Source organism: Lemur catta, chromosome 7 (genome assembly GCF_020740605.2).
Source record: "Lemur catta isolate mLemCat1 chromosome 7, mLemCat1.pri, whole genome shotgun sequence".
In the NCBI taxonomy this organism is placed as follows: Eukaryota; Metazoa; Chordata; class Mammalia; order Primates; family Lemuridae; genus Lemur; species Lemur catta.
Genome location: NC_059134.1, coordinates 21,263,658 through 21,398,697, shown reverse-complemented (window position 1 = coordinate 21,398,697; position 135,040 = coordinate 21,263,658). Strand labels below are relative to the sequence as shown.

Genomic DNA, 135,040 nt, shown 5'->3' with positions numbered 1-135,040 from the left:
AGAAAGGCCAGCTGGCAGCCTCAGGTCTGAGGGGAAGAGGGGGAAGCCTGGGGACAAGAAAGGAGTGAGGTTTGAGCTCTATCAGGATCCCAGAGACACTCAGTGCTTAAAGTCAACGCTGGATCTCCCACAGGACTGAGATGACGGCTCTCACTCTCTCTCCTGCTCTTCCCTCCCCCACAGTAGGCCTGCACAGAAACAGGGCTCTGACCTCAGAGCCACCCCTGCCTGCCTGGGCGTCACTCCTGTCCAGAGGTGGCAGTGAGTGGTGCTTGACTCTTGAGAGTAGCTCCCAGGTCTCTGCAGCTGGCCGGGGTTAAGGAAGTCTCACTTTTTCATCGTTTCTCCCTGCCCTCCTTGCTGGTTATACATTCTGATGTAGCTCCTGCCTCATCCTGGAAAAACCTACCTCAGGCAAGGCTCTTTCTCTTTGAGCCTCAGTGTTCTAATCAGGAAAATAAGTTAAAGATGCCGTTCTTAGTATCAGGGTGGGAAACAAATGGGATGAAATAGGGTGCCTAACACGGAACTTGGTTCATGGTGGAAGCTAAGTATTAATAAATGGTAACTATCTCATTATTCATCGCGACGTCTAGGTAGGAGTCTCCTCCCTGTTCCAGGAGGCTGGTGGACCCATAATGGTCTGCACCTACTTTAAGCACTCCAAAACTCTTAGTAGTAGCCTAGACCTTGCTGTTGCTTAGAAACACTTTGATTTTTCTGTCCTTGACTCCCAGCTCCGCTCCTTCCCAGCAGATAACTTGTCCTGTACCAAACTGTGTCATCTTTGGTACAAGTTTTCTTAACATTTCTAAACCTCAGTTTCCTTGGTATGCAAAATGCGGATAATGAAAGCACACAGAGATTTGCTTTGAGAACTAAAGATACTGGAAACTGTGTAGTCCGGCATATTAACATTTACTGAGTGTTTATAATTGGACCAGACATCATTCTATGTACACTTGCAGAGTTAATTCATACAACCCCATTAAGGAATAGGTACTATTCTCTTTTTTTTTTTTTTTGAAGTGGCACGTTTTGGAAGAGGTACTATTCTCATTCTGCCTTTGAGTGTGGTGGCCATTAAATCTGAGGAGTGGCCTTCATTTCCTGTCCACTTATTCACCCCTTAACACCTTGCCACCTGGCTTACTGTGAAATCCAACTGCCTCCTCCCTGATCTCTGAAACATGGTACTCCGGCTCGGTGTGGTGGCTCACGCCTGTAGTCCTAGCACTTTGGGAGGCCGAGGCAGGAGGATTGCTTGAAGTCAGCAGTTCAAGACCAGCCTGAGCAAGAGCAAGACGTCCCCCCACCTCCATCTCTACAGAAAACATTAGCTGACACCACTGCACTCTAGCCAGGGTGACACAGTGAGCAAGATCCTGTCTTTGGAAAAAAAAAAAAAAGAAAAGAAAGAAAAGAAATGAAACATGGTACGGCTGAAAAGCACAACCCATGTCCTACCAGACCAAGATCTTTGCATCTTGGAAGACAGGTCTCAGTTTGCTTGATTTGTACATTTCTGTGACAGACACGAAATCCCCACTCTACCCTGTCACCTCTCCATCACCACCACCTCTGCTCTTCCCACCCCCCAGCCTGGCTCCAGCTCCTTTATTTCTAAACTTAGTAGTGCTAGGCCAGGGCTCTCACTGAGACTGCACTGACCCTAGAAGGCACTGCAATTGCCACAAATTTGGGAGTGTTATGGCTACTGGTAGTCGGGCCCAGGAATGTCAGATGTCCCCAGTGCAGGAAGACAGTCCCTCACCTTGAAGAACTGACCCCTAGATCACAGGCCATTTATAATAAATGAGCTGTGCCAAGAGCTTAACTTGGTTTTACACCTAAGCAGAAAACATTTGTTGCATCATTTTAATAGACATTGAATTTTCCAGGAATGCAACTATTATGTTAAATGAAGGAAGACTGTACTTTTTTTGGTTTGGAGGCTTATCAAGAGTTGTTTGCCATTTTGGAAAATCACTTCACTGACAGCAGAGCTGCTCTGGTATTTTCACATGCCTGTACCAGTTTGTGTTTGTATCTACGGCACTCAGGGATTCCATGTGTATAAACAAATATACTTATTTAGCTGTTATTTCAAGGTAACTAATATAAAGAAAAAGTATTTTTAATATCGATTTGAATATCATCTCTTAAATCTAAGCTACTCATAAGTATGCAAATTTTCAACTATCTCATGTCTGCAAGTGTAGTTTGTCCACTGAAAAACATTTTATAAACTTTTCTCCCCTTCTTTTTCTGTTATTATAGTTAGAACATTATATTGATCTTTTAAAAGTTATACGTGTAGGTCGGTTATTTTATCAATAAGATTCATTTCAGGGTAGTGAAGATGGCCTTGTAAAGTATTTGTCCCATTCCTAGGCGTGAAGATTGACAGGGTAAAGAACCACTAAACTAAGCAACAAATGAGATGCAGCCCCCATCCCACAGGGGCTCACTTAATGGTGCTACCGGCAACCGGGGAGAACAACACAAAGGTATAAGTGATGTTCAGGTCCAGACCCCTGGAGCCTAGCACGGGACCTGTTAGGTAGTGTCTTAGTCTGTCTTGTGCTGCCACAACAGAATATCACAGACTGGGTAATTTATAATGAATAGAAATTTATTAGCTCACAATAAAAAAAAATTAAAAAATTAAAAAAAAGAAAAAAAGAAATTCATTGGCTTACAGTCCCGGAGCCTGGGAAGTCTAAGATCCAGAGGCTGCAGCTCATGAGGGCCTTCTTGCTGCATCACCCCATAGCCCACAGTGGAAGGGAAAAGAGGGCAAGAGAGTGAGAGAGAGAGAGAAAAGGGAACCACACTCGCTCTTTTATAAGGACCTCACTCCTGTGATAACAGCATTGAGGTCAGGAGTTCAAGACCAGCCTGAGCAACAGCAAGACCCCCACCTCTACAAAAAAATAGAAAAAATTAGCTGATGCCACTGCACTCTAGCCAGGGTGACAGAGCAAGCAAGACCCTGTCTTTAGAAAAAAAAAGAAAAGAAAGAAAAATGAAACATGGTACTCCTGAGAAGCACAACCCATGTCCTACCAGACCAAGATCTCTGCATGGGGGGGGCAGAGCCCGCATGGCCCGATCACCTCTCATCAGGCCCCACCTCCCCAACACTGTGGCATTGGGGATTAAGTTTCCAAAACATGAACTTTGGGGCACACATTCAAACCACAGCGGGTAGTAAGGCTGCACTGTTTCCCATGCATTATCACTAGTCACGTCCGTAATAGGCAGATTCCACGTTCCCTGAAAGCACAGAGAAAAAAGCAATTAGCTATGACTGAAGTAGCTGGGGAAGGCTTCTCACAGGAGGAGATGCTGGAACTTGGTCTTTTTTTCAGGTCTGGAAAACGACAGCTAGTCTTTCTTCACAAGTGCCCAAAGCCAACCCTGGTCTGTGGGAGCTGCTAATGCAGCAAGGAGGCATAAGCGAAGGCTGGGGAGGTGGGGAAGATCCGGGATAGCATGGGAAGAAGAGACTACTACCAAGGAAAAGATGGCACAGGCATTTGCACATGCCCTTTCCCTAACCCACCCACTTTCTTCTCCTGGACTGTCTGGATGCTAATTTCTATCTGACAGCCACTGGACGAGTGGGTGGGGGGACCAGGCCAGGTCACTTGCTCTGAGCCCACCCAGTGCTCTCGTGGAGCCAGAGCCCCTCATGTACCACCCTAGTCCATCCAACTCTCAGGAAGGAGCAGGTCCTAAGCTCTGCTGTCACCTGATTTGGCCACAACTGGTCCACCTCATCTGCACTTTGTGCACATCCTCATCACTGTCCACAATCCTGTCAATGTCTGGTTTAGGGTGCAAATGGATCCCAAGAGGCAACAGGTCAGAAGAAAAGAACAAAACCATATAGCCTTTGTGGAAAAAGTAGCACTGAGAAAAACCTGCCTTTGCCCACTTTGCTCTCTAATAAAAGATCATACTTGGCCAAGTGCGGTGGCTCACGCCTCTAATCCTAGCATTCTGGGAGGCTGGTGCAGGAATTTGAGACCAGCCTGAGCAAGAGCAAGACCCCGTCTCTACAAAAAATAGAAAAAATTAGCTGAGCATAGTGGCACACGCCTGTTATTCCCAGCTATTCAGGAGGCTGAGGCAGAAAAATCGCTTGAGCCGAGGAGTTTGAGGTTGCAGTTGAGCTGTGATGATGCCACTGCACTCCAGCCTGGGTGACAGAGCAAGACTCTGTCTCAAAAAAACCCACAAACAAACAAATAAAAGATCATACTCCTGTACCCTCACTCTTTTTCTTTATTCAACAACTATTTGTTGAGCATTGATATGCCAGGCCCTGTGCCAGGTGTTATGGATACAGTGAAAGACAAAGTGGTTGCTCCCTCACAGAGTGTTCAGTCTAGATGGAAAGGCATTAAACCAATTATTTGCAACAATGCACAATGGTAATAAATATTAGTAAGCTAAAGATTGGGTCACTGTGAGAGAAAACAATATGGGTATCCAACTTAGACTGGAGGGGACATGAGAGAAGACCTTTCTAAGAAAGTGACATTTTAACCAAGACTTATATAAGTAGAAGTTAGCCAGGCTAAAGAATGGGAAGGAAAACAGAGGGAATAGAAAGGATAAAGCCCTTGAGGTAGAGAGTCACCTTGGCCTATTGAGAGACCGGGGATAAGACCATGAAAAATAGGCCTGTAATCCTAGCATTCTAGGAGGCCAAGGCAGGAGGATCACTCAAGGTCAGGAGTTCAAGACCAGCCTGAGCAAGAGTGAGATCCCCGTCTCTACTAAAAATAGAAAGAAATTAGCTGGACAACTAAAAATATATAGGAAAAATTAGCCAGGCATGGTGGCGCATGCCTGTAGTCCCAGCTACTCAGGAGGCTCAGGCAGAAGGATTGCTTGAGCCCAGGAGTTTGAGGTTGCTGTGAGGTAGCCTGATGCCATGGCACTTTAGCCCAGGCAACAGAGCAAGACTCTGTCTCAAAAAAAAGAAAAAAAAAAAAGATCATGAAAAATAGATTATAGTAAGCAATGGGAGAAATAGCCAATGTGAAATTAGGGAGGGAAGCAGGGACTAGACCAGGTAGGCTTTTCTAGACTATGAGAAAGGATTTGGATTTTTTCAAGTATAGTGGAAAGTAACTTAAGTAACTGATATAACCCATTTGTAATTGTTGCTGTTGACCATGATCAGCCACTCACTGAAAGTGGCTTGTTGGGGGAAGCCAACATGGAGGCAGGAAGATCCATTAGGAGGTAACTGCAGTAATCCAGGCAGGCTGGGGCAGCAGCAGTAGAGACGGAGAGAGGCAGATCAATATAATGATGTGTCTTGGGGGTAGAAAAAACAAGTCAATAGGACTGACTGGATGCAGGAGGAGAAAAGACAAGGATGATGCCGAGGTTTTTGGTTTGAGCAATTGGGTGAATGGTGAGGAGAGGAAATCTGTAGAAGTAGCAGGTTTGAGCAATTCTGTGTTTAGAATCTATGAGACAATCAGGATGGTCACGTCAAGTAGATAGTTGTTTAGAAGAGAAGCCTGGGTTGAAAACGTAAATACAGTTGTGAGTCATAAGTATATCCATAGTATTTAATGTCATGCTCTATGTAGGGCATAGAAAGATATTCACAATACGCTGGGTGTGGTGGCTCACACCTATAATCCCAGTGTCTCAGGAGTCTGAGGTGGGAGGATTGCTTGAGGCCAGAGATCAATCTGGGCAACACAGTGACACAATCCCTGCACTTGAGGGGCTTTTCAACTATTGGGTTTTCAACTGACTTACTAAACAAAAACGATGACAGGATGAGCAAAAGATCTTGGAGCGAAGAAATTAATTCTGCAGGGACAACTCTGGAAGGCTTCACAAAAGGGGTGACATTCCATTCTTTCAATAAACATTAATTCAGAGATTACCACCAGATAAAGTCCCCAGCTTCACGGAAATGATATTCTAGCTCACATTTCAGAAAGAATACAAATTATTTAGAATTAATAAGGAACTTATGAGACAGAACTGAAAAGATGACCAGTACGGTGATTGATGTCTGTAATCCCAGCACTTTGGGAGGCCGGGGAGGGAGGATGACTTGAGGCCAAAAGTTCGTGACTCGCCTGGGCCACACGGCAGGACACTGTCTCTACAAGAAATTAAAAAAATTAGCTGGGCATGGTGGCATGTGCCTGTAGTCCTAGCTACTAGGGAGGCTGAGGCAGGAGGAGCCCAGGAGTTTGAGGTTACAGTGAGTTACGATTGGGCCACTGCACTCCAGCCTGGGCAACAAAGCAAGACCCTGTCTCAAGACAATAAACAAATAAAACAAAACTGGAAAGAAGAAAATTCCAGGCACAGGAAACCAAGGGCTGGGGGGAGATGCTAAAATTCATAGGAGCTATAGGACTATTGGAATATTGCTCAGAGGAGGGGTTCGGGGTAGTCAGCCAAGGGTAGAGGAGAGCCAAGGAAGTTGGGAATCATACTGTAAAAGGCTTTGAATAGCTTGTCAAGGGAGTTTAGATTTGTCCTGATGGCAATTTAGAGGCATTAAATTACTGAGGAAAGTCATTTTGTAGACTTTCTTAAAACCACGGTGTTGAGGATATATGGAGCAGACACTTGGAAACCAGTTAGAAAGGTTTTACATGAATCCAAGCATGAAGGGAAAGAAATTGAGATGAGGTACACTCTGAGTATAAAAAATGGAGGAAGACTTTAAACATCTCAGAGTTCAACGAATAAGACAACTTGAGCAGGGTGGATATGGGGTTGAGTAAAAGGAATGTCCGGAGTGTCAAAGATAACTCACCCAAAACCTTAAGGTTTTACCTTGGTGGTATCATTCACCGGCAGGAAGAAACCAGGGGATGTCTTGAAGAGGAAGATGTTGAGTTCCATCTCACACTAGCAGAGTCAGACAGCAACTGAATACTTGGTGGTGGAGAATTTTAGTGAAAAGTTTCACAAGCAAAATTGCAGAGGATTAAGGAGTTACCAGAAGTTGAAGCAGATAGTATAGACTACTCTGAGAAGCATTGAAAACATGAGGGAAATGTATGCCTGGGCTGATCCAGCATTGGGGTTTGACAGAATGAGAGGTCTTGGAAGGTCAAGTGAAGTAGGGAGTTGCCTTGAGCGTGTAGCTGAAACATGGCCGGGATCCAGTGAGTAAAGTGAAGCCAAGAGGACCAGACCTAGACCAGTGCTTCTCAGACCTGAAGGAGCATCAGAATCCCCTCAAGGGCTCATTAAACCAGACTGCCGTGCCTCATACCAGTTTCCGATTCAGTAGGTCTGGGGTGGACCCAATAATTTTTATTACTAACAAGCTCCCTGATGCTGATGCTGGGGCATGGTAGGGGGCACACTTTGAAAACCACAGGCAGAGAGCAAAGCCTGTGGCAGCAGGCAGATGTTAAATAATTTTCTATGTGAAAGGATAAAAAGTCAAGTCTCCGTCAGGAATGGAGGTCCCTCTGCAATTAAAGACTAGATTGAAGCTAAGGCTGCATGGGAAGATGGAAAGTGGTAGTCAGAGTAGAACTTCAGAGTTTGCATCCACAGAAGGAGCAAAGTCCAGGAATGACCCTGCCAAGGCAATGACAGGAGGTCAAGGAACTGAGTGTTAGAAGGGTCATCAAAAGGAATTACAGCTGGCAGAGGCTGGAGTCCAGAGCGCAGCTCCAACAGGAAGTCAAGATCTTAAGGAGAAGCCGGGCGCGGTGGCTCACGCATGTAATCCTAGCACTCTGGGAGGCCGAGGCAGGCGGATTGTTTGAGCTCGGGAGTTTGAGACCAGCCTGAGCAAGAGCAAGACCCCGTCTCTACTAAAAATAGAAAGAAACTAGCTGGACAACTAAAAATATATATATATAGAAAAATTAGCCAGGCATGGTGGCGCATGCCTGTAGTCCCAGCTACTTGGGAGGCTGAGGCAGGAGGATCACTTGAGCCCAGGAGTTTGAGGTTGCTGTGAGCTAGCCTGGTGCCATGGCACTCTAGCCCGGGCAACAAAGTGAAACTGTCTCAAAAAAAAAAAAAAAAAAAAATCTTAAGGATAGTCTGGCTACTCTCTGGGCCTGAATCCTGTAGAGTTGACCGTGTACAGACCCACAGACATGGCAGCCCGTCCAGGTTAGTGCACCAGAACTAGTAACAAAATCTAAGGGAAGTTTGGGATTCTGGGCCAACTCTGTCTACTTATCCTGTAAGTAAGGTCTGCGCTAGGCCCCAGGCTTTCTGCGGGAGTCTCTAGGGTGATTACAGGCTGGGGACTTCAGCCTTGTGATGGAGCAATTCATCTTAGCCCCTAAGGTTTAGGGAAGCAGGACCAACAGGGAGAATGCTGATTCTGGGAGAAGGAGCTCGCAAAGAATAAAAATTCCACTACAATTGCACTTTTACAGATTAAAAATGACGACTAACTCCCAGCAACGATGCTGCACCTTTTGCAGCATACCCTTTACGACTTTACAGGAGCCGCGGTCAGAACACCCTCTGGGGCGACTGTGATTAGGTATTAGATCATGGTCATCTCCAGCAGGTGTTTCCCAACAGCCTGCCGGTACAGAGCAGCACCAGCGCTGGAGGTGCTGACTCCGCTACTCCACATCTGTGCAACCTTCCACAAAGTTCCTCTACCTCCTCCAACCCTCAGGTTTCCCGCTTGGAAAATGCCGGTAAGACAACACACAGCGTTACTAGGAGGATTCAGTGACGTCACTAATGTAAAGCTCTGGACACACAGCGCTCGCCTAGAAATACCAGTTACGATTTGTTACGCTGTCTAACACGGGTCCTTGCCAATGCCGGAGACGTGCGTAGCCTGCGGCCCTCAGTGTGCAGCGCGCGCCGCATCCCCCTGGCTTTGCCGACCTTTACTTGCCCCTCTGCACTTGGGAATATGGCTGCCTCCGCGGGACCGGCGGCGGCGGCGGGCGCATCCGCGCAGCCGCAAAAGGTTTGCAGTGTCGCCTGTCTGCCGCAGGGGGCCGCGAGAGCCGCTGGGTTAGTCCCGCCCCAAGGGGTCAGAGGTCAGGGGTCACCGGTTGGCGAAAGATCGGCTGCTGCTGGCGGAGATACCGGGTCCTGGACCTATGACGCCGGCGCAGCGCTGTCCTCTGTGCCGCCAGACCTTCTTCTGTGGTCGCGGACACGTCTACAGCCGCAAGCACCAGCGGCAGCTGAAGGCAGCTTTGGAGCGGCTCCTGCCCCAGGTGCGGACGCGAGGCTGGAGGGGGCCGAGGGTGCGGGGCAGTGCAGGGCGGACCTGAGGGCGCGTGATTTGCGGGTCCCCTTCGGGGTCCTACGTGGTCTCTCCCCCGCAGGTGGAGGCCGCCCGCAAGGCCATCCGCGCCGCCCAGGTGGAGCGCTACGTGCCCGAGCACGAGCGATGCTGCTGGTGCCTGTGCTGCGGCTGCGAGGTGCGGAAACATCTGAGCCACGGAACCCTGACGGTGCTGCACGGAGGACTGCTGGAGCATCTGGCCAGGTGATAGCCGAGCTGAGGGCCTCCTCCAGCACAGACGCATGCATGAGTGGGAGAAGGGTTTGGGGTGGGTGAAAGGAAGGGCGCTTTTGTGACTAGATCAGGATGGATGGGTTGAATCACAGACATTGCCAACCTTGAGGGGGTAGGGGTCTTATGGCTGCCATGGTCCCAGTGGTGCTAGTGGTCTAGCTGAGAAAGCCAGCTTGGTCACCGCCCACCACCTCCCCTCATCTCCCATCAGATTCTCACAGTTTTATTGGAAGAGGGGAGGAGACTGGAGATCTTGAAGAGACTGGTAACTGTGTTCCTCTCTCAGCCTTGTCCCAGGCAGAAACCCAGATCTGTTTGCATTACTTTAGCTAATGAATGCTTAGATATCTGAGTAATACCTTATAATCTATTACTGAGATTATTCATCCTCTTCATTCTCAGCCCAGAGCACAAGAAAGCAACTAACAAATTCTGGTGGGAGAACAAGGCTGAGGTCCAGATGAAAGAGAAGTTTCTGATCTCCCCCCAGGAGTATGCACGGTAAGTCACTGGTTATGAAAAATGAAGTAGCAGAGTGAATTCTCTGTATCTTTGTCAGGTATGGGAGCTTCTTCTGTTTTTGGAAAGTTCAGCAGGGCCTTTGTAAGTACCTGCTCTCTTCATAGCACTTAGTATTCTAGGCACTATATTGGACACAAAAGAAGTGTGACAGAGTTCTTGAGATTTATAGTCTAGTTGGGGATGCAATTTAGCAAAAAGAGAATGGCATATAGTAAAAGTTGACTATAATCAACTATGTTAATGTGTGGCACAGAGAATTCTGAAGTCCTTTAGGAATAGAAGAGGTTGTTCATAGTGTTCAAGAAACTGGTGCTCACCCAATACCCACTTTTTGTAGTTTTGGCCTCTATTTAAACTGGACTCTGGAGCCTGAGAAACTGAAGTGCAGAAAGCTGGTCAGTATCAAGGGAGTGTGAGCCCTGAACTGCTTCAGGAAGAGAGCATAGGCAGCCTCACCATGCCACTTTTAATTGGGACCATACTAAGATTATGGGTTGTGGAACCCAAGAGGATCTCAGAGCCAAGTGTTACAGAAAAACTCATGGTATCGTTCCTACCTACTCAGTGTGGAGAATAATGAGGGGACAGTAAGAAATGCCTAAATTCTACTACCTTCCAATCTGTGGTTCAGACTGGGAGGAGACAGGAAACTGAGGACAAAAAGCAGTTACTCCTCACACCCTGACCCAGATCCATATGGTTTTTGGTGGGTAAAGGATAATTAAACAGAAAGTTATCATTGAGAATTATGAGGGTAGACCCTTTGATCTTATGGAGTGATTGCCAGGATATTTTAAGTGGAAAAGCAAGGTATAAAAGAACATATGTTACCTTTTGCATAAGAAAGAAAATAAAAAAAAAATACACATATACACACACAATTGACCCTTGAACAACAAGGGGGTTGTGACCCCCTGCACAGTTTGAAATCTGTGTATGACTCCCCAAAACCTTACTAAAAGCCTACTGTTGACTAAAAGCCTTACCAATAGCAGTCAACACATATTTTGTATTACAATAAAGTAAGCTAGAGAAAAGAAAGTGTTATTAAGAAAATCTTTGGAACTGCAAACTAGTATAACCTCTGTGGAAAGCAATATGGAGATACCTCAGAGAACTGCAAGTAGAACTACCATTTGATCCAGCTATCCCATTACTGGGCATCTACCCAAAGGAACAGAAGACATTGTATAAAAAAGACATTTGGGCCGAGGGCGGTGGCTCACGCCTGTAATCCTAGCCCTCTGGGAGGCCGAGGCGGGTGGATCGCTCGAGGTCAGGAGTTCGAGACCAGCCTGAGCGAGACCCCGTCTCTACTAAAAATAGAAAGAAATTAGCTGGACAACTAAAAGTATATATAGAAAAAATTAGCCGGGCATGGTGGCGCATGCCTGTAGTCCCAGCTACTTGGGAGGCTGAGGCAGTAGGATCGCTTAAGCCCAGGAGTTTGAGGTTGCTGTGAGCTAGGCTGATGCCACGGCACTAACTCTAGCCCGGGCAACAAAGTGAGACTCTGTCTCAAAAGAAAAAAAAAAAGACATTTGCACTGGAGTGTTTATGGCAGCACAATTCACAGTTGCAAAGATGTAGAAGCAACCCAAGTGCCCATTAATACATGAGTGGATTAATAAAATGTGGCATATGTTTACCATGGAGTTCTACTTAGCTATAAAAAACAATGGTGATCTAGCACCTCTTGTATTACGCTGGATAGAGCTGGAGCCCATTCTGCCAAGTGAAATATCACAAGAATGGAAAAACAAGCACCACATGTACTCACCATCAAATTGGTATTAACTGATTTAACTGACCAACACTTAAGTGCACATATAGTAGTAACATTCATCGGGTGTCAGGCAGGTGGGAGGGCGGAAGAAGGGTGGCTATATACAAACCTAATAGGTGCAGTGTGCACTGTCTGGGGGATGGACACGCTTGAAGCTCTGACTTGGATGGGGCAAAGGCAATATATGTAACCTAAACATCTGTACCCCTGTAACATGCTGAAATGAAATAAAAAAAGAAAAGAAAATCTTAAGGAAGTTGGGCATAGTGGCATGTACCTGTAGTTCCAGCCACTTAGGAGTCTGAGGCAGGTGGGAAGATTGCCTGATGTTTGAGCCAAGGAGTTTAAGGCTGCATTGAGCTATGATTTGATTGCCCCACTGCACTCCAGCATGGGCAACAGAGCAAGACCCCATCTCTAACAAAGAAAAAAATCATAAGGAAGGAAAAATGTATTTACTATTAAGTGGAAGTGGATTATCATAAAGGTCTTCATCATCATGATCTTCACATTGAGTAGGTCTGAAGGGGAGTAGATAGAAGAGGAATTGGTCTTGCTGTCTCAGGGGTGGCAGAGATGGAAGAGGTGGAAAAAGTAGAAGAGGAGCAGAAGAGGCAGACATACTCGGTGTAACTTTGCAGAAGTACATTGTAATTTCTGTCTTGTGTTTGGTTTCTCATTTCTTTTTTTTTTTTTTGTCTTGGAGACAGTCTTGCTCTGTCCACCTGGTTAGAGTGCAGTGGCGTCACTGAAGCTCACTGTAGCCTCAACCTCCTGGGCTCAAGTGATGCTCCTGCCTCAGCCTCCTGAGTAGCAGGGACTAAAGGCGCACATCACCACACCTGGCTAATTTTTTCTATTTTTAATAGAGACAGGGTCTTGCTCTTGCTCAGGCTGGTCTCAAACTCCTGAGCTCAAGTGATCCTCCTCCTTCGGCCTCCCAGAGCGCTAGGATTACAGGCATGAGCCACCATGCCTGGCCTCTTAATGATTTTCTTAATGGCATCTGGGAACTCTTCCGCTGCCTCTCCTGTCATCTTGACATTTTTTTAAGCCAAACCTCTTTATAAAATTATCAAGCCATCCTTTGCTGGCACTAAATTCTGCAGTTTTAGATCATTTCCTTTTGCTTTAAGTTGTCATACAGTGACTTCACTGTTTCTCAAATATAGGTATGCCTTATAACAATCCAGTACTCACATAAAAGCTGCATTTTCAATACAAAATAAAAAGGTATTTTGCAAGAAGTACAAGGCTTTTGTACCTTCTGGAGTGGCTGCAGTGACAGCTTCACAAGTTTCACCTTTTCTTTTTTTTACAATGGTCCTTCATTTATCTTGAAATGGCGGGCAACTGCAACTGCAGACTTCAATCTACAGTACTTATCAAGCAATTCAGTTTTTTCCTATAATGTTACTTATTATTTATTTATTTTTTATTTCCCACCCCTCCCTATTTATTTTTATTTTTATTTATTTTTTTATAATGTCACTTATAAGCACTCATAGAAGTGCTTCTTGGGAGCACTTCCAGCATCACGAGTGCCACTTTGTGTACACTCCATGGTGTTATTCAAGGTTTACAGTATCGCACTAAACATGAAAAATACGTGACAACTGTGAGCGTATTGCGATATGCAGTTACTGAAGAGATAACTCAGATGATTAGTATCACATGGCCTTTTAATCAGATACTGGCAACACTTAAGCTCACTGCAATAGCAACAGGAGGTGGCTACAAAATTATGATAGTAGTAGTACAGTATGGAGCATAGTTGATTTTAAGCAGTTATGATTTAATACTGCATCTTTAAGTTTGTTTTCATTTATCTTGACTGTGAATGGCACCACATATGTATGGTCTGTAAGTCTGTATAAGTTTTGATAAATTTTAACTTCTTATAATTGTGTATATTTTATGGTAGTAAATGACAAAATAGACTAGTGTCTACGTATATGTTATACATGCATGACATGCTTTTTTCTTGATTTTTTTTTTTCCATATTTCTAGGCTACATGGTTTGTGTGAGTTTCTAATTGTCATTAATGTCCAAAAAGTTTTGGAAAAAAATCCAATCCGGCCGGGCGCGGTGGCTCATGCCTGTAATCCTAGCCCTCTGGGAGGCCAAGGCGGATGGATCGCTTGCGGTCAGGAGTTTGAGACCAGCCTGAGCGAGACCCCGTCTCTACTAAAAATAGAAATAAAAATTATCTGGACAACTGAAAATATACATAGAAAAAATTAGCCGGGCATGGTGGCGCATGCCTGTAGTCCTAGCTACTCGGGAGGCTGAGGCAGGAGCCCAGGAGTTTGAGGTTGCTGTGAGCTACGCTGACGCCACGGCACTCACTCTAGCCCGGGCAACAGAGCGAGACTCTGTCTCAAAAAAAAAAAAAAATCCAATCCATGGGCCGGGCGCAGTGGCTCACGCCTGTAATCCTAACACTCCGGGAGGCTGAGGCGGGTGGATCGTTTGAGCTCAGGAGTTCGAGACCAGCCTGAGCAAGAGCAAGACCCCATCTCTACTAAAAATAGAAAGAAATTATATGGACAACTGAAAATATATACAGAAAAAATTAGCCGGGCATGATGGCACTTGCCTGTAGTCCCAGCTACTCGGGAGGCTGAGGCAGGAGGATCGCTTGAGCCCAGGAATTGGAGGTTGCTGTGAGCTAGGCTGACACCACGGCACTCTAGCCCAGGCAACAGAGCGAGACTTTGTCTCAAAAAAAAAAAAAAATCCAATCCATGTATAAGTGAACCTGTGCAGTTCAAACCTATGTTGTTCAAGGGTCAACTGTATTTGCTTATTTTTTCAAAAAGGATTACATAAAGGATAATCAAGAAACTACTGTGCTGGGCATATGACTCACATCTGTCTTCCCAGCCCTTTGGAGGCCAAGAGGAAGGACTGCTTGAGGCCAGGAATTAGAGACCAACCTGGGCAACATGGTGAGACCCCGTTTCTACAAAAAATTAAAAAATAGTGCTCGCTTCAGCAGCACATATACTAAAATTGGAACAATACAGAGAAGATTAGCATGGCCCCTGTTTTTTAATTAAAAAAAAAAAAATAGCCAGGTATGTTGACACACACCTGTAGTCCCAGTTACTAGGCAGGCTGAGGTGAGAGGATTGCTTGGGCCTGGGAGTTCAGGGTTACAGAGAGCTATGATCATGCCACTGCACTGCAGCCTGGGCAATAGAGCAAGACCCAGTCTCTTAAAAAAAAAAAAAAAAAAAAAACCTAATGAAACTGTTTACCTGTCAGTGTACCAGTTAATAGGTCAGAGGAACAGTGTAGAGGTGATAGGAATAGAAACAAGATTTCTGAGTATACTTTTTAAAATGTAGTTTTTACATTTCATATTTTATTAGTTTTTTTTTTTACTACGGGGACACTTTGCATTCAGAATCCAATATAAATATTTCTAATTAGACATTTCCATGGCTACAGATATTTGGTTGCTTGTTTTATATGCACAGAAAGAAACAGTTGTCATAACTGTAAAAAGCAGTACTTAACAAGTACTTTTAAATGATTGGAACAATTTTCCTTGAATATTACAATACTGCTTATTGGAAACTAGGTCACCCTACATGATGTTTTGATTTTTTTCAAAGGCATCACGAGTACTCTGCTTATTCTCTCATTCTGTATTTTTAGTTTTCTAGTTGAGCTAGTGACCATTTTATCAGAAATCGCGTGGTGGCTCACGCCTGTAATCCTAGCACTCTGGGAGGTCAAGGCGGGAGGATCGCCCAAGGTCAGGAGTTCGAGACCAGCCTGAGCAAGAGCAAGACCCCGTGTCTACTAAAAATAGAAAGAAATTATCTGGACAACTAAAAATATATATATAGAAGAAAATTAGCCAGGCATGGTGGTGCATGCTGTAGTCCCAGCTACTTGGGAGGCTGAGGCAGAAGGATTGCTTGAGCCCAGGAGTTTGAGGTTGCTGTGAGCTAGGCTAACACCATGGCACTCTAGCCTGGGCAACAGAGTGGGACTCTGTCTCAAAAAAAAAAAAAAAAAGAAATCATTTTAGCATTGCAATTTTAAAAAGTTCTGTTAAGAATAGATTATGATTTTCACACTTTTTTCACATTTTTTTTTAAAACAGGGTCTCATTATGTTGCCCAGACTGGTCTTGAACTCAGGCTCAAGTGATCCTCCCACCTCAGCCTCCCAAGTAGCTAGAATTACAGGCATGCACCACCACCCCAGGCAGCAGACTTTTTATTAAAAAGGTATCTAGAGATTCTGAATAGGCAACAAGCATACTCAGGGTAAAAGAAACAAAATAATAGAGGAGTCTGATAAAACACAAAGGTTTCTTCTGGTCCTCAATGCCTTCAAATATATATAATTTAAAATCCCACAGAATTTTAAAAAATCAGTTTCTTCCATTTTCTGGAGAGTCAGTTTCCAGGATCAACCCTCAGGGTAGGAGATCAGTCATCTGCCTTCCAGACTATCCTACAGAAAGTCTAGTTGTGCTCCACTGTGTTCTTCTTGGCCTGCTCACTCATGTGATGCATTCAGATGATGTTCATCATGAAACCTTGTTTTGTAATGTATTCCATCAAGTGGACCCGGAGAGAAACTTCCTGGTGATAATCACAGGATCCAAAAGTAAAGCAAAACTGGGAGTCTCTAGATGCCTTCTAGGCTGGGCACAATGGCTTACACCTGTAATCCCAGCATTTTGGGAGGCCGAGACAGGAGGATTGCTTGAGGCCAGGAGTTTGAGATCAGCCTGGGCAACTCTGTCTCATAAAAAAAAAAAAAAAATTGAGATGCCTTCTAGTAAGAAATGGACCTTGCCTTGGTAGAGATGGTTAATTGAGTTGTGATGACAGCCACTGGAGTAAGAGTACTTAGAAAGGGTCTGAGTACTAGATAGCTCCACAGCTTCTTCAGAAACATCCAAAGGATTCAAAGGCTTAGGTCACTTACACAGTGAATCAAAGTCTCGGTCTGGTAAAAAATCTGTTTCTTTCTGAAGCCCATCAAATTCCTTAAAATCCAGGGTTAAGGTCAACTCTTAAGTTTTTAAAAAGTTGAGGACACATCAGAAAAGACATCCATCCCAAGCAACGAAGTATTGCCTTGAGGGTATCAAGCTGTGGGCAAGTCCCTGCCAAACCATAGCTCCAAGCATGGGATACAGGTAACAGGTAATGAATCAATGTGGTGAGAGAGATTGTATATAAGCGTCTACTTTTTTTTTTTTTTTTTTTGAGACAGTCTCCTCTGTCACCTGGGCCAGAGTTCAGTGGCATCATCATAGCTCACTGCAACCTCAAACTCATGGGCTCAGGTGATACAGGTGCATGCCACCATGCCCAGCTGATTTTTCTATTTTTTGTAGAGACGAGGTCTCACTCTTGCTCAGCCTGGTCTCAAACTGCTGGCCTCAAACGATCTTCCCACCTCGGCCTCCCAAAGTGCTAGGATTATAGGTCTGAACCACTGCACCCAGCCTACTTTTGACTTTTGAGCATTGTAAATTGTCAAGCTCACACACACAACAAGGCCAAGACCCAACTGATTTGACTGGTAAAGACACAAGATGACACTTTGAGATTTAGATGGTTTATTACCTACGTAGGACGGTGAAGAGGAGAGTAAGACCAACGTGCCAGTTTCCCAGGTCCTTGTTTCACACACCCAAAAAGACCACATTGAAACAAAAAGGGCTGGATGACTACAGTGTGAGTTGTGGGATACCCTGTTGCTGGGGAGCCAATTCTAGTCTGGAGCTAAGTGAGGTTTTTTTTTTTGCTTTTAAATTTTATTTTTGGTAATTTTTTAAAACTAAGTGATTTTGTATTCTGTAGCTGTAATCCGAGAGGGATGGAGCAGAAAGGCTCAGGTCTTATCAGAACCTGGGAGTTGATGAGAAACTGCCTTGTGACAACCTCTCAGGGGAGATAGGGAGGCGAGTGGGAGCTGGCCTCATAACAACTTAATACAGGCCTCCCATCCTCTTGTGTTCCAGGAAGGGTCACACAAGGCATTCAGCCAAGACTCTGCTAAGTTGTGGTTCAAGCCATTGAAGGACATGTGCAAGTTTTAAACCACAGATTACTTAAAATGTGCCTTTATAATGGCTAAGTGGTCATGCTTGGGATTGGTAACCAAGAGTCTAACAGTCTTGACACTTCATATGCCTCCTGAAGTGAGGCAGTGGGAGTTTCGTCAATGTGCTATTCCTGCCAGAAATGTTTAACCTGAATCTTATCACAAGGAAACTGAAGAGTTAAGAATTTGGGATAGTGTGCAAGATCTGGCCTGGATTCTTCAAAGGATTCAAAGTTATAAATACAGAAGGAAGCAGGACTGCTTCTAGACTGAAGGAAGACTAGAGACCGAACAACGAAATTCCATGTGACCTTTGGTTGGACCTTGGGATTGGGGGTGGAGGTAGAGAAGGCATAATGTACATCAAGTCTATAGACATATAAAGTATATGTCTATACTCACTAGCCAACTATGGGACAATCTGAACATCAAAAAGAATAACTGATTTTCTTAACTGTGGTAATGGTTTCATGGTTGTACAGAATGTTCTTGTTCACAGGAGATACATGCTGAAGCATTTAGGTTTAAGTTGTATGAAGTTTAAATTTTTGTTTTGGCAAAAAGTTAACGTGTATCTATAGAAAAGAAAGAAGAGGAAACCAGTATGGCATAATGTTCACAGTGAATCCAGGTGAGGGGTATACCCGTTCACTGTACTATTCTTGTTTCTAAGTTTGAAATTTCTCAAAATTAAAAAAAAAAAAATCTACTGGGGAGCTTTTTATAACTTGTGGGGCATGGGTTCTGGGCTGATTTGCCCGTTTTCTTCTTAGATTCAAGAAATCCATGGTGAAAGGTTTGGATTCCTATGAAGAAAAAGAGGACGAGGTGATCAAAGAGGTAAGTTAAAGGCAAGGCCTCTGAAGGAACCAGCCCCCATGATCATCCTGTACCTGTCTAAGCAGCCTCTCGCCCACAGATGGCAGCTCAGATCCGTGAGGTGGAGCAGAGCCGGCAGGAAGTGGTTCGGTCTGTCTTAGAGGTTGGTTCCCCTCGGAGGATCCAGAGGAGTATCCAAATCCACTGATCCCTGGCTTTCCCAGGTCCAGCATTTCATGAACCAGCTCTTCTAAGAGAACTCTTGGACTCCATTCCTCATCTGCTTGGCCTGAATTCCCTTACCTGTCTGCCAGCAGGCAGGCCTAAGCAGTGAAGATGTGGACAGGGCAGGGCTGGGAGGGAAGGACAAGTTTGCAAGATGGGCAGTACCCCCCATATGCCAATTTGTTGCCTTCCTGTGATACTGGGCCTGGAGGGTGGGGACATAGCCTAGGCAGGCTCTTAAGCATCCCAGACACATTTATTTTTCCTGAATCAAACTCAGCCTCAGGCAGTGCCAGACCCAGAAGAGGGCTCTTCAGCACCTGGAAGCTGGAAAGGGACAAACAGGTAGGATTTTTAGGGAATCTCTTGTTGGGAGTTTGATATCCTAGAGCTGTCTGTAATCTTTTGCCTGGGAAATGGGAACAGATCTGATCTTTACCATCCTCATGGCTCAAGGACCTCATCTGCCAGCCTGGCTCATGTTTGTCTTTTTCAGCCATGTAGCGTCCAGTTCACAGCAGCCCTCATACTTGGATCTGCCACCAGCTCCAGAGCTTGACTGGATGGAGACAGGACAACCTCTGACATTCATTGGCCATCAGGTACAATGGAGAAGCAAACCAGAAAAGGACCAATGCCCCCTCAGGTCTCAGGGCATCCTTCTCTCTTCTGATTTTCCTACCTATTCTCCTGGTCATTTCCTGTCCTCTGCAGGCTTTTCCCTCTTACTGCACTGTTCCCTATTGTGTTCTCAGACCTCTTTCTTGCCTTCCATAGTGATATTATCCACACCTGTTGCCATCATTGCCATTTAGAGGAGTGGCAACTCCTAAATTTTGCCCTCTTCAGAACTTACAGTTCCAGCTTAATAAAGGGCATTTATACTTAAAATACTCCACAGGCACCTGAACCTAACCCCTACCTCTCTTGCATTTCCAGTCACTATAAATGCAGCTCCTTATCTCCTCTTCATTTCCAACAAGTAGTCAATTTTACCTTCTGTTTGCCTCTGTTCAACCCCGGACAATTTCTACTCCCCTTGCAGTCCCGCCCCAAACACACAGAAAATCACTGCATCACCTGCAACTTCATGCTCCACACTCCAGCTGTACTGCGTTGCTCCCTCCCTTGATACAGTTGCCACTGCCTAAAATATACTTTGCTTCCCTCTTTCCTCATCCTCTAGTTAAAAACCTTCAGCTCTTAGCACAAATGTTACTTTTTCATAGAAGGCTCACCTGAACAGGTCATCTCTATCAGAAGTGGATGTAGCACCATGTAAAGCTGCAAATGTAATTTGTGTAATTTATGCTTAACTCTCTTCTTATGTACGTACACTCTGTGAGGGCAAGGTTTTGTTCCGCTGGCATGTAGTAGGCACTCTACTTTTGGACATCTCCACTATTAAGAGTGTGACCCGCTTGAGGACAGTACTGTCTTTCGGTGATTTATTGTGCTCTTAAGATTTAACATCAACTGGGGAGAATTAGCATTGTGGCAGCAGTCACACCCATCTCCTTTAAAGTTGGCTTTGTCTCTAATTATGAGTTTCCTATCATCTCTTGGCTTTCTTACTTAGGATTTTTCCCCCCATTTCCAACTATAGGATATACCAGGACTTGGTAACATCCACTCAGGTAAGGTACAATTATTCTTTTTTTAGAGAAAAAAGTTGACTAAGATTAAGTATATGTATTTGATTAAGGACATATCCAGAATATGTGAAGAACCCCCAAAACTCAGTAAGAAAACACCCAGTAAAAACATACAAATAGGTGTTCGTCATTAGTCACTAGGGAAATGCAAATTAAAGCCACGATGAGATACTATATACATAATCAGAATGACTAAAATTAAAGACTGATCATACTAAGGGTTTGGCAATGATGTGGAAAACTGAAACCCTCACGCACTGCTGGTGGGGATGTAAAATAGTACAATCACTTTGGAAAACAGTTCAGTATACACCTACCATATTATCCAGCAATTCCACTCCTGAGTATTTTACTCAAGAGAAAAGTAAGCCTGTGTACTTGTACACAAATCTTCAGAGCAGCTTTATTTCTAGCACCCCAAACTGGAAACAATGCAAATGTCCACCAACAGGTAAATCGATAAATAATGGAATAACATTTAACAATAAAGGAATTATTAATACATGCAACACAGATTAATCTCAAAATAATGATAAAGGCCAGTCACACTTCCCCCCAAAGTATACACATTACTTACAGAAAATCCTAAAAAATGCAAACCAACAAAAAACAGACAAGTGGTTGCCTTAACAGGGGGAAAAGGTATAGGGAGAAGTGGGATTTTGATGGGCCACGGTGATACCTGGGGGTGATGGTTTCACTCAAAATCTATCAAATTTAAATGTGTGCAGTGTATTATATGTCAGTTATTTTTAAGGCTATTTTTAAAATAAAGCATATCGTAAGTAAGGTATGTTGCTTTAAATTAGCTCAGGGCCTTCAATTTCCCAAGCTCCAGAATTTCTGGGTTTTGCTTTTGAATGTTTCTAGTTTTTAATTGGGAGGCAAGTTAACAGCTAGAGCAAGTTTCACAATAGTCCGAAGTTAAAAAAAAAAAAAAAAAGCCTTAATTTTTTATTAATGGGTCTTCCTTTTCCAGGTGCCACACCTCCCTGGATGGTCCAAGATGAGGAATACATCTCTGAGAACCAACAAATAGGACCTTCCTATGAAGAATTTCTTAAAGAAAGTAAGTAAACTAATTCAAGATGGGCAGAAAGTTCTTTAATAGTAATCTTCACTCTCAAAATTATTTCCTTATCATTGCACAGAAGAGAAACAGAAATTGAAGAAACTGCCCCCTGACCGAGTTGGAGCCAACTTTGACCACAGCTCCAGCACCAGTGCAGGCTGGTTACCCTCTTTTGGCCGAGTATGGAATAATGGACGCCGCTGGCAGTCCAGGTATGGGTCCAGTGCCAGGTCTCCAACCTACCACCCCTTTGGAGATCTCATCCTTTATCCTGTTAACTCTTCATCTCCTTTTAGGCATCAATTCAAAACCGAAGCAGCAGCAAGGAACAAACAGCAGTCACACAAAGAAAAAAGCTAATTGTTGCCCTGTTCCCCATAAGTCTCCAAGCAAAGTCAACACATCCATACCCACTATTATTCCTTCCACCAAATCCTTTGTAATTGCCTTTCTTAGGAAACAGACATACCCATTCATTTGATTTAATAAAGTTTTATTTTTCCAAATATACAGTTTGTTTGACCTGTAAAAAAATTAAAAAAAGAATCAGAACCATAAAGCCTTGTAAAAGGGATGTCTACTTCCTACACCGTGAGTCCCTGGGTTCTTGAGTCCCTGGGTTCTTGCTCACCTCTTCACGCATCTTCACCAGCAGCTGGGGCATCTCCACCCTTGGTATTTCTGGTGTAAATTACTTGAGCTCTGTGCTTTGAAACCAGCTTGATAAGTCCTAGGGCGAAAGGACAGAGGTTTTCAGTATGCTCTCTCTCCCTCCCCAAAAAAGAATTGCTCGATTTGAAACAGTTTGGTAACAGAGGTAGATACACCTAGAGATGATCATCTTCACTTACCCTTTAAATTAAGGGCCCATCACGTGCTCTTGTAATAACCACTCTCTAGCATTTTGCTATAACTTTAATTATCAGTCACTATAGTCTTCATTAATGTGAAATCATGGTAATTAGACCCACTATCAATTTCTAAATGTAACAAACACATCAACAAAAGTTATTTCATCATAAAGATTTTAAATTAAACATTTTCAAAATTATTGTAATTTCTTGAGTTATTTAAAAAATACCGTTTCTTCTGCAATTCTGTCCTTTTATTCACTTGAATCATAAAGGATTCTTGGGTTTCACTATTCACTGAACTGCCACAGGAGATACATGGCACAAAAATGGCTTAAGAACCCTGCTAAGAACCTATCTCAGGAATAAAACATTACAATTATATCACTAACAGCCAATGGTTAGGCTACATACCTTTAAAAAAAAAAATTCCAACTGCTTTTCCTGTAAAAGCACTTAAGATTGCTAACATGGTTAAGACAATTTAACCTGCAAAAGGACAACAATACAACACACTCCTCACCTTTACTAAGGAGCTCCTGAAGGGCTGCCCTGGCCAGGGAACCTCGAATCTTCAGTCTCTCAGAGACCACAGCTGGGGTTATAAGCTTATAGTTGGGAACTTCCTTACAGAGCTTGTCATACGTAGCTTTGTCAAACAAGACTAAATTGTTGAGCTTGTCCCGAACTTTGCCTTTGGACCACTTCTGCTCACCAAACAAAACAAGAAGTTAGTATTCCTGGCAGAAGCACCCCTTCCCTCCCAACAATCTGTGTCAGAGAAATCGCTCCCATTATCAAAGATAAACTATAGATTACAAAAACAAACGATACATCTTTGGGGCTTTGGAACATGGCCCAAGCCCCACAGGATCTGTTAAAAATAACGCGCTAGGCACTGGAGCACTTGATACACACTTGTTTCATTTCCATAACCTTAAGTAACATATACTATCGCATCCTTCAAATGAGAAAAAAAAAGAACTCTGATCCCACACAGAGTAGACAAAAAAACAATGACGACGATAGGTTAGACTCTAACAACTTCTAATTGTAGACCCCACAACCTGAAAAGCCACTTGCTATACTAAAAGGCTAGGGGAGGGCACCCCCAGTCTCCCTCACTCTTAGAGGGAGATTCACTCCTACCTTCTTTTTGGCCTTGCCCCCAGATTTGTTCACTGGGTCTTTGTCTTTCTTGGCCGACTTTCCGGCATCCTTCTTCTTCTTGTCGTCCTTGGGCGGCTGTAGGAATTGAGGGGGAATACAGTCTGATCATAAAGTAATCCCAAGCTCCCCTAATACGCCCCAGCCCCAGCCCCGCAAACGCCACTACCGGAGCACATGTGTGAAGAGTGAAGTAGCGCCCGCCCAGAGACCCAGCCCGGCAGTCCAAGGAGCCCTCCCGCCCACGCTGCCCCCACTGAGCCCTAGCAGCAACCCCACTCTCAGAACCCCGCCGACTCGCGCCCCTGATGCTCACCATTGCGAAGCTTGGAGAAGCGCCGCAACTGCAGCAGCCTCGTTAAGATGTCGGACAAAAAGGAAACGCTACTCACGAACAGGCCCAGAAATCTCCGCCCGCCGTGAGTACTTCCGGGGCAAGGGGCGGAGCCACGCACAGGGCGTTCTCTCGCGAAGAATTCTTAATAGCCAGAGAGAGGGTAGAAGTGGACTCCAACTCCCAAGCCGCGCCTCCTAAACACTGCCCTCGGCTTGTTGCACTTTGCCGCTAGTTGCGAAGCAGTACTATAGCGCTGTCTTCTGGCACCGAGACAGGAAAAGCAATTTACCTGGTCCCAACGTCTACCTTTCTGGCATTACTAACGACCAAGCATGTCGCTCCAAGCGCGCAAGCGCCCCAGGGGGCGACGCGGCGGTGCCGGGTGGAGAAACGTGGGGTGGGGCCGGGGGCGGGGACTGTGAGTGCGGTTCCGGGGCGAGGCAGAATCCGAGTGCTCCGGCGGCGGCTGCAGCAATGGCGATTTTTAGTGTGTATGTGGTGAACAAAGCTGGCGGCCTGATTTACCAGTTGGACAGCTACGCGCCACGGGCTGAGGCTGAGAAAACTTTCAGTTACCCGCTGGATCTTCTGCTCAAGCTGCACGATGAGCGTGTGCTGGTTGCTTTTGGCCAGCGCGACGGCATCCGGGGTGGGCTAAGCTGGGGCCTCGGGGGCGGGCCCCGGTGCTGCGAAGTGGGCTGGTGTGTAGGTGCAGGGCTGGGGAGGTATGGGGGTCAGTCCGGGTCCCTCGTCCCTCGGCGGAATCCCCGGGGCTGGAGCTTCGCTGACCGTTAGCTTCACCCCTGCAGTGGGCCATGCAGTGCTGGCCATCAATGGCATGGACGTGAACGGCAAGTACACAGCCGACGGGAAAGAGGTGCTGGAGTACCTGGGTAACCCTGCTAATTACCCGGTGTCCATTCGATTCGGCCGACCCCGCCTCACCTCTAATGAGAAGCTTATGCTAGCCTCCATGTTCCACTCGTAAGTCCCCCCGTCTCCTGAGCAGCAAGTCGTCGGTTCTTGTGTTATGAAAAGAAAAACGACTGATCCAGTGTGTCTAGGTTTTAGGTAATATTGGCAGTGATGTGATCTTGCTTAAGTCAGCTTTTCTTCTCTGAGTCTTAATTTCTTCAAAAAAATCCAGTTAAACTAAATGATCTTTTTAGTATTTTTTACCTTTTACCAAAGGCGTTGCTCTGAGTGAAGAACTACAAGATTTTTGAAAAATTTTTACTGCTGCCAATTATGTTATGAGATGTGCTGGCCTACACTTAGGAGCTAAATAAGCATGGCATATATTCCCAGAGTGTTCGTTTTATCCAAAGTTGAGTTTATTTATAATATGTAAAGAGGATCTCACTGTTGCCCTGGCCGATCTGGAACTCCTGGTCTCAAGGGATCCTCCCATGCCAGCCTCCCAAGTGGCTGGGATTACAGGTGCCACGCCCAGCTCCATTTACCCAAATTTTTCCATGTAAAATGTCATATAGTTAAAGTATGTAACGTAAAATAAATGCAGTATTCAAATGAATTTAAAAGAAATGTTGACACTGCTGCCAACAGCTCACACTACCTTCCCTACTGTCCCAGGCTGTGATGTGAACTCCTCAGCAAATAGTGTCACTTCAGTGGAAAACTTTATGAGGCACACTTCCCTTACAGCAGTGGGGTACAGTCCCAACTTTGCCTTCTTTGCATATAGGCTCTTTGCCATCGGCTCCCAGCTGTCTCCTGAACAGGGAAGCTCAGGCATTGAGATGCTAGAGACAGACACATTCAAACTGCACTGCTTCCAGACACTGACAGGTATGCAGCTCCAGGTAGGCCAGAGGGATGCAATGGGGCAGGTTGGGGGAAGGGATTGACCAAAGGCAGCTTTGGTGAGCAAGTACGGGGGTGGTGTTGGCTTTTGCTGGGGCAGTTCTACAGACACATCTATTTGTTTGTTTTGTGAATACAAAGCCAATATTTACTCTGAAGCTGATTTTGTCCACGTCACCCAGCATGCTCAGCACTAGTTATCTGTGTTCAGATAAAACTCACCTTAACGCATTTCACATTGCACACATTTTGGAAAGTGGTGTTCCAAAATGAAATTTGAAAGCCAAGTGGAAATGGCCTTTGGATAGAGAGTGTCATTGCTTCACTCCCTTAATTTACACTATTTCAAACTGCCTGAGTTTGTCCCCATTGTTTCTGCTGAGGGACTCCAAAATAGGAAGTATGTGGCAGAGCTAGAACTTAAAGCCTGGTCTCAATCTGCTGGGTGACATAGTAAAGTCACTTCACTTCTCTAACGTCTCTAGTCTCATCTAGATTCAAAATCTTGCCTTTCTGCATTATGTAGCAACAAGGGTAAAATAAAAAATGGACTTATGAAAGTGTTTTCTGAAGTCAAAACTGCTGTACAAATAACAAGATGACGTTATTTACTGCATTCTGAGCCTTCAATTACCATTTGTGGTTTCTACAGGGATCAAGTTCGTGGTACTGGCAGATCCTAGGCAAGCTGGAATAGATTCCCTTCTCCGAAAGATTTATGAGATTTACTCAGACTTTGCCCTCAAGAATCCATTCTACTCCCTGGAGATGCCCATCAGGTAAGTGGCCCCATTCCCCAGATACTGGTCAAAGCCTCCTTGCCCCTCCCTGTGTGCTTTGCCTAAAGTCATTTGAAGTATAATAGAATATTACTTGTAAACAAGACAACAGTGAATAGTCCTTTATCTATAAATAAAGCCCAGACTTTCCTTGGGGTTCTGCCCTCGAGCAAAGTTTCCCCTGGCTTCAGTGGGGAGAGAGCCTCAGGCCTCACGGTTTTTTCTTATTGTTTCTTGGGCCTGGCTTAGGTGTGAACTCTTTGACCAGAACCTGAAGCTTGCCTTGGAGGTAGCAGAGAAGGCTGGGACTTTTGGACCTGGGTCATAGGCCAAACCTGCCTTGAACCCCCAAATTGTGTTCCCACAGCAGGGGTCCTGCTGTTTCCACTCCAGTGGAGATCCCAGCAGCCTTGTTGGTGCACTTGAAAATGAATGCTGAGCCTGATAACATGTACTGATCCTTGAGCCTTAACACCATGCTCTTTCCTTCTGTATATATCATGGTCCTACTTTCTGACTCTGTACAGATTTATTTATGGAGGAGGTAGGTCTGTAAATGATGTAATAAATATTCCTTTGATCCCAGTGTTTGCTATCCTAATTGATGGTTCTCAGGGAAAGGCACAGGAAGAGAAACCAAAATGGTTAGAGAATTCTGGAAAGATGATATTATGTTCTAGTGGAAAATGCAACAAGTATGTGTTCATTAAATAAATGAACATAAAGCCTATGAGTTCAAGGTTGCAATGAGCTGTGATTGTGCCACTGTACTCCAGCCTGGGCAATATAGCTAGACCCTGCCTCAAAAAAGAAAAAAAATATAGGCTGGGCATGGTGGCTTATGCCTGTAATCCTAGCACTCTGGGAGGCCAAGGTGGAAGGGTTACTTCAGCTCTGGAGTTTGAAACCAGACTGAGCAAGAGCAAGACCCTGTCTCTACTGAAAAATAGAAAAATTAGCGGGGCTTCGTGGTTCGCATCTCTAGTCCCAGCTACTTGGAAGACTGAGGCAGGAGGATCACTTGAGCCCAGGAGTTCGAGGTTGCTGTGAGCTATGATGATGCCACTGCACTCTAGTTGGTGTGACAGAGCAAGACTGTCTCAGAAAAATAAAATAAAAAAATAAATGAACGTAAGACTTTGAATGTCTAGTCCCAGAATTGCTGCTGATTTCCTGGGGCCTTGGTGGGTGGTGGTGGTAATGGTGTTGATGGAACATTTATCAAGCACTTAGAGCCAGGCTTTACTGCTTTATCTCATTTAATCTTTACCCTAACCCCAGAGGGTACATTCTGTTACAGACAAAATTTAGCAAGGTGCAAACTCTGCTTCAAAGTCTTCAAGCTGGTTACTGACAGCCTGAGTTTGAACCCAGGCTTTCTGACTGTACATTCATCGAACCACTGTTATACTGCCTCCCTCCATCAAGTTTTTTAACCTGCCCAAAACCCAATAGCTTCATCTCTAAAATGATCGTTCAGCTATACAGTGTTCAGTTGAAGACAGAGGAGGCATGAACTTAAAAAAGTCTATCTACACTTTAGCTTTCACTTTTCTTCCAAAAGGAAGAAATGAAGTTTTTTCCTTTTGGGGTAGAAAGAGCAGGTCTTGCAGTATTTCCCAAGAAAGTTGTCTCTGGCTTCTAGTACCCCTTTGAAAGAATGGATCACGGACAGTGTTTAGTATCAAATCTAGTTTTAATTTTCTATAACAAGTCATCTTTCCCTCCCACCCATGCCCCCCAACTGTGCCCAGGGTATTAGAGTAATGGCCTCCTCTCTTCCCCTGGAGTCTGAGGTATTGGCAATAGTAATTGTCCACTGCTGAGAGGACTTAGGGTGGAGCAGAAGTCACGGGCCATTAGTGTCTTGTAACTGCAGGGACAGCCTCACCTCAGGTGGGGATGGGGTAGGATGGAGCAGGACAGGGCCCAGGAAAGGAAGAAGGGTACAGGAGGCTCCCTGACTGTAGAAGTTTCCTGTTTGTTTAAAGGCAGGAAATAGGAGCTAATGGAGTCCAAGGACAAATGTCTTTTAAATAGAGCATAGGATGGGGAGCTGGGACCTCATTAGCCACTGCTAACTTCCAGCACCACCTGGGCAAGGGAAAAGGTGCAGAGAGGGAAAGTCGAAGGTTCAGTGCTAGCAGAGCAGCTCCCTCCCTTCCCCCACAGTGTGCAGGGGGACGGCCAGGTGGGGCCAGGTGGGATGGTACTCCAGAGCCTCACTCTTCACTCAGCCTTCTTGGGCACCCGACCCATCTTGGTGCGGATGTTTCGCAGGAGGAAGAAGGCAGCCGTGCTGGCTGCACAAACCACTTCAGCCACCCAGAAGGCTGTGCTCCAGCTGTAATGCTTGGCAATGGTGCTGAAGGGCAGCCCAGCAAGAAAGCCGCCCACTGTGAGGAAGAAGGGGAAGAGCCTGAGCCATTTTGAGGCTAGAGCCAGTGGTGCTTGCTCTGGCCTATGTGCAACGCACAAGTGGGAGTGAGGTAGACATTCTAGAAGGTATCACTTACCATTGGCCATAAGTCCCACAATGGCATGGGAGGTGCCACACAAGTTGGGAGGGGCACTCTCATTGGCTATGACTCCAAACAAGGCAATGGGACCATAAGAGGAGAAACCAAACACAGCTCCCAGCACCAGGATCCAAAGCTGCAAAAGCAGTGTGGAGTGGCATTCAGAGTCAGAAAGCCTATCTACCTACCCACCCCTGCCAGAGGAGAGAACAATGCTTGGTCCCCAGGAACAAACAATACTAGTAAAAGGACAGTAAGTGGCCTTCCTCACCCAACTCGCCGATACAACTGACAACATGGGGCTACAGTAGTAGATTCCACACTGAGCCAACCCAAGGGCCTAGGTGGGCAAGGGAATGAAGCACAGAAGTCTTCTGAGTTAGTGCTATCCTCAGAATTTATGCAAGCTGGACTGCCTAGGGGCCAGGCAGAGGGGGTAGGACAAAGGTGAGACAGACCAGGAGAAAAACCAGAGATATCTTTAAGGCACCTCATGCTCCGTAAAGCCTGTGAGCTCAGCAAGAGGGTGAAGAGCTGGAGTCCAGAAAGCAACATCCTAGAGGAGCATAGGGAAAAGAAAACCAGGCCCAGAGTGGAGGAGGAGAACCGAGAAACAGGAGAGGAACCACAGTACAATCAACTGAAAAGGGAAATGTGAGAGGCAGAGAAAGGACTGGGCCGGGCTGCAGCCAGGGAGAGGGAGTCAGCGGCCCTTGCTTTCTCTCCTGTGCTCTGCCGCGGGCCAGGCCCTCCTTAATTACCTTGGGGGAGTCACTGGTCACCGTTACCCGGAAGAGGTACATGGACACTGTCATGCCAGCCATCATGAACAGCAGCAGGCCATGGCGAGGGTTCCCGTAGGTGGACAGCCCTGCCTATGGAGACAGTCCCAGCAATGTCAGGCCCTCGGAACAGGGCAGAGAACCCCCACCCCTGGACTCTGACACGTCAGGGCTCTGCTGACAGGTCTTTGGCAACCCCACCACAGTTCTTGGCTCTGGGCAGCTCTCAGAGGCCCTGGGACCTGCCCATTATGTTCTGAGGCCAAACTCCACAACATCCCTTCCTCCACCCTGGGGCAGGCCTGGGACACGTGCTGGGGAGCTGCACCTAGTCTGTTCCCGCCCCAGTTTTCCTGGGGCTGTGGAGAAGGCTACAGCTAGGCTGAGAGGAATTCTCGCTCTCCTTGACATCACTTAAAACTCCTCCCGCAAGCGCCTCACCTCCCCATCCCCAGGAAAGCTAAGAGTAGCCTGGAATCATACCCACCTCACCCCGTCTAAACCAGCATATGCCAGCCTGCCTGTGCCCCAGGACTCCCATCTCTCCAGTGCCTGTCCAGCCATGCTGGGAAGATTCAAAGGGACCCTTCTCCTTCCTGTCCCTTCTGCCCACTCACCTTTGCCATGGCCCGGTCTGACAGGTAGCCAGCTGCGATGCTGCCTACAAGGCCCCCAACCTCCAGGGCACTCATGTAGGAGCTACCTGCGGTGGGGAGTTGTGGTGGGAAGAGGGAAGGGGAGGATGGAAGGGTATTACACTTTGGGGTTGTCCCACAGTGGCTTAAACCCAGAGAGGCACAGCGTCCCCAAGAGTGACTGGCCTGAGTAGTGCCTGACCTCAGGGAAGAATAAAGAGTTAGATAAATGGAAGCAGCCTTTCTCCCTAAAGGGATAAAGCCTGACTTTCCCATCCCCTGCATTGGTTCCTTCCTGCTCCTTATGCCCACCCTGTCCCAACACTCATCTTACCCACAAGGGCTGACTGTCCTTTCTCCTGGATAAGGAAGAACTGGCCCCAGTCAGTACAGCAGGTCTTTACTCCAAACACCACAAGGTAGCCAGTGGAGAGCACCCACAGGTAGGGGGACAGCAGCAGCTCCCGCAGGGTGCTCTCCTCCTTCGTGGAGCCTGGAGATGGGAAGAGGCCAGTCCTCATGCACTGCCCTTGCTGCCCTGCCCCCACCTGAGCCCCCACCATTCATTAACCAGCCACGGGGGCAGAGTTCATCAGCACAGCCACGATCAGCATGAAGAGTATCCCCTCACCCCATTGCTCTCCTCTCCCCAACTCTGCTGCAAGCCTCAATGAATGAAAGAGAAACTGAGGGCCAGGGTGGATGGAGGAGGGCACCCAAGTGCCACTTAAGCTTAGGACGCTATCCAGGACACGGAACTCTGTGCTGTTGTGGGGTATAACATGAGTCACAACACTTGGCCCTGCCACTTGTCTGGTACTTAACTGCCTCTTGGGATGGAGTTTTGTTTACTCTCCTCCCGCCCTCCCGCTTCCTTCCCCTACATCCACTGGCTAGCACAGAACCAGGCATACATCTAGCCCTCAACAAAACTCTGCCCAGTGAATGATGAATGAAGGTGCCCCAGTGATCGACTTAGGTGAGGGCTCACCCTTCTTGCTCTTGGAGGGGGTGGGGTCCAGATTGCGGAGTCCAACATCAGCAGGTTCATTGTGGATGAGCAGGAGACAGAGGAAGGAGACAGCCACACACAGTGCCCCAGACAGGGCCAGCGTGCTGCGCCAGCTGTAGCTCTGGGCGAGGATGGTTGCCAGGATAGGGCCCAGCCCTCCAGCCAGGTTCATGCTGGTTGACAGGATGGCCCACCAAGTGCCAAACTGAGATGGCTCAAACCACTGTGGGGTGGGGGGGGACAAAGTAGGTACCCAGCCTAGAGCCCATGTCATGGTGAGGGTGGGGATCAGGTGAAGCAGACCCAGAAGATCACATTACAGGGATGAGAGAGAGGGCGCTTCTACTTGGCAGGGCAATTCCCTCATCTGCCACCTGATCCCACCACTCTCAGACTCCTAAAATATCTTGACAGGCAGTAGGAGCTGACTGGGAACTCCTGAGGAACCTGCCATGGGTCGGGGGTGGAGGTGGCGGCTAAGGAGGGGTGCTCCCACATGCTCACTAGGCATCCATCGCCTAGTCTGTGCCAGTTCAAACAGGCTCTTTGAAAGCACTCACCTTCCGCAAGACCTTCCCACATGGGGGCCAGCCCAGACCCTGGGCCAGGCCATTAAGGAACCAGAGAGCAGCAAAGACAGGTACTGTGGAGCTCCAGGAAAAGACTATGTTGACCAGGCCAACCAGGAGCAGCCCAGAAGAGAAGAGCCAGCGAGCACTCATCTGGTCGGACAGCACCCCGCTCACAAACTTGCTGATGGCATAGGCTGCCGACTGGCTGCTGGTGATGAGCCCTGCAGGAGAGGGGAGCAGGGAACAGGACACCTGGGGACCGAGGGCCAGCGCAAAAGCACAGGAGGGGTAGAGGAAGGCATGGGGTCAGATGTGTAGGGGTGCCTGGCGGGTTGAGCCAGGTTCCTTCCCAGAGGTGGAGGAAGAGCCTGGATGGCAATCCTGACATTCATAGGGCCTTGTTATGCCTGCTACCTCTCCTGCCTCACCATCAGCACTGGCCCCAGGCTGATGACTTCTCAGATGCAGCTGTTGGGGGACAAGAAGGGAGCAGGACATGGCAGCTCCCCTCCCTAGGATTTGCATATGCCTGATTTCCCACCTCATCCCGGGTGCCAATCCAAGGGTTCTAGCAGTTCTGTTGCCCCACCTCTGAACATGGGGCAAAGCGTTCAGGATTGGAGTCAGGGACCTTGTCTTTCCTGAAGGGTAGCATGCCAGGAGACATGAAGTCACTGTGCCAACTTCCTAGTCCCCAGTAGTCACAATGTCAGTAGCCAGCACTCACACCTCAGTGTGCACTCACACAGGTGTGAAAACCATGCTCAGAACCCACCCAAACACACTCAGAATAAACAGTGACCCTCAGGGCACACGGGTAACAGGCGTGCACATACACACACACACATCAGATAAGCCTTCACCTGCACACACACATGTACATGCATCTCAGAGCCTCTTCACCCTGCACATGCAGACTGGCCCCCGGCCTCTGCTGTGTAGACAGTCTACACACACTCCACACCTGTACACAACACACAGCCATAAACACCCAATGTGTCCTCTTGGTTTTGTGTCCCTTGGCCCATTACCCTGCCCTTCCAGGGCTTACCCAAATCATCCTTGTCCAGAGAGATCTCTTCCACCAATAATGGCATGACAAAGGAGAAAGTCTTGCGGTTGAAGTAGTACAGGCTGTAGCCCCCAAACATGGCTGAGAAGATCACAGCCCGATAATAGCCATAGCCTTGGGCCGCCATGGTAGAAAAAAGCAGGCCCTATGAGCTGGAACACAGAGTCTCCAACCCACAGCTCTTGCTTGCGGCTCTCACAGCGTCCAGATCTGCTGAGTTAGGTTTTCCTCCGTTCCCTCCTCCACCCAGCCTCCCAGGCTCCCTTTATAGCCACCTTCTGGACAATCATTAAGCCTGGGGCGGCTCCTAGGGAACCCAGTGTCCTGAGGGAGACAAGAAAACAGGAGATTACTGAGAGCCAAACTGGGGGTGTGGAAGGGGTCTCAGAGGGAGGCAGGCCTGTGAGCAAGGCCAGCACCCGATGTCTCCAGGATTTCTGCCTTTCCCTCCTCTTCCAGGTCCGCCCCTGCGAAACTAGCTGTGATTAAAGCCTCAACCTAATTACTTTTGTCTGCATGAGCCCAGGGGAGACAGGGGTGGGATGAGCAGAGCTGCCCTCTCAAGCCTTGCTCCCTCAGTTACCAAACCTTCTCATTCATTCATGGAAGGTTTATTAAGAGCTTACTGGTTGCCAGGCACTGCACTTTGTACTATGTTAGTTTCTACATACACCGCCCCCCACTCTATTAGACAGTACTCCAACCACCCCACTTCCAAGCCTTCTAGAGCTGACCTCACCCCTGTAACTCCCAATGCTCAGCACACAATGAATGTAACTGTTTCCTATAGTGGCAGAATTGTAAGCTAGGGGGAACCACCTCCCCTTCGGGTCCCACAGTGTCACACAGAAAGCCCCATTAAGGGCTGAGGTCCCGATGGGGCCACACAGAGCTGCCTCTGGGTCCCCATTACCCTGCGACGTCAGTCTGGGCTTCCATCTGGCTGGCTGGGGGCCGCAAGGTCTGGTGTCCAACCTGGGGGACGTTGGCAGGGGCCGCAGCCAGAGCGACTGGGCGGCCTGTGGGCGGGAAAGTGCACAGGCGGGCTTCGGGCTGCAGTGCCGAACCGGGCTGCAGTGCCGAACCGTCCAGCTTCCCAGGGCCCCGGCTACATGCCCCCGGCTTTTCCGCTCAATTGGGAAAGCAACTGAAGCAGAAAGCGTAGGCTCAAGTGGAGCAGGCGACCGCACGTAGTCTCCCGGAGGCCTCTGGCTTCTGGCACCCAGTGGCTCAGCCTAGCAGGGTAGCACCGGGCGGCGGGAGGGGGTAGAGAGGCGGCGGGCTTGGGATCTTGGCACCTGCCCAGCCCGTGTCCTCAAGCTACCCAGGACACCCGACTCCGGGGCTGGGAAGCACGACGGGCAGGGGTTTAGAAGCTGCAGAGGTGCAGAGACCACAAGGCTGGAGCGACATAAAGGAGGTGGCTTTGCTGGTCACGGGCAGCGCCTCGGTGGCCCCCAGACCCAGGAATTGTCCCCCTGCAGCTGCAGGAACGGCTCCAGGTTGTATCGGAAGTTGGGGTTCGCGGACAATGGAGCCCCAAGACCTGACACTCCCACTCCAGCCCCGCCCTAGGTGAAGGCCTTACCCCGCAAACCTCCCCCTACCTGAACCGAGGCGGGAGCCCGACTGGGGCGGGGCGGGACAAACCGGAGGGCGCTGCGCATGCGCAAGGGTGGGGGCGGGGCCTCCGCCTGCTGCTTCTGGCGCCCGCGAGCGGAGTCCCGCCCCCCCAGAGATGCAGTCTTAAATCCTGCGGGTCGCGCGGCTCCTCGGACGATGACAGCGCCCCTTAGGGGCTGGACACGGCATGTCCACTCCTTACTGGGTGCATTCAACAAACCAATTTTTAGTGAGTGCCTTCTGCTAACAAACACACACGGAATACTGACGTCATAATTGTTCCCGAGTTGCTCACAGTCTGGAAAAGGTCTCATAACAGAGTATTTTCTGTGAGAAATTAAGGCAGTCCTCAGTAAGCACAATTTGAAAATTTAACTGTGGTCAGACTATTGGGGGACAGAGAGAAACCAATATAGCAAGGGTGTTTAAAGGACGGGGCCCGGAGTAAACCTCAAATTCTAATCCTGGACCCATTACGCGCTAACAGTGTGACCTTGGGTAATCTCTGTGAGCTCCAGTTTCTTACCAACATCATAGTTCTCTGGTAGGACTCAAGAGATGATTTAGATAAGAGCTCAGAAAATTTAGATAAGAGTTCCCAAACAACAACGGCTTTCACTGATCCCAGGGGAGAATGGCTGAAGGAATTGTAAATGTTCCAAAATTGAAAGCAAAGATGTTTTACACTAGGGAAGGTGGTCAGGGAAGGGAGCAAGTGAAGATGAGATAAAATGAGACGACAGTGTGGCTGAACTTTAATTAATTCAACAGGTGTCTACTGCGCAGGAGTCTCGTGTGTACCAGGCACTGTGCTTTCAGCGAGGTGGGTCAGAGGACCAGGTAACTGAGTTTCTCCAAAAGCAAACCAGGACAAAGAGTCCCTGCTGATATGGGAGTGTTAAGCCATTAAGTCCCGCTCCCTCTCCTTTTATTTGTAAGGTTTAACACACACACAATAAAGTACAAAAAGTCCATGAATCTTAAATGTACAGCTCAATGATTTTTTTCTTTTTCTTTTTTTTTTTTTTAAGGCTGGTCAAGTGGAGCAGTGGGAGTGGAGAAGGAACAAAGGAATCTGTAACTGGTTGTGATCAATTAGTTGTAAAGCTCAATGATTTTTTTAACATTGAATTTTTACTTTTAACGCTTCTGTAACCACCACACAGATTAACAGTCCTATCATTTTATTTTAGAAATGTTCAAACCTACAGAAAAGTTGCAAAAATACTCTTCAGCTCTGAACAAATGTTAGCATTTTGTCATGTTTGCCTAATCTCTGTGTATAAATATACAATTGTATTTGTTTTTGTTATTGAACCATCCAAAAGTTAGTTGCAGACATCATAAACTTCACTCGTATATATTTCTGCCTGTATTGCCCTAAGAAGGATGTTCTCCTATATAATCACAATACAATTATCATGCTAAAAGAAATGTATTTGCTAACATATAGTCCATATTTAAATGTCTCCAATTTTTCCAAAGACGTCCTTTAGACCTTTTTTAAAATCCAGAATCCAATTAAGGATTATACATTTCATGTAGCTATCATAACTCTTTGTTTTCTTATAATCTGGTTTTAAAATCTTTTTGGTTACTTTAATATTTTTCAAGATTCAGGTCAGTTGTTTTGCAGAATGTCCCTTAATATGGATTTGTCTGATTGTTCTTGCAATGATAAGGATCAGGTTAAAAAATTTGGGCAGAAATATTATGTAAATGATGCTATGTCCTGCTCAGCATCCCAGGAGGCATATGATAAGTTTGATCATATGCTTAAAATGGTGTCCACTTTACTTCTTTTTTTTTTTTTTTGAGACAGAGTCTCACTCTGTTGCCCAGGCTAGAGTGCCATGGCATCAGCCTAGCTCACGGCAACCTCAGACTCCTGGGCTTAAGCAATCCTTCTGCCTTAGCCTCCCAAGTAGCTGGGACTACAGGCATGCGCCACCATGCCTGGCTAATTTTTTTCTATATATGTTTTTAGTTGTCCAGCTAATTTCTTTCTATTTTTAGTAGAGATGGGGTCTCACTGTTGCTCAGGCTGGTTTCAAACTCCTGAGCTCAAATGATCCACCCACCTCAGCCTCCCAGAGTACTAGGATTACACGCGTGAGCCACCGTGCCCGGCCCCCACCTTACTTCTATACTGTAAAGGTACTTTTTCCTCTTTGTAATTAGTAAGTAACCTATGGCATGATACTTTAACACTTTGTAAATATCCTGTGCCAACAATCTTTTACTCAAAGGTTTTAGAATTCATTGATGATTCTTGCCTGAACCATTTATTAATACAGTGGTTGCAAAATGGGGACTTTTCTCATTCTATCATTCCTTCTATATTTACTAGTTGGCATTCTTCTGTAAAGATCTTGTTCCCCTCACCATTCCCCTTTAAAAAAGATTAGTATCAGTGACGATTCATGGATTTTTTGTATTTAGTGTATAATCATGCATAGCTTAATGATGGGGATACATTCTGAGAAATGGGTTGTTGCATAATTTCTTCTTTGTGTGAACATCCTGGAGTGCACTTACACAAACCTAGGTGGTCCAGCCCACTACACACCTAGGCTATGTGGTATTGCTCCCAGGCTACAAACCTGTACAGCATGTTACTGTACTGAATATTGTAGGCAATTGGAATATAGTGGTTATGTATTTGTGATCTAAACATGTCTAAACATAAAAAAGGTAGAGTAAAAATACAAGATAAAAGATTTTTTAATAAGGTCCATCTAAGTGGGGCAATTACCATGAATGGAGCTTACAGGACTGGAAATTGCTCTGAGTGAGTCACTGAGTGAGTGGGGAGTGGATGTGAAGGCCTAGGATGTTACTGTGCAGTACTTTATAAACACTGTACACTTAGGTACACTAAATCTATAAAAAGAGTTTTCTTTGTTTAGTAGTAAGTTAAACTTAGCTTACTTTTTTACTTTATAAACTTTTTAATTTTTTAACTTTTTGAATTTTGTGAGGACACTTAGCTTAAAACTCAGACATATTGTACAGGCTGGGCACGGTGGCTCACGCCTAAAATCTTAGCACTCTAGGAGGCTGAGGTGAGAGGATTACTTGAGCTCAGGTGTTTGAGACCAGCCTGAGCAAGATCAAGACCCCCATCTCTACTAAAAATAGAAAATTAGCCAGGCGTTATAGTGTACCTGTAGTCCCAGTTACTTGGGAGACTCAGGCAGTAGGATCATTTGGCCCAGGAGACTGAGGTTGCAGTGAGCTATGACGATGCCACTGCACTCTACCCATAAGCAACAGAGCAAGACTGTGTCTCAAAAAAAAAAGAAAGAAAGAAAAGAAAAAAAGGAAAACCACTAAATTGTCGCTGGATGAGAAAATACTTTCCAATTTAAAAACTGAAGAAATCACCAAAGAAAAGCACAGTAGATTTGACCACACTAAAAAACAGTAATAATCATACTCTGGTTTCTCTTCAGATCATATAAATCTTTCACCTTTTACTAAAAATTTCTGTAGAGAGGAACAACTCTGAGTCTTAAACCAATTTTTTGAGGCCTTCTTTTGGGAAGTCTACATTTATCTGTTAAATAAATAATAAATAATAATAATAACACAGATAATTCTGACAAGATGTAAATAGCATGGGCTGCTGGCTTCCAGCTCCAACCCAAGCCCAGAGTCAGAAGTAGGAAAGAGGGTGATGAGCCTGTCAAATTAACATCAAAACATGGAGGCATTCCTAGAAAACAAGTGATGGAAAACAGGTGTGTTAGAGTAGGGGTGGAGGGTGGTAGAAGGCAGCCCAGAGTGGCAGGGAGCCATGCACTGTGGATTGGAGATAGAGCAGGAAAGAGTTTTTAGGTCTGCAATTCACTGTCTCTCAGCATTACCTTGGGCAACCCATTGCTTGCCCTTGTTACTGTGTAAGGGCAGAAAACAGCAGCCAACTGAACATCAACAGGTTGGGACATAAGCTAGCAACATAGGTGAAACATGGCCTTAGTAATAACCTATATAACAGGAAAATAAACTATCAAATGGAAAGTAAGGGAAATAAACTCACAACATATAATTGCCCCTTTGAAGGAAAAACTCACAACTACCCCCTTTGTTGTTTACTTAAAACACCTGTAGCCAGGTGTGGTAGCTCATACCTGTAATGCTAGCACTCTGGGAGGCTGAGGCAGGTGGATTGCTTGAGGTCAGGAGTTTCAGACCAGCCTGAATAAGAGCAAGACCCTGTCTCTACTGAAGAGAAAAAAAATTAGCTGGGCATCTGGTGTGCACCTGTAGTCCCAGCTACTTGTGAGGCTCAGGTAGGAGGATTGCCTGAGCCCAGGAGTCTGAGGTTGCAATGAGCTATGAGATGCCACTGCACTCTAGCCGGAACGACAGAGCAAGACTCTGTCTCAAAAACAAAACAAAACAAAAACAGAAACCCAAAAGAACAACAAAAAACCACCTGTGGCCTAACTCATCGCCTCTAAGAGTTTCATTTTTTCAGCCTTGAAGACCCCTAAGCGGACAACAGGGATGCAAGCTACCCACTCCAACTCTCTGCCTCAGTTCCTGCTAAAATCAGATTCCAAGGACTTTGATACAGTCAGCTTCACAGAGAAAAAAATAAAGAACATCTACAACAGCTTTGCAGCTGCTTCTGTTATCAATCTGCTGAAGCAGAGATAAAAACCCATGTTTACCCTTTACAGATGCCAAGCCACTTGGCCTTGCAGCCAGCACTTCCTTCCTTCCTCCACGTGCTGTGGCCACTCCTTCCTTTTCTCTCTCTTTCTCTTTCTCCCTCTTTCTTTCTCAGGAAAATAAATAAATGTTTTACTTTTATATATACCAATCTCTGTGTGAGAAATCTTTCTCCACCCAAGCGCGAGCACCTACTGAGCTTTCCACTTTTACAACAGGTATAGGCAGACTGGCTGGATCCTAGCGTTTACTATACTACCTTAAAACCTGAAAGACAAAGTGTTTCTAAGTGTGGGAGGGAGCTCACACGATGAGAGCCCTGCTGCCTTGGAGGATTTTAACATCAGAAAAATCTCTACTCCACATCTCATACCCCTTTTCCAAACACAAACCTAGTTCAACAGGAGAGGCACATGCTAGGACCTGGGTTTTAGCCCTTCCTTGCAAGTCTACCAGCCAAGGTGGCAAATACCCCCAGGGGAATATGAGCTCAAGGGGGGAAAGTCTAGACATCTCCAGAAAGAAATCATTATAAGATAAAGACAAATTGAACCGACTATAACAGACAAGGGAGATTGGTGGGCTAAGAAGTTAAAATCAACGTATTAATATCTCAAAAAGATAAAGGAGGATTCATGAAAATATGAAGAAAGTCGCCAAACATTTTTCTCCTAGTAATATCAGACTAGCTTGTTTCAGACCAACCCTCTTGCCAATAACAAATAGAAAAGCTAGGCCGATCCTAGCACTCTGGGAGGCCAAGGCAGGCGGATCGTTTGAGCTCTGGAGTTCGAAACCAGCCTGAGCAAGAGCGAGACTCCCGTCTTTACTAAAAAAATAGAAAGAAATTATCTGCACAACTAAAAATATATAGAAAAAATTAGCTGGGCATGGTGGCGCATGCCTGTAGTCCCAGCTACTTGGGAGGCTGAGGCAGAAGGATCGCTTGAGCCCAGGAGTTTGAGGTTGCTGTGAGCTAGGCTGACGCCACAGCACTCTAGCCTGGGCAACAAAGTGAGACTCTGTCTCAAAAAAAAAAAAAAAAAGAAAAGAAAAGCTAGTCAAAATATAAAACAAGTATTTGAAGGTATCAGAGAGCTACCAAAGCAGCAAGTTATTAATGAGCTTTTGTAGTTAGCTATTACAGTATAACAAAATGACCCCAAAACTTATTCATTCAAAACAATAATAAGGGAGGAGGATAAGAGGAGGAGAAGGAAGAAAAAAATAAAATAAAACAATAATAAGCATTTAATTATGGCTCATAAATCCATACGGCAGCTGGGGCCAGCTCTTCTTATCCAAGCCTGGCTCAGCTGATGTGTGTGCAGTCAGGTTGCCTGGCAGCCGGCTGATCTAAGATGGGCCCAGGTGAGATGACCCCTCTGCTCCACATGGTTTTACATACTCCTGTAGAGTAACCTGGGTTCATTCCCATGGCAAAGGTCTGAGAAAGAACTGAAACAAGCAAGACCCCTGAGGCCCAGCTCCAGAAATGGTACGTCATTGCTTCTGTTGTCTTCTACCGGCCAAAGCAAGCCACAAGACCAACCAAGATTCAAGGGGTAGGGAAGTAGACTCCACCTCTTGTCGGAAGCAGTTGTAAAAATCACATTGCAAAAATTGTATATGAAGAATTGCAGCCATTTTTTTGCAATCAATCTACCACAGGGGTCAAGACCCCAAAGTGAAGAAAAGCCCTGAGAGTTGAGTCCAACATTTGGTATAACAGAGTATTACCAAGGCAACTGCCCATTGAAAAGAAGTTGCTGAGAGGCAGAGAAGCTCAGCAGAACTTTCAGAAGTCTCCCAGAACTGAGGAAACAACCATCAGAGTTCAAGACCAAGGAGAAGGCATTCTGAGAAATAGCCCAGGCTTTAAGTCAGGATGACCCCTGAGAAACTATACCCTAGGAATAAGGTAAACATGAAATATATTAATATAAACCTTCACAAAGGCTATAGTCCAATCAAATCAGCTCAAACTCTGGTTGGATGGAGGTGGTTTCTCAAGATGTGATCTTCGTACCCATGGGGCCAGGAGTCAAAACTATCTTCATAATAATACGGAGTCATAATTTGCCTTTCTTTTTAGTATGTTGACATCTGCAATGATGATGTAAAAGTAGTGGGGGATTAAGCTGCTCATCCTTAGCATGAATCAAGGCAGTAGTGGCACCCAACCCTATTAGTAATCACTGTATTCACCACCACACACTCAAAGTAAAAAAAAAAAAAAGCCAATTTCACTTGATGATCCTTGATGAAGCAGGAAAAGTCATTAATTTTGTTAATTCTCAACCCTTGAGTACATATCTTTGTAGTATTTCATGTGATGAAATGTGAATTATGCCTAATATACTACTGTTGTTTATGGAAGTATGATACTTGCCTCAAAGAAAAGCATTTATGCAGTTGTTTGAGTTGGGAACTGAGCTAGCCTTGTCTCTCATGGAACACTATTTTCACTTGAAAGAATGACAGAAAGACACGCTATGGCTATCTAGTCCTGAGTATTTGTCAGATATTTTTGCCAGAATGAACGAAGTAATCGAGTTCAAGGAAAATGACTGATGGTGTTTGTTATCAATAATAAAATTTGAGTTTAACAACTTCCCATGATTTTAATGCTTTTCCAGTGGGACCAATGGTGATATTACCAGACAGAATTTTTTGGTATTGTGTAATGAAATGCATTAACATTTGGAAGGCCTGCATAATTCAGTGAACCACCATTTTCCAAATGATCAATGCATGATGTTAAGAAATCGTGCATGGGAAAAGTATCTATTGAGGTTCAGAAAACGATACCCCAAAATGAAGGCCTCAGAAGCAAAGTCTCTCTCTGACCTTACCCTGCCCTCCTATCTCTCACCCCTCATTCTCCCCCAAGGCAAGCCATAGAAACTAGAATCCCTTTTCCCCAAGGTAGGTCATATAAACTAGAATCACAAATATCTGAAAGGCCAGCCATAAAGCCTCCTACCCTTCTGTGTAACAGCTGGCCATAAAGAAATTAAGACCTTCGTTCCAGAGGGGTCCTACCCCTTCCCTGGAGGAAGAAATGCTACAAGAGAGAGGCCAAGAAGAATCTGAACAGACAGACCTTGGTAGGTTTCCCCACACAGTCAATTTCCATTAGCTCATATCCTTTTGGTCCGATCACATTTCTACAAGGTTGTCTGCTCTTCATCTAATCTAAGCATAAAATGGACAGTTTTCTCTGTATGTTTGGGTTCTCATTCTGAAAGTTCTCATGTCCCATAAAACTATGACTGAATACATTTGTTATGCTTTTCTCTTGTTGACCTGTCTTTTGTTACAGGAGTGTCAGCCGTGATCTTTATGATGAGTGAGAAAAGGTATCACCCCTTTCCTCCCCTACATATTCACTCAAAGTGCAAGATACACCAATAGATGGTAACTTAACAGAATATTAAAAGTTCATTGAGTTAGTTTCAGATTCCACATCGCAACTGATCAATTAATCTTTTTTTTTTTTCTTTTTTGAGACAGGGTCTCTTTCTGTTGCCCGGGCTAGAGTGCAGTGGCATCATCATAGCTCACTGCAACCCCAAGCTCCTGGGCTCAAGCCATCCTCCTGCCTCAGCCTTCCAAGAAGCTGAGACTGTAAGTGTATACCACCACACCCAGCTACTTTTTTTTTTTTTGTAGAGACAGGGTCTTGATATGTTGCCAGGCTGCAACGAATCTTTAAGAAGCTTCTGCTTGTGTAGTTTAGTATAGTATCAAAAAAGAATAGTCACAAATATCTGAAAAGTCTATTAAACTAACTACTCCTTTTTCCAACTACATATCTGTGTGAGGCTGAAAGTTCTTCATATACTTTAGCCAGAAGAACATATGCCACAGCTTGAATGCAGAAGGAGATATGAAAGTACAACTGTCTTCTTTTAAGCTAGACATCAGAGATGTTTGCAAAAGTGTAAAACAATGCCACCATTCTCACAAGTATTTAAAATATAATTAATTTTTCATAAAAGTGTGTTTACACTGACATGTAGTAGTGGGTTTGTTAATATTACTTTAAAATGTGAATTTAATAATTTAATCTTAATTTAATGATTTAATTTACATTTAATAACTATAAATTTTAATTTTCAATTTAATAAGTAAATTTTAAAAATATTTCTCAGCTTTAATCTTATAATGTGAAAAATAAACAATGGCTCTTTGGAATCCTCAAAAATTTTTAAGAAGGCTAAATGGTTCTGAGATCCCTGGATTGAGATGATCTTCCCCTCCCCTCATTGCCTGCCATAAGCAAACGGAATTTCTCTCTCTCTGAAGGAAGATAACATCATCCAACTCCTCAAATTATCTCACAATTCTCTATACACAATACTTGCCACTCAAAACTAAATAAACCAACAGGCATGGGAAAAGACAAGAATTAAATTTTACCATCAAGAAAAAGGTACCAAATAGAAATACACTCAAGGAGCATCCGGATAATGGAATTCCCAAACACAGCATTTTATTTTTTTTTTTGAGACAGAGTCTCACTCTGTTGCCGGGGCTAGAGTGCCGTGGCATCAGCCTAGCTCACAGCAGCCTCAAACTCCTGGGCTCAAGCCATCCTCCTGCCTCAGCCTCCCGAGTGAGTAGCTGGGACTACAGGCATGTGCCACCATGCCCAGCTAATTTTTTCTATATATATTTTTAGTTGTCCAGCTAATTTCTTTCTATTTTTTTTTTTTAGTAGAGATGGGGTCTCGCTCTTGCTCAGGCTAGTCTCAAACTCCTGAGCTCAAATGATCCGTCCACCCTGGCCTCCCAGAGTGCTAGGATTACTGGCATGAGCCACCATGCCCAGCCTTAAACACAGCTTTTAATGTACGTGAGGTTAGTATGGCCAAGAAACCAAATGACCAGTAGACAACAGTAAACTATAGAAGAGACTCACTGAGGTTTTCTGGAACTGAAAAGCACAATAACTGAAAATTTGAACTTAATAGCTCACACACATATAGGAAAGATTGGGAAGTAATTAAGTTCACTTTTGTCTAAAAAAACAAGAGCTCCCCTAAAAAGCTATATTCATAATTGTGATGGTTAACTTTACATGTCAACGTGGAGGATGTTTTTCAATGAGATTAACATTTAAGCTGGTGAATGTGGGGTAAACCAGATTGCCCTCCATACTGTGGGTGGGCCTTGTCCAATCAGTTGAAGGCCTGAGGGGAGCAAAAAAGATGATTAAGAGACCAAGGAAGAGGGGATTCATCAGCAGATGCTTTCAGACCTCACCAGTACCATGGGCCCTCCTGGGTCTCAAGCCCGCCAGCCCGCACTGCAGATTGTGGACTAGCCAGCCTCCATAATCATGTGAGCCGATCCCTTATAATAAATTGCTCCATTTCTCTCTCTCTATATATATATACACATCCTACTAATTCTGCATCTCTAATGCAATAATACAATAATACAAACCTAATACAACAATAATGCAGAAAGAAAATTACAAATGATATCAACATGGGAGCGGTAACTAGAAGAATTAAGACTAAGGAATTTACCTTGTTGAGGGGGATAATATCAATTTTGGAAAGCTTGAGGAATTGATAGAAAACATAAACGTAAGTATGGGTCTTAATAATTAAAGAGTAACCATCAGAATAATAAAAATAGAATGTGTGCCTTTCAAATAAGCAGCAAATTTTTAAAAAAAAATCAGTTTAGAGAATGGAAAGTAGGATATGATTTTTAAAAAAAGACTGGTGAAACAAGTCTAACAGCCTATAAATGTAATAATAATAAAGGTAAACAGCTTAAATTCACTTAAAAAAATAAACAAAATAAAGACTCTTAGTATGGTTAACAAAAGTAAAACACAATCTCTTGACATTCAAACAAAAAACTCCTCACACTGCTACTACAGAGAAGGGAACTGGATAGCTGGGAGATGGGAGAGGAAATATAAGAAAGATTTTCCCCTGCACATCCTTAAGTACCTTTATAATTTTGAATGCATTATCTGTTCAAAAGAAATAAAATCATACTCTGAAATAATTTGTCAATAGAAGAAGAAATCATAGATTATGTGTATTAAAAACTTGTGGAGGCCAGGCATGGTGGCTCATGCCTGTAATCTCAGCACTCTGGGAGGACAAGGTGGCAGGATCACTTGAGGCCCAGAGTTCAAGCCCAGCCTGGGCAACATATCGAGACCCCATATCTGCAAAACATTTAAAAATTAGCCAGGCATGGTGGCACACACCTGCAGTCCCAGCTACTCAGGAGGCTGAGGCAGGAGGATCACTTGAACCAGGGTGCTTGAGGTTGCTGTGAGCTATGATTGCACCACTGCACTCCAGCCTGGGTGGCCAAGTGAGACCTGGTCTCTAAAAACAAAATAAAACAAAACAAAACACAAATAAACAAAAAGTCTTGTGGGCTACAGTAACAGGATACTTGAAGGAAAAATTATAGACTTACATGTGCTTTGTGTTGTTTTTTTAAAAAGAGAACAGGGTTTTGCTATAGTTCTCAGGCTAGATTTGAACTCCTGGACTCAAGTGATCCTCTTGCCTCTGCTTCCCAAGTAGTGGGGACTACAGACATGCCCCACTGTGCCAGCTCGACTTACATGTTTATATTAGAAAGGTGGGTGAAATTAGTAGGCTAAGTGTTCAATTTAAGAATTTTTTAAAAAGAGGGCCGGGCGCGGTGGCTCACGCCTGTAATCCTAGCCCTCTGGGAGGCCGAGGTGGGTGGATTGCTTAAGGTCAGGAGTTCGAGACCAGCCTGAGCAAGAGTGAGACCCCATCTCTACTAAAAATAGAAATAAAAAATTATCTGGACAACTAAAAGTACATATAGAAAAAATTAGCCGGGCATGGTGGCGCATGCCTGTAGTCCCAGCTACTTGGGAGGCTGAGGCAGCAGGATCGCTTGGGCCCAGGAGTTTGAGGTTGCTGCGAGCTAGGCTGATGCTACGGCACTCACTCTAGCCCGGGCAACAAAGTGAGACTCTGTCTCAAAAAAAATAAAAAATAAAAAGAGGATAAATCCAAAGAAAGTCCAAAAGAAAATCCATAGAAATGCAAAGAGCAGGAGTTAATGAAATAAAAACAAACAATGCAGTGTATCAGTGTCAGACTCAAAAAAATTTACAAATAGAAGATGTTCTGAAAATACTGATCAAGAAAAAAATGGAAAGAAATCACTACTCTGCCCTGAAACATTACATATATTGGTGTCCCTATTTATAATATGACTATAACTAAAAACAGAACAAATTTAAAAAATACGAACATTATGTATGTATTTTAAAAATCTGAGATACTCATATCCTATAAAATTCACCATTTAAAAGTGAATGCTTAGCACTCTGGGAGGCTGAAGTGGGAGAATTGCTTGAGCTCAGGGTTTCAAGACCAGCCTGAGCAAGAGTGAGATTCCATCTCTACTAAAAATAGAAAAATTAGCTGGGTGTCATAGTGCACACCTGTAGTCCCAGCTACCCAGGAGGCTGAGGCAGGAGGATTGCTTAAGCCCAGGAGTTTGAGGTTGCTGTGAGGTACGATGATGCCACTGCACTCTACCTGGGGTGACAGAGTGAGACTCTGTCTCCAAAAAAAATAAATAAATGAATGAATAAATATAAGTGTATACTTAAGTGGTTTTTACAACCATCACCACCATCTAGTCTGAGAACATTTTCTTGGACCCCAGAAGAAACCTCATGCCAACTAGCAATTACTTCCTATCCTTGGCAAATGTGTATATATATATATATATATATATATATATATTTTTTTTTTTTTTTTTTTTTTTGAGACAGAGTCTCACTTTGTCGCCCGGGCTAGAGTGAGTGTTGTGGCATCAGCCTAGCTCACAGCAACCTCAAACTCCTGGGCTGAAGCAATCCTACTGCCTCAGCCTCCTCAGTAGCTGGGACTACAGGCATGCGCCACATGCCCGGCTAATTTTTTCTAAATAGATTTTTAGCTGTCCAAATCATTTCTTTCTATTTTTAGTAGAGATGGGGTCTCACTCTTGCTCAGGCTGGTCTCAAACTCCTGACCTCGAGCCATCCACCTGCCTCGGCCTCCCAGAGTGCTAGGATTACAGGCGTGAACCACCGCGCCCGGCCTTTGGCAAATATTAATCTACTTTTGTTTTTTTGTTTTTTTGAGACGGAGTCTCCCTCTGTTGCCTGGGTTAAAGTGCTGTGGTGTCAGCCTAGCTCACAGCATCCTCAAACTCCTGGGCTCAAGTGATCCTCCTGCCTCAGCCTCCCGAGTAGCTGGGACTACAGGTGCGTACCACCACGGCTAATTTTTCTATTCTTAGTAGAGATGGGGTCTCGCTCTTGCTCAGGCTGGTCTCGACTTCCTGACCTCAAGTGATCCTCCTGACTCAGCCTCCCAGAGTGCCAGGATTACAGGTGTGACCCATCCCACCCAGCCTTTTTTTTTTTTTTTTTGTCTGAGACAGGATCTTTCTCTGTCACCCAGGCTAGAGTGCAGTGGTGTCATCATAGCTTGCTGTAACCTTAAACTCCTGGGCTCAAGCAATCCTCCTGCCTCAGCCTCCCAAGTATCTGGGACTACAGGCACAAGCTACCATGCCCAGCTAATTTTTCTATTTTTTGTACACACGAAATCTCACTCTTGGCCTCGACTGGTCTTGAACTCCTGGCCTCAAAAGATCCTCCCAAAGTACTAGGACTACAGGCATGACCCACCACACCCAGCCTTTAGTTTTCCTTTTATTTATTTATTTTAATTATAGCCATCCTAGTAGGTGTGATTGGTATCTCATTGTGGTTTTGATTTGCATTTCTCTAATGGCTAACGAAGTTGAGCGTATTTTCATGTACTTATCGGTAATTTGTATATCTTTGGAGAAATGTCTATTCAAGTCCTTTGTCCTTTTTTGGGGGGGGAGGACAGAGTCTCACTCTGTTGCCTGGGCTAGAGTTCTGTGGCGTCAAGCTCACAGCAACCTCAAACTCCTGGGCTTAAGCAATCCTACTGCCTCAGCCTTCCCAGTAGCTGTGACTACAGGCATGTGCCACCACGCCCGGCTAATTTTTTCTATATGTATTTTTAGTTGGCCAGATAATTTTTTATTTCTATTTTTAGTAGAGATGGGGTCTCACTCTTGCTCAGGCTGGTCTCGAACTCCTGACCTTGAGTGATCCACCCACCTCGGCCTCCCAGAGTGCTAGGATTACAGGCTTGAGCCACCGCGCCCAGCCTTGTGTGTTAATTTTCTATCCTGCAGCTTTGCTGAATTTCTTTATTAGTTCTAACAGTCTTTTTGTGGATTCTTTAGGGTTTCTACATATAAGATCCAGTCATCAGTAAACAAAGATAGTTTTACTTATTCTTTTCCATTTTGAATGCCTTTATTTCTTTTTCTTGCCCAATGGCTATGGCTAGAACTTCCAGTACTATGTTGAATAGAAGTAGCAAAATCAGACATTCCTGTCTTATTTCTGATCTTAGAGGAAAAGCTTTCAGTCTTTCACTATTGAGTATGATGTTAGCTGTGGCTTTTTGGTATACGACCTTTTACCATGTTGAAGACATTGCCTTCTATTCCTAGTTTATTGATTTTTTTTTGATCATGAAAGAGTGTTAGGTTTTGTCAAATGCTTTTTCTGCATTGCTTGAGATGATCATGTGTTTTTGCTTGAGCCTATTAATGTGGTATATTACATTGATTTTCATATATTAAACCACCCTTGCATCCCAGGGATAAGTCTCACTTGGTCATGATATCCTCTAATAGACTGCTGAATTTGGTTTGCTAGTATTTTGTTGAGGATTTTTGCTTTATTATTCATAACCAATGTTGGTCTATAGTTTTCTTATCTTTGTCTGGCTTTGGTATCAGGATAATGCTTGCCTTATAGAATGAGTTAGGAAGCATTTTACTCCAGTTCAATTTTAGGAAGAATTTGAGAAGGATTAGTGTTAATTCTTCAAATATTTTGGTACAATACATCAGAGAAGCTTTCTGGTACTGGGTTTCTTTTGTTGGGACGTTTTGATTACTGCTTCAATCTCTTTGTTTTTTATAGGTCTATTCAGATTTTCTATTTTTTCTTGAGTAGTTTTGGTAGTTTCTGTGTTTCTAGGAATTTGTCTATTTCATCTAGATTATCCAATTTGTTGGCATACAGTTATTCATAGTATTCTCTTATAATCCTTTTTGTTTTTGTAAAGTCGATGATGATGTCTCCTCTTTCATTTCTGATTTTAGTAATTTGCATCTTCTCTCTTTTTTATTTTAATCAATCTAGCAAAAGATTTGTCAATTTTATTTATATTTTCAAGGAACTAATTTTTTTTCCTTTTCTTATTTCATTTATCTCCACTCTAATCTTTTTTTTTTTTTTTGAGACAGAGTCTCACTTTGTTGCCCGGGCTAGAGTGAGTGCGGTGGCGTCAGCCTCGCTCACAGCAACCTCAAACTCCTGGGCTTAAGCGATCCTACTGCCTCAGCCTCCCGAGTAGCTGGGACTACAGGCATGCGCCACCATGCCCAGCTAATTTTTTCTATATATATTTTTAGCTGTCCAGATAATTTTTATTTCTATTTTTAGTAGAGACGGGGGGGGGGGGGGGTCTCGCTCAGGCTAGTCTCGAACTCCTGACCTTGAGTGATCCACCCACCTCAGCCTCCCAGAAGGCTAGGATTATAGGCGTGAGCCACCTCGCCCAGCCTACACTCTAATCTTAATCTTAATTTCCTTCCTTCTGCCACATTTAGGTGTAGTTTGCCCTAGTTCCTTAAGGTGTATATTATTATTTCTTTTTAAATGTAGGCATTTACTGCTGTAAATTTCCCTCTGAGTACTGCTTTCACTGAATCCCGTAAGTTTTGGTATGGTGTTTGATTAGAGTAGACTTTTTATTTTATTTATTTTATTATTATTATTATTATTATTTTGAAACAAAGTCTTGCTCTGTTGCCCAGGCTAGAGTGCCATGGCATCAGCCTAGCTCACAGCAACCTCAGACTCCTGGGCTTAAGCAATCCTTCTGCCTCAGCCCCCCAAGTAGCTGGGACTACAGGCATGTGCCACCATGCCCGGCCTAAAGTAGACTTTTTAAAAGAGCAGTTTGAGGTTCACAGCAAAATGGGGTGGAAAATACAGAGATCCCATTTACCTCCTGCTTCCATACACCCACAGCGTTCCCCACGATCAACACTGCGCCAGATTGATACCTTTATTAGGGGTGGGGAACTTGCAGCCTCAGGGCCATAATGTGACCCTCCAGATCCCCAAGTGCAGCCCCTCAACTGAATTCAAACTTCACAGAACAAGTCCCTTTATTAAAAGGATTTGTTCTGTAAAATTTGGATTCAGTCAAAAGGCTGCATTCAATGGCCGGGCCTGGTGGCTCACGCCTGTAATCCTAGCACTCTGGGAGGCTGAGGCAGGAGGATCGCTCAAGGTCAGGAGTTCAAGACGAGCCTGAGCAAGAGTGAGAACCCGTCTCTACTAAAAATAGAAAGAAATTAGCTGGACAACTAAAAATATATAGAAAAAATTAGCCGGGCATGGTGGTGCATGCCTGTAGTCCCAGCTACTCGGGAGGCTGAGGCAGGAGGATCGCTTGAGCCCAGGAGTTTGAGGTTGCTGTGAGATAGGCTGACGCCATGGCACTCTAGCCCAGGCAACAGAGCAAGACTCTGTATCAAAAAAAAAAAAAAAAAAAAAAAGGCTCCACTCAAGGATCCAGAAGGCGACATGTGGCCCCAAGGCCACAGGTTCCCCCACCCCAATTTGGATGATAAAGAAGTATAGGTTCATTGATTGTGACAAATGTGTACCACTCTGGGGGAGGCTGAGTACATGGGGGCAGGAGGCAGATGGGAACTTTTGTAACTTATGCTCAATTCTGTGAATCTAAAACTGCTCTAAGAACTTTTTTTCACTTCCACGTTCAAAACTTGTCTGACCTGTTCAACTTCCAGAGAAAAAGAAAAAATCTTCGTGGTCACTATATTTACATTCAGTTGCTTAGACATGTACATGATTAATGACAAGAGAGAGATCCTCCTTTGGTAAAATATGGCTCAATCCTAACTGATGAGCAACTCAAACTGTGCTACAAACAGCGAACCTTTATCAACACATTCCTGTGGCAGAGTGTAGAAAGAGCAGGGGCTAATGCATCAGAACGAAGTTCAAATCCTAGCTGAAGCACCTAACACTCTCATTCCTTGGACCAATTCTTTAATCCCTATGAACCGCTGATTTCTTATTTGTAAAACAGGGTTGCTACTTTAAAAATGATGTTACTTAAAAATGCCCGGAATGTAGGCATCCACACGATGTTAAAGCAAAAATAATACCAAGATAGTTTCCCTGAAAAAAATTACGTATACAAACCTCAACTAAATGTTAATAGTCTTTTGGCTGTAATAGTATAGGTAATTATATTATTCAAACTTCTATCTTCCAAATTTCCTTTACTAAATATTATTTCCTGAACATTACTTATGTTCAGGAGATAAACACATTTAGAAAAAATCACAGTACATGGCCAGGCGTGGTGGCTCATGCCTGCAATACAGGCACTTAGGGAGGCTGAGGTGGGAGGACTGCTTGAGGTCAGGAGTTTCAGACCAACCTGGACAATAAAGTGAGACTCCATCTCTAAAAAAATAAAATCATAGCACCCAAACTGTAGAAAAGAATATTTTATTGAAACAGTTTCTCAATTAACAATGGAGCAAAGTACAATTTGACTCAAACCTGTCCAACCAGCTTCAACTGCTAATAAAAGAACTCAAACATACATGGGGGTGGAGAGGGTGGGGGTGGGACCCTTAGGTCCCATCTCTGCCAATGTGGCAAAAAAAAAAAAAAAAAGAGAGAGAAAAGACAAAATGACTGACACAACTAGGTTTGCTCTTGTCCTGGGGCCGGGGCGGCAGCCCTGGCTCCTGCTGCAGATGGAACACTGGAGGACGGGCTCCCTGGACACCGGCATGGTGGGTAGGGGCCCACCCCCCATCCGAGCAGAGCAATGGAAGGCCAGCCCTAACCTTCTAGGTCCTTTACCCACAAAGCCTGCCTCAAAAAGAGGTGGCATTTTTACATTCACACCATGGTGGTCTCTCCTTCCCCCAGGGTCTTGGGATAGGGGCTCACAGTAGAAAGCACATTTTGGTCAGCCCAGGGGGGCAGGGGACGTGAGAAAGCTCTGTCTGGGAAAGGCAGGACAGCAGGAGAGGGAAGGGGCAGGCAGTCACAGGAACCTGGGCTGCCAGGCTACTGGGAAGGTGGAGATTTTGACAGAGCCTGCAGGATGCTGGCATCCCACACCCACCATTCCCGGTGGCCTTCCTGGGCCTGACAGCCCACAGGTGGGAGCTCCAGGGCTCTCACAAATGACACTCACTGGAGAGGCGGCAGATTCCTTTCTTCACTTTGTCCCTGCCTATTCTGGCCGCTAGGGGTTGTATACGTAGGTGGGAATACTTCTACATTGACTTTAGCCAGTCCAGATGGAAGGGCTTCGGGCAAGGGGCAGAGAGCTGCCCAACTCACACCAGGAAGCCAAGACAACCATGGGAAGAGGAGCCAGATGGGATTGGATGGGTGGGTGAGGGTGTTCAGGGAAAGAGAAGACCATGGAGGGAGAAAAGAACATAGACAGGCACCCAGAAACCAAACCTGGCAACTGAGGCCCTGTGGACACTGGCCTGAATGGGACGTTGCTCTCACAGTAGGAAAAGAAAGGAGGGAAAGAAGGGTGACCGGAGAAGAGAGAGGACTCTGCAGTATCCCAGGACATCCTTGCCACCACCGGGTCTCAGTCAACCACTGACAGCCATTCTCTTGCCTACCCACAGGCAAAGAATTAAGACATAATAGTGATTTTCCCCAAATTTAGGGCCTAGATGGGCAGGGAACCAGGGGGTGGGACTGGGCAAGAGAACAATTTCAGTTTTTAACCACAGAACTACTTCGGAAAGAACCAGTGAGAGCTGTCCCTTCCTTCCCTTCCCCACACCTCCAATCACAGGTGAGAGAAAAGGACTCGAGCCCCTGAGGGCAGGACCACCCCCTCCCCCCACCCTCCATGTTTAATAAATAGCGGTGGTGGGAGAAGGGGGTGGAGATGAATGGAGGATGGGAGGTGGGGGTTATAGTTCATCGTTCTTCGAAGGCCGCTTCTGTCCTGCCGGCTGCTCCTTCTGTTCAGGTTCTGTTGGGGTGTGGGGAGAGCAAAGGGAGTAACAGCAGGTGAAACAGAGGCAACTGGCCCAGTTCTTTACGAAATTCCCCTCAGACCGGCCGGGCTTCCCAGCATGCCCCAGCCCCACCCTCACCTGCTCCGGCACCTCCTAGCTCCAGAGGCTCAGTGTCCACTGGTTCAGACCCTGCTGTGGGGAAGGAATGGGTTAGTCCTTGCAGAAGGAAGAGGCTAAGGGAGGGGCTGGCCAACTTTTTCTTTAAAGAGCCAGCGAGTAAATAATTCATGACATAGGTCCCATTTGGTTAATTTGTCTATTTTTTTTAAACAACCCTTTAAACACCCTCAGCTCATGGGCCGTCCAGAAACGGGCCGTGCCTGCCAGTCTGCCTACCCTGGGCCAATGCAACACCCACGTTCCCAACCACGGTGTCCCCAACTCACGCGTCTCTGCTTTCTCGGGTTCTGAAATGGGCTTTGCATCTTCAGTCTGGCCTGGAAGGAAACCAGGAGTAAGATGTAGCCCCAGGAGGGGGCTGGGGGAGGAAAGGTGGCCTTCTCCCTGCCCAGCAGAACCTGGAGCCAGGCACTCAGCCTCACCTGCTGGCGGGATGACCTTCTCCCCTTGGTCACTGGCACTGGCATTGAGGGGAGGCTCTGCCCGGGTCCCATTCTTGTCCTTGGGCCTAGGCCGGGGCTTAGCAAACTTGGCCTTATTGAGCAGATACTGCACCTCCCGGTCCAGGGCCATCATCTTGGCTTCAATGTCTTTTGAGAGCAACACGGGCTTCTCTGTGGTGGGAAGCTTGGCCTGCTCAGCCACAGTCGCATTCTTCCAGGCCTGTGGGTGAGACCAGGATAGGCTCCGAGCTAGCCGTGAAGAGAGCAGACACCTCTGTCCCAGATGCAATCACTGCCCCAACCAGCCTGAGGCTCCTGCTCAGACTGCAAATCACTCTGCCGCCCCTGCCTCAGCCCCGGGGGTGGGCAGACTCCTCAGAGAGCATTCACAGTTCCCACAGTGGAGTCCCAACCCAAGCTGCTCGTTGCTGCCTTATATCCTACTACTCCAGAGTGGCTACAGCTGAACAAACCCCTTGAGTATTCCTTTCTTGCCTCTCGACTTCTGAGTTCTGGCTCAAAAAAGGTCCCCACACATCCCAAGAAGTTTCTGCTTCACATGACAGGTCCACCTCACCTAGCCAAACCCTGGCCCATCTTCTTTTTTTTTTTTTGAGACACAGTCTCACTTTGTTGCCTGGGCTAGAGTGCCGTGGCATCAGCCCAGCTCACAGCAACCTCAAACTCCTGAGTTCAAGCGATCCTCCTGCCTCAGCCTCCCAAGTAGCTGGGATTACAGGCATGCGCCACCATGCCTGGCTAATTTTTTTTCTATATATACATTTAGTTGTCTAGCTAATTTCTTTCTATTTTTAGTAGAGACGGGGTCTTGCTCTGGCTCAGGCTGGTCTCGAACTCCTGAGCTCAAATGATCCGCCCGCCTCGGCCTCCCAGAGTGTGAGGATTATAGGCGTGAGCCACTGTACCCGGCCTAGCCCATCTTCTGAACCCAGCTCAAACTCCAGCTCCCAAAGCAGCGTTCGGTCTTGGCACAGGGACAGGCTCTGTTGCTCCTCCGGTCCCATGACTCTCAGGGCTATGGCCCTTGTTTGTGACAAATCAAATGTGGGCTCAACTGCCTTCCCAACTCGGTGCTACGCTAGGAGGCAGGGGCTCCGTGGCTCCATCTCCACCGCTCCCGCACAGCCCAGGATGGCACAGGGCGCCGCTACCTATCCAGGTCAGTATCCACACAGTGATTACCCAGGTCTCGTTGATGACTTTCTCCAGCGTTGTCATCTCTACCTCAGTGAAGATCTGGTCCATCTCTGGGATGAGCCGGGCCCCCCTGGACGCCAAAGAGGAGAAAATCAGCCCCCGAGAAAGGGACCTGGGGTGCAGGAAACAGGAGTCAGTGGTCTTGGCAAGACTGAACAAAGAAGGAGGACACAGGCGCCGCTCACTTGAGGAACATGCTGGAATGGTTGAGGAGATTATCGAGGGCAGACAGCCGTTCGGGCCACTTCTTACGCTCTTCCACCCGAAAAAACAGCCCCTGGCACAGCTTCTTCAGCTCGGTCAACTTCTCCTTCAACATCTGGTGGAAGTCGGATGGGGCAGGGAGGTTGAAGGGATGACAGGAGAGCATGGAGTCAGCCGGCAGCCCTCTCCGTCTGCTCGTGTCCCAGCTCTCACTCTGACCCTGGGAGAGGAAGGAGAGAGCTCCCATCCCACCCACCATGTCCCAGGAAGCCCCTCACCGCCGTGGTGGCCCCAAAACTCTCATCCTCCAGCCAGGTGGACGTGGCACTGAGTTTCCCAGAGATCTCCTCGCGCTGTTCCTTGGTGGACACTTCCTGGTACTCGGGCTGGTAGAGCTTGTCCTAGGGCGGGATGCACAGACAAGTGCATGCGTGCAGTGAGCCTGAGCGCAAGGCTCACAGAGGCAGATGCCCCAAAAGACAAGCCCCAGGCCCGGGGGTGCTGCCTCCCAGCCTGCTGACCTGGGTCTCAAAGATGAACGCTTCCAAGCTGTTGGCAGCTTTCTCCCGTTCCTGCTTCTCCAGGTCTCGGAGTGTCAGGTCCTGAAGTCTGTGGGACAAAGGAGGGGCAGGGAAGAGGGAGGGCAGGTTAGAACATGGACCCTGTCAGTCAGCTCTCTCTGTCCCAAGGGGTCATCCCATAGCTGCCCCCCTACACACACACAAGTGTGCGCACACACTGGCTGTTTTCACTCACTTCTGCACCGAGCGAGCCAGCTCGTCGTCCGGCAGGTCAGGCAGGTCCAGAACCACCAGCTCCACACCGATCTCCTCCACCATTCTCTGCTTCCTGGCAGGCTTCTGCTTCTTTTCTTCCTCTGGGGCTGGAGGGACGCCCTCAGGCCCTGCCGCCCCGTTCTCACTTGGCTTCTGGGTGGGAAGAGTCGGGAATGTCAGGAAAAGCCTCAGCCCTTCCGGCCCTTCCACCTTTGCCGCAGGGCAGGAAGTGAAGTAGGCGCCCGCTCCCTTGGCCTCTGGGTCCACACGGGCCTTACTGCCCACGGCTCACCTGGGCCTCAGCCTTGTCCCCATTTTCTTCTTCTGGGGCCTTTTCTCCCTCAGGGGCCGTGTCCCCCTTAGGCTCAGGGGGTGGGGGCTGAGAGGTATCCTTCACTGGAGCTTCGCCGTCCTCCTTGAGCTCCACTTGCTCCCCAGGCTCGTCCTTGTTCCCCTCTGCAGGGCTCTCTTCCTCCTCCTGGGAAGCAATCACAGGCCCGAGTGACAATCACGAGCAGAGACCACGGGTCAGGCCTGGCCTCGGCAATGGTGGAGCCCCCGGCTCTGCTTTGAAGGTGTGCACCGCCCAGGATACAGCTTTGGGGTAGACAGGTGACAACTGTATGGAAGCAGTCAGTGGGCTGTGTGGACTGCAACAGTCTAGCTGGACAAAGGGAGCGCACCTGGAGACGAGGGGAGTGGGCCTTGGGAGCGTGGGCACGGGGAACTGCTCAGAGCCCAGAGGAGCCCGAGGAGCGTACAGCTAACTTGGCATGGGCTGAGAGGTGGGGGAGGCTCACCCCCACTCCCTATCCCTGCTGCCACCACATGCCCTCCCCCATGCTCTTCTGGCTCCGTCCTGGGCTCACCTGGACAGTATCAGTGCCGTTCTCTTTGGCCTCTGGTGTGGTACCACCTCCAAAGAGGCTGGAAATGGTGTTGCCAAGTTCTAGGGGAGAAAAAAGCCCAGAGACTCAAAAAGGGACCATAGCAGTGACTCTGCCTCCCCACCCAGGGGCAATGCCCTGTCCACCTGCCCAAACTGCACACACACACGGACACGCATCGTGCACGTGCTCATCTTACTGGTAAGGGTCGATTCCTCTTCTGGGCTGTCCTCCACCAGTGTCTCAAATACAGACTCCACCTGAAAACAGGTTCAAAGTGAAGAAACACACAGGCTAAGCCACCTTTTCTCCACAAACACCCTACCGCAGTGGGGTCTGCTCCTGCATACCCCATGCCTCCCAGCTGTGCTGGACGAGTCACACCTGACTTTTCTAAGGACTCATGGATGGTCACCCACCTGCTTTGACTGTGAGCCCTCGGAGCACAGGATCCTAGCCCCTCTTCCCCTCAGAGCTCTTCGCTTCTCCACCCACTAATAGTCTGAGCTGTCACTTCCCACAGTATATTCTAAAACACACTAATCCCCAGAACCGTTCTTCAAAAATGGGTTCCTCAGCCATTCTATAGTTCCCTCTAAGAAATTTACAATGCCCATAAGCATTTACACCCTAGGAGGTGGCCCACACCAGATCACTGCTTAGCTCTGTTTAGAGCCAAGATTTATCTGATTCTCAAACCCTTTCTGGTGATCATGTCCTAATACCACATGGAACTTGCTTTGGAAAAGGCTGGCAGGGCCTACGCCCTTGCCCTGCACCTGGGGTCCCCTTTTTCGCTCACCCTGTCTAGACTGAGCACACCACTCTCATCCAGGTTGAAGTGAGCCTTGATGCCCTTGGACTCGTAGTCAGGATGCTTCTTGAAGCTCTCACCCACACCTTTTAGCTTCACTGTGGTCAAATTTTGGGAGCCAAATACCCTGGTTGAGAAGGAAAGAGGAATTCAAGAAGACCCACCCAGCCCATCTCCAACTCTAGATTACACAGATGCACAGATGTCAGGCACCTCCCCCAAGACACACTCAGGAGGATAGAAGCATTCTCCAAAGAAGCTGCTTACAACCTAACTCTAACCCCGCAGCCCATTTCCCCTGTTTCAGCCCTGTGTGCCCCACTTCCTCCCACACCCCTTGGGTTATCTGGCAGCCACGCCTCCCCCTCCCCCTGGAGCTCCCACCTTGCCCACCCCGCCCCTCACCGAAGATCCTCAGGCCCCAGGAAGCCCAGGTCACCATAGTTGATGTGGAAGTTGAAATCATGGCTATAGCGGTTAAAGGTGATGACTTTGCGTTGAGGGTAGGGCCCCATCCGGGAGAAGAGGACACGTTTATTGTGCTTCAGGCTGCGAACCCCTTCAGGCTCCTCCACCTCCCGTGTGAACTCCACCTGCCCCGCAGGCAGAGAGAAAGCATGCTGGAGAACCAGGGCAGGTTTCTCAGGTGGGGGACAGGGGACATCTCTTAGCAGAAAGATAAAGGTACGGGCTAAAGCAGAAGGGAAGATCCCACTTGGAGAGGCAAAGGCAGCCTGTCTGTCACCTGATCAGTCAGGCTTACTCACCAGGATGGGGTAGACCACTGCATCTCGGACTACAAAGGGCTTCACCTTGAAGGCTTTGCTGAGTGCAGCTGCCTGGTACACAGCCCCCATGGCGGCTGCTTCATCTGCGTTGATGTTCTTCCCTAGCTCCTCCCTAGGAAAGTCCCAAGCTTCAGCACCGCCCACCCTGGAGCACCCAGCCTGGACTCCCTCCCCTCAGCCCTGCAGCCCTGCCCCAGGCAGAACTAGGCCTGACGCCCCTGCTCCCACACTCACTTGCCCACAGCCTTCAGCAGCACCTCTTGAACTTTGGGGACTCGTGTGGCCCCACCCACCAGGATCACCTGCTCAATCTCATCCTGCAGAGGAGGTAAGAATGAGGGGTGGGACAGCACACAGTTAACCCTCCTCCTCAGCACCGACTCTTTGACATCCTGTGTGTCTCCTACCCTGTTCCCCGCCGGGCAGCACCCCCTCCCCCTTCCCCCTCACCAAACTCATTTCGGCACTCTGGAGGGCCTGCTGCACCGGCCCAGGCACCCGCTCAAACAAGTCTGCACACAACTCCTCGAATTCCACTCGAGTCACTTTTGCCTTGAAGTCCACGTCGTCCATCAGGCCCTCGATCTAGGGGAGGATGAGGGATGTCAGTTCTCACCCAGGTCCTGCTCTCTGGGTGGGCAGGACAGAAACCAAGGGAACAGGACTCTGGGAGGATGGCAGAGCAACGTGAAGAATAGAATGGGCCATGTCAGGCACAAGCAGCCCAGCGGATAGATAGCAGTGTCCTCCACCCTCTAGGTGGGACAGGGTTGCCCTCAAACCAGCACATGCAGGTACCTGTGCCATGTGGTCAGCATTGGCACTCAGGATGGTTTTGAGCCGATTAGCCTCACGCAGCAGCTTGGCCATCGCACGAGGGTTCTCCCGCACGTCCTTCGCCCTCTGGCCCTTGCGCTGCTCATTGAAAAGCCCAGCCAGGTGCTCACGTAGCCGGAGCTCCATCTCTAGGCCTCCCAGGGTACGGTCAAACCTATTCAGAAAAGGGAGAAGAAAAAAACGTGAGGCACACATAGGGTCGCAAAATTTGTACAGGAGCCTGACTCTCATCCTCACATGGCACCTTTCTCCTGCTTTGGGGGACCTTGTTCACCCCAGTGCCCCAAGTGTGGACACACACTCTGTCCTCAACTCATCGTAGCACAGCTGACATCTCATGGTGAGAGTTCATCCACCCAATCATTCAACAGTATTTACTGAGCATCAATTATGTTCTTGTCTTTGGGAACACAAATGTGGCGGGGGGAAGTGGGGACAGACAGGGTCCCTGCTGCCAAAAAGCTGAATAAATACATAAATGTGAACTTATAACCACCCCGTGGATTATAAAGGTGTGGTAGACAATGCTAGAAGAATACGTGCATGGGAGATTTGAGCTATTGAGGGATGTCCAGGGAAGCTTCCCTGTAAAAATGATGCTTGAACTGAAAGCTGAAGGATGAGCTGGAGTTAACTAGGTGGAGAGGAAAGAGCGTTCTGAACAGAGGGAACAGTGCTTGTAAGCAGTCTGAGGTGGGAGAGAGGACAACAAGTTCCAAAGGAGGGCAAGTATCGCTGGGGCTCAAAGAGCAAGAGAGGGCTCAGGGCTGGAGATAAGCCGAGGGAGGCAGGGCTGAGACAGGTGCAGGGAAAGTTTTGGAGTCACTGAAGCGTTTTTTAAAGAAACAGGTCACGATCAAATTGGCATTTTAAAAAGAACCCTTTGGCTGCAATATGGAGAAAGAACTGAAAGAAGACATCACTAGCAACAGGCAGCTCTTTTCTACTTCTGCAGATTAAGAGACAACAGTAGCTTGGACAAGGGTGGTAATGGTGAAGACAGACAGGAAAAGATGGGTTCAAGAATTAAGACAACAGCCACAAGTCATTTAAGTAAACTGTAAATGACAGGAGATCAAAAAAATGATTGAATCTGACACTCTACATATGGCCTGCAGCCTTGTGGATTTCCTTAAGTTCAAGAAGTTCCCTGCCTTTCAATCTTCCCAAACTGTCCTTTCTCTTCTCTCCATCTTTCCCTTACTCTTTGTGAGTGGTCCCCCGCGATGACTGATGCTTCATCCAGGAAAGCATTCCTGCAGGGAGCAGGAGAGTGAAGCATTCACTCCCCAAGAAGAACCCCCTGAGCCGAGGGTCTTAATAAGAAGCCCTCCTCCCAGCACCTGCTCACCCCACTCCCCGGATCTGCAGCTGTGGCTGCATCCCAGCTTCCTTAGTCTTCACGGTCTGGTAGGTCACAATGGTGCACACAGTGCTGCCGGAACCCATGTCATAGAACATGATATTCTGTAGAGACATTAAAGCAACTGTCACAGGAATCTTATCAAGCTGCAGGGGGCATGCCTGCCTCCAAGGGGCTGCCTGCCTCTCGATGTAAAGCTGAGCAGCTACAACAGGGGCTGAGAGGAGACCGCTGCTGCATTTTTCCAAGGGCCAGCCATGTAAACAAGATGCAAAATGGGCCTCATAACCTCCTCCTCAGACTCAGCCACCCTGTATGTCTGGTCAGGAGGCCTCCCTGGCTCACCTGGGCAGTGGTGTTGATATCTTTCCGGCGGAAGACACCATAGCTGAGGGCAGTGGCAGTGTTATCATTGATGAGCTGCAGCACTTTGAGGCCAGCCATGCGAGCGGCCTGCAGCACAGCTCGGCGCTCAGCCTGGTTAAAGAAGGCTGGCACGGTGATCACTGCATCCTTGATGGGTTGTTCTACAGAGGACAACAGAACAGGGTCCCACCAGCTCCATATCTTAGATGAGGGTTTCCAATCTTGACACTACTGACGTTTGGGGGCAGATATTATTTTGTTTTGGAGACAAGGTCTTGCTCTATCGCCCCGGCCCACTGGATGCCCCAGTTGTGGCAACCAAATATGTCTTCAGACATTGCCAAATGTTCCCTGAGAGGCTAAACTGCTCCTGTTTGAGAATCATTGCCTTAAATCCTGGGGAGCCTGGCCACCACTGGCTGACTTGGCCACCCACCTGCAAAATCTTCAGCCAGGGAACGAGAGTAATTGAGAACCATGCCTAGCACCTCCTCTGGTGAGAACTGCATCTGCCTGAGGGGAGAGAGGGTAAGTGGAGACAAGGACAGCCAGGCATTAAGGCAGAACAATCATGAACACAGGGCAGTGATGAGCACAGCAGGGCTGCTGAGCCTGCCTTCTCCAACAGAACACTCACGAGCTGATCTGGAAGTGCACAGTCTGCCTCTGTGGGTCAAAGCTTAGCTCATGCTCCGGGAAACGGGCCTGGTAAAGGGCCACGTGGGGGTTATCTGCCTGTTTCCCCAGGAGGTGCTGGAAGTAACGTAGCGTAGCCTTTGGATTCTTGATGGCCTAAGAGGTGAAGGAGCAGAGTCTTAGGCTGTCAAGCCCACCATCAGCTATCTCTTACATGACAGAGATTGATAAGGAAACAGACTTTGGGGTCTACCACCTCCTCTCCTCTGCCCACCACTCTGGGAAGGAGAGCTGCTAGCTTACCATGCCCGCTGCACTGTCTCCAAAGAATCTTTCATTTTCTTTGAGGGTCACAGTCACTGGGGTTTTCCTCCGGGATTCCCTAAGGAAAAGAGACATTGGGCCCAGATGCCTGCAGCAGGGTGTGGATGCAGGAGCCTCAACACACACACACACACACACACACACGCACATGCACTCAGACACCAAAGTCAGCTGTTGGTCTATGAAGAGCGCACACCCACCTGGAGCCCAGACTCCCTCATTGCCCACCCTTGACACTGGGGCCACCCTCACTTGTTCAAGACAATTTCCATGGGCACTCCAGGCTTGACAATGGCCACCTTCATGGATTCACTGCCCAGGTCCACAGACATCACTGCCAGCGTGTCTGGAGGAAAAACAGGTTTATCAATTAGCCCCCTTTCCCTACCTTCCTGAGGCCCCGCTAATCAAAGCATACCACTTTCCGTGGAGAAACTAAAACAAAAAAAGGCAAAGAAAAAAGCCTGCGCAAAGCAATTCACGAGACTTCTGAGTAGGAGCCTCATGCCCCCTTTCCCACCACGTATCACTCGCTCATGTATTCTTTCAATCCTTCTGCTGGGGTACGTACCACTCAGTGCCAGCAGGTCTGCCAAGAGCACAGCTATCACGGCCCAACAGGCTAGCCTCCTTGGCCTCTGCCTCCTGACTGTGGTTGCCATTGTGCCCCTGGGGGAGAAGGAAAAAACCACTTGTAACTGGATGCCCTTAGTGAAAGAGATAGAACCACATCCCAGAATGGAGAACCTGTAAAATTCATACCTATGCCATCCTCACACAGGGCAGAGCAGCCTACACCTCCTTCCCTCTCTCCTGATGAGTACAAACCACTCTCTAATCATCCCCCAAAGTGCCCACACAAAGGCCCAAGCGAAACACCACGGGTCCTCAGCTACACCACATGCCTAAACAGAGAAGGTACCAGCACAAGAGACCAGTGCCTTCCGTCCACTGCACAGGCAGTAAGTGGCGCACAGTAGCACTTAGTCTGTCCTCAAGACACCTGGGGTGCGGCCAGGGTTCCCCGCCCAGGGCTCAACTACTCCCCACACCTGGAGCTTCTCCGCTGCTGGGGAAAGCCAGGCTGGGCCTGGACGGGAACTGAGAGGTGATGACGTTGGGGGTGGCTGGGGTGGAAGAAGGGCCTGTCTCCTCCTCGGCATCCCTGCGGGTTGTCCCGCCCACTCCCCTTCCCCAGCCGACTCCCCAGCCCGGCTGTCCACACACACACTGTGCCGGGAGCAGCGAGGTTCCTCACGGGAAGGGTATCGGGTACCCAGTGTTCACCTAAGCCTCACCTGACGAAGGCGGGGGCTCCCACTCCCGGAAGCGGATCCCGGCCCACCCCTGGCGCGTGGGGCCGGCCTAAGGGCCGAGCTGCGGGGCCCACAGTGCGTGGCCAAGCGCACCGGCGTCCGTGCGGCCCTCACTCCCGCTGCCGACCCGCCCCCGGAGCTAGCACGCCGTCTCCCCTAGGAGGGGTGGCCGGCCCCCATCTCCATCCCCACCGCCGCTACCTCTTGCCTCCGCTCCTGTGGCCCCAGCGCGGGTACAAGCGCGGCGCGGACGTACCCACGAGGCCGGCAGCGCGCCCCACAGCCTGCGCCCTTCACAACTCCCGTCGGTTTGCAAACTGTTACATTAGCCACCAACCTCTCGGCGGCGTCTCGCGCACCAGCCGGCCCCGGACGCGGCGCGCGCTCATTGGAGCCTCCGCCGCCGGCCCTGCGCCTCGCGCCCGGCCCCGCCCCCGCCGCCCGGCGCGCGCTCCCATTGGGCCACGTCCTGGGCCCGCCCCCTCCTCCGCTCCGGCCGACTCCGGGGCGGCGGGGGCCAGGCCGCCAGTTGGGAGAAACTGCCGGCGCCCGCCGGGCATTGGACCACGTCACGGGGCCGGCGCATTCCGCTCCCTCCTCCCCAGCGCCGGCCCCAGGGCGTCCGCGGGACCTTTTCCGGCCTCAGTGCTGGGGATGCATCACTGCCGGGGCTCGGGAGTGACCCGCGCCTGGAGCAAGTGGGGCGCACGGTCAGTCCCACAATCGCGTTTCTTCTTCCGGTCACCCAGGGAGTCCCAGCGAGGAATAGGAGTGATGGGCATCCCGTCCGCAGGCACGCGAAAGGGGCGCTTGCTAGCTGGTTGATACTGAGCTGCCCTTGGCTTTGGATAGACAGAATGGCTGCGGTTCGAGCCTGGTCTGCCCCAACTGCTCTCTGTTTCATTAAGGAAACTTAAGCCGCAAAAAAATGTTCGCCGATGGGCCGGAGATAACCAATGTTTTAGTGGCAGAATTTGGCCTGGACTCCTTACTCTAAGCCCCTTTTGTATGAGAAAGAATATTCCAAACTGTACAGTGCTACAAAAGATACTTTTGTGAGGCTATAACTGGTTGAGCATACGTGCACTAGCTCCTATTTCTGTTCCATTAGACCTTGCATACCTTCCGTTCTCTAACTGCTCCTATCATGGAGTTAACGCACATCACTTGCTCCTCTGTTACCTTACAGCTCCATAGAAATGTGCGCGGTCCTTGGAGAACGCACTTTTCTTAAATGTGAATGGACATGAGTCGCCTGTTCTCTCTCTCCCTAAATCGATGCCTTGGCCTCCCTTCACGGAAGGCTCTCTTGAAGGCCCTGGCTGTCATGGCCCGGACTTTGTCAAACCCAAGCTTGTTTAAGGAACTTTAATCTGTTCCCTTCTCTACATTTTTCATGGTGGGGTAGGTGGAGAGATATTTGGGTGTCTCTGCTTAGAAGGGAAGCCTACTGGCAGTACCAGCGAGAGTCTATTGTTCTTTCTTTTAAGAATATTTAGGTAACAGAAAAGTTGGTAGAAATAAAGAGAAATTCAATTAAAATTTTAACACAACTTAATTACACAAATAACACACAAATGTAATCTCGGAAAAAATTCATTCTAGATAAAGCTTAATCTTGACACCAACACAACCTCCCACTCTCTCCTCTTGAAGTAATTGTTGTTATCAGAGTGGTCTGTAACCTGTCAGGCCTTTTCTTTTCACACACATAAATATCTCTCCAGAAACGTAGGGGGGGTTTTGTTTGCTGTTTGTTTGAGACAGAGTCTCACTGTCGCCCCAGCTAGAGGGCAGTGGGGTCATCATAGCTCACTGCAGCTTCAGATTCCTGGGCTCAAGCGACCCTCCTGCTTCAGCCTCCGGAGTAACTGGGACTACAGGCACATGCCACCACACCCAGCTCACTTTTTCTATTTTTAGTAGAGATGGGGTCTCACTGTTGCTTAGGCTGGTGTTGAACTCCTGAGCTCAAGTGATCCTCCTGCCTTTGCCTCCCCAAGTGCTAGGATTACAGTTGTGAGTCACCGGCTGGGCAGAAACACATACCTTTTATGTGGAGGTGGGAAGATGGCTTGAGGCCAGGAGTTCCAGACCGGTCTGGGCAAAATGGTGAGATCCCACCTCTACAAAGAAATTTAAAAGTTAGCTGGGTGAGGTGGTGCGCACCTGTAGTTCCAGCTACTTGGGAGGCTGAGGCAGGAGGATCACTTGAGCCCAGGAGTTGTAGATTACAATGAGCTATGATTGTGCCACGGCACTCCAACCTGGGCAACACTAGCTCCCTGTCTCTAAAAATTAATAATAATAATAGCTTTTATCTTTTTTTAAACCATAAAATGTTATACAATTATTGTTTGCAATTTTTTTAAGTAATAATAAATTATGGAGCATTTTTCATGTCAGTGTGACTCACCTCCTTGTTTACTGCTGTAAAGCATTCCAAAGCATGGGGTTTGTTTAGCCATAATGGTGGACATATAAGTTTTCAGTTCAATTCCACAGAGAAAGATTTTGTTTCTTGGTAACTGACTCTACTTTTGGCCAATTATCCAGTAGATTCTTCCCATCCATTTCAAACAGAGAGTATGCATTTTAACGTTTATTGGGCTGCTGTGATACCCAAGTACTGTGCTAGGTGCTGGGAATCCAGAGGTGGGCATGGGCTTGTCCTTACACTCAGAGAAGTCACAATCTGTTGGAAAACAAAGATTTCATAGTTTCAGGTACTTCTTAAAAACATATTGGATGAATTCAGATTGGGAGACTAAGAAAGTCAGTCTACCCTGCTCCTAAGAGAGCTCTCAACCCCAGAATACTCCTGGTGGGAGGATGGTTTACTGCAGGTGCAGTTCTCAGCCTTGGTATCTGTCCCCCTGGGAGGCGCAGCAGGTGCAAGTGCTCTGGGGAGTCACCTGTTTTGCTCTCTGACCAGAAAGAATAGTTCACAAGAACAAGTTGTTGAACAACGGGAAAATTTTAATGTAAAACTCCTGATTTAGATTGACCTAGGCAGGTGAATTCACTAGTTCTTGTCCAGAATAACTACATGATGGGCTGAGGTCAGTGTTAACCAACTTTCATCCTGGGCCGGGAGAAGTTGTAAAAATTGCCACCGAGCAACCCCATTCTTAGGTTTATACCTAACAAATGTCTATATATGTTCACCAAGAGACTGTTGGTAACAGCTTTATTCATAACAGCCCCAAATTGAAAATTACCCAAATGCCCACCAACAGCTGGAGGGATAAATGAATTGTGGTAGATTCACACAATGGAATTCTGTACAGAAATGAGAATGAATGGTCTATTATTACACGGGACAACTTAAATGAATTTCACAAACATAATATTGAGTGAAAGAAGGCAGAGTACATACTGTATGATTTCACTTAATCAAGTTTAAAAGCAGGAAAAACTAAGCTATTGTGACAGAAATCAGGATGGTGCTTACCCTGGAGGGAGGTAGTATTTAGAAGAGGGCATAAGGCAAGTTTCTGGGGTTCTGGCGATGTTCTTATTGCTGGCTGCAATGCATGTGTCCAGTTAGTTTGTGGAATTTCAGAGGGCTATAGTATGAAACTTTTCAATAAAAAATTGTTGGCTAGGCACAGTGGCTCCCACCTGTCATCCTAGCACTCTGGGAGGCCAAGGCAGGAGGATCACTTGAGCTCAGAAGTTTGAGACCAGCAGAGCAAGAGCGAGACCCCTCCTCTACTAAAAATAGAAAAATTAGCTGGGTGTGCTGGCATGCACCTGTAATCTCAGCTACTCAGGAGGCTGAGGCAGGAGAATTCCTTGAGCCCAGGAGTCTGAAGTTGCTGTGAGTTAGCTGACGCCAGGGCACTGTAGCCCAGGTGACAGAGTGAGACTCCGTCTCAAAAAAAAAATGTTTTTTAAATTGTTTTGCCTGTGTCACATAAAAGACGCTGGGTTTGATTTGCTGTAACTGCAGGCAGGGGTAGAGCCCATTTTCAGCAGGGGATGATCCAAGATAAGTTTTTTCCAAGATAAGTTTCTATAACATTGTTTTTAGAATTACCAAAAAAATGTGGTTATTGAAGAAAACGGGAAGAACATTTTTTTTTTTTTTTTTTTGAGACAGAGTCTCACTTTGTTGCCCAGGCTAGAGTGAGTGCCGTGGCGTCAGCCTAGCTCACAGCAGCCTCAAACTCCTGGGCTTAAGCGATCCTCCTGCCTCAGCCTCCCGAGTAGCTGGGACCACAGGCATGCGCCACCATGCCCGGCTAATTTTTTTTTTTTGTATATATATTTTTAGTTGGCCAGATAATTTCTTTCTATTTTTAGTAGAGACGGGGTCTCGCTCAGGCTGGTCTCGAACTCCTGACCTCGAGCGATCCACCCGCCTCGGCCTCCCAGAGTGCTAGGATTACAGGCGTGAGCCACCGCGCCCGGCCGGGAAGAACATTTTTAAAAACGAAGAAAAACTGCCCACAATTTCATTTTTCAGATTAAATAACTTTTAGCATTATGATCTATATCAATCCACACACACTTTAAACTTTCATAGAGATAAGATTTTGTGACCATTTTTCTTTTAATTTATTAAGAACATTTTCTTATGTCAAACTGTATTTTGCCTCTGTAGAACTTTCAGTGGCTATATTTATAGGATTGTAGCATAGAGGAGTATAATAATTTATGAAAATTACTATTTTTGACAACTAGGGTTTTTTTCCTTGTTTGGAAATGTCTTCTTTCTTTTTTTTTTCTTTTTGCTATTATAAAACTGCCACAGACACCTTTACTAATAAATCTTTATGCAAATCTATTCTTTATAATCTATTTAGGATAAATTTCTAGAAGTGGAAATGCTTGCTTAAATCTCTGATTTTAGGCTTTTAATACATATTGCCGGCTGGGCGTAGTGGCTCATGCCTGTAATCCTAGCACTCTGGGAGGCCGAGGCAGGTGGATCGTTTGAGCTCAGGAGTTCGAGGCCAGCCTGGGCAAGAGCGAGACCCCGTCTCTACTAAAATAGAAAGAAATTATATGGACAACTAAAAATATATACAGAAAAAATTAGCCGGGCATGGTGGCACATGCCTGTAGTCCCAGCTACTTGGGAGGCTGAGGCAGGAGGATCGCTTGAGCCCAGGAGTTTGAGGTTGCTGTGAGCTAGGCTGACGCCACGGCACTCTAGCCTAGGCAACAGAGTGAGACTCTGTCTCAAAAAAAAAAAATACATATTACCAAATTGCCTTCCAGAGGGGGTTACCAATATTCACTCCCCAACAGCAGTGACTGATAGCCCTGTGTCCTTAATAACACTAGAATATGAACTCATTTTTTAAAGTCTTGGTATTATGGATTTGAATAGGATACAGGGGGAGATGAAGAGACAACAGATTGGGAACCTTTCCCAGTTTGCACTGAGATAGGGATTGTGTCAAGAAGGGGAAGCAAGATTTTTAGGGTTCTTGAATTTTGTGACTTCATGATCACATAGAACAATCACTCAAACTTATGAACGAGTTTATGGACTTGAGTGTTTGTTCTTAAAAAGTAATGAGGCTGGGTGTGCTGGCTCACACCTGTAATCCTAGCATTTTAGGAGGCCGAGGTGGGAGGTCTCTACAAAGAATTATTTCAAAAAAGTAATTAAATTGAGCACCCAGAGTACAGGACTTTGGGGGTTGACAGACTAGGGTTTGCCTGGGAACTCTACTACTTCCTACCTGTGTAACTCTGGGAAAGTTGCTTAGCTTTCCTGAGCCTCAATTTTCTCATCATTAAAACAGGCATACTGGCATGTGCCTCACAGGGTTGATGTAAAAATTAAAGGAGGCCAGGCATGTGGTTCACACTTGTAATCCCAACACTCTGGGAGGCTGAGGCAGGAGGATTGCTTGAGCCCAGGAGTTCGAGACCATCCTGGGCAACACAGCGAGACCCCATCTCTATGAAAAAATAAAAAAATTACCTGGGCATGGTGGTGTCCTTGTAGTTCGAGCTACTTGGGATGAGGCAAGAGGATCACTTGAGCCCAGGAATTGGAGGTTACTGTGAGCTATGATTGAGCCACTGTACTCCAACCTGGTCAACAGAGGAAGACCTTGTCTGTAAAAAAAAATTAAAGGAGGTAAAGTACTCAGCATAGTACTTGAGACATACTAAACACCAGATATATATATTAGTTAACTTCTTATCTTAGCCTAGAGGAAGTAAGACTAAAAGATGGGGCTATTGCAGTATTAATAGCTTAATTAAGTACTTTGCCAAGGTGATGGAGAATTTACTTTCCCTTTATAAATTTTTTTTATTTGTTTTTAGTTTTTATTTTTCTTTATGGCCAGTTTTTTTTACTTTTTTTTTTATTTCAGCATATTATAGGGGTACAAAAGTTTAGGTTATGTATATTTCCCTTGCCCCCCTCCTCCCCATCAGAGCTTCAAGCGTGTCCATCCCCTAGACAGTGCGCATTGCACTCAGTATGTATGTATACACCCATCCCCTTCCCCGCCACATCTGCCCGACACCTGATTAATGTTATTCCTAAATGTGCTCTTAGGTGATGATCAGTGAAACCAATTTGATGGTGAGTACACGTGGTGTTACTTTCCCTTTTGGATGCCAGATTTTCCCAGTCAGTAATCAGCCAATTGCTTCTTTTTCCTATTTCATGGTAGCTTTGGAGCCCGGGGCTCTCTTGCACTGCAAGATCTGCATATTTAGGTTGACTTTCTTGCTCTTAAGTATGAAACTGCTACTAGCTCTTTGAGGGAGTGACTAACAGAAAAACCTAGACTTTTCAGTAGTCTAGAAAATAGTTTCTACCCAGAGAGCCAGATGAAAAAACCTTATAGAAAATAAAAGTTTGGGCTGGGTGCAGTGGCTCATGCCTGAAATCCCAGTACTTTGGGAGGCCAAGCCAGGAGGATTGCTTGAGAACAGGAGTTCAAGATCAGTGTGGGCAATCTAGTGAGACCCCATCTTATAAAAAAAAAAAAGGAAAAGAAAAGTTTACATTTGGAACAAGAAGTTTTCCTGTTTTATTCCAGCGACTATGACTTGTTTTACATCATGTGCAGCAGTTTGCTGAAGCAGAAAAGAGAGGGAATTGCAAGACAGTTCTTGCATTCTTGATTCTCAGTTGCAACCTCTTTAATTTCAAACTAAAGACTTGTGTTGCTTTTTTATCGTTAGTCCCTTCAAAACCCAAGTTCTCAGTTTGCAGAACTGTAAGGGAATTTGTACACAGTCATTTTCTGTGTAGTTTATCTGCTTATCTTCCTCACTGTATGGAAGTTCCTGGATTCAGACAAGTATAACTAAAAGAAAAACCTGGTGTGTGTTCTGACAAGTGTAATCAAGCTTCACACCCCAGCAAACTGTCTAATTAGAGGTTAGGGGGCTGAAGAACTCATTTTCTTTCCAAAGAACTTTGAAGTTTTTACCCAGAGAGATTTGCTTTAACTTCTTTGAGACTTTTTCTCACCAGGGATAATGATACCTCTTCTGCAGATGGTTGCTATGAAGATTCCATGAAAAGTGAAAGCATTTTCTTAGGTATAATTTGCTACATGAAATTAAGGGGTAGTTACTGTCAATCCTTGTTATGTCCCTAGGGTGGTGGTCGAGGATCATGTCTTGTTTGTTTATATTCTGGGCACTTGATACAATTCCAGGACTAGGGGGTGTCCAATACAAAGATGCACTCTATCTGCTCTTCATATCTCTGCTTTCACACTGCTTCTTTTAACTTACATTCTTCATAGTCTTTACAACTTACATGTTAACATACTATCTCAAAATTCTAATGAGTATTATGGACTATGCTCAGCAGGGGAAAGTGAATTCAATCTACTTTCCATTTGTGCTTCTGCCCATGAGTTGGGATCTTTGTTTGTTTCTTTCTTTTTTTTTTTGACCCCTGCTGGCCGCCAGCCCTGCGCCCCGTGGGGAAAGAGATGAGTTGAGATCTTGAAACAGTTTCAATACCTGCGTGACAAAGAGGAAAAAAACTGAGCTGGAGGTCAGAAAATCTCTGTGTGTGGTGGTAATGGCTAGAGAGTTTCTTCCTGTCATTTATCTCTTCAGACACATGGATGCTACCTGCCCTGTAAACCAGATTGAAGAGAGGAGGAGATAAAAGGAGAGTCATCCACATTCATTCCTGCACCCAAACATGGGACATCTCCCAGGCTCTGCTACACCTAGTTCATGGTAAACAAATTCCTGCTCTCAGGGAACTCAGGCTGGTGGGAACAAAGAGTCAAATATTCTAAAATAAAGAGTTGGGGAGTGCAAAATTAGACTTCACAATTACCACATAGCCACTTTTTCATATGTCTGTCTCAAAATGATTCTATGTCACTACTGTACGTAGCTCCTTGTGTCACACAAATAGTAAACCTACAGTTGCCCACGAGGACAGCTTCTGCTTGCACACAAAGCTGGTTTAGCCAGAGCTGGGAGTGGAGAGTGGCCATGTAGTATCTGGGACACTTGCCACTTGTGAAATCACTCAGCTCTCAAAGCTGCCACTTCCAGGCTTTTGGTCTGTTCTGCTTCGGTGCCACACCTGCCACTATGAAAGGGGGAGAAGGTCCAGGGTCTTAAGAAACATGTTTTGAGAGTCTATTAGGTGCCACAAGCTCGGACAAGAGAACACAAAAACAAATATAACATCGATTGTGGTTCACAATCTGTGTCTGGTGGCAGACATAAACTTCTAATTTTATTTTTCCTTTCCTACAGCTGGAAAACTGGTTTCACATACAGTTTCATTTATGCTCTCAAACAGTCCGGTGAGGCCAAAACAACTCACTTAGGCACAGAGGGTTACAATGCACAAAGCACATGACATCTCTTATCTTGATCCCTTAGTGCCTGCACATTTTCTAGAGGAGGAAACTGATGCTCAAACAAGTGAAGGTTTCAGCTCTTAAGCATTTCAGCCAGCGCAGTTACAGTAAGATCGGGCAAATTCGCACACTGCGTAGCCAGGGCAACCGCGCGGAGCCCCGCCCACTCTCCCAGCAGCGGGAAGCTGTTACCGGGACTCGAGAGCGCCTGTGCACGCATGCTCCCGGAAGCTTCTGGTCACGTGACCAGCCGGCTCGGCTCACGTGACTTCTCCCCCAGAGGCGGCGCTTTCAGCCAAGATGGCGGCCTACCTGCAGTGGCGGCGCTTCGTTTTCTTCGACAAGGAGTTGGTGAAGGAACCGCTGGGCAGTGATGGGGCCGCTCCCGGGGCCGCACCTGCCTCTGGATCCGCTGTTTCCAAGTTCCTTTGCCTGCCTCCTGGCATCACTGTTTGCGACTCGGGCCGAGGGAGCCTGGTCTTTGGAGATATCCTTCCTCTGGAGCTGCCTCTTCCCTCCCGGGGTCCCTGAAGAGATCCAGCTAGGATGAAATCTGTTCATCAGAGGGGCTCGTGCTGCGCACCACTTTCCTTTAGATGGGCGCCGAGAGCTCTCCTGTGGTCTGAGGGAAGAAGAAAGTGCATTCTCTGTCTTGTCAACTAAGCAATCCTGAGCAAGTCATTTAATCTCTCTAGGCTTTAATTTCCTTATCTGTAGAAGGGGTGTAAATGCCAATTTGGTAAGGTTATTTGTCCAAGAAACCTGATCGCAAGTTGCCTTAAAAGGATGAATATGTAAGGTGTCATTATCTCCCCTGCCCAGTGTTGTGGATGAGGAAGTAAATGTAACCCCAGGAGTTTGATGCCTTCTTCTTGTTGCTACCACTAAACTCTGACCTCTTTCACTATTTTTAAGATAAAGAGTCCCACGAGATGACATGTGGAAAAATCCTTCAATATTTTAAAGAGCTATATGCATGTAATTGTTATCTATGTTCTGGTCTAAATATAAGTATCTCTCCTTGAAAAGGAGGCTCCTTGACTACCTTGTATATATGGAAGGCCAGATCTGGTTCTTGCCACGCTCCCTACAGCTTACAGGCTTCCAGGCCTACAAACTACGGGTGACACACCTGTACCAGCTGAAGCAACACAATATTCTGGCATCTGTTGGGGAAGATGAAGAGGGCATCAACCCCCTGGTGAGTCCCAGAAGGGAAACAGGAAAGATCCAGAAGCCTGGGAATTATTTTTTTTGTGGGGAGGTGACTAGCATTCACACTTCTGAGGTCTGTCCACAGGTAAAGATCTGGAACCTGGAGAAGAGAGATGGTGGCAATCCACTCTGCACTCGAATTTTCCCTGCCATCCCAGGGACAGAGCCAACTGTTGTGTCTTGTTTGACTGTACACGAAAATCTCAACTTTATGGCCATCGGTAAGCAGAATGAAGTCAAAGCTAACACTCTCAGATTCTTTACAGGTTTTTTTCAGAGTTGCTTCTGTAGCTCATCATCGTTTTCATGAGCCCACAGATGGCCTTTGAGATATTAAAGTTTGGAATGGAAAGGCATTTAATTTTGTTCTTTGAAAATGAATCACTGAGTACCGATATTCAGGCTAACCATTAGAGAAGTTGAGTATGAGGAGAAAGCTGGTCACTTCTGAGTGCATCAAATGGTCTTTTTTCTCCTCTTCACCTTCTGATCTTTTCAGCCTCACTGAAGTGCTGTTTCCTGTTCTCTTACAGGTTTCACAGATGGCAGTGTTACATTAAACAAAGGAGACATCACCCGGGACCGGCATAGCAAGACCCAGATTTTGCACAAGGGCAACTATCCTGTTACTGGACTGGCCTTTCGCCAAGCAGGAAAGACCACTCACTTGTTTGTTGTGACAACAGAGAATGTCCAGGTAGGATCAAGGTCTTCACTCTTAGGGACAGGCAGGAAGGGTTTCTCCATTGCTGAGGGGGCTAGGATAAGGAATTGACAGGAGAGGTAGGATTCTTAAAATTTTTATTATATAGCTGAACCATTTGCCCAGCTTAATATTTTACTTCTTTGCTTAGGAGACTAGGAAAAGTTAGACTTAGGAAAAGAACTCTGGGTTTGTGGTAAAAATATGTGAATTTTTTTTCTAACTAACTGTTAAGTGTCGTTGGACACGTTCTTTTACTTTCTGGTTCCTGATGTTCCTAATTTATAGCAGCTTACTCTCTCAGGAAATATTCTTTTGAGAAAATAGTGAAAGATTATTGCATTTCTTGCAGAATTTGTGTACTAGGTAGTGATACAGAGAAAGAAAATGTGGTCTGTGCATATACATATTTAATAGATGGGTGATAGTTAATGAAGAAGCCAAAGAAAAGTCTTAGAATGCTAAGAGAGAAAAGACAGAGCCAACGTGGAGACGGGAATACCTTTGTGAAGGCTTAGGTGCTACCTCCTCAAAGGGAACCTGTTAACCCCTTTCTTACTTCCGGCAGTCCTATATAGTTTCTGGAAAGGACTACCCTCGTGTGGAGTTGGACACCCATGGTTGTGGCCTGCACTGCTCAGCCCTAAGTGACCCTTCTCAGGACCTGCAGTTCATTGTGGCCGGGGATGAGTGTGTCTACTTGTACCAGCCTGATGAACGTGGGCCCTGCTTCGCCTTTGAGGGCCATAAGCTTATTGCCCACTGGTTTAGAGGCTACCTTGTCATTGTCTCCCGTGACCGGAAGGTTTCTCCCAAGTAAGGACTGTGGGGAGAAGGGAAAGGGAGAGGGCTGGACTTGTTCCCAGAGTTAACCTGAGTTTAAAATCCTAATGCCTGGATCCTGCCAGTCTCCTACTTTGGTTTTATGTAGATTGTGCTTACATCTAGACTCAGTTATGTTTTTTGAAAAAAGGTGTGTTTTTGCTACAGATGTTGGCTGAGTAGCCCTACTATACTAGAATGCTCTAGGGAATTTGGACATGGTGTTGGGTTTTTTTTTTACTCTTCAGTGAAAATATGTTGGGCAGAGGAATAAGGGATTGGGTAGTAAAGAAATTGGAAAGTGCTGGGAAGTGCAGGACAGTTCTTTGTTTTTGTTTTTTCAGAGCCACTTGAAAGGGGGAGGTGCGGTCTTCTGCATGATGAGTGTACTCCCTGTTAGTACATGTTTGTTTGTTTTCATTGTTTTTTAAGCACAATGACTTTCAAATATCAGGCATTAGATGGTTATTTGTTAGATGAACGTAATGTACTTAATTTTCTAATCTCTTGCCTGGATTAATTATAGGATCCTAAGAGCTAACAGCAGGTCAATATGTTCTCTTTCTGCAACTGCCAGCACCATGCCGCATGTTATGGGATGAGCTGCTAGAGGGGCCAAAGAGGTGATTTGTGCTGGGTGGAGTGGCAGCACCAAATTGCCATGGGAAAGGAAATAAAGAGGAGCTGAGACAGACATGGTCCAAATATCTGTTGCTTTTTCTTTCCTACACAGGTCAGAGTTTACCAGCAGGGACTCACAGAGCTCTGACAAGCAGATTCTCAACATCTACGACCTGTGCAACAAGTTCATAGCCTATAGTGCCGTCTTTGAGGATATAGTGGATGTGCTTGCTGAGTGGGGCTCCCTGTACGTGCTGACGCGGGATGGGCGGGTCCACGCACTGCAGGAGAAGGACACACAGACCAAACTGGAGGCAAGGCCACCAGGTTCCCAGAGCTGGCCACAGGCACCTAGAAGCAGCTGCAGGAACAGGTTCCCCAAGTCACCTTGGTCAGGGTTACAGCCTTTGGGTTACAACCTTTCTCAGCTTCCTTAGGGTAGGATTACAAAGTAAATGGCCTGGGATGAGGCTGTAGAGGGAAGTAATGACCGGGAGCTTGAGCACACTCTCAGGCTTCACTTTGTTTGCAGAGACCTTATGAGATGTGTTACGGTCTTGGTATCTGGGAGGTCTTGTTCCATCTAGGATCTAGGCAGATAGGAATTCCAGGACCACCTGGCTTATGTTTTATGGGCACATTTGGGCAGGTTTTTTCTCAGGGCTGCTTCTACCAATTTTCTGATCTCTCTCCCCTTCTAGATGCTGTTTAAGAAGAACCTATTTGAGATGGCAATTAACTTGGCCAAGAGTCAACATTTGGACAGTGATGGTCTGGCCCAAATCTTCATGCAGTACGGAGACCATCTCTATAGCAAGGGCAACCATGATGGGGCTGTCCAGCAGTACATTCGGTCAGTCTGGAGACACTTTGGGATGCAGCTCTGAATGCAGGGACAGGCAGCCAGATAGCTAAAACCCACTCTTGGCGTAGGGGCCTGAACTCTACTAGGAACTGTTCTTTTTTGCTGCAGGAACTGTGATACTTGAAATGAAAGGACAAGATATCTTGTTGGAAAGGGAATTTTAGGGTCAAATATTATATGACCAGAATGCAGTTGAGCTGATGATTACCTCTTATTTTAAACTTAGCTTGGTCTTTGTTAATATTCACTTTGGCCTGGTTCTTTAAAAGGAAAAGTATTCATCTCTTACTTCCATACTTCCTTCCCTTAGTATGTATTCTTGGAATTTTCTGCCCTAGTAAGGTTTTAGAAACCTGTCTCACCTCTTTCCCAGCCTCTCTAGAATTCTTATTTTCAGCCAAGTTTAAGAACCAGTGCCTCAGCCGGGCATGGTGGCTCACACCTGTAATCCTAGCACTCTGGCAGGCCAAGGCAGAAGGATTGCTTGAGCGCAGGAGTTTGAGACCAACCTGAGCAAGAGCAAGACCTCATCTCTACTAAAAATAGAAGAACTAGCAGGGTGTCATGGTGTGTGCCTACAGTCCCAGCTACTTGGGAGGCTGAGGCAGGAGGATCGCTTAAGCCCAGGAGTTTGAGATTGCAGTGAGGTACGATGACGCCATTGCACTCACCCGGGGCAACAGAGCAAGACTCTGTCTCAAAAAAAGAAAAACAAAAAAGGAGAGAACCAGTGCCTCTAGAGCCTTGCCGCTCAGTGTGGTCCTAGTAGCCCTGATATTACCTGGGACTTTTGTTAGAAATGCAGAATCTCAGGCCCTACCCCAGACCCACTGAAACAGAATTGGCATTTTAACAAGATCTGCAAGTGATTCTTATGCACACGAGTTTGAGAAATACACTGATGCAGACACCTGATACTCATTGTCTTCCTAGAACCATTGGAAAGTTGGAGCCATCCTATGTGATCCGCAAGTTTCTGGATGCCCAGCGCATCCACAACCTGACTGCCTACCTGCAGACCCTGCACCGGCAGTCCCTGGCCAATGCTGACCATACCACCCTGCTGCTCAACTGCTACACCAAGCTCAAGGACAGCTCCAAGCTGGAGGAGTTCATCAAGGTGCAGGGTGGTGGTGGTGGGCGATTCCTGGAGGCCCCATTGAGCATGAGGTGCTTTATTAGAGTCTGCCCTTCTTCAGCAGGACACAGGGAGAGGAAAGGGCTGACCTTATTTGCAGACAAGCACCCTGTATTTTATAAATGTGGAAAAGTACCTGTTCCTCTTAGTTTTCTTCCATCTCCCCTCTTGTTTTATGATGCCAGAACTTTCCATGGTATCTAAGCCCAGGGAAGTGGCATTGGGGAAACCCTCTGTCCCCAGAGGAGTCTTTCTAATGGTGGGGGCAGAGGAAGACCTCTGGCTTTTAGTCAGAAATTCTGAGAGGCAGACTAGCATAATATTTTCAAAGCATAGACTTTATCATCACCTTAGGAATCTGTCTTAATGTCAGATGCCCGTTTCCTCCTCCATCTCCAGCCACCTCCGTGCGAATGATTTTGTCTGATGTCTCCTTGGCAGACAAAGAGCGAGAGTGAAGTCCACTTTGATGTGGAGACAGCCATCAAGGTCCTCCGGCAGGCTGGCTACTATTCCCATGCCCTCTATCTGGCTGAGAACCATGCGCATCACGAGTGGTACTTGAAGATCCAACTAGAGGACATTAAGGTGGGTGAGACTCTTGACTCCAGCAGAGCTCTGTTATTTTTGAGGACATCCCTGGAGTGAGGAAAGTGCTTACTGGTGGTTGAGGCTGGAACACAGACTACTCTGCCCTTTACCTCTCCACAGAATTATCAGGAAGCCCTTCAGTATATCGGCAAGTTGCCTTTCGAGCAAGCAGAGAGCAACATGAAGCGCTATGGCAAGATCCTCATGCACCACATACCGGAGCAGACAACCCAGTTGCTGAAGGGACTTTGTACTGACTATAGGCCCAGCCTTGAAGGCCAAGGCGATAGGGAGACTCCAGGCTGCAGGGTGAGGCCTCAGGGAGAACAGCTTTGGACAGCAGGGATCACCTTAGGGCCTCCTGGGGGCCAGGCCCACTCACTCGGCCTCCCCTCTCCTCCCTTACCATCCTAGGCCAGCTCTGAGGAGTTCATCCCCATCTTTGCCAACAACCCCCGAGAGCTGAAAGCCTTCCTAGAGCACATGAGTGAAGTGCAGACAGACTCACCCCAGGGCATCTATGACACTCTGCTTGAACTGCGATTGCAGAATTGGGCCCATGAGAAGGATCCAAAGGTGAGAACTCAAAAGATGCTAAAGGAAAAATAGTTCTTGCTGTCTCTATTCTTCCATCTTTGTAGCTGCCTTTTGCTGCGTTCCTAAGACCAGTAACTCCTTCCCCCTGGGGCTAAATGGTCCTCAATAAAGAAGAAACTGGACTGAGGGGAAGAGGGAGTTGACTGGCCTGCTCCTAGAGGCCTTGTGATTTCCCCTTCTGTCCAGCAGCTCTACCCTCCTTCTTCTCTAGGTCAAGGAGAAGCTTCATGCAGAGGCCATCTCCCTGCTGAAGAGTGGCCGCTTCTGTGACGTCTTTGACAAGGCTCTGGTCCTGTGCCAGATGCACGACTTCCAGGATGGGGTCCTTTACCTTTATGAGCAGGGGAAACTGTAAGAGTTTGGGGAATTTCAAGGAAAAGGGAAGGATCCAGGTAATTTTCCAGGGACAGCCAGTGAGGTGTGCCCTTGCTCCGGCCCCAGGTTCCAGCAGATCATGCACTACCACATGCAGCACGAGCAGTACCGGCAGGTGATCGCTGTGTGCGAGCGTCACGGGGAGCAGGACCCATCCCTGTGGGAACAAGCCCTCAGCTACTTTGCCCGCAAGGAGGAGGACTGTAAGGAGTACGTGGCAGCTGTGCTCAAGCATATCGAGAACAAAAACCTCATGCCACCGCTTCTAGGTACTTGGGAGGACCGGATGGGTGGGTGACAAACAGCTGACAATTGGGCTCTGCAGCAAGTACCCTGCAACTCTAGCCAAAGGGTGCCGCGTGGTTCATTGTCTCATTTTCTCTTGGACCCCAATCTCAGTGGTGCAGACCCTGGCCCACAACTCCACAGCCACCCTGTCCGTCATCAGGGACTACCTGGTCCAAAAACTGCAGAAACAGAGCCAGCAGATTGCACAGGATGAGCTGCGGGTGCGGCGGTACCGAGAGGAGACCACCCGCATCCGCCAGGAGATCCAAGAGCTCAAGGCGAGGTACCTGGCATCTGGATGTTTGGAGGGGGCCGGGGGTACCTTGCTCTTCTCAGGGTGTTATTAAATACTTTTCATAGAGGAAGATATGGAGTGTGTTTGAGCATTTTCATTCTTCAAGATCTATTTCAGTGGAGAAATTACAAAGAATTGTTTATCACATCGTTATTTATTGGGCTTTGGAAGATATCTTGTGGCAGGTATTTTTCTTTCTTTGTAGCCCTACATTTTACCTTTTCTAAGCACACATCTACGTTGTGGTTGGAGGCCATTTGGAAGTAAAAACTTAGCTTTAGAAAATGCAGAAGTGGGCCGGGCACGGTGGCTCACGCCTGTAATCCTAGCACTCTGGGAGGCCGAGGCGGGTGGATTGTTTGAGCTCAGGAGTTTGAGACCAGCCTGAGCAAGAGCAAGACCCCGTCTCTACTAAAAAAAGAAAGAAATCATATGGACAGTTAAAAATATATATAGAAAAATAAGCCAGGCATGGTGGCACATACCTGTAGTCCCAGCTACTCGGGAGGCTGAGGCAGGAGGATTGCTTGAGCCCAGGAATTTGAGGTTGCTGTGAGCTAGGCTGATGCCACAGCACTCTAGCCCGGGCAACAGAGCGAGACTCTGTCTCAAATAAAATTAAAAAAAAAAAAAAAAAAAATAGAAAATGCAGAAGTGGACAATTTAGAATTATTTATAGTAGACATTAATCCTGACTCTTAAGTCTTATCTTCCCTTAACCTTGTAAAATATGTATTAGAGAACAATTTCTTCATTCCACAAATATTTACTAAGCCCCTGTTATGTCCCAAACACTTGTGAACAATACCAACAAGAAGCCCTGCCATCACGGAGCTTACATTGTAGGAGAGACAGACAATAATCATGTTAAATTGGCACTATTATGTTATAAACTTATAGTGTATTAGGTAGTGATAAGTTCTGAAGAGAAAATTGAGGACGGGGTGTGAGGTAGCAAGTGTGTTAACAATTTTACATAAGGTGGCCAGGAAAGGCTTCATTGAAAGGGTCACATCTGAGTACAGGCCTGAAAGAATTTAGTGGCAATTGTGAAAACTGAAAGAGAGAAAACTACCCCCTTGGGTCAGGTGGACTTGCTGGGAGGATGCTGGGACTTCCTGCAGGGTCAGGGCTATTCTCCTCATTTGACTCCCTTTAGGTGATAAGAAGAGCAGGGCAGGGCCTGTGCGGCCTTAGGACCCCTCCCCATTGACTCCAGCCGCCTTCTCTCCCTACCTGGCTCGTGGCCTTGCCCTCACTCTTTCCAATTCATTTCTGGTCTCTCTTGTCTATAGTCCAAAGATTTTCCAGAAGACCAAGTGCAGCATCTGTAACAGTGCCTTGGAGTTGCCCTCAGTCCATTTCCTATGTGGCCACTCCTTCCACCAACACTGCTTTGAGAGTTACTCAGAGAGTGATGCTGACTGCCCTACCTGCCTCCCTGAAAACCGGAAGGTCATGGATATGATCCGGGCCCAGGAACAGAAACGAGATCTCCATGATCAGTTCCAGCACCAGGTAGGGATGAGTGGGCTAGATGTGGCAGGGGACTCCAACCAGTGTCACAGTCACTGGAGCACTGGAGGGCTTGTTTCCTTTGCTCCTCCTTAAGAAACAGCCACTTCAGTTCTGATTCTTACTTCCTTCCTTTTCCTCTGCAGCTAAAGTGCTCTAACGACAGCTTCTCTGTGATTGCTGACTACTTTGGCCGAGGTGTTTTCAACAAATTGACTCTGCTGACCGACCCTCCCACAGCCAGGCTGACCCCTAGCCTGGAGGCTGGGCTGCAGCGAGACCTGCTCATACACTCCAGGAGGGGCACTTAAGCAACTTGTGAGAAGGCGTGTGTGATAATGGAGCATGGCAGGACAGACATGGAGGGACTGAGGCGGGCTGTTGCACAGAAGGCAGACAGACATGTCCAGGGCTCCACTCTCTTCTGATGCCATAGCCCTCAGGACTAAAAGGGGACTTGCTTTTCCTGCCTCTTCCTTTAGTCAGCCTGCTGTCCCTGCTGTCCCTGCTGTTGACTAACAGTGTAGAGCATTTCAGATCACTGGGGGAGGGCACCTCAGCAACCTCTGAGTGTGTACAATAGCTGCTTTATCCTCTATCCAAGAGCACCAGGCTGTGCTTGGATCCTTGCTCTCAGAGTCTATAAATAAAAGAATATTATAATGGTTTGGTAGTTGAAGGATTTTTCCTGGGGACTTCTTGGTGATTGTTAACTGTGTTTAATGTACTTCCTTCTTTCTGCTCTCCTAAAGCTCCACTTCCCTCCCACAGTATTTCCTGGCAGTCATATTGACTTGTCCTCAGTCTAGTAATGAGTGGGGCTGGTGGCATCTAGTATGGTTCAATTTACTGAAGAATCTCTGCAAAAGACCTAATGACTGAGCTCCAAGACTGAGCTCCAGCCTAGACTAAGGCACCCACAACAGCTCTTGCTCTTTAGTCTTGTTGGTCTCTCTGGTTCTTGTTATGGGTGAAATACTCAAGCAGGAGGCAGATTCTGGTAGGGAACCTTGGGCTTAGCCTACCTTCACAATAGGTAGGTTGGTGTCTTGCTGTGCTCAGTACTAGATAATAAACAGGATAAAAGGTCTTTATTGAAACATTTTATTGGAACATTTTTTTCCTCTGTGAAGTTGTCAGCTAAAGTTTATGTTGCTGGGTGTCCCTGTGTAATTTGGGTTAGAAAACTGGAAGTAATATGGATGTTGTGGTTTAGGTAGCACTTAGAAGAGGCAGTGTTGTAGCTGCTCTGAGTAGACTTTGGGTCGGCTATCCTGAGTTTGAATTCTAGTTGTGCTGTTTGACTTAGGGCAACTCTTACCTTCTAAACTGAACTTCAGTTTCTTCATTTGTACATTAGGGATTATAACACCTACTTTGTATAGCTATTATGTTATGAAAACCTAAGTAGCCAATGAGTGTCCAGTTCTTCGTGCACTGGTTAGCACATGGGTACCCAATTCATGATTAACAATATTAGTGGGAAAAGCACTTTCCCTAACAAGCCGTTTTCCCACTAACAATGATGTGGTGGTGCTTCCACTTCAGTTACTTGTCTTTAGGCATGACCTTTAATCTTTCTGAACCACTTTTCTCATCTTAGAAATGCTGCCTACTTCAGGGTTGTACCGAAGCTAAATTTGAAGAGAGCAAAGGAAGGGCCACGTAAGCTGCACTAACTGCTTGTGGGACAGCTAGGGAGAATTAAGCTGTAGAATTCTGGATGAGGAGCTTTCTGGAGCAGCCTTCTTATTTGGAGATGATAAAGTGAGCCCAGGGGCATGGTAGCTTGTTCAGGGACCCTTCTAACCTGGCATTTCAGGGTTAATATATCCTCCTTCTCCTCTTGGGCATTGCTAACTTCAGCTTAACACTGCCCCTTTGGGTGTGGGTGGCCATTAGGCTAGTACTGCAGAGGCAGTTTACTTTGTAGGTAAGTCTAGGAAGCATATTTTAGCCACTGACGATCAGTATTCCTGGCTCAGAAAGGTGGCAAGTCTACGGCCATACCACCCTGAACACACCCGATCTCGTCTGATCTCGGAACCTAAGCAGGGTCGGGCCTGGTTAGTACTTGGATGGGAGAAAGAGGCGGCAGGCCTTGATCTCAAACCAGGACGCCTATGGGACAAACAGGAACCTACCCTCCGGGTGAGCCAGGTGGAAGAGGTGCGTTCGCAGATCTGCTTTGTCGCAATCGTTCTAATTCCCGCCCAGAGGGAAGCACCTCCCCTCCGAGGGAGGGCGCCGGAAGTGACGCGGACCGCGCGCCAACCCGGAGTCCGGCTGTAGGACGAGCTCAGGCCACACGTGTTCCCTGGTACTCACCCGCCGGAGCCCCGGCTTCCCCGGGCCCTGGGGGCCTTTGCGGCACCCCGGCCTAACTCCTGAGCGGAGCCATGTCTGGTAACGGCGACGCGGCTGCAACGGCGGTGAGTCCTGAACCGGCGACCAGCTCGCTTCGGGCTTCTGGATGAGCCGTGCAACGATTGGCCCCGGGTTTTCATCCTCCGTCGTCTATTGGTCGGAACGGCTATCCGTCTTTTTTTTTTTTTTTTTTCCCTAAATAGTTTTTAAAGGGCCGGTAGCTTGATTGCCCTTAGGAAGGAAAGGCGAAATGAGTGAGCTGTGGGCAAGAGGTTAAGAGCGGAGTCTAAGAGCAATAAGCTGTCACCTCCCCCAGCGACAGAGGCCTCAGATGTCTGTCACCAGAGGAACCCCTATTCCGCGGGTATCTGGGTGGGATTCTCGCTAGGCCTGGCATGCACGGCTCTAGATTTAGTGAGCCAGTCCGGGAAAGTCCGGACGGGATCCTTGCACACGAGACGGGGCTGGGGCGGATGCGGCCACCTTGGAAACACGGTCTACTTCTGAGTCAGAGAAGAGAGCAGACCCCAAGTCTCTGAACTGCACATAAACATTGTAGAAGTGCGCCTTCTCTCTTTTTCTGTTATAGTGGTCACCCAGCCACAGCCTACTCTCAAAGTCCCCAACTGAGGCACGACACAAAATTACTACCGTGGGCGGGGGGCCTTCCTGCTCCTGGCCTGCCTGTCGAGCTCTGGACTTGTGCACACGCAAGCTACAGAGCCGGGGGAGGCCACGCACCAGCCTGAGATAAGAAAGCGATGGTGCAGCTGCTTATCCCCCGCTGTCCAGCCTGCTGGTGAGAATTCTTCGCACTTGCAGACATTCCAGAGCACTGGACTGGGAGTAGGAAGATCTGGATTCTAGCTCCAGCTCTCTTCCCGTTATTAGCTGTGTGACCCTGGACAAATCATTTCATCCTCTCAAAGCCAATCTTTGCTTCTGTAACATGGTCCCAGAGGTGCCTGCTCTGTCTACTTAATAGGATTGTTGTGAAGACAACATTAAGCAAAAGCAATAGCTCTAACACAGAAATGCTCAATAAATACTCCCCCCCCCAAGACAGTCTCATTCTGTCATCCTGACTAGAGTGGTGTGATCATAGCTCACCGCAACCTCAAGCTCCTGGGCTCAAATAATTCTCCTGCCTCAGCCTCCTGAGTAGCTGGGACTACAGGCGTGTGCCACCACTCTCAGCTAATTTGTCTATTTTTAGTAGAGATGGAGTCTAGCTCTTGCTCAGGCTGGTCTCAAACTCCTGACCTCAAGTGATCCCCCCACCTTGGCCTCCCAGAGTACTAGGATCGCAGGCATGAGTGCCCAGCCTAAGTACTTATTTTTTAATGGAACAATTTGACTTGAGTACGCTGTGCAGATTCAATGAACATAAGAGATTGTTTGAACCTAGCAGTTCTGGGACTCTGAATTCCCTACTGTGGACCAGAATTTTAGTGGCCACATTTACCATTGCAAGCAAAGCCTAATTTGCAAAGGGTCTCCCAGGGTTAATTTATCAGAGGAGTGATCACATGAAGTAGACTAGAGTCTAAGAGCAGTAAGCTGTCACCTCTGTCAGCAACAGAGGTCCCAGATGTCTGGCTATAAAAGAACTCCATAGGATGACGATCCAAGAGCAGGGAAGATTGGCAGTATCTGTAGTGGCTACTGTCTGAGGTAAAAAGAAATGGGCCCTCTGTCTTACACTGAAGAACCCAGTCCTGCCTACTTGGCTCTGAACACTTTTGTCCAAGCGAACCCTGGCAGGAAGAAGAGGCGTGTCCCCTTGAGTTCTTGGCTTGGGTTCTGCCACCCCAATATCTCCTTGTTGGTAAAACCAGAGGCAGCATTCTAGGTGAGTGAACATTAGGCAGCTCAGCCTCATAGTCTTATAGAACATCTGAGGCAGAAGAAACTTTAGTCCAAATCTCTTTCATTTTATAGATGAACAAACAGGTCCTGATGGCATGATGTAACCAAGGTCACCCAGCCGAGAGGCTGAGCAGGATTGTACAGCAGATCTGTTTATCCCTGCCCTTCATGTATGCGTTCCAGCCAGATTAAGGGACCCTTACTGTGGCATCTGGGTGGCACTGAAGTTTTCTCAAGTACCTCATCTGTTGTGGATGGTGAACCTGTCCTCCTGTGACTCAGCAAAAGTTCCCCTATGTGGCCCCAGCTCCCTTGCCCCGGCTGCAGGCTCCACCCTCTCTGTGGCCAGGCCGATGTGCCTTATCTCTTTGCCCACCTGGCTGTGTGCAGCACTCCCACTGAGACCTGCCTTGGCCAGAGTGGGCTTCAGGGCTCAGAGTCCTGGTTACTGCAGCAGCAGCAACAGCAGGTCCTACTACCACTTCCCTCTGGTCTCTGCTTCTCTGCATCCCGGAGGAGGGCATATGTCCTGCGGCAGGTAAAGGGACCTGTCTTAGAGTATTACCCCACTCAGAGGCCCAGCTGGCCACAGGCCAGGGGCTGAGGTTCCCTTCTCGCAAGCCTGTGATTCTGGCTCTTGGACAAGGTGTTGAGGAACACAAGGCACAGAGGGGACTGTGACCTGGAGACCTTTTTCTGCAGGAAAAAAACAGCCCAAAGATGAGAGTGATTCGTGTGGGTACTCGCAAAAGCCAGGTAAGTGCAGGTACCAGGGTGGAGGAGGTTTGTCAGAAAAGTTCTGGTGCTCACAGTATCACAAGTTGGGGGGCCCAGAGGAAATGGAGTGGCTGGGCATTAAGTTCCATGGGGAATGGTGGATTACACTCTGTGGAAAGATCGTCCCTAGGTTGGGAATGCTGGGAGTGTAGACAACTCCCAGGCCCCTCCCATTCCCTGGGGGTGATTCCAGTCCCTTCAGGATCTCCCTGACCTATGGGAGTCTGAGCTTGGGGTAGGGGCCAGGGAAGGGCAAGACTAATCCAAATCTCTGCCCCCAGCTGGCTCGCATACAGACGGACACTGTGGTGGCAATGCTGAAAGCCTTATACCCTGGCCTGCAGTTTGAAATCAGTGAGTATTCTGAAAAGGAACTGAAGCCAGTGGGAAGCCCAGTACCCCTAGAGGGGAGAACACAGCATTTCTGGTTTTGCCTATGACCAGAGCCTGTCCCACTGCCTCTGGGAAGGCCTCGTGGCTGCTTCCAGTTCTGAGGACTCTTTTCTCGTCTGAGTACCTCCAGCTCCAACTGCCTGGGCTAGCCTGGCATTTAATGTCTTCTGCTTTGGGTCTTTTTATGATTGTGTCTGGTCTTCCTGCTAGATTGTACATACCCAGAGGGCAGGCACTGGAACTTATGTGCCTCTGTCCCCACCATGCATCTTAGCATAATGCTGGGCTCAGTAGGGGCTCAATAAATGTTGACCAATGAGCACCTGATAGATTGTCTCTCTTCTCAGTTGCTATGTCCACCACAGGGGACAAGATTCTTGATACTGCACTCTCTAAGGTAACAACATCTTCCCCCAGTCCTTGTGCCCCTTCGTCTTTCTTCCCCCCAGAGATTCACTCAGGCTTTCTTGCCCGGCAGATTGGGGAGAAGAGCCTGTTTACCAAGGAGCTGGAACATGCCTTGGAGAGGAATGAGTAAGTGAATACAGGAGAGCGTAGCACCCTCCTGGTCTCTTGCTAGAACCCCAATGTGTGACAGACCTGATGTCAGCTAGGCTGCTGGGCTTAAACCCTTGGGTAGGCTGGAGGGGGCTCATAAGTGGGTTTTTCCAGGATTTAGAAAAGGAGAGTCCTGGTTCTAAGCCATCTGACTACCTGGAGTGCAAGATTGGCTGGGGGAGAGGGGCAGAAGGAGGGGTGGGGGGAGAGCAGGTCTCAGGGTCCCGAGGTCTCAGGAAGCCTGCTTTCTGAATTCCCCTAGGCTCTACCACTGAAGTAGAGGCAGGGGTGGATGGAGAAGGGGTGGGGGCCTGCTGCCTGTGCCCTTTCTCCTTGCCTCCCTCTTCTGTCTCTCTAGAGTAGACCTGGTTGTTCACTCCCTGAAGGACCTGCCCACTGTGCTTCCTCCTGCCTTCACCATTGGAGCCATCTGCAAGTAAGGGGGCCTGGGCAGGGGTAGGCATCATGTGAACCTTTGCTTTCCCCTTTGGGACTTGGCCTTTCCTGCCAAGGGCTGTATTCCCTGCCCTGACGAGTGTTGAGCCGGGCAGAAAACTCAGAATGTGCCATGGAGAGAGAATGGAGGTGACCTGAACCGAAATCTCCCTCATTCTATGACCTTCCCTCCTCCTCCAGGCGGGAAAACCCCTGTGATGCTGTTGTCTTTCACCCAAAATTTGTTGGGAAGACCCTAGAAACCTTGCCAGAGAGGAGGTGAGTGGGACCTGGATAGGCACCTTGGTAGGATGTACACAGAAGATGGAGAGATGTGGGGAAGAGGAGGAACAGTGGCTACCTAATGTTAAATCTCATTTTAACCCTCTGCAGCGTGGTGGGAACCAGCTCCCTGCGGAGAGCAGCTCAGCTAAAGAGAAAGTTCCCACATCTAGAGTTCAAGAGTATTGTATCCTTTCAGAAAAGGGAAGGGGCAGCAGCCAAGGAGGAAGACAAGGTCTAGAGGGCTCTGGGAGTCTTGAGAGTGGACAGGGCTTCCAGAGCAAGTGGCCCATGGGGTCAGTGGCCTGTTTGTCCTTCCATCCACCCATTCATAATCCTTTAATATTTTCTTAGCCCCAGGCAAGTGCCTGGCACTGGGCATAATGGTAAGCAAGATAAACATTGTCCCTGCCTGTTGGAGTTTACACAGAGACAGAGAGAGAGAGACTGAGAATTTAGAGTGATAATGAACAGTGAGTACTTCTGTGGGGGTAGTGGGTGCTTCCATTTTTATTTATAGGCTACTATATTGTTTTGATTTTTACAATGAATATGTAGTACATTTCATAAAACTGATTTTAAAAATAGCATGTATGTGTTAAGTGCTCCAATGAGTGAAGTAGGGAATTCTCAGGAAGCTTCTAGCTGGAACATCTAAATACAGACTTGGGGGTCAGAGAAGATTTCTCAGAGGTTTTGTAACCTTGGGCAAGTATTTAACTTTTTTGTATCATTTTCCTTATCTATAAAATGGGGATAATAATAATATCTCCCTCATGGGGTTGTGAAAATGAAATAAGTTGACATATGGAAAGCACTTTTAGAACAGTGTCTGGCATGTAGTAAGTATGATGTAAGTGTTAGCTGTTATCATTAAGCTGAGAACTGGAGGATGAGTAGAATTCAGCCAAACAGAGAAGGAAAGACAGACTCAGGCAGAGGGAACAGCATGAAGCTCCGGACTGCCCAGTACTCCTGGTCCTTAGCTTTTCTCCACAGCGGGGAAACCTCAACACCCGGCTTCGGAAGCTGGACGAGCTGCAGGAGTTCAGTGCCATCATCCTAGCCACAGCTGGCCTGCAGCGTATGGGCTGGCAGAACCGGGTGGGGCAGGTAGGGGCTGCCCCCGTCCCTTCCTCAGTTAATCTGCATCTCCTTCCTGCTTGTACAGTCGGTCCTCAGTTTAGGATGGTTAGGTTTAGGATTTTTCAACTACGATGCTGCAAAAGTGATACATGTTCAGTAGAAGCCATACTGTGAATACCAATACAGCCATTGTTTTTCACTTTCAGTATGGCATTCAATAAATTACATGAGATGTTCAATGCTTTATTATAAAATAGGCTTTATGTTAGATTTTATCCAACTGTAGGCTAATGTAGGTGCTCTTAGCACATTTAAGGTAGGCTGGGCTAACCAATGATGTTCAGTAGGTTAGGTGTATTAAAGGCATTTTCTTTTCTTTTCTTTTCTTTTTTTTTTTTTTTTGAGACAGAGTCTCACTCTGTTGCCCGGGCTAGAGTGCCGTGGCGTCAGCCTATCTCACAGCAACCTCAGACTCCTGGGCTCAAGCAATCCTCCTGCCTCAGCCTCTTGAGTAGCTGGGACTACAGGCATGCGCCACCATGCCTGGCTAATTTTTTTCTATATATATTTTTAGCTGTCCAGATCATTTCTTTCTATTTTTAGTAGAGACAGGGTCTCGTACTTGCTCAGGCTGGTAAAGGCATTTTCTTTTATTTATTTTTTTTAAGACTAGTCAAGTGCAGTAGTGAGAAGGGGGAAGGAGTAGAACAAGGAGTTCAATCTGTAACTGACTATGATCAAGTGAGATAACTCACTACCTTCGGACCAGCCAAAGGCATTTTCGAGTTGTGACGTTTTCAACTTATGATGGGCTTATCAGGATGTAAACACATTGTAAGTCAGGAAGCATCTGTGCTCTTCTTGACCACCCCACCTCTAACACCACAAGCTAGGAAGATTGGGAATCAGAAGCCAGACTCCATTTGTGCCTACCCAGGCTTTCTAGATGATAGGAAAGCCCCATGTCACTGCTGGGTGCTTTTAGGCATCCCCATATCCACCCTTCTGCCTGTTCTACCTCCACAGATCCTGCACCCTGAGGAATGCCTCTATGCTGTGGGCCAGGTATGCTTGACCAGGGAAGCCACATGTTGATGTATCCTGTGCCTTTGTTCTCAACCAAGAAGCTGGTCCCATGGCCTTCTACACCACCTTCCCCAAGAATAAGTCTCAGGGAGGGGCAGGCCTTGGGATGTTACTGGTCTAAAACACCCTGGGGAGCGGGTGGAGGGGTGGTTCCCATCCTTAGCTCCATTGGTTGGAGAAAGATCAGACCTGATATCCTAGGCTGTTTTTTCCATCAGGGGGCCCTGGGTGTGGAAGTCCGAGCCAAGGACCAGGACATTTTGGATCTGGTGGGTGTATTGCACGATCCTGAGACTCTGCTTCGCTGCATCGCTGAAAGGGCCTTCCTGAGGCACCTGGTAGGACCTGTGCTCCACCTGTGAAGGGTTGGGGACTTGGGGATCTGGGAAAGATAATCAGATTTCTCAAATGAATGTTCTATGTGTAGTGATAACTTTCTTGTTGGATGTTGTGTATGGAGAGGACCTGGGTCTGAGCCCCCAGCTGCTGTTTCAGTTATGTCCTCAGAGGTCTGTATATCTCTGAGGGCTGTGGTTAATGTGGTGTTAAGGACCCTTGAAGCTGAGAGGACCTTCTCTCATTGCAGGAAGGGGGCTGCAGTGTGCCAGTAGCTGTGCATACAGCTATGAAGGATGGGCAAGTAAGCAGGGAAAATGGCCAGGGAGGGCAGGGAAGGAAGGACTGTGGCATTTCTCTTTGCGCAAGCCAGGTTTCTAAGCGGTCCCCTCTCTGGATATGCTGAGGCCACTCTTTCTTCCCCAGCTCTACCTGACTGGAGGCGTCTGGAGTCTAGATGGCTCAGATAGCATGCAAGAGACCATGCAGGCTACCATCCATGTCCCTGCCCAGGTACCAAGGCTGGAGGCTGAGGGAAGGAGTCATAAACATGAGTGCTTGTAATCTTCCCTTTCATTCTCACCAACCCCACCTCCTTCCCCCATCCAGCATGAAGATGGCCCTGAGGATGATCCACAGCTGGTAGGCATCACTGCCCGTAACATCCCACGAGGAGCCCAGTTGGCTGCTGAGAACCTGGGCATCAGCCTGGCCCGCTTATTGCTGAACAAAGGAGCCAAGAACATCCTGGACATTGCACGGCAGCTTAATGATGCCCACTAACTGGTCTGTGGGAGCACAGGTGCTTGGGTCGCTGTTGTCCAGTGCCTACATCCTGGCCCTCAGTGCCCCATCCTCACTGCTAACTGGGGAGTGATTACCCCAGGAAAGTGAACTGCAGGGTCCAAGACTTCCAGGGACTTGCCTCACTGTGGGGCCTTGGTGACTGCCTTGCCTCCTCAGAAGGCGGGGGCTTTAACTCTATACAGGACAAGTCCAAACCACAGCCTTTGAATGTAACCAACTGTACTAATAAACCAGCTCTGAAGGTGGTTTTGTTTTTTGATGGTGTTGGGGGGGGAAGAACAAACACAAAACTCTTTAATCTTTACTTCTGAGGCTAGGACTTCTGTCCAAAGTTCTCCTGGAACTCTTCTGTTTCTGCCTCAATAGTTCTCATTTCAAACAGAACAAATTGTCTCCCAGGGAACACCCAGACAGCCATAATTTTAAATCCTATGGCTTGTCCCTCCTCCAGTTAACAGTAAAGCCTATTTATACAACATAGCCCCTCCCACCCTATTAAGAAAATATACGCAGTCATCAATCCTACAACTCTTGCAAAATGAAAACAGAAAGACGGTTCATTTAAAAAAACAATCCTTTAATAAAATTAGTCCATCTAAAACTCCCCAATACCTAAAGTTCTAGTCTTGGATGGGTTAGCTGCAAAATTCCAGTTCAGAAGCCAACAGAGGCTCAGTCCAGACAGGGATTAACCGACTTGTGCTGGTATCTAGGTGCTTGGATTTGCTGAGTTGAGTTGCTGGAAGGGCAATGGGGCAGAGTAGGTAGGCCCCATAGGCCTGGCCGCCAGGGTTTCAGCGAAAACACAACTGCTGTCCACACAGCCAGCTGTGAAGCCGACCTGCAGGCCTTTGCCCTCCCCCAAACGTCTTCCTAGGAGGCAGTCCTCTCTGGAGGAATGGTGTTCATATTACCAAGCGTCTGGTCTTGGCCACACCGCACAGGCCTATGAATGAAGATGGAGGGAGATCTGATGTGAAAGGCCTGGGACTTTGGCAGCAAAGGGGGCAGCAAATCAAAATAAGCGATCCATTTCTCTCCCACCAAAGCTTGGAAATCAACAGTCACGTCTGAAAAGTCCCGGACTAAGCACCAAGCTGGAGAAGTAGCAGACGACCAGGGTGCAGCTGCCGAGGCAATCACTCACCTTCAGGGTCGCCGGCCTTCTCGGCCTCGGCTGCCCTCTCCGCGCTACCCCAGAGCGGAACGCCTTGTCTTCCAGAAGGTGCGGCTGCCTCCCCGCAGCCCATCAACAATTCTGAGGATGGGGCGGCGGAGTCACGAGCGCCAAGGCGGGCAGGTGCTGCGCCCCCAGCCGCCTCGCGGCCCCCAGGAGAGCGCCCGAGATTCCGAGCCCTCCCTCCGAAGGCGGCCGGCCCGCGCCCCTCCCGGCAGATAGGACAGGACCCGAGGCCCCTGAGCGCCGCGGCCCGGGCGGGAGGCCGACGCGACATGCCGTGCGGGGGAAGGGGAGGCGCGGGGGCGGGAGGCCGGGCGGCGGCAGCGCGCGAGGGGAGCCGGGAACCGCGGCCCGCCCGTCCCGAGGCCCGACGTGGCTCAGCTCTTTCCGTGAGGGCGGTGGTGGCCCTTAAAAGGGCCTTTGTGGTGGCATGGGGAGGGCTGGGCGGCCGGGAGCAGCCGGCAGCGGCGCGGGCACCCCTCAATACTCCTGAGAGGCCTGGGTGGCCTTCTTGCCGCCCGCGGGCGCCTTCGGCCCCACGGTGGCGCTGGTCTTCTTGGGCAGCAGCACGGCCTGGATGTTGGGCAGGACGCCTCCCTGGGCGATCGTCACGCCGCCCAGCAGCTTGTTGAGCTCCTCGTCGTTGCGGATGGCCAGCTGGAGGTGGCGGGGGATGATCCGCGTCTTCTTGTTGTCGCGGGCCGCGTTGCCCGCCAGCTCCAGGATCTCGGCCGTGAGGTACTCGAGCACCGCCGCCAAGTACACAGGAGCGCCGGCGCCGACCCGCTCGGCGTAGTGGCCCTTCCGCAGCAGCCGGTGCACGCGTCCCACGGGGAACTGGAGACCGGCGCGCGACGAGCGCGACTTGGCCTTAGCGCGGGCCTTGCCGCCGGTCTTGCCGCGGCCCGACATGTTGCGCGAGGTAGACCAGTGAAGAGGAACGCCTCAGAGAAACAACCAGACACACGCCACGATCCAACCACCGCCGGGCGCGCGCGCCGCAGAGCCTCCCTTATAAGCCCCCAGGCACACCTCCGCGTCCTCCTGATTGGCTCTTTTCTCTAATACCCGCCTCTGGTTGGTTGCCGTTAACCCTTCGGTGTCGCGCTGCGGCTGTGGGAACGCGCCCGCCGATTGGTCAAATTTGAAAACCTTTTGCCCGGGGAAAAAGGCGAGAAGGAGACGTAGCGCGCAGACGGCCAAACGCCCCCTGATGTAGCCAATCCTTGTAAAGCGCGCGAGATTTAAACACTACAGCCAGCGATCAGACCCGGAAGATAAAAGGGGTGGAGTCTGAAGCCACCTAGCCGGCCTCTGGGAAATCTGTGCTGGCCTAGGACTTTTTTTTTTTTTTTTTTTACTGTATCACTACAAATTTTATTCAGAAGCCATCTTTGTGAGCTTTTTAAAAAAATTTTTTTTCTATTTCTTATTTTTAATTTTTTTTCATTTTCCTATTTTCTATTTTTTTATTTATTTTTATTTTTTTATTTTTGGTGGGGATTAAACCCAGGGCCTCGTGCATGCCATTTTTTTGTTTTTTTTAAAAATATTTCCATCACAAACTGGTTTGGACAATCAACTACAACCCTTTCTAGCAGACAGAAGGTAAAAATGGCTCGGCTCAGAATCGCCCAGATCTTTCACGGTCTCGAGATCGCCTCCTGTCGCGCTCCCGTCCCCTGCCGCCGCCACCACGACCACGGTCTCTAGACCGGGAACGACGCTCCCGGGACCGGGACCCCGATCTATGCTTCTTGCGCCGGCGCCCATACAGCTCGCGCCGCAGTTCTCTGGAAATGGGCTTCAAGTGCATGAAGTTACAGAAGCCGCCCCGCGTACACTCCCCCATCTCATACTGGCGGCAGCAGGCCTCTCTGAAGTCAGTCACCGGCGAGAGCTCAGCGTGGATCGGCTGTCCGTTGAACCAACGGTTATTCAAGTCAATCACAGCCTTTTCTGCGTCTTCCTCACGGCGAAACTTGACGTACACGTTCCCCACCAGGTGGTCTCCCAGGTTATCACAGACGTTCATCTCCTCAACTTCCCCATACTTCTCCTCCATTTCTGTAAAAACTTCCTCAAAAAACTCATCATAGTGCTCCTGCATCTCAACATCGGTCACAGCACAGCGCAGGCCGTCAGCAGACTGGGAAGAGTTTTGAGGGTTACGGTAAATGTTCAAAAGGGCAATGGTCTGGCTAAAGGTCGGTTTATTGTGCAGCCGAGAGCACCGGTCTCCGTGACGACACGCTCCGATTTTGAAATAAAATGAACAATTGACTTTGTCTTTCTCGGTGCCGAAGATGGAAGCCAAGTACTCCGCCATTTCCCACCCGCCACTGCCTAGGCCGCCGACGCTACCACTGCAGCCGACCCTGCCGGAGCTCTCGGAAGAAGACACCGGGACGCGGCGACGTTCTCCCCGCCCCCGATGTGGCAGCGCTACCCAATCCGGCGCGGCGCTCCCTGCGCGGGGGCGGGGCGTAGCGCGCTGGAGGCCCCCGCCCAAGTTCTTGGCGGGCCTGGGCGACCGCCGGCGCGCCGCCCTGAAGCGCCTCCGCCCAACGCCGGGAGCACTACAGTGCAGGCATTCCGCTCCCGGGTGGGGCCTGTCGCCTTAAAAGCTGGCCTAGGATTTTTAAACGATTTACTACAACTACCTCTGCCTCCCGTTCCAGGTCTGGTCACTCCCCACTCCCTCCTCCTATCTGGCAAAGCAAGAGTGAAAAAGGGAAGAAATGAGATTCCATGAAAGTTCAGTCCCATGCCAGAGAACAGGATAACTCCAGTCTTATGACCCTCCATACCACCGGAAGTATCAGGATTTTAATATTTATTCAACATGTTCTGTCTGGTTTCTCTTCTGTTCTCTTCTTGCTAGAAGGAACCTGATGGGGCAGACAGATAGGCATCCTCTTAGAGGAGGTACCCTCACCAACCTTTCCAATCTACCCTAAAATGCCTATATAGGAAATATACCTACAGGAACAACAATAAGAAAAAGACAACACTTTATTGTCACCATTGGGAGCACCTGGCCCCCTAGTCTGCTCTTACTAATCAGAACACTTCATTTATAGTCAAATGTCAAGTCACTTTGAAGCCTGATGTCCCTACCCCTAGCCCAGGTTCTACCCCAAGGCCCAGCATATTCCTTGAGAGTCAGGGCTCTGAAATTTGAGTTGTGGATAACTACATAAAAGCTGCTGTATCCCATCTTATGAGGCTGCAAAGATGGGACGGAAAGGGAGAGAGTGGCAAGTTGGAGAAAGCCATAGGCAAAATTCAATCAGTAGTCAATAGAGGGCAACAAAGGCCCAGAATGTCAATAATCACAAGGGAAGGAAAATGCTGAGAATGAAATCTGGTGGAATATGAAGAGCAGGAGAGGCCTGGGCCAGGAGGCGGCAGTCTTGGTACAAAGAGAGGAACCCTGGAGACTGAGGTAAGGGTAATGATCAGGGGACTCAGACATCATAGAAGAGTCGGACAAGCTGGTATCGAATGGAGAAGGTGACAGCACTGCCTAGAATCTGCAAGGAGAAATGGACTGGAGTAAGAACCATGAAGAAAAGGAGACAAGAAAGTGTAAACCCTATCCCCAACCTCACCTGCAGCAGCAGCAGGAGCAATGTGAGGTTTCTCTCATGTATGGGCCCAAAGACTTTAAGTAGCAAGTTGATGAGGGTCATGTTGTTACACTCGGTGAATTCACCGTCCTCATTCTCACTCTGGTGCACTGTCACTAGCCGGAGGCTCTCTGCTACCTGGAGGGGCCAGAGGTGAAGAGAACTTCAGTTAATACCTATGCTTTAGGAATGGAGATCTGCTTAATGCTTCCAAGCACCCCTTGGATATGATGCAGGCCTAGGTTCCCCATTCCCCAAGTTCAAGATGGTAACCTAGGGCCTTACCTCCTTGTTACCCTGTTACCTTTAGAATAAAGGTGCCCAAAAAAGAGAGGCTCTTGGTCTTGAACTTGGAATAGCTCATCTCCAGTTTGCCTGTCTTGATATTGAGTCTGTGGGCAGGGGGGAAGATAGCTGCATGTGACTGGGGCCACTACTCAAAACAACTCTCCTCTTTGTGGTTAATTAATAGGAAGAGGACTGAACGTGGAGTCAACCTGAGATCTATTTCTGGCTCTGCTGCTTAATACTGTGTGATTAGAATGGCTGTGAACATTAATTGAGATTATGTAAATAAACGTGCTTAGTAAGTTATAAAGGGCTACCCAGATGGAAATAGGCCTTCTTTGGGCCCACTCCTTTTACACAGCAAATATAGGCTGGCTTTAGATGTCCCAAGTGAAAAGATTATCATGATGTCCCTTTCAAGTCCCAAAGCAGCTACCTGGGCACACGGTGGCGAGGGCAGGGGATGATATGCAGGAGCTGAGGCAGTGAGTAGAGGAAGTTGAACACCTGGGGCATGAAGAAGAGTAGCATGGTCTTGCTGAAGTGTCCCAAGATGCCCACCACGGCAAAGGTCATGCCAGCAAAGTAACAGAAGGTATCTCCCACAAACACCCGTGATGGGTACCTGTGTGGGGGAGAGGATCTGAGCTAGCGGCAAGAGGTCTTACCAATCCTTTCTCTCACATCACACTCTGGGCTCTTGCCTAGCCCTGACCCTAGTTCTGACTCAGAGACTCCAGCTGTCCTAGCAACTATGCAGGATCGTAGGCCCTGAATTCATCTATTCCTCGGGGCTCCATAGCATTCGTCTCCAATTACTGCTGGGTAGAGAGCAATGTCAGAATACTACCAACTGAAGACCCAGAAAACACTCAACACAGGTATGCACAGTTTCAGCCTCTCCACCAGGAAGTGGGTTGTGATCAGGACCATCTTTGCCACATGTTCAGATAGTTGTCCCCCTTGTCCATCCACAGGCCTACTTACCAGTTATGGTAGAGCAATCCCAAAGTGGTGAAAAAAAAGGGTATCATGAAGTAGAGGGAAAAAATATGATCATCCCGATAATCACCTTTGGAAGCAGAGCAAAAAAAAAAAACGAAGGCAAAGTTAATACCCACTTCCCCTGCAGACCTGGGTCTTATTTTTGCCTGTCTCTAAGTTCTGTCCTCAGCTGTATCATCCACCTCATCCAAGTCACTTTCAAGAACTCAGTACCCCTTTTGTGTCACCCAGGCTTCTTTCTTTTTTCTTTTTTTATTATAGGAACTACCAAAGATTTAGTGTTTAATAATTAATAGCACAACTGACCAAGATGCAAGACGTGAAGATACCATGTTCAAGAAACCGGGGGATAAATCACTCTATAAACTATATAGTATGTGATAAGAGTGGACATTTTATAATATAAAAACTGTCTACACATAGTAGTTAGCTGCAAAAAGCCATTCAGTCTTCTCTTGGCTTGGAAAGATGGTATTCCAGATTTCAGTGTAAATTATTAGCAAACTTCAACTCTTTTGTGTGGCAGGTATCTTGTTTTCACCTTCCAGTTCTTCCACTCCAGCCTGTGTCATGAGGTCTGCGATGTTTCTCTCCAGATCATCAGTGCGACCTACTCATATCGTCAATTCTTCCAATGATCTGGTCAGACATGGTCTGAAATTTATCCTGCATCTGCTGCAGGAGTATCTGCACCACCATGGGGAGATCCTGCATGGTCTCGGGGTCAGTCTCAGCCATCTCCCTGGTTCCCACCTTGGCAGTGATGCCTCGAGCCATCACCTGCACTTCCGTTTGTCTGTGCAGATACCCTGTACCCTCAAGCTTCTTTCATGAAGCTTTAAGCTAGTTACTGTCTTAAATTTGGTTTAGACCATTCTGACCTAGGTTTGAATACCAGCTTTACTTCCTAGCTGTGTGATCTTGATCATGACACATTTTACTTTCCTAAGCCTTAGTTTTCCTATCTGTAAAATACGGCTAATGATAATACCTGCCACATAAAGTCATTACAAGATTTAAATAAAATAATGTTTAGAAAGTGCTCAGCTTTAATAAGCACTTGTTGATGTCCATCAGCCAAAGACCAGTAGAAACACAGCTATAATCAAAGCTACATTTACTGACTCATAACAAGGGAGACTTCAAAAACCACACACCATGAGGAACCATAGTATGCCTCAGTAGGAGGGTATTAGGAGGGGCTTGTTGTAGGATTTGTTTTGGGTAATTTTGGGGAGGGTGTAAGAAAGTACAGTTTTGCTCTGGACTGGGTACTGTCAGAAAGCAGGACTAATTCTATCACTGAACATCTTAACTTTTATCTAGGAAGTAGGAGGAACTGAGATGTTATTGGAAAGAAGTAAGTGTCTCTCATGTTAGCTGAGAGAGGGGATCTTGATCATTTTGTGGGTTGCCCACTGTTCTTATGGTTTTGTCTGTGCTGACATTATGGATGGAGGGGTCTGGTTTTTGTCTTGCTCCATCACAGTCACTCTGTGTTGTCTAATGTTGGAGTTCTGTGAAATTGCGTTATGTTCAATAAGAACAGATCATGGCCTAGCTAGTGCCAATGAAGTTATAAATGACATGTCTGTTTTTTTCTTTCATTCTTTTTTTTTTTTTTTAAGGTGTGAGATCTCAGTCTGTCACCCAGACTGAAGTACAGTGGCATGACCATATCTCCCTGCAGCCTCCTGGGCTCAAGCAAACCTCCTGCCTCAGCCTCCCAAACAACTGGGATTATAGGCACAAGGCACCATGCCTGACTTGGGGCTGCTATTTTTATTTCTCACTTTTAAGAATCTTCATTATTACTTGCAAACTAAATATATCTCTATATATAATATCTATATGTAAATATATAATTATCTTCTATAATTACTTCCATATGGCTTTTTTTTCTGAATTCCCCAAGGCCATATATCAGGCAACTCCCTTAACACTCAGATTTTTCTCTCTCCCCACCCCTAATCCCACCTACCTTCCAGCTCCACCAGGTTGAAGACAATGATGGAAGCAGAAATGACTAGTGACTGGCCAGCCTCTAGGCCATTAATTCCTGCGAGGATATTGATGGCATTGGTACAGAACACTGCCAGCAGCCCCATGTAGACATAGTACAGGATTCCTGGGGGGAGACAGAGAGAAGGAGAATTTAAGAATTTGAGAAAAGTGGTAAGGACAGGGGACAGGATGAAGGGCCACCAGTAAGGATATAAGAAGACACAGGGACAGAACAAGGACACTTGGAGGCGATGTGAAGCACCAGGAAGGGTACTCTGCTGGATATCTCAGGGGTAAGGGTACACTGAAATAGGTGCCATGGGGGCAGCAGTGGCAGGGCTACTTACCCAAGTCCAGATGCAGGCCAAGAATCGGGCGGAAGGGCTTGGGTACCACAATGGTTGTATTGCCAAAGTTGGTGAAATAGACCATGAGGAGAGGTAGTGAGGCAGCTGTGGGCAGCAGCAGCTTATGGCGCCAGCGCAGATTCAGTACATCATCCGCAAAGCCCAGGAAAATCATGCAGCAGATGGCAAGGAGGGCACCTATCAGGGCCACAAACTGGGGGAGGCTCGGGCAGGTCATGACTCAAGTCTACTCCCATTCCACCTTTCAAGAAATCCTGTCTTTTCAGACCATTCCTCAGCCCCTCCTCCCAAGCCCAAATAACCCCAGCTCTCTCAGGTACCGCCAGGCCCCAGACACAGGCAACCATCCCCACTAGCCCACTTACTTCATGGTGAGGGAATGCTTTGCACTGCTCCTTCACAAAGCAGTTCAGGAAGGGGAAAGGGATGAAGCAGAAGAGGATGATAAGGAAAACAGCACCGCTGATCACTCCCTGGGACTCTGGGCTGTAGCCCACCAACAAGGGCGTGCAGGGGGAAGAGGAAAGGGGGCGTGGTCAGTGACTAGTGTAGGCATTACAATTACCAAAAAAACTCAGTCCCAGTTTTTTACTGTGGGGGATGGCAAGGGGGGGCGGAAGGCAAGCGGCACTGCTGGAGTCCCTGATACACCCAAGGGTCCCCCACCTATTCCTTCCCTAATACTAACCAGTTCTGCCCATCACCTCTCAGAGTCCCGGGTTGCCTGGGTTAGCTCTGGGACTCCACACACGCGTTGTCAAGCACCCCAGTCCCCGTCCCTGCCCTGCCCGCCCCTTCCTCAAACCTTGTTGCCCACCCGGCACCCGTGTGCCGCTGCTCACATCTGCTGCCGGCCGGATTTGTTGAGGTCCTCACCACAGAGGCGCGCGGCGATGAAGTGGCCACGGAAGGCCGGGATGAGGGTGAGTGTGGCCACAAATCCCAGCAGCGAGCCGATCAAGTTCACCAGCAGCGGTAGCGGCAACTCCGGGAAGGCCCACATGCTGACCAGCCAGGGGCCCCGCTCCGCCGCCTGCTCAGCTAACAGCCACGCTGGGCAGCAGTCCTAAGGTCTCAGCAATAAGGAGTGGCCACTCCCACAGGCAGGCTCTTCTCACACCAGCTTAAGCAAAACCAGACAGTTTTGACTTGAGCCGCCCTCGGGACCTCCGAGAGCCTCTAGAAAGCAACCTCCCCTCTGCCCTGCTGCACCTGCCTACCCACTGTTTCCGCCCGGATCTTGTTCGCAGAGCAACTATTGCTGCGAAGAACGGCCATTTTTAATATGGGCAACTAGAGTTGGGACGAAAGTGTTATTTTAAACTTCATCTTTTGTTCGAGAGTAGAGTTATCACGAGAATGTTGGAAAGGCAATTAAAGAAAGCCAAACAAGAGCAGATATTTTTCTAATATTACATTAAAGATGTACAGCCCAGAGCGGTCATACCCTTTGCCCAGTTCCAAGATGAGCGCCGCCTTGTACCACGTGTCGGACACCGGTCACACTCCGGTTCCACGTCGGTTTTAGCTCCGTACGCCTCCGCAGGTGACGTTTAAAGGGCCATTACCCCGCGCTGAATCTGGGAAGCCACCGGAGCTGGGAAACGGCTACTGGAAGCCAGGGGTGGGCAGGAGGGATGAGGGTGTGGAGCCGCACCTGCTCCTTGTAGGAAACCTGTTGCCGACGTAGTCGGAAGCCAAGGAAAACACAACTCGGTTCCCGGAAACGCAGCTAGAATTTGGAAGGATGATGTAAATTCTAAAGCGCAGACTCTTGAAAAGCACCTTCCACTCTGTTTCCTTGTCCTTCATCCAGGTATTTTTTTTTTTCTCAACATCCCACCCACCTTTTGCCTCCACTGCAGCAGTTGGTTGCTGGGCAACCCAGCGCGGCTCTTCCTCACGGGAAGGGACTGGGAGTGCCCTCAGGTCTTGGATTTAAACCAGGACTTCAACTTGGCCCTGGATCACTACTTTGTGCCAAGTTCTCAAAACGAGATGTAGGCTGAGGCATTGGAAAGAGCTAAGGAGGCAGGAGAACCAGACCGACACCTGGCTTCCTGATTTCTTCCTCCAGGTGACCATGCCTTTTGCTTGGCTCTGTTCCCCTGCGGGTAACAGTTCATAAGCGTCTTCATTCTCTTTCATTCTTCCACAGGCTTTTAGGGGGCGTATGATTTCCATTCCTCAGAGAGGAAATCACCACCTGAGAGGTTAGGAGAGGCCTGGAATAGCTTGGCACTTTGTCCACGAATATGGCATGTTCCAGGAGTCAGAGTCAGGTTAATGCCTTTTAGGCCAAAGACAGTCTGTTCTTTCTCTCAAAACCAGGTGCGAAATGTCTTTTCTACTTGAAAATGGCTCTAATTAACAACAAAAACCCAGATATGTATAAAATACATAAGCATATATATACATACATATATAATCTCTGTAATTTGCTTGACAGTGTTCCACCAAATTTTCAGTACTTATTATCCCACTGAAATTGTTTTTCTGTGTGTGTGTGGGGGGTGTTGTGTATGCCCATGCGTACCCCTCTTAGACTGGAAACTCTCTGGAGGCAAGTGTTTTCTGTTCCACAGGGTATCCTTTGGGGCAAGGAACACACAGATATCTGTGTGCAAAGCATCATGACACATTATGAGTCTGAGTCTAAAAGAGGTACTGAGGGCAATGGGTGCACATTGAGGGAGCAGTTAGTTTTGACCAGGGAAAGTGAGAGGGTCCCGAGAAAGAGTAGATCTCAAAAGATTTCGGTAGGTGGTAAGAGTGGAAGGGCCTTCCAAATGGGGAGAGTGAGATGCCAGAAGCAGGTGGAAAGGAGGAGCTTGTGGGATCCCCAGAGCAGGCAGCCACAAGTTATTAATATCTTGTTGATCAGGAGCAATGCTGAGACTCCCTGGAGGTCTGAGAGACAGTCTATTTCCTTTTTTTTATTGGGAGGGCAATCCTAATCTTCCTTCCCAGTCTGGCATTGGGAAGCTTTGTCTCTTTCTTCTCCAGAGATCATTAGCTCTCCCCACCACTACCCTCCTGCCCCCAAGAGAGTAAGAGGAAGGACATGATCAAAGACAAGACACTAGGGATTCATCATCCATGTTTACATGTTACCATCAGAAAATGGTTACTAGGATACTTGTCACATAATCTGAATATTTTGTTCCCATGGAGGTAAATGCCCAGTTGACTGTCAGATTAATCATAGGGAGAAACAAACAAACACATGACTATTGGCCTTACTTGAAATTTTATGCCTTTCCTGGTAAAAGTTCAAAGCATTTGCCTGAACACTGAAGCAGGCCCTAGCACTCACAGATTAACTGTTAATGGCTCTGGGTTGAGCAGACAATGTCTGAGATGCAAGTCTCCTCTCAGTTAACCCTGAGTGCCTCCAGTAAGCAAGGCCAATCCACTATTATGTCTGATTGCCAGACAAAGCCTATCCTAAAAGTGTTTCACAGTGCCTAAAAAGACTATCAAACAGCTCTGTACAGTCAGGACCCTATCTGTGGCCCTGTCCAGGCAGCTGAGTCACCTTTTTTCCTTTTCTTCCAACCTTTCCCCTTTCAATCAAGCAAAAGTTGTTAGTTGAAAGCAGGTCCCAGGATCTCCCATTCCATTGGGATGACATGAATAATTTTTCAAAATATAGAAACAATATAGAAATTGTTAGTGTACATTTGAATATTTCCTGCTAGACTTCTTATTCTTAAAATTACAAAGAATTTGCTAATCCCTACTATGTGCATAGGAAACTCTTAGGTACTGTGAGAGACACAAAGTGATATAAATGCAGTTGCTTGGCCAGACGCGGTGCTCATGCCTGTAATGCTAACACTCTGGGAGGGTGAGGCGGGTGGATCGTTTGAGCTCAGGAGTTTGAGACCAGCCTGAGCAAGAGCGAGACCCCGACTCTACTAAAAATAGAAAGAAATTAGCCGGGCATGGTGGCGCATGCCTGTAATCCAAGCTACTTGGGAGGCTGAGGCAGGAGGATCACTTGAGCCCAGGAGTATGAGGTTGCTGTGAGCTAGGCTGATGCCATGGCACTCTAGCCTGAGCAAGAGTGAGACTCTGTCTCATAAATAAATGTAGTTGCTTGTCCCCAAGGAATCTACTTCAGCATATTTAAAACACCTTGTTTGAATATGAGGGAAGAGAGATGAGTAAGACATGGCTCCCACTCTTAGGCAGCATTCCGATGAGTGGAAAAAACAGACATATAAACAACCAGCTAGACCCTAAAGCAGAATGAAGTAAGTGTTAGAGGTCTAAGTAACAGCTGAAAGATTGGAAGGACTAACTAGGGAAACTCACATAAAACTGAATTGTGAAACAGAATCTGGCAGCATAGGACCAAGTGCTCAGTGGAGGAGTTGACAGAATGAATCCAAGAACTCAGAGAACTGAGATCCTTGTTTGCTCTGAGGGTTCCTAAAGAAGGATTCCTGGGGGAGAAGAATCTTCACAGGGAAAACTTGCACTTAGACAACTTCCTGCATAACCTGCTCCCCTAGCCCTAGCTGCTCTGCCCACTGACAGCTTCCTCCTGCATCCCTAGGTTCTGGCCCTGAGTTCTCTCTTCTATTGCTTTCATATCTTTTCCTCCCCTTAAGATTAGAAACCCAGACTCTGGGAATCTCCATTGTTTGTGGAGTCCAGTGACATTGCTTGGGCAAGAGCACAGCAAGGTTACCTCATCATCCCTCTTCTCCCCATCATTTCTCACAGGGAAATCCAGGGATGCCCCAGACCACCTCCTCTGGCTTGGACAAACCTGTTGCTGACCTGCAGGGTTCTGTCTAGCCTTGCAACCCCACACTTTATAAGACATTATTTTTTTTTGAGACAGAGTCTTGCTCTGTCACCCAGGCTACAGTGCTGGGGCATCAGCCTAGCTCACAGCAACCTCACACTCCGGGGCTCAAGCAATCCTCCTGCCTTAGTCACCCAAGTAGCTGGGACTACAGGCATCCATCACCACACCCAGCTAATTTTTCTGTTTTCAGTAGAGTTGGGGTCTTGCTCTTGTTCAGGCTGATCTCGAACTTCTCAGCTCAAGGGATCCTCCTGCCTCAGCCTCCCAGAGTGCTAGGATTACAGGAGTGAGCCATGGCAACTAGCCTGGAAGACATTCTTTACTCTCTTGTGCTCATTTCTCAGACAACTAACTAGATCTGTGAGAAAGATATTTAACACATTTCCTTCCTACTTCTTTGAGAAAGGGACTGTATGCCACAGACCTTCCCACATGTATGAAGAAGGGGCTCTTGGCGGAAATGGGGATTCCTTTTAATACTTGGGCAGGTTTTTCCTTCCTGTCCCCAGGAAGCAACCATGAGCCCCGGTCCTATAGAGACTGAACCCACTACCTGAACCTATGAAAAGGGGTGACTCTCGAGGCCAGAGGTTGCGCAGTGTACCTACCATTTCTTGGGAGCTTGTTGGGTCATCACATATTTGGATGACTGGCTCTTCTGGCTTAATCTATTGATAGTCCAGTGCTACACTGCCAGCTCCTCTCCCATTACCACCCCCTCTTCATGTGCTCCATAGGCAGAAGCTGTTACTATGGAAATATATTATTTTTAAAAACAGATGCAGCCTTGACCTGGGAAATATCTCCAGAACAAACTTACACTAGCAAGGAGGTTAATGGGGATGTTCCTGGGTCCTAGCTCCAAGGGGGTGGGGAGTGATGGAGGGAATTCAATATTCCGTGTTTTATTCTCAACCTCTACCAGCTTCGGATTCTGCTTTCTCTCTGTCGACATCTGAACACTGTGGGAGGGATGGTCTGCACTTCCTCACCCTGGGCCTAGCTTCGGCCAGGCAATGGGAACCTGGAAGTTGCTGCGCCTGGGGGTATTGGAGAAGGGGAGGTGATTTCCACAGGGGTCACCTCCTTCTTAACCCCACAGGCGTCCAACGTGTAGAAATCTACGAAGCCTAGGGGAAAACAGAGGCAGCACCTCAGGAAAGTGAAATTACTCTTGCCGTTAGCTAAGGTGTACAGGGGCACCTCCATTCCAGGATGGGGCGGGGTAGTCAAAGGTCCCGCCTGTTTCAACCGCGGAACCTCCTACGCTCGCTCCTCATCCTCCCGCCCTCTTCTAGCTAGGGAGCTCGGGGCTGGCCGGGCCCCGCCCGGCGCGGGTGTCGCTCCTTTAAGGGCGGGTGGGGGCGGGGCGCCAGCGGTGTTGTCAGTGTCAGCTCTGCGCACGCAGCCCTCTCGCAGCCGGTGCCGGCCCGCGAGCCCCCGCGTCTCTGCAGACCGGTCCCCGCCGGGGTCCGGCGGCACCCGCGCCGTGGGAGGAGTCGGGCACTGGCCGGCAAGTAACTGAGGTCCGACTGCTGACCAAGCGAGGAGGGACTCCGACCACGAAGACAGAGACTCCGGCGTTGCGACCCTCGAGGACCTCCTCTCCCGGATCTGTGGCACCGGCTAGTCCCGGTCACTCAACCCCGGAGAGCCCCCGAACCCGCGCGCCCAGCCCCGGGGGAGCCCACCCGCGCCCCGCGGCCCGCCCGGGCCATGCTCCCCCGGGGCAGCGGCTGAGCCCGAGCCGGGACCGGGACCGGAACCCGCGCGGAGCATGGATCCCGGCTGGGGGCAGCGGGACGTGGGCTGGGCGGCCCTGCTGATCCTTTTCGCCGCCTCGCTGCTCACAGTGTTCGGCTGGCTGCTGCAGTATGCCCGGGGCTTGTGGCTGGCGCGGGCCCCTCGGGACCAGGGCCTGGGACCCGCCTTAGTCGCGGAGCCCACGGGTTCCCTGCGGGAGCTGGGCGTGTGGCGCTCGCTGCTGCGGCTGCGGGCAACTCGGGCCGGCGCCCCTGAGGAGCCAGGCGTCCGGGGCCTCCTGGCGTCGCTCTTCGCTTTCAAGTCTTTCCGGGAGAACTGGCAGCGGGCTTGGGTGCGAGCGCTGAACGAGCAGGCCTGCAGGGACGGGGTGAGTTGGACAGAGCACCTGGGTGGTCCCTTCAGCCTTTCCTTCTAGGAGAGGGACTGCTTATGCTAGCAGGGCCGGATGGGGGTGGGGATCCCCACTGCTTCTCTCCTCCCGGATCAGAGAAAAGGGTGCAGCTGAGGCTGGGGGTTGTAGAAATTCAGTTATGTCCCAAAACCTCTATTTTTGTGGGCAAGATACTCTGGCTCCAAACGCATGTACAAGTTGCTGTTCTCATAGCAACGCTAATCCCTGTGCCTGAGGGCACTTCCGCCTAGCCTGGGCGCTGGTTGTGTTGGGGTGGGGGAGACAGGTGCACCTGCAGGAGGAATTTGCCTGGCTCTCATGCCACCACACCCATTTAACAGTTCATACCCCAAATCCTTGGTGTGGCCAGGCAGATTCTCAAGGAGGGTGAATTACCCCCCTATCCTCATTAATTTCACTGCTACAGTCAAACATCTTTCTTCCACCAGTGTATGTGTGGAGGGGGAAGTGTTCAGGTGGACAGCAGATTGTCAGTGTCCTTCCCAGTAGATGAGCTTGGAACTGCCCCTTGAGGGTCAGTCACAAACCAGCCCAGCCTACTTCCTCCCACTGCACCATGGGCATCTGGCCTCCCAGGAAGTGGGCAGGAAGCATGGTCATGAGACTGAGGTGGGGTGGGAGATAGAGGTCTCCCTCTTCTGGGCCCCCCTCCTATCCTGGCCCAGCAGTCTCTCATTGCCCTCATAGTCCATCAGCTCCTTGCTCAGAGGGTTCTCTGTTTCTAGACATCATGAGTTTGCAGGCTTTACCCTGCTAGTTCCCCAGATGCCTGGAAACAGAAGTGGCCACAAGAAGTTGCTCTGTTTCCTCTGCCCAGCTGGCCAACTGAAAGCCAGAGGATGTTTGTCAGTTTACACCTTGAACCCACCCCTCCATCCAGCTCTCCCTGCACCTTGTCCCTGGGTCAAATGCAACTCCCCAGGACAGCTGACTCAGCTGGGTATTGGCCTCCCTTGTAGAAGGTGGGGGATTGAGGTTCCAAGCATCCATCTTCCCATCTTCTTTGACCTAGCCTTTGAATGAGACAGCTACCAGAGCAGAGAAATTGGCTTCCCCTGGTTTGCCAGGCAAATGAGCCCTGTGGATCTGTTTCCTCTATCTCAAGACCCAAAGAAGAGTTGCCAGCTCAGTCTGTGCCCTCTCCTCAATTCTTCTTCCCATCCTGATCCCCAGATGGGGCTAAAGTAGGTTGTTTCCACTACTGTGGAAGAATTAGGGAGCAGCTCTTTCGAGATCTAAGCTAAGCAGCTTTCTGTTCCCTAATACCATCCTGCTGTCTGCCTTGAGGAATTAGCCAGGCCCCTAGACTCTTGAGCCCTCTGAGCTTGTGTCTCTTCCCAGTCCCCCTGGTAAAGTTCCCCAAGGCCATGCCGAGCTAGTATTCATCTCCAAGAATATGGATAGAGTCATACTCTTGAGCCCCCATACGCTATTTATTTGGAGGAAGGCTTAGCCTCATTTCTCCAACTCTTATCTTGCAATAAATGGCCCTACTGCCTTTGCCTTTAGCTCAGCCCTTTCCCTCTCTGCCCAGCTGTTATGTATAGGTGGCAACCAACACCTTAATTTTTTTTCCTATGTATACCTTGCTTTGGGGCTAGGATGGAGGATGAAGGCTAAGTGGGGAGAAGATGGGGGAGGCTCCTGGTATTCTAGGAGGAACAGGAGGAATCCAGAGTCTTCAGCTCAAGGTGATCTAGTCTCTGAGGTGGACTAGTTCCCCAGTTCTTAGTGGCCCCTAGCAGCTGGAAGCCCTTGGAGAGGCAGGGTTTTGGGGGAACACCTCCTTTCCTAAAGCCCCGAGCCAAGGAGGGGCCAGTGGCCAGCCTGCAGCTGAGGTCTCTGCAGTACCGGGGCCCAGCCAACAACTGAGCAGGCCAGCCCTGCTGGGGGAAGCTCCAGAGACCTGATGCTGTGCCCACATTACTCCTTCAGAGCTCCATCCAAATTGCCTTTGAGGAGGTGCCCCAACTTCCACCCAGAGCCAGCATCAGTCATGTGATCTGCGTAGACCAATCAGAACGCACCATGGTAAGGGTCTGAGGGCATTGCCCTCTTTGGGGCTTGAGGAGGATGCTGACTCCAAGTGTTCCCTTTAGTCTGCCTTTAGTCTGGGGTGGTTTTTTTTTTGGTCCTTTTTTTTGGAGACAGAGTCTTGCTCTGTTGCTGGGGCTAGAGAGCAGTAGCATCATCATAGCTCACAGCAAGCTCAAACTCCTGGGCTGAAGCGATCCTCCTGCCTCAGCCTCCCAAGTAGCTGAGACTACAGGCGTGCCACAATGCATGCCTAATTTTTCTATTTTTACTAGAGACAGGGTCTTGCTCTTGCTCAGGCTGTTCTCGAACTCCTGAGCTCAAGCAATCCTCCTGCCTTGGCATCCCAGAGTGCTAGGATTACAGGCGTGAGCCACCACACCTGGCCTAGTCTGGGGCTTCTTAACTTGGAGTCTGTGAATGCCTTAGGGTTGTCGTCCCCAACCCCCAGGGCTGTGGCATGGCACTGGTCCATGGCCTGTTAGGAAATGGGCTACACATCACTACCTGAGCTCTGCACCACCTCCACCCCCACCCCCAGTGCATGGAAAAATTGTTTTCCATGAAACTGGTCCCTGGTGCCTAAAAGGTTGGGGACCACTGCCTTAGGGACCTAAGGATTAGTTTCAGGAGGTCTAAGAATCCCACTGAGGTTGTGTGCAAAATGTTGTACGTGTGTATATCTGCATTTTTCTGGGGAGTGGAGGCTTTGGTTTTTATCTGATTCTTTTAGGGATTTATGACCCCAAAAAGGAAAAATCCCAAGGAAAACCAAAGTGGGGAAGGGTCTGCTGAACCACTATAGGCTAAGACAAAGCAGGGTGAGCACCCTTCCTCCACACCTGCCCCTGCCCCCCTTTCTCAGGTGCTGCATTGTCAGCTCTCTGCTGAGGAGGTGCGGTTCCCAGTCTCTGTGACCCAGCAGTCCCCCGCTGCCGTCTCCATGGAGACCTACCATGTCACTCTGACACTGCCACCAACACAGGTAGAGGGGCACATGGGAAACTGAGTTGGGCAGGGGGTGGTTCAGTTCGCTCCGCTTTTTCCATTTGATTCTTCTCTGGAATGGATTTCAGGAAGAGAGGGTTCTGGGGGGTTGAGAGTCGTTGAGGAGTGGGGCAATCCAACCCAGTCGCGTTTTCCCTATCTGCAGTTAGAAGTCAACCTGGAGGAAATCCCTGGTGAGGGGCTGCTAGTATCCTGGGCCTTCACTGATCGCCCAGATCTCAGCCTGACGGTGCTTCCCAAGCTGCAGGCCAGGGAGGTAAGGAGGCAGGGCTGGCAGAGAAGAGGCAGAGCAGGGAGGGGAGGCAGAGCTGGGAGCTCCACCTATTTGCTGTCCCCTTCTCTCTGCAGAGAGATGAGGAACAAGTAGAGCTCTCCACGATTGAGGAAATGATCAAAGATGCCATAGTCAGCACCCAGCCAGCCATGATGGTCAACCTCAGGGCTTGCTCTGCCCCAGGAGGCCTGGTGAGTAGCACCCAAAGCAAAAGATTTGCATGCACCCTGTCCCCAGGGTACTATGTCAGGATTCTTGCTCTGTTCACATCCTTCTGGTCTTAGGTACCCAATGAGAAGCCACCCATGATGTCCCAGGTCCAGCCAGCCATCCTCAGACCTACCCGGTTATTCCTACGGCAGCTTCGAGCATCTCACCTGGGAGATGAGCTGGAAGGTGAGAGCTAGAAGCAGCTGGGGGACAGTCAAGGCTCTGGTTGCAGACATTCCCTGCCCCTCTGTCAAAGGTACAGCCTCTCTATTCCTCAGTGTCTTCCTGTCTTTGATCTGAGCATCTTCTAACTTCTGGTTCCTCACAGGCACTGAGGAACTATGCTGTGTAGCTGAACTCGACAACCCCATGCAACAGAAGTGGACCAAGCCCGCAAGGGCTGGTCCCGAGGTGGAGTGGACAGAGGACCTGGCACTGTAAGGAGTGATGCCACCCTCACCCCTGCTCCATGGGCAGACTTCCAGCATATCCCTGGCATGAATCAGCTGTGTTTCCAGTGGCCCTTGGTGTGAGCCCCTATTGTATGGCAGGCCCTAGCCTAGGTCTCAGGGATACAGACATGACCAAGATACAGCCCCCACCCCTGGGTCAGTCACAGACTTGAGACAGAGACAGATGTACACAAAGAAGATAGTACAGCTGCTCCAGTCGAGGTTTATATAACATGCCATGGGAGTGCTTAAATTCCCTTAGGGGAATAAGGATCAGAGTAGGCTTCGTGGAGGAGGTGGCATATAAACCACACCTTAGAGCAAGAGTAGAGTTTCACCAGAGTGTGAAAATATTCTCAGCAGAGGGAACAACAAGAGCAATTGAAAGAGGGTGGTTTGAGACCAAGAGACTGGCAAGACAGGTGGAGCAGGGCCAGGGAGGATTTGAATGCCCAGCTGAGGACTGCAGTCTCCGCTCAAGCCCTGTCCCATTCTCATGGGGAGAGAGAGTTTTGGAGGGCAGGATATTCTGACTGGAGCACTTGCACCATCTTATTGACGTACATCTCTCTCTGCCTGGCCTGTGACTGAGTCAAGGATGGGTTCGGTTTGCTAATCTTCCCCTTGCCTGCCCCTTCTCCTTTTGGCCCACAGGGATCTGGGCCCCCAGAGCCGGGAGCTGACCCTGAAAGTACTGAGGAGCAGCAGCTGTGGGGAGAGTGAGTATGGGGCAGAAGGGGACACCTCTGGGCAGGTGCTGAGCATTGCCTGGTCGTGGGCCCAGCTCACAGTGCCACCCCTTTCCCCAGCTGAACTCCTGGGCCAGGCTACACTGCCTGTGGGCTCCCCCTCCAGATTGCTGTCTCGAAGACAGGTGTGCCCACTCACCCCAGGGCCAGGGAAAGCCCTGGGACCAGCAGCCACCATGGCAGTGGAGGTGAGACTCTAACCCTTGGGGGGAGGTGGGAGGACACAGGGGACGGGCAGTCTCTGAGGCCTTGCCTCTCTGCTCTCTCACCCCTGGGCAGCTGCAGTATGAAGAGGGCTCTCCTCAGAACCTGGGCACACCCACCCCCTCCACTCCACGCCCCAGCATCACACCTACCAAGAAGATTGAGCTGGACCGGACTATCATGCCCGATGGCACCATTGTCACCACGGTCACCACTGTCCAGTCCCGGCCCCGTATAGATGGCAAATTAGGTAAAAAGGAGGAGCCTAGGAGCCCAGTGTTAGCCAGGGTTCCTGGACTGCAGACCCATGGCAGGACAGGGAAAGGGGATGGAAAGACCTAATTCCAACTCACCTGTTTTGGGACATTCCATTCCAATCCTCCCACATCTTCCTCCCAATCGCTTTATCTCTCACGCTTTCCCTTACCTCCTGCCTCTTCCAACTCCTCCTCTCACCCTTCAGTCCTGGATCTACCCACCCCTCACACAGGACTCGTGCGCTTTCACCTGCCCAAGTTCCTCTCTGTCTTTTCACAGGTCTCCTTCCTTCCCTGTCTCGAGCCCCAACTGGCTAATTGTCCCTCCCTCTACCCTCAAACCTCTGACACCCCGTGGGTCCTCCAACAAACCCAGAGGCTTCTGTGGCCTTTTCCCCCAACTCAGTGGCCCTCTATCACACTTCTCCTATCTCTGGGGGCCCCAAGGAATTGCCCCTACCTCTAGGGAGCCCCTGTACCCTCTCTGTGTGCCCTCCAGATTCCCATGACACCTCCCCACACTCCCATGGGCTCCAGTTATATCTTTGTGTCCCCATGGCATCTTCTTAATCATCCTTGTGATTAATCAACTCTTAATCATCCTTGCCCTCTGTGTTACCAAAAGCCTGTATCTCAGTAGAGATAGTAGGGGTGGGGGCCACTCTAAAGCACCTCCCAGCTCACTGACCCTCCCCCACCCACCAGACTCCCCCTCCCGCTCCCCGTCCAAGGTGGAGGTGACCGAGAAGACGACAACTGTGCTGAGCGAGAGCAGTGGCCCCAGCAATACCTCCCACAGCAGCAGCCGTGAGTGGGCAGTGGGATGTGTGAGTGTGGGTTGGCCCTGGTGTACCAGAGTCAAAAACCACTTTGGGGAGGGGCAGGAGGAGTTCGAATCCAAGAGGGAGCCGGGGAAAAGTCAGGCTGTCCATCCTCTGTACCCCCAGCAGGGGAAAGCCAGCTTTCCAACGGCTTGGACCCCGTAGCAGAGACAGCGATTCGCCAGCTGACTGAGCCTAGCGGGCGGGGAGCCAAGAAGACACCCACCAAGCGCAGCACTCTCATCATCTCTGGTGTTTCCAAGGTAACAGGGCTCTGGAGAAAGGAGCTGGGATAGGGAGAAAGCCCTAATGGGTCACTCCTGCCCATTAAAACTTGTCCCTCTTGCCAGGTGCCCATTGCTCAGGACGAGTTGGCACTATCCCTGGGCTATGCGGCATCCCTGGAAGCCTCAATGCAGGATGACACAGGGACCGGAGGAGGTCCCTCTTCACCTCCCTCAGACCCACCAGCCATGTCCCCCGGACCCCTAGATGCCCTCTCCAGTCCCACAAGTGTCCAGGAAGCAGATGAGACAACACGTTCTGACATTTCTGAGAGACCATCCGTCGATGACATTGAGTCAGAAACAGGGTCCACTGGTGCCCTGGAGACCCGTAGCCTCAAGGATCACAAAGGTGGGAGATGTTGGCAGGATGCCCCCACCTCTTTTATGCCCAGTAGCATGACCGGGTCCTATTGGACACTCAGGGACAGGGGACCCTCAAGCCAACTTGCCTTCTCCTTCCTCCCCTAAGCGATCTCCAGAGTTCTCAGCCTGTGCCAGCCAAGCAAGAGTAGACAGGGGAACTTTGTGCCTTGGTTTCTGGTCTGGAACTGGCAGGCTTGGGTGATAGGAAGGGATGCCAAATCATTTCCCTTTACCTCCATTTTTCTTTCTTCCTGAGTCTGTGTGCTGGCCTTCCTTCTCTCTTTTTTTAAGAAAAAAATTTCTTCCCTTTCTTTCTTTCTTTTCTTTTCTTTTTTTTTTTTTTAAGACAGTCACCCAGGCTAGAGTGCAGTGGCATCATCATAGCTCACAGCAACCTCAAACTCCTAACAGGCTCAAGCGATCCTCCTGCCTCAGCCTCCCCAGTAGCTGGGACTATAGATGCATGCCACCATGCCTGGCCCAAATTTCTTCCCTTTCTTTTGTATCCTCTCCCCTATGTGTATAAGAAATCTTACCCCAGGCCAACCCTAGGATTGTCCCTCTGGGTGTGACATAGGCTGTGGACAGCTGTGGTAGTTCTTCTAACTTCAAAGGATGAGGGGCTTGCCCCAAAACATCTTCATCCCTCTACTAATGAGTCTGTCAACCACAGTCTATCTATTTATGATTTAAGCTGTCATCACTTCTTGGGATAATGAGATTCCTAAGTGCAAAACCTGCTGGGCAAGTACCTTCCTCATTACACTGGTTCTGAATGTACCTCTTTGAAGTTTCCAGACATAACACTTCTTGCTCACAGCCTGGAATTCAGCAAACATGTCAGTGTCAACTCACCTTTCCCTTCATGATGTATAGCCTTTTGGGGACACCCTCTGCTTAGCCTTTGTCTTTCTGTAGGAAAGAGGCCCAATCCCAGTCTGTCCTCACGGAGTAGCCTGCCCCACGATATTCCTTTTGAGGGCAGAGTCAGGAGTGCACACAGAATCCCATGAGCACTACAGTTTTTCCACAGGAAGGACAAAGCACGTATTTGTTTCTACTTCCTTTCCTGAGGAAGTCTGGCTTCTGAGCCAAGGGACTGGTTCTGTTTTGCATCTTCTATCCGTCCATTGTCTGTTGTTTCTCTGCCCTCTACCCCACCCCATGTCCCTCTCTCTGCCTCAGCTTCCCCTCTTCCCCTGCAGTGAGTTTCCTGCGCAGTGGCACTAAGCTCATCTTCCGCCGGAAGCCTCGACAGAAGGAAGCTGGTCTGAGCCAATCACACGATGACCTCTCCAACACAACGGCCACACCGAGTGTCCGAAAGAAGGCTGGCAGCTTTTCTCGCCGCCTTATCAAGCGCTTTTCCTTCAAATCCAAACCGAAGGCCAATGGCAACCCCAGCCCCCAGCTCTGAGGGCCCTCCTTACCTTCTGGGCTAGGAGAGAGCAAGAGTGCTCTCAGCCCATTCCCCACATCCCCTTCCGTACCCCTTCCTGGATTCCCAGTGCCTGGGCCAGGAAAGCCCTCTGGGCTCCAGGAAGCCCTGTCCACCCTGGGCCATGGGGCCGATTGGAAGGGTATTTGCAACGGGAAGCATGTGAGGTGGGCACCCGTTGCAGAGGACATAGAAGAGGGAGTTGGTGGCTGGGAGTAAGAGGAGGGCTCTGTCTTGGCATGCGTGGCATCCCTCAGCGTTTGCCTCCTGCTGACACTGGCCCCTGAGAGGAGTCCCGGGGTGCTCAGCTCCTCAGCTGATCCTTCCTCCCTTATTTATTCTCTTTTCTATTTATATGTGTGGTCTAGGACCCTCAGTGAACAGACGATAGAGGGCATCTTTCCCAGGTGACCCTTCTTTTCTGTCCCACACCTCCCTCAGGTCTCCACTCAGACCAGCACCAGTGTCTGCCTCTGAGGACATTGCAGCTCATAGAAAGCCGGGCCGGTGCCCAGGATGGGGGGCAGGTACTCCCCACCTCCCTGCCTCTGCTTCTGCTCCTCACCCCTCCCTTCCCTTTTATTACCGTTTTTTGTACTTGATGCCTTCTCTGTGAGCAGTGGCTCTGTTGGAAGGAGGGAGCCAGGAGCCTGGTGGGAAGCCTTCCCCAGAGAGATGGCTTTATGGGCTTTATTTAAAGACTGTGTGATGATGGAACAGGAGCAAGGCTGCACCTCTGTATGTTGGGAGATGACGATGATGATGTCCATTGCTGTGTGATGGCTTGGAATTTAATTTATTAAATTAAAGTCAAATTGGAGTTTATAAACTGGACAACTGGTTATCCTTTGAAAGGCAAATAGACAGTGAGGAGTGGTAATGATGGTGTGGAGGATGAGAGACAGGGGCCCAGCTAGTGAGGCTCCTGGGGGGGTAGATGACACACATAGTGAGTCTCCTAAGAAGTTCCTACAGGGAAGATAGGACATGTAGAGAGAAGCTGGGAGAGACAGGAGTCTCTGAATGGTTAAGTTGTAGCAAAAAAGTCAATTGACTAGTACAGGCATCTTTATTCCCCTTTCTGGAACAGGCTGCTCCTTCCAGGATATGAAAGAGTTCAGAGCACAGACTCTGGAACTTGACTGCCTGCTTGGGTTTGAGTCCCAGCTCCACTAATTATACCTGTGTGACCTTGGGCAGTTATGTAACCTCTGAGTGCCTCAGTTTTCTCATCTGTAAAATGGGGACTGATAATCGTAGCTGCCATTTGGTTGTGGGTGAGAAATAAATGAGTAAAGTGCTTAGAACTCTCCGATATAGTCAGTGCTGCATAAGTGTTAACTATTGCCTCAGAAGAGACAGGAAGGGGGAAGTCTTAAGAGTATTTCATTATAAAAAAGTTTTTTATTCCTAAATGTGAGCAAGTTTCAGGGAGTCATACATACCAGCAAACTGTGTCCATGGTTCCTGTCCTCTGGGACCTTGCCTACACAGGTAAGTTGCTGCAGGATGTCAGACTGAGCAAAGGACAAGGAAGCAGGAAAACTGAGTCTGCTACAAACATACTGACTGACCTTGAACAGGCCACTTCTCCTTTCTGGAATTCAACTTCCTCATCTCTAAAATAAGGGTGACCTGGATAAAAGGTCACTTCTAGCCTTGACATTCTATGGCTTACCTACAGCACAGGGGGCTTAGGGCACATGCCTTTGGGTAGATAGCACGTGGAAATTGTTAATATTCCCCATGCTCCTGTCTGTCCTAGTTACAGAATGTGAGATTTTTTTTTTTTTTTGAGACAGAGTCTCACTCTATTGCCCAGGCTAGAGTGCCGTGGCATCAGCCTAGCTTACAGCAACCTCAAACTCCTGGGCTCAAACAATCCTCCTGCCTCAGCCTCCTGAGTAGCTGGGACTACAGGCATGCACCACCACGCCCAGCTAATTTTTTCTATTTTTAGTAGAGATGGGGTCTGACTCTTGCTGAGGATGGTCTCAAACTCCTGAGCTCAAGCAATCCTCCTGCCTCAGCCTCCCAGAGTGCTAGGATTACAGGCGTGAGCCACCACGCCCAGCCTGAGACTTTTTAAAAATTTTTCAATAGATTTAGGGGGTACAAGTGTTTTTTTTTTTTGTCACATGGATGAATTGTATAATGCTGAAGTCAGGGCTTTTGGTGTACCTGTCACCAGAATAGCGTATATTGTACCTGAAAGCTAATTTTTTGTCCTCCCCCTCCCCCCCTTCATAGTTTCCAATGTCCCTTACACCACTTTATGACCATATATGCCCATTGTTTAGCTCCCACTTATAAGTGAGAACATGATATTTTCTGAAATACTTCACTTGGGATAATAGTCCCCAGTTCCATCCAAGTTGCTGCAAAAGACACTATTTCCTTCCTTTTTATGACTGAGTAGTACTCCATGGTATGTATGTATGTGTATAGATGAGTATACCTCATCTTCTTTATCTACTCATCAGTCAATGGGCATGTAGGTTGATTCTGAATATCAGATATTTAGAAAGAATGGCAGAGTATGGATATTTGGTTAGTTTTTGTATAGTGAAATGCTCAACTCTAGGTCATAAAAACTCAAGAGATTTTTTCAAGCTGTTTCTCCTAATCTAAGAAATGCAACTCTTAGTGTTCACAGAGGAGTAAGTTTTTTTGTTTTTGTTTTTTGGGTTTTTTTGCCAGTAGGACAAGACAGCCAAACACACTACACTTGTAATTTCATAGGAAGTATTGTTGATGGGAGGGAGGGTATTCACATTCTCGCTGTACCAGGGAGTTGAGTAGATTGTACTAAGCTTCCAGTGCTAAGCTGCTCAGAGTTTGGTGGAATCACATATTTTATAGTGAAGAGCCTAATCATGTTTCAAAAATAGGGATTTTTTTTGAAATGAATGAAAAAGAAATTCAAAACATAATTTTATCAAGTTTATCCATTTCACACTTTCAGAAGAGATCCACAGCTTTTAATGAATTATACTTTAAATTTTTGTGGCAGCTTTTAAAGAGCAAATCTCAGTATATTTCTGAATTATCCAGCCAAAATTGTAGATTGTTTTCAAGAGAAGCAGATTGAGATAGAACTAAACTATGCTAGACAGCGTGACATTGCCTTAAATTTTGGAAACATATGGATGTCAGAGCAATCCTGAAATTTTTGCTCTGTAACCTGTGTTTGAGTTTACACAGCTCTGTGAATGAACTTTTTCTTCACAAAATTGCTAAAATAAAGCCAAGAGTCATTTTCAGTGTTGTAAATCTGAATTAAAATGAGGTTGGCATTTCATGAAGTACTGCTATAACTATGCACTCTTGAGTTACTAGAGTTGGCAAATTACTTTTTGTTGCTAGAGTTGGCAAATTACTTTTTGTTACTTTTGAATTATTTTTAAAATCCTGTTTTAAAATAGGGACCAAGGTATAATTCACTACTGTTAAAAACCAAATTCATGCACAAATATGATCTTACTTTTAGTGGCATCTTTAAATTCATTTTACTTATATTGAACATTTAATGTGTTTTCTGATTATACAAATTATATAGCTTTATTTTTAGGTTAGAAAATACAGAAAACTATAATGCAATAAAATATCAACCCTAAGGAACTTTACGAACCCTAACTCAGTTTTAGCCACTGGGCTGTGATGGGATTATAAAGGTGAAGAACACAGATATAATCTCTGTCCTCCCTCACTGAACTAGTCTAGTGCAGAACACAGAAAGTAAACAGGCAAATACAATACAATGTGATAGAGCCGTGTTGGGAAATACAGGAAAGGGCTATCAAGGAAGACTTTTTAGAAAAAGAAGCAACTACACCGAGAGAGACCGTAAGAATGAGTAGCAGGAATCAGTTAAATAAATATGGGAGAAGGAGAAAGGGAAGATTATTCCAGGTAGAGAAAAACAAGTTCAAGGCTTGAGAGATAACATACAGGTAGGTGTGGTAGAAAAACTGAAAGAAATCTGGGGCTGGAGAGCAGGAAATTAGGTCGAGAATGACTCAAGATACAGTTTAAATTGGCAGAGAGGGTCCCAATGCTGAAGGGTCTAGAAAGCCTCAGTGTGGTTTTAGAGCTTTGCCCTAAAGCCAACAGAAATCCTTTGGGTTGTTTAAAGCACGGTGTCACCAAATGTGCTTTTCATAAAGGTCACTTTGAGCGCTCCGTGGAGGATGCTTCGGAGGGAAGCAAGAGGGCACGCAGTGGGACCCCGTTAGACTAGCGCGAAAAGCTCGGCTTGACGTCGTTAATAGACTAGGGTGGGAGCGGTGAAGATAAAGCAAATGGGATGAATGTGAGAGATCCTGTGTTTAAGGAGGCACTTGGCAATGGATTGGATGTTACGGGTGAGAGAAGAATCAGTGATGACTGCCAGGTTCCTAACCTGAACGAGTGGCTGGATGACGGTCGTTCACGGAGCCTGGGAACACAGGAGGCAGAAATTTGGAGGGGAAAGAAAACCTGACACAGGAATACCAATATTTAAGAGATAACAAAACTAACAGATTGACGGATAGAGGTAGGACCTGCCCCCCCACCGTCCCCGTCTAGGACGAGCGGGGCTGGCAGCTCCCGGCAGCGACCCTCCCACGCCCCTTCCTCCGCGCTGCTCATGCAGCCACCTAACTAACGCAATGAACCACGGGAGAGAGACCCCACCGGGCACCCTGCTCGATCCCTGCGCATGCCCATTGAGTCTCGCGCGTCGAGTCTGCGCAGTTGGGGAAATTGAGGCCCCTGAGCTCCCTGCCTACGCATCGCCTGGAGCCCCGCGGCGCGGGTCGGAGCTACCTTTTCCTGCATCCGGTAGCCCCTCTCTCCCGCCTGGGACGCCGAGCCCCACCCACCGTACCCGCCCTTTCCGTGTTTTGGTGCGCATGGGTTCCGCCAGACGTAGCTACCATTGGCTGCCAGTCGGAACTCAGGGCGACGATTGGGTGTCGCTTGCCGTCGCTCAAGTGCCCTGCACGGAGACGGTTTGAGGTGGGAGGAGAGCTGGGCAGACCCGGAGCCGACTGAAGGTAAGCTGGGGCCGGTGCTCTGCGAGTAGGCGTCGCGGGTACACTCTGCGGGGGCTGCAGAAGGCCAGGCTCTTCCCGAGCCACCTTGGCGAGGCTTTCTTTGGGCTCGTGCACGCTGGTCCGCCCTCGCCCGGTCCCTTCACTGCGACTCAAGCCCTCATGCTTTCTAGTCGAATGGCTTCGCTGCCGCCGAGACTCGGTCACCGCCGCTCGTTAGGGGGAAGGATTCCGGGAAGCCCTCGTGTGAGAAGCCAGTGAGACGTTTTGCCAAACGGGACAGTCTCCTTTATTCTCTCCGAATCCTACCCGTCCTTAGAGCCTTGTTGGCCCGGGCTGCACCGCGTTTCTCTCTATCCTGATCTCCCTCGTCGGGAACTTTGTTTTGATTATTGTCTTCGCTGGCCAGAGCCTTATCTCTTTGGCCAATTGTGAGTCCTGAGGAGTTTAGGACCTGAGCCCCTTCTTTTTTTGAATACCATTCAGGGTTTGTTCAGCTTTACAATATATACTCTCTTAAGTATTTGCCAGTTGCTTCTTGTCGTGATTCCTGATTTAAAAAAAAAAGTGTTAGGAATCCCTTGGACTGTCATTTTGTTGGCCTTTTTTGCAGAATTTGTGCTTAGATCGTCTCACCCTCAGAAGCAAAGATACTAATAGCTAACACTTTTTGAATTCTAGGTAAGCATTTTAATATCCATTATCTAGTTCTCAATTCAGTGAGATAGGTATAATCATTTCCATGCTACATGGGAAACAGGTCTGAGTAACTTGCCTGAAGTCACATAGCTAGTAGATGTTGGAGCTTCTTTACCAGAGCGTTGAATCCATCACCGATTGCTGTGCAATGAGTATGCTATTTTACATTTAAGGAAACAGAGTCAGAGAAGCTAAGCGATTTGTCCAAAATAAGGTGGTAAGTTATAGATTTACTTAAACATTGTAAAAGCTCCTAGTTGGTGTATGCTGGCCCTGGGAATAGGACTGAACAGGACACATGCCAGGCTTTCCGGGAGCTTACAGCTTAATTGGAGGAAATGGACAAAATACTACTTGATAAAACATACAATATCTGTGTGGAAGAGGGAATCAGGAGGGGTAAGATAGGCAGATGTAGGAGGAAAATGGAACCAAACTCCCTAGCTTTAAATTTTCTGTCTGAGTGCAGTGACTGACACTTGTAATCCCAGCACATTGGGAAGTCGAGCAGGGAGGATTGCTTGAGGTCAGGAATTTGAGACTGGTTTAGGTAAGAAAGCAAGACCTCGTCTCTACAAAAAAAGAAATTTAAAAGTTAGCTGGCTGCAGGTGGCACCTGCCTATAGTCCTAGCTACTGGGGAGTCTGAGGCAGGAGGTATTGCTTAAGCTCAGGAGTTCAAGGGTACAGTGAGTTGTGATTGCATCACTGCACTCCAGCCTGGGCAACAGAGTGAGACCCTGTCTCAATAAATAAATAAGTTGTCTCCATCACTTCCTAGCCTTGTGACCTTGGGTAAATAACATATCTAGGCCCATTTTCTCCTCTGTAGAGTGGGATAATAATAGTACCTACCTCAGTAGGGTTGTTGTGTTAATGAGTTTTTATAAATATGAAACACTTAGAACAGTGCTTGGCATATAGTTGGTACTTAATAGACAAGAAACTTGAACCCATGTCTTTTGACAGCTGGTCCAGGGACCTCTCCACTATACTAGTTGCTTCATTTGTATTCCTTGCCTGCATATGTCAGAGTCTTATCTGGCCAAATTGTGAGTTCTTAGGAGTTTAGGACCTGGGTCTCTCTTTTCTTGAATATCTTTCAGGGTTTATTCAATGTTTTCTTTTACAATGTGTACCCTCTTAAGTGTTAAGAGGGAGGAGTGTGGACCATATAGTTACTCCGTCCCACATCTCAGGGTAGAAACAAGCAGGACATAAGAAGAGAAAATTAAGAAGGCTGGAAGACAGTGAAAGAGGAAGTCAGAGAGCTTTGTCTTCTCTAGTTAGCCTGCCTCCTGGTCTTACCCGTCAGTCTAACAGCAGGTACATGCTTAGACTATTTGTGCTCAGCACAGTATGGTGACACTAATGGGCATGATACAGTTTCTTCTCAGAAGCATCTTATAATCCAGTTGAGTAAATGAGACTAGAACACATAAAATGACCATCGGCAGCATAAAAATAGGGTTGAGGTTTTATAGTGTCAACTGTACTAGCCATAGAACCAAGAAACGAGCAATCACTGAGGGGTGGGGTAGTTTAGGAAGGCTTCCTAAATGTGATTATCTCCTGATATTTATTGAGCATTGGTACAAAGCTCTGTACTGACTCTAGGAATGAGAATGAGATAGTACCTGCCCTGAGAAACTCCTAGTCTAGAGGAGACACATTCCATTGCTTTGGAACAAAGGCTGTAATGAAGGTGTGTATGGAATGCTGTGGGCAGGAGGTGGGATATTCCAGCTGTATCTGGATGAATGGGGAATGGGGTCACCTAGGAGAGGACATCTGGGTTTGAAGGGTGAGTAGAAGTTGCGTAGGCAGTTTTAGGAGAATGTAGTGCATTCAGGGACAAAGATAATTGAATCAGAGGAAGAAGGAATGAATGGACAGGCGAGGAAGCCAGAGAAGCAGCATGGTGTGGGGGAAAAGAGCATGATCCTTGGATTGGAATAAGGGTGCTCTTACAGCAAATGAAGTGAAGTGTGGAGAGGGCTCACCATAAGGCTGACACACCGAAGCCCTTCAATACCTGTTAGTTTCCTTACTGAGACCTTGGAGAAGTCAGTTGAGGCCAGTTTGAGAAGAGCCTTGCATTTCATACTGTAGGTGGTAGAAAGTCAGAGGAGGTTTGGGATTTTAGGTCTGTCTTAGGAAGGCTTTCCCTACTTTTCTTACCCCAACATTATAAAAGCAGTCAATATTTTCTCCTAATAAGGATTTACGGTTAGTCTGTGAGCAACTCAGCAACTCCATGTACAACCCAGAGTGTCAAGGGTGACCAGATTCTTCTCTGAGGGGGAAAAATGGCTATTTGGGCTCAATAGGTATAGTAGATTCAGAAACCTGTATTGGAGGCATGAAGTGTTTTGTTTTTTGTATTTTCTCTGTTTTTTTCCTCTTAGTATTCAGGAAAGGCTTTTTTCAGAGTTCCCATCTGTCTCAGGTAGGCCAGAGGGAGCAACAGGGTCTACCATGGTGTAGGCAGCAAGAATCAGTGAAAAAGCCCAAGGAGAAGGTGACACTCAGGGGACAGAGTCAAGGCCTCTTAGTGTCCTCTCTCCTCCCAGAAATTTTGCTTACTGTCATCCTCTGTTCTGCGTTTTGCTTTAATGAGGGAAACTATTCTTTTATTGTTCCTCAAAGTATGTTCCTGAAAGTGCCTGCATCAGAACTGAGGTGCTGAATTAAAAAGGGCAGATTTCTAGGCTTAACCCCTGCCTTCTTGAATCCAGACTTTTAGGGGAGGGGCTAGAGAACTTTGCATTTGTGTGCATATTAAAAATTGAGGACCTTTAGTTTTGTGTTCATCTTTCTTCACCAAATATCTGTTATATGCCTAAGAATGCCTGGTACTGTTATAGACACCCAAGGTGCAGTATAAACTAGACAGACGTGGCTTCTTATGTTCAAATGGAATCTACATTTTAACAGAAGGTGTTAGGGGAGTGGTGGAGTAAACCATTGGGTGGGTTAGGCAGAGGCAGGTTGTATGGCGCTTTGAAAGTCTGTCAGGGGACTTGTGACATGATGCAATAAGAAGTAAGGGGCTTCTGGGCTCATCTGCAGACTGTATTGAGTGGAAAGAATATGGACTTTGGAGTCAGCCCAACTTGACCCTACCATACCACTAATATGTGGCCTTAGACAAATCAATTAACCCCTCAAGCCTCAGGTCCTTATCTTTTTGTTTTTTATTTTTTTGGAGACAGGATCTCACTTTGTCGCCCAGGCTGGAATGCACTGGTGCTATCATCACTCACTGCAGCCTCGAACACCTGGACTCATGCAATCCCCCTGCTTCCTAAGTAGCTGGGACTATAGGCGTGCACCACCACACCCAGCTAATTTATTTATTTATTTTTTGTAGACATGCAGTCTCACTATTTTGTGCAGGCTGATCTCAAACTCCTGGCCTCAATTATTAATCCTCCCACTTCAGCCTCCCAAAGTGTAGGGATTACAGGCATGAGCCACCCACACCCTGCCAGACAGGTCCTTATGTATAAATGAAATTAAAAATAATGCCTACCTTATAGGGTGGTGTTAGTAATTAAATGACATAAGGCAAATAAAATGCTTAATATGGTGCTTGACATAGTGTAAAATTAAAACCAAAAAATTTTGTTATCCCCATTTGGTAGAATGTTCAGAAGTTAAGGGTTAAGTTTTTGGCCAAGGTCACACAGCTAGTAGATGGTAGACAGTGGAGCCTGGATTTGAACTCTGGTTCCTGTCCCAGGCCATCTCTTTGAACCTGAGCATTGTTCTACCTCCCATAGGAATAATTCCTTCTTGGTGGGTTGCTCTGAAGCTTTGTGAGAAAATGTCTGTTAAAGTATTTAGCTCAGTGCCTGGCACACACCCAATATTAGGGTTATTTTGTGTTTTTTTTTTTTTTGCCAGCATGTCATAGTTTATTCTCAAACCCTGAAGTACTATATATATCCTTTAATAATCCCATTGAGAGAATTTCATGCTACTTAGAGGGAGTGCTTACTTACATATGGGTGATACTTTCCTGTTTCCATTGTATAGTCTACTTAATAATGTTAGTTTTTGTTCTCCCTTCCCAAGAACACCAGATCCCTTCCAGGGGTTTGAGAAATTCTCCTCTTCCCTTACTAAAAAAACATGGGATTTCTCACAGGTTATTGGAAAAACACCTGCTGGTTGTAAGCAGGCTGCCTGCACAGCCATTTGCCCCCAGCAGCACTTGGGTGGAATCCTTGCAGCTGTGGAGTTCTTCCTTTTCCTCTAGGGTGGAGGCCATGCCACCTCCTGGGAAAGTTCCCCGGAAGGAGAACCTGTGGCTACAGTGTGAGTGGGGGTCCTGCTCGTTTGTGTGCTCAGCCATGGAGGAGTTCTGTGAGCACGTCACTCAGCACCTGCAGCAGCACCTTCACGGCTCTGGGGAGGAGGAGGAAGAGGAGGATGATGATGACCCGCTTGGTAAGGGAACAGGACACAGGAAGGGGAAAACGCTCAAGGAAAGGTGGAAAATCAGACTGTCCTTTCCCAAGAGGGAGAAGGCAGCCTGAGAGAATGGTGGTTTATTTTCCTAATTGTGCTTTTTTTGTTTATAAAAACACTTTAAAATCATTTATAGAAAACTCAGTCAATAAGGATATAAGGAATAAATCAGCTATCCTGCTATCAAGAGGCCATTGCTGACAGTACTTTAGTGAGCATTCTTCTTGACATCTCTCTGCATGTGTATATATATGTTAAATATAGGTGAAAAGCTGTCAAGAACTATTTTTTTACTCTGGTAGTATTTCCATTTTCATTTTTCCCTGCAACCACCAGTTAGGAATACATTTTATGTCACAACCTTATACACAAAAGTTAAAGAAAAAAATACTCAAAACAATATTTATCTTTAGTAAATGCTCTCTGAAATCTTCTGTTTTATTCTTTTAGTTAACAAAAATGTGGTTTGCTGTCCACTAAATTGATTTTACTACCCACTAATGGGTCACAGCAGTTTGAAAAAAACTACAGAAAATATGGAGGCAGCTCTTCTTCCCCCACCCCAAATTCTGTTTTAAGTCTGGTGATTATGAGCTATAACTGATAGTTTCAGAAGTATAATATTCCTACAAAAGAGAAATATTTCTACAAAAGAGAAATTGGGGAATGATTATATTTTCTAAAGTATCTACTTTTCAAAACAAATAAATTTCTACAAAGCATTGAAAATTTGGTGCTTGGAGATGCTAGAGAGGGAGGAAATGGATTGGAATAGTTGGTGGGGCCTTTCTGGAGAAGGCAGATCTTGAGCGGAACATGAGGAGAAGGAGGACTGGTGGCTTCACAAGGAGAAGTGGAAGGTGTCCAAGGTTGGGAGGCAGCATCTTCCTCAGGAGCCAGCAGAAACTCTGAGCCAGAGGTCATGTGTGCTAGCCACATCAGCTATCTCTGAGTTTGTGGCACAGGCCTTACGCACACCGTAACCTCTGCCTAGAGCTAGACCACACTTCTTCCTCACCCATTCATAAATAACTTGTCCTTCAGATCTCAACAACAGGGTCACTTCCCAAGACCACTCCCCACCCTGTCTACATCAGATTACCTCTGTTTAACACTGTTGAATAGCACCATGGATACCCACCCCCTTCATAACCCTTATCACTGGTTGCACTTTTATATTTCTAAGTGTGATTATTTGATTAATGTTCTTTCTCCTTGACTGAAAGCTATGTGAGGGAAAGGACTGGGAGTCTTTACTTGTTATATCCCCTGTGCCTGGCAGGCAACTGAAGGTCATTAAATACTGGTATTTGCTGAATGAACTGGTAATTTCATCAGAATTCAGCCAGCCTCCTCACTCCCTGCTAAGTGCTACAGGTAGAAGGAGAGCTGAGTCTTGGAAAGTATCAGACTTCCTTCTAAACCTCTTTCTGCAGAGGAAGAATTCTCTTGCTTGTGGCAGGAATGTGGCTTTTGTTCTCTGGACAGTTCTGCCGACCTCATCCGCCATGTCTACTTCCACTGCTACCACACGAAGCTGAAACAGTGGGGGCTGCAGGCCTTGCAAAGCCAGGCTGACCTCAGCCCCTGCATCCTGGACTTCCAGAGCCGGAACGTCATCCCCGACATCCCTGACCACTTCCTGTGTCTGTGGGAGCACTGTGAGGTCAGCAGGCAGTGTCAGTAACTGGGGTAGAAGGAAGCTGGGATCTTAACTCAAGATGCCTTGGCCCTTTCAGTAATGCCTTATATTTCCAAGATTCCTGCTAGTTTCTCTCCTCCATTTCCATGTACCTCCTTTCCTCAATCTTTCCCATCCCCACCAAGTTAATTTGGGAGAGAGCCAAGAAGTCCGTTTTGGACATACAGGGGTAAGAGTCCCTCCACCCACCCTCAGTCCTCACCCCAAGTTGCCCCTGGCACAGAGTTCCTTCGACAATCCCGAGTGGTTTTATCGGCATGTGGAAGCGCACAGCCTGTGCTGTGAATACCAAGCAGTCGGCAAGGACAACCATGTGGTGCTGTGTGGCTGGAAAGGTAGGGCTGCTCCTTAACTTCTGGCCTCTAGAAGAAACCCTGGGATTCCTAAGGGGTTAGTGCAGCCAGGGTTGGGGCCAGTCCTGCAGGGCAAGGTTGGATCCTGGCTAGAGACAGACCCGGGGGTACTAGAGCCTACTTTGGGGTTTTATGGCTGGATCCTGACAGGGCTTTCCTTCTCAGGCTGTACCTGCACCTTCAAGGACCGCTGTAAGCTTCGAGAGCACCTCCGTAGCCATACCCAGGAGAAGGTGGTGGCCTGCCCCACCTGTGGGGGCATGTTTGCCAACAACACCAAGTTCTTGGATCACATCCGTCGCCAGACCTCATTGGAGCGTAAGCAGTCAGAGGGGTGGGTGGGTGCAAGCTGCCCTGCTTGGAGTGGGGCTGGGGGCATGTTTCCAGGAGAGACCTGCAACTTGGCCCCCTCTTTTTGGGCTCAGGCACCTCCCAGGGTCTCTTTGCCAATTCAGATTCTTAGACATTGTTACTTAGTATTTAACCATGTGCCACATCAGTTATCTCAGGGAATCCTCACAACAGCCCCATGAGGTAGGCTTCTTATCCCCCTTTTTACAGATGAGGAAACTGAGGCTCAGAGAGGTTAAATCTCTTACCTGAGATCACCCAGCTTGTAAGTGGTAAAGCCAGGATTCTAACTCAGGTTCTCGATTCCACATCCCATGTTCTTTCCATGATACTATGTCCATCCATAGCTCCCTAAGCTCCTTTTTCTCCTTGGGTGGTTCTCTTCTGCCTGGGATGGCCCCCCTCTCCTCTCTGTGCCTCTCTACCATCCCCCACGGCCCTCCTTTCTTCTTCCTGCCCCACCCTAGAGCAACGCTTCCAGTGCTCTCACTGTTCCAAGAGATTTGCCACCGAGCGGCTCCTGCGGGACCACATGCGCAACCATGGTAAGTGCCCTGCTGTCTGCAGCCTCCCTGCCTGCCCTCCAAGCTTCCACACGTCCTCAAATCACAGCCTCCTCTCTGCTCCTCTAGTGAATCACTATAAGTGCCCTCTGTGTGACATGACCTGCCCGCTGCCTTCCTCCCTCCGCAACCACATGCGCTTTCGCCACAGTGAGGACCGCCCCTTTAAATGTGACTGTTGTGACTATAGGTAAGGGGAACCAGGGGCCAGAAAACAGAGAGCTCGTCTTCTAGGGTCCCCCATGCCCTCCAACCCGTCCTGACCTCTCCTGGCAGCTGCAAGAATCTGATCGACCTCCAGAAGCACCTGGATACCCACAGCAAGGAGCCAGCCTACAGGTGTGATTTCGAGAGCTGCAGCTTCAGTGCCCGATCCCTCTGCTCTATCAAGTCCCATTACCGCAAAGTGCATGAAGTGAGTGGGGCTGGTGGTGGGAAGGGCGAGCAAAAGTGTGGGGGACCCTGGGGTGAAGAGCTGGCCTCACTTCTGCCTCCCTTCCCCATCAGGGAGACTCAGAGCCAAGGTACAAATGTCATGTGTGTGACAAATGCTTCACACGGGGCAACAACCTCACTGTGCACCTTCGCAAGAAGCACCAGTTCAAGTGGCCCTCAGGGCACCCCCGTTTTCGGTATGTCTCTCAAACCTTCCCCCCATATTAACTCATATTTTTTTTGTATACCTTTTTAACAAGTTTTAAAAACCTTGAATTTGCTGAGGCTTTGATGTCCGCTGTCTCCATTTAGGTGGTGGAGCAAAGCTTACTCTGATTTTTGAATCCAAGGCACAGTGCCAAACCCAATAAATGGTGCCACAAGTCTTGCAGCCAGAACTAGAGCTAGAGTCTAAGGGTCCTGATCTTAGCTCCATGGACTTTTTATAAATCCTTTGACATTCTTGCCCTCCAACACAGACAATCAATCTTTCTCTCTCTTTGTCTGGGTTTGGTTTCTACATGAAATTTTTCATTTGTATGATTCTTCCCTCTTGCCTTTTCTTCTATATATTCCAATAAAGATCTTTTTTGTCTTCATCTCCCATCACTTGGAATCCCAGAACTTCTTCCATCCCTCGTGTTTGTCCCTTGCTTTGCCAGTCTCCAGGCTATGTCTGCATCACCCTACCTGTGTTTGCTGCCCTTTATGTTCCTGCCTCACCAGGTATAAGGAGCATGAAGACGGCTACATGCGGCTGCAACTCGTTCGCTATGAGAGTGTAGAGCTGACACAGCAACTACTGCGGCAACCACAAGAGGAATCCGGCCTGGGAGCATCACTGAATGAGAGCAGCCTGCAAGGCATCATTCTAGAAACAGTGCCAGGGGAGCCAGGACCTAAGGAAGAGGTGGAAGAAGAAGAGGGTGGGGGCAGTGAGAGGACAGCCCTGTCAGCCTCTCAGGACAACTCCAGCCCTGTTATCCATGTGATGAATCAGACCAACGCTCAAGGCCAGCAAGAGATTGTCTACTATGTGCTGTCTGAAGCCCCAGGAGAGCCCCCTGGAGCCCCTGAGTCACCCTCAGGGGGCATCATGGAATAGCTGAGGAGCCGGAGGTCCAGATGGTGTGAAGGCTGTGGAGCCAGACCGTTCCTACACCAGGCCCCAGAGTTTGAGCCAGGCAAATGCAGTGCCCCTAGTGGGCAGCCTTTGCCAATGGATGCCTTTAAGAATGGTGCCGAGAGCAGTGTGGTCCACTGTGGCCCAGGCTTGCATCATTCTGCAGACTCTAAGGACTTCCCTTTTCTGCCAGACTGTGTTTTGTGGGGAGTCTGAGGAGTTTGGATTCTTCGAGGGGATCCTGGATGTGTTTGTTCTTGTTAAGGGGGGTATTATCAGGCTTAACCATAACCCCCAAGACATGCTGGATGGTGATTAAATCCTCTGTCAACTCACATCCATTCCTATCTTTGGGGGTCCTCAGACCCAGGCATGATGTGTGACTGGTCTCTGCAAGGGCCCTTTCCTTGTCACCAGCCAAGGCATTGAGAAGCAAGTAGCCATTTCCCTCTTAAGGTTTCTCCTACAACTCCAAGGACTTTCATGGTTATCCTCAGGGATGGGATTGGAGGCACTGAGTGTGTGTATAACAGTTGTTTTTGGTAATAAAAGATGCTTGGGCTGTTACTCATTTCTTCTTCTTTATGTTTTGTGGCAGTTAAGTAGGTGACAAGGAGATACAGCTACTCAAAAGAAGAGCTGAATAATTAGGCTTGTTCCCCTTTTAGTGACTGAGGTGGTTTGTTTTTGTTTTTAACTGTTCTGTTCTCCCCTTCCCCCTTTGATGAAACTTCTCTGTTTCTTCTCAGAGCATCTGCTATCTCTGTGGAGATCCCTGTTTGGCCATGAGTGGGTAGTAGCAGCACTATAGAATGGACCAGAATGGGGCTCACCAGGAAGACAGAGTAGCTAGTTGACCGTGGCCACACTCTCAAGTTCTGATTAGAGCCCAGTGCCTCTGGGGTAGGGGTTGTTTACCTGAGGGGCTGTGGGACTGGGAAGGAAGCTGGGGGTAGAGGGTGGATTGGGGATGCCCCTCTCAGAATATCAGGCATTCAAGGGTCCAGGAACCAAGCTAGAAAATTGTGTCTGAATGTGTATCTTCCTGGGGAAAGGATCTGTTTTTTATTAGATTCTCAAAAAGGTTGAAACCCCCGCAAAATAAGAACCATTCTTTAGGCCATTTCAGCCTCTTCTTAGCACCCTGTGTCCATTCTTAACAGTTTCTGCCATTCTGAAGAGGTCAAAGAAATACTCAGAAGTTTTGGATGGACAGGAAGCCACCCCAAAGGATTTCTGGGCCTTTTTTTTAAAGGACCTGATGTAATTCTTAATACAAAAACAATATGTTGCCTATTGTGGAAAGAATAAGGAAAGAAAAATCTCTCCATTAATTCCATCAGCCTTCCTGCTGAAAAGGGATATCAAAAAAGAAAATAAAATAAAAAGGAATTCCATGAGCCATTCACGGAGTTGCTACTATAGTCCAGGCATAGATGCTAAGGTACAAAGATGAGTAAAACCGAGGACCTGCTGTGGAGGGGCTTGCAATGCAGAGGCAAGGAGAGACTGGGTAAACTGCGTGATAGAAGCTTATGGGGTACATTTGGAAGGCTCTAAATGGGAGTAGACAGTGTTACCTGGCAAGGGATCAGGAAAGGCTTCATCCAGGAAAAGACCTTCCTAACCAAGACCAGATAAAGACTCTAAAGGTTTAACTCTGAAAAGATCATGGTGCCCCATTTTTCATAAATAATTTAGAATGAAAGTATTAAACCATGAAGCACATTTGAAGAAGTTCTACGTGATTACTTTGGTACTTAAAACATATACTGTACATATTAACTATCAAAGTCTGTTTCTAATTTTTTCTTTTTTTTTTGGTACAGTCTTACTCTGTTGTCCCAGCTAGAGTGAAATGGTGTCAGCCTAGCTCACAGCAACCTCAAACTCCTGGGCTCAAGCCATCTTCCTGCCTCGGCCTCCTGAGTAGCTGAGACTATGGGTGGGCACCACCATACCTGGTTAATTTTTTCTATTTTTTAGAAGAGATGGGGTCTCGCTTTCTCTTAGGCTGGTCTCAAACTCTTGAGCTCAAGCAATCCTCCTACCTCGGCCTCCCAGAGTGCCACGATTACAGGGTGAGTCACCACACCTAGCCTGAGAACACATTTTTTAGAATTTTGCTGGTGTTATAGGCACTGGGCTTGGGCTGCTGCCCCTTGAGTAATCCAGCAATACTGACTTCATTCGTTCCTCCATGAGCAGTGCCTTCAGGATCAGGTTGGCATCCTATGGAAAGGGCATTCCCCACCAGTCATCAGTCATGCCCACACCAAATCCCATTGCTATCTAGATCTTGGAGACAACAGAAGAGTTTCTGGTCTACTACCATGTGATTCCAGGAGGAAGGCTGACTTGGGATCTTGGGCTCTGTATGTATGAGTTAGAAAGCACTGGACTAGGAGTAAGGGGTTATTGAGTCTGGGCAGTCAGAGGCCTATGAAAGGATGGTAAAGGCTGCTGGTAGGTGAGAGTAGACTCTTGGAGAGAGGAGGGTGCCAATACTAATCTGGCTACCTTAGAGTTTCATCAAGAGTTAGCCCTGGTCCCAGCATCATGGTGTCTGAAGATTAAGGAGACTCCCTGTCTTACTCTTCCTTAAAGGAGGTGGGGATAGGAGAGAAGGCAGGTAGCCCAGGAGTTGGAAGCTGATACTTCTTTTCTCTTACTTGGGGCAAGCCCACAACCTCAGAGAAGGACACAGAAGAACTGAGTGGATATAAAAGAAATCAGTCCAGGTGTGGCTCTTGCCTGTAATCCCAGCACTTTGGGAGGCCAAGGCAGGAGGATTGAGGCCAGGAGTTTGAGACCAGCCTGAGCGACACAGCGAGACCTCATCTCTAAAAAAATAAATTAAAAAACATTACCCAGGTGTGGTGGCGCATGCCTGTAGTCCCACCTACTTGGGAAGTGGAGGCAGGAGGATTGCTTGAGCCCAGGAGTTTGAAGCTGCAGTAAGCTTTGATCGTGCCACTGCATTCCAGCCTGAGTGACAGAGCAAGACCTTGTTTCTGGAAAACAAAAAAAGGAATGTGTCAACTAAAAAGGAAAACATGAAACAAAATGTGAGTTTTGATTTTCCAATATGAGGGAGAAATGAATGATCATGAGGAATAAAATCTTTCATTTCTGTAAAATTATGACCTAGTGAATATGGGCACTCTATGAATGTTAAATGAATTTTGCTCAAGATCGGGAATCAACTGAGGAACACTCCCATTTCATGTGCACATGTACAGTGGCAGAGAGAGTTAAGGCTGGGAGGAGATGGTGAAAACTTTTCCATATTGTACTAAATACCTTGGATTTCTTGGCTGGGGAAGGAATTTGGAGGACAAGTAAGTAGATGAAACTTGGAAAGGAATGGGGATGTCCCTGCCCTCATGCATGGAGCTTAAGGTTAATTTCCTAAGGGGACAAGACCAGAGTATATTTGTAGGCCAAGGGGAAGAAGCCAAAGACAGAGATTTCAAAAATAAAGGAAAGGGGACATCTGATAGAGTAAGACCCCTAGATTTTGGGTGGGAAAGAATATAGAGGACAAGTAGATAAATAAAACATGGAAAGGAGTGGAGATACCCCTTCCTTTGAGTAGAGGAGAGTTGATATGGATTTAGTTTGTAGGAGGTGTGAGGGGGATTTCATGCCTGGTGGTTTCTATTTTCTTGATAAAGTAGGGATTAAAGTTATTGAAGGATAATCTGTTGGATTAAGGAGATTTATAAGAATTGTCAAATTTTAGAAATGCTATCAACACATGCAGTGGTGAAATAGATCAGCTGATGACCCAGCCGAGGTTGAAGATCAAGATCAGGCAGTGGCAACTTCAATACAACCATACAATTTTTACATAGATATAAGCAACCCTGGAACAAAAGCAGAAAACAGAACCACTGTGTGGAACCACAGTGATGCCCCAACAGCCAGGATGTGGATTACACGTGGCCAAGGAGCAGGGCAATTAGAGTATCTGGAGAGGGAGCATGAGGTCCAGACCCGACAAGGAGGGCCTGGGCACCTGGAAAGTGGTACAGTAGTGAGAGCACTGTGGAGGTTCCAGTGAGGCTCTCTGAAGATTAGAGGGCAGAAAGGGAAGGTTGTGGTCAGAAAAGGGATTTTTAAAATTGATACATAATGTACATATTTATGGGGTACATGTGATATTTTGCCACACGCATATAGTGTGTAATGAGCAAATCAGGACAATTAGGATATCCATCAACTCAAAAATTTATCATTTCCATGTTTGGGCACATTCCAAATCCTCTTCTAGCTATTTTGAAATATATAATAAATTATTGTTTGCTATAGTCACCCTACTGTATTAGGGTGACTATAGAGAGTATAGTCTGTCTTCAAAGGGATAGTGTCTTTTTGTGTGCTGATGAGTTTACTGAGGGCTGGCAGCCCCTGGGTAGCTTCTACTGTGCTATTGAATACTAGAACTTATTCCTTCTATTTTTATACCCATTAACCAACACCTTCATCCCCCACCGCACCCCACTACCCTTCCTAGCCTCTGGTAAGCATGATTCCACTCTCTACCTTTATGAGATCAACTTTTTGACCTCCCACGTATGAGTGAGGATATGTGATATTTGTCTTTCTGTGGCTTGGCTTATTTCACTTAACATAATGTCCTCCAGTTCCATTTATGTTGCTGCAAATGACAGAATTTCATTCTTTTTTATAGCTAAATAATATTCTATATGTACTACATTTTCTTTATCCATTCATTCACTGATGGACACAGGCTGATTCCGTATCTTGGCTATTGTGAATAGTGCTACAGTAAACATGCGAATGCAGATATTTCTTTGATATACTGATTCCCTTTCTTTTGGATATACACCCAGCAGTGGGATTGCTGGATGATAGGGTAGATCTATTTTTAGTTTTTTGAGGTACCTCCATACTGTTTTCCATAGTAGCTGTGCTAATTTACATTCCCACCAACAGTGTACTAATGTTCCCAGAAAGGGGACATTTTTAA

The 135,040-nt window shown here is 47.7% G+C and overlaps 12 protein-coding genes, 1 non-coding gene and 2 pseudogenes across 29 annotated transcripts; 8 read left to right on the top strand and 7 right to left on the bottom strand.

The window, feature by feature from the left end:
- Nucleotides 1-9,041: 9,041 nt before the first annotated feature.
- Nucleotides 9,042-22,198, top strand: CENATAC (centrosomal AT-AC splicing factor). Its single transcript, XM_045556327.1, has 11 exons — nt 9,042-9,221; nt 9,333-9,496; nt 9,929-10,027; nt 18,694-18,760; nt 18,840-18,902; nt 19,245-19,309; nt 19,461-19,566; nt 20,571-20,601; nt 21,599-21,688; nt 21,771-21,903; nt 21,988-22,198. The coding sequence occupies exons 1-11, from the start codon at nt 9,102-9,104 to the stop codon at nt 22,049-22,051; spliced, it is 1,002 nt and encodes a 333-aa protein (XP_045412283.1). The 5' UTR covers nt 9,042-9,101; the 3' UTR covers nt 22,052-22,198.
- On the top strand, nt 14,822-14,922 carry LOC123643084 (annotated as a pseudogene).
- Nucleotides 22,168-24,158, bottom strand: RPS25 (ribosomal protein S25). The gene is made up of 5 exons (XM_045556329.1): nt 24,026-24,158; nt 23,692-23,787; nt 23,066-23,249; nt 22,323-22,421; nt 22,168-22,214 (listed from the first exon to the last, which is right to left on the bottom strand). The coding sequence occupies exons 1-4, from the start codon at nt 24,026-24,028 to the stop codon at nt 22,327-22,329; spliced, it is 378 nt and encodes a 125-aa protein (XP_045412285.1). The 5' UTR covers nt 24,029-24,158; the 3' UTR covers nt 22,168-22,214; nt 22,323-22,326.
- A 44-nt stretch (nt 24,159-24,202) lies between these two features.
- On the top strand, nt 24,203-27,242 carry TRAPPC4 (trafficking protein particle complex subunit 4). The gene is made up of 5 exons (XM_045556328.1): nt 24,203-24,695; nt 24,856-25,030; nt 25,752-25,855; nt 26,523-26,649; nt 26,899-27,242. The coding sequence occupies exons 1-5, from the start codon at nt 24,521-24,523 to the stop codon at nt 26,975-26,977; spliced, it is 660 nt and encodes a 219-aa protein (XP_045412284.1). The 5' UTR covers nt 24,203-24,520; the 3' UTR covers nt 26,978-27,242.
- A 1,087-nt stretch (nt 27,243-28,329) lies between these two features.
- On the bottom strand, nt 28,330-34,907 carry SLC37A4 (solute carrier family 37 member 4). Of its 3 annotated transcripts, none has more exons than XM_045556324.1 (10): nt 34,849-34,907; nt 33,221-33,565; nt 32,158-32,390; nt 31,577-31,820; nt 30,920-31,078; nt 30,568-30,653; nt 29,930-30,043; nt 29,659-29,724; nt 29,166-29,304; nt 28,330-29,045 (listed from the first exon to the last, which is right to left on the bottom strand). In XM_045556324.1, the coding sequence occupies exons 2-10, from the start codon at nt 33,366-33,368 to the stop codon at nt 28,879-28,881; spliced, it is 1,356 nt and encodes a 451-aa protein (XP_045412280.1). In that variant the 5' UTR covers nt 33,369-33,565; nt 34,849-34,907; the 3' UTR covers nt 28,330-28,878. The 3 variants fall into 3 exon arrangements, with proteins under 3 accessions (XP_045412280.1, XP_045412281.1, XP_045412282.1); XM_045556325.1 differs by having other exon boundaries at nt 34,155-34,880; XM_045556326.1 differs by lacking the exon at nt 29,659-29,724 and having other exon boundaries at nt 34,849-34,891.
- Nucleotides 34,908-38,299: 3,392 nt separating this feature from the next.
- Nucleotides 38,300-38,415, top strand: LOC123643030. Its single transcript, XR_006736607.1, has one exon. It is a non-coding gene; the product is annotated as a U5 spliceosomal RNA (small nuclear RNA).
- A 13,804-nt stretch (nt 38,416-52,219) lies between these two features.
- On the bottom strand, nt 52,220-64,310 carry HYOU1 (hypoxia up-regulated 1). Of its 5 annotated transcripts, none has more exons than XM_045556320.1 (26): nt 64,224-64,310; nt 63,142-63,239; nt 62,823-62,916; nt 62,550-62,628; nt 62,248-62,402; nt 62,047-62,123; nt 61,590-61,771; nt 61,233-61,348; nt 59,843-60,035; nt 59,495-59,629; nt 59,279-59,361; nt 59,024-59,156; nt 58,662-58,849; nt 58,245-58,383; nt 57,642-57,702; nt 57,425-57,504; nt 56,848-57,033; nt 56,536-56,708; nt 56,301-56,388; nt 56,058-56,180; nt 55,761-55,894; nt 55,561-55,645; nt 54,337-54,577; nt 54,181-54,231; nt 53,873-53,926; nt 52,220-53,748 (listed from the first exon to the last, which is right to left on the bottom strand). In XM_045556320.1, exons 2-26 carry the CDS (start codon nt 63,230-63,232, stop codon nt 53,687-53,689), a joined length of 3,003 nt encoding a protein of 1,000 aa, XP_045412276.1. In that variant the 5' UTR covers nt 63,233-63,239; nt 64,224-64,310; the 3' UTR covers nt 52,220-53,686. The 5 variants fall into 5 exon arrangements, with proteins under 5 accessions (XP_045412276.1, XP_045412279.1, XP_045412274.1 ...); XM_045556323.1 differs by having other exon boundaries at nt 56,536-56,705; nt 64,088-64,273; XM_045556318.1 differs by having other exon boundaries at nt 64,088-64,272.
- An 8,693-nt stretch (nt 64,311-73,003) lies between these two features.
- VPS11 (VPS11 core subunit of CORVET and HOPS complexes) lies at nt 73,004-82,405 on the top strand. Its single transcript, XM_045556317.1, has 16 exons — nt 73,004-73,201; nt 73,767-73,915; nt 74,015-74,150; nt 74,463-74,626; nt 75,201-75,448; nt 76,188-76,389; nt 76,777-76,928; nt 77,874-78,060; nt 78,520-78,666; nt 78,790-78,978; nt 79,084-79,245; nt 79,478-79,617; nt 79,708-79,910; nt 80,041-80,212; nt 81,520-81,742; nt 81,886-82,405. The coding sequence occupies exons 1-16, from the start codon at nt 73,015-73,017 to the stop codon at nt 82,048-82,050; spliced, it is 2,826 nt and encodes a 941-aa protein (XP_045412273.1). The 5' UTR covers nt 73,004-73,014; the 3' UTR covers nt 82,051-82,405.
- A 1,585-nt stretch (nt 82,406-83,990) lies between these two features.
- HMBS (hydroxymethylbilane synthase) lies at nt 83,991-91,980 on the top strand. Its single transcript, XM_045556316.1, has 14 exons — nt 83,991-84,171; nt 86,678-86,731; nt 87,034-87,106; nt 87,493-87,542; nt 87,624-87,679; nt 88,062-88,139; nt 88,340-88,417; nt 88,532-88,607; nt 89,420-89,533; nt 90,533-90,571; nt 90,811-90,930; nt 91,179-91,232; nt 91,355-91,441; nt 91,538-91,980. The coding sequence occupies exons 1-14, from the start codon at nt 84,139-84,141 to the stop codon at nt 91,709-91,711; spliced, it is 1,086 nt and encodes a 361-aa protein (XP_045412272.1). The 5' UTR covers nt 83,991-84,138; the 3' UTR covers nt 91,712-91,980.
- Nucleotides 91,981-92,291: 311 nt separating this feature from the next.
- On the bottom strand, nt 92,292-93,913 carry LOC123641491 (histone H2AX). The gene is made up of 2 exons (XM_045556315.1): nt 92,883-93,913; nt 92,292-92,681 (listed from the first exon to the last, which is right to left on the bottom strand). The coding sequence occupies exon 1, from the start codon at nt 93,825-93,827 to the stop codon at nt 93,396-93,398; it is 432 nt and encodes a 143-aa protein (XP_045412271.1). The 5' UTR covers nt 93,828-93,913; the 3' UTR covers nt 92,292-92,681; nt 92,883-93,395.
- A 502-nt stretch (nt 93,914-94,415) lies between these two features.
- LOC123641490 (splicing factor U2AF 35 kDa subunit-like) lies at nt 94,416-95,368 on the bottom strand. Its single transcript, XM_045556314.1, has one exon. It carries the CDS (start codon nt 95,242-95,244, stop codon nt 94,540-94,542), a length of 705 nt encoding a protein of 234 aa, XP_045412270.1. The 5' UTR covers nt 95,245-95,368; the 3' UTR covers nt 94,416-94,539.
- A 130-nt stretch (nt 95,369-95,498) lies between these two features.
- On the bottom strand, nt 95,499-102,026 carry DPAGT1 (dolichyl-phosphate N-acetylglucosaminephosphotransferase 1). 4 transcript variants are annotated; one of them, XM_045556312.1, is made up of 9 exons: nt 101,055-101,494; nt 100,578-100,698; nt 100,192-100,405; nt 99,822-99,968; nt 97,823-97,907; nt 97,272-97,460; nt 96,852-96,939; nt 96,530-96,685; nt 95,499-95,806 (listed from the first exon to the last, which is right to left on the bottom strand). In XM_045556312.1, the coding sequence occupies exons 1-9, from the start codon at nt 101,213-101,215 to the stop codon at nt 95,756-95,758; spliced, it is 1,212 nt and encodes a 403-aa protein (XP_045412268.1). In that variant the 5' UTR covers nt 101,216-101,494; the 3' UTR covers nt 95,499-95,755. The 4 variants fall into 4 exon arrangements, with proteins under 4 accessions (XP_045412268.1, XP_045412266.1, XP_045412267.1 ...); XM_045556310.1 differs by lacking the exon at nt 95,499-95,806 and adding an exon at nt 101,660-102,026 and having other exon boundaries at nt 95,913-96,685; nt 101,055-101,335; XM_045556311.1 differs by lacking the exon at nt 95,499-95,806 and adding an exon at nt 95,913-96,451.
- On the bottom strand, nt 97,990-99,494 carry LOC123641492 (annotated as a pseudogene).
- Nucleotides 102,027-106,415: 4,389 nt separating the features above from the next.
- Nucleotides 106,416-116,132, top strand: C2CD2L (C2CD2 like). Of its 2 annotated transcripts, none has more exons than XM_045556309.1 (14): nt 106,416-107,165; nt 109,146-109,241; nt 110,110-110,229; nt 110,398-110,508; nt 110,601-110,717; nt 110,811-110,922; nt 111,065-111,173; nt 111,843-111,907; nt 111,998-112,125; nt 112,217-112,391; nt 113,104-113,205; nt 113,349-113,482; nt 113,570-113,855; nt 115,075-116,132. In XM_045556309.1, exons 1-14 carry the CDS (start codon nt 106,812-106,814, stop codon nt 115,284-115,286), a joined length of 2,121 nt encoding a protein of 706 aa, XP_045412265.1. In that variant the 5' UTR covers nt 106,416-106,811; the 3' UTR covers nt 115,287-116,132. The 2 variants fall into 2 exon arrangements, with proteins under 2 accessions (XP_045412265.1, XP_045412264.1); XM_045556308.1 differs by having other exon boundaries at nt 113,346-113,482.
- A 4,102-nt stretch (nt 116,133-120,234) lies between these two features.
- Nucleotides 120,235-130,611, top strand: LOC123641486 (histone H4 transcription factor). 7 transcript variants are annotated; one of them, XM_045556304.1, is made up of 12 exons: nt 120,235-120,346; nt 120,517-120,774; nt 120,957-121,024; nt 125,306-125,496; nt 126,954-127,183; nt 127,443-127,554; nt 127,738-127,890; nt 128,391-128,468; nt 128,556-128,676; nt 128,763-128,901; nt 128,994-129,118; nt 129,648-130,611. In XM_045556304.1, exons 4-12 carry the CDS (start codon nt 125,316-125,318, stop codon nt 130,024-130,026), a joined length of 1,518 nt encoding a protein of 505 aa, XP_045412260.1. In that variant the 5' UTR covers nt 120,235-120,346; nt 120,517-120,774; nt 120,957-121,024; nt 125,306-125,315; the 3' UTR covers nt 130,027-130,611. The 7 variants fall into 7 exon arrangements, with proteins under 7 accessions (XP_045412260.1, XP_045412258.1, XP_045412259.1 ...); XM_045556303.1 differs by lacking the exon at nt 120,235-120,346 and having other exon boundaries at nt 120,373-120,774; XM_045556302.1 differs by lacking the exons at nt 120,517-120,774; nt 120,957-121,024.
- Nucleotides 130,612-135,040: the final 4,429 nt, after the last annotated feature.

Excerpts from the sequence above, each read along its gene's own strand:
- CENATAC (XM_045556327.1), top strand. The coding sequence starts at position 9,102 with ATGACGCCGGCGCAGCGCTGTCCTCTGTGCCGCCAGACCTTCTTCTGT. Across the intron at positions 18,761-18,839 it reads AGGACGAGGTGATCAAAGAG|ATGGCAGCTCAGATCCGTGA; the intron begins GTAAGTTAAAGG and ends TCTCGCCCACAG. Across the intron at positions 20,602-21,598 it reads ACTTGGTAACATCCACTCAG|GTGCCACACCTCCCTGGATG; the intron begins GTAAGGTACAAT and ends TTCCTTTTCCAG.
- RPS25 (XM_045556329.1), bottom strand. Across the intron at positions 23,250-23,691 it reads GGGGCAAGGCCAAAAAGAAG|AAGTGGTCCAAAGGCAAAGT; the intron begins GTAGGAGTGAAT and ends TTTGGTGAGCAG. Across the intron at positions 22,422-23,065 it reads TCAGGAGCTCCTTAGTAAAG|GACTTATCAAGCTGGTTTCA; the intron begins GTGAGGAGTGTG and ends CTTTCGCCCTAG.
- TRAPPC4 (XM_045556328.1), top strand. The coding sequence starts at position 24,521 with ATGGCGATTTTTAGTGTGTATGTGGTGAACAAAGCTGGCGGCCTGATT. Across the intron at positions 24,696-24,855 it reads CCAGCGCGACGGCATCCGGG|TGGGCCATGCAGTGCTGGCC; the intron begins GTGGGCTAAGCT and ends TCACCCCTGCAG. Across the intron at positions 26,650-26,898 it reads TCCCTGGAGATGCCCATCAG|GTGTGAACTCTTTGACCAGA; the intron begins GTAAGTGGCCCC and ends GGCCTGGCTTAG.
- SLC37A4 (XM_045556324.1), bottom strand. The coding sequence starts at position 33,368 with ATGGCGGCCCAAGGCTATGGCTATTATCGGGCTGTGATCTTCTCAGCC. Across the intron at positions 30,654-30,919 it reads AGGACAGTCAGCCCTTGTGG|GTAGCTCCTACATGAGTGCC; the intron begins GTAAGATGAGTG and ends TCCCCACCGCAG. Across the intron at positions 29,305-29,658 it reads CAGGCTTTACGGAGCATGAG|CTTTGGATCCTGGTGCTGGG; the intron begins GTGCCTTAAAGA and ends CTGCTTTTGCAG.
- HYOU1 (XM_045556320.1), bottom strand. The coding sequence starts at position 63,232 with ATGGCAACCACAGTCAGGAGGCAGAGGCCAAGGAGGCTAGCCTGTTGG. Across the intron at positions 59,362-59,494 it reads AGAGTGCCGAAATGAGTTTG|GATGAGATTGAGCAGGTGAT; the intron begins GTGAGGGGGAAG and ends CCTCCTCTGCAG. Across the intron at positions 58,384-58,661 it reads CTGGGGCCTGAGGATCTTCG|GGTATTTGGCTCCCAAAATT; the intron begins GTGAGGGGCGGG and ends CTTCTCAACCAG.
- VPS11 (XM_045556317.1), top strand. The coding sequence starts at position 73,015 with ATGGCGGCCTACCTGCAGTGGCGGCGCTTCGTTTTCTTCGACAAGGAG. Across the intron at positions 75,449-76,187 it reads GACCGGAAGGTTTCTCCCAA|GTCAGAGTTTACCAGCAGGG; the intron begins GTAAGGACTGTG and ends TTTCCTACACAG. Across the intron at positions 78,667-78,789 it reads TCCAACTAGAGGACATTAAG|AATTATCAGGAAGCCCTTCA; the intron begins GTGGGTGAGACT and ends ACCTCTCCACAG.
- HMBS (XM_045556316.1), top strand. The coding sequence starts at position 84,139 with ATGTCTGGTAACGGCGACGCGGCTGCAACGGCG. Across the intron at positions 84,172-86,677 it reads GCGACGCGGCTGCAACGGCG|GAAAAAAACAGCCCAAAGAT; the intron begins GTGAGTCCTGAA and ends CTTTTTCTGCAG. Across the intron at positions 86,732-87,033 it reads TGGGTACTCGCAAAAGCCAG|CTGGCTCGCATACAGACGGA; the intron begins GTAAGTGCAGGT and ends CTCTGCCCCCAG.
- LOC123641491 (XM_045556315.1), bottom strand. The coding sequence starts at position 93,827 with ATGTCGGGCCGCGGCAAGACCGGCGGCAAGGCCCGCGCTAAGGCCAAG.
- LOC123641490 (XM_045556314.1), bottom strand. The coding sequence starts at position 95,244 with ATGGCGGAGTACTTGGCTTCCATCTTCGGCACCGAGAAAGACAAAGTC.
- DPAGT1 (XM_045556310.1), bottom strand. The coding sequence starts at position 101,215 with ATGTGGGCCTTCCCGGAGTTGCCGCTACCGCTGCTGGTGAACTTGATC. Across the intron at positions 96,940-97,271 it reads CCTCGCCACCGTGTGCCCAG|ACTCAATATCAAGACAGGCA; the intron begins GTAGCTGCTTTG and ends CCCTGCCCACAG. Across the intron at positions 96,686-96,851 it reads TGGGCACCTTTATTCTAAAG|GTAGCAGAGAGCCTCCGGCT; the intron begins GTAACAGGGTAA and ends TGGCCCCTCCAG.
- C2CD2L (XM_045556308.1), top strand. The coding sequence starts at position 106,812 with ATGGATCCCGGCTGGGGGCAGCGGGACGTGGGCTGGGCGGCCCTGCTG. Across the intron at positions 110,718-110,810 it reads GCTCTGCCCCAGGAGGCCTG|GTACCCAATGAGAAGCCACC; the intron begins GTGAGTAGCACC and ends TTCTGGTCTTAG. Across the intron at positions 113,856-115,074 it reads TAGCCTCAAGGATCACAAAG|TGAGTTTCCTGCGCAGTGGC; the intron begins GTGGGAGATGTT and ends CTTCCCCTGCAG.
- LOC123641486 (XM_045556301.1), top strand. The coding sequence starts at position 125,094 with ATGTTAGTTTTTGTTCTCCCTTCCCAAGAACACCAGATCCCTTCCAGG. Across the intron at positions 127,184-127,442 it reads GTCTGTGGGAGCACTGTGAG|AGTTCCTTCGACAATCCCGA; the intron begins GTCAGCAGGCAG and ends CCCCTGGCACAG. Across the intron at positions 128,469-128,555 it reads GGACCACATGCGCAACCATG|TGAATCACTATAAGTGCCCT; the intron begins GTAAGTGCCCTG and ends CTGCTCCTCTAG.